Genomic DNA, 143,714 nt, shown 5'->3' with positions numbered 1-143,714 from the left:
GGGCATCCCCAGTAATTTTTTTTCTCTAAACGTTATGGTAGAAAATGGTTGACACTTGATTGCGTCCTAATTGTTCCATTTTACCGCCATCACACGAAAATGAAGCAGAGCAAAAAAGAAAATCCAACTAGGGCAGAACCAAAATCCAATGAAAGAATCATTGGTCTTTATAATGATCGATCACTGGTACAAAGAACATCTGCACATGTACTAACAATCTACATCCCAATGCAAAGTGTTGTTGTACCCTAATGGATAATTAATTGATTGCGCATGGTTCAGAGAGCAATCAAAATGGTGTGTCCCACTTGTAAATGTGACCATGGCCCCCCAAAACTGTTCACAAGTAAAACTTTTGCCTTTTGATACAAAATCCCAATTAATATGTACAATTACTAGCATATTTGAGCTTGGTATATATAAAATCTCGGACAGGGAAGCAAGATTGCAACTTGACCCAGTTCAAACCAACATTCATCCATATATTATATTCCACCATTGGCCATTAATATTTTCAATATATTATATGTAACTGCGTTGGAAAGCAATTTCTATTCTTTGAAAACCAAACCTAAATTAACTTCGAATTGTACAACATGGTCCATTATTTCCTTTAAAATCAAGATACAGAAACGCACTTGTCTTTTTTCATGGGCAAAAGAATAGCAGCTGTTGAGAAAGGAAGGTGTGTAGCAGATCTGACAAGGTTAAACATAACAAAGACAATGGTATAGTAACATAACATTGCTCTACAAAGGCAAGGGGCAGAAAGCACTGTTGCAGAAATTACACGGTAAAAGTTCTTTTTTTCTTTCTACTTTTTTTTTCCCTTCTTCAGGCCTAATTTGGATAGACTATCATACCATTATAATTTTTTTAACTTATCTCATTCTTACAAAAGACACAAGAGTTTAAGTTGTATAAATTCTTATGGAATGGAAATTACTACGTGTTTTGAATCAAAATTAAATAATATATATATATATATATATATATATATATATATATATATATATATATATATATGATAGTATCCAATCATGTAATAATTATGAAATTTATATTTTTCCAAATACTATACTCTTACAAAATGGGATGTACATATGAGTATCATTAGGCCAAAGGTAAAGATTAATCACGACAGAAAGAAAAAAAGGAAAAAGTTAAACCATGTGAGGAGATAAAATTGCAGTCAATTATATATACTTGTATTTTTTGAAACCCTAGCTAACAGATGGTTAAATTCTTTTCCTCAAGTTCAATAGCAGAATTCTGGTCCGATAGTGCGAGGCTTTTTTTTTTTTTTTTTCCTGAAGCTCCGAAGTCCCAGTCATTCGAACGGTGGGTCCAGTAACATCTTTTCTTTTTACTCGTGATTATGAGACTTCGGCAAGTTGAGCAAAGGAGGGAGTCACTGTCAAGAATCTCAACCATGAAATTGGTTTAGTACTTTATCTGTTTGGGAGGAACTATACTTTTCCAACATTCTTTTTTAATTAGTTCTTTTTTTTTTTTTAAAAAAAAGTTTAAATACAGGCCCTTTTCACACCTTTATTTATTTTTGCTGCAAGATAGCAAAACTTTCGGAAAAAGGCACCAATCACAAATTATATAAACTAATGGGTAGTCATGGAGGGAAAGAATCGACAGTTGATCATTATGTATCAATTGGAATTTGCCTCTACCTTTTTTGGTACAAAATTTGTCCCAACTTTTTGCTAGATTTTATTTATTTAATTTTTTAGATGTTTTGCTAGATTTTTACACATGATAATGCCTCGAGTGAGCTAGACCTGTCAATTTTGGTCTTCCAGGTGTGCGTATATATATATATATATATATATATATATATATATATATATATATATATATATATATATATTTGATTATTTTGTCCCATTTTTTTTTATGAGTGAGGTCACTGCTTAGACCATCATGGCATCCACTTAGTCTGATTTTTTATTTTCGTTGTGATTGTGAGAGTATGTGATAAATGAAAATGGATCCCCACTCCCCTTCCATATCTCTATCTGTCAGCGTCCATGGAGCTGTATGCATAATTAATAACAATGAGATGAGACAAACAATCTCACTCGATCGAACACATACTGATCCATATTTATTATAAGCTCAATTCACAAAGCCCAGATTTACTTTATTAATTTATTTAAAAATTTAGCAAGAACAATTTGTATACAGCAAGGCTCTCCATTTTCCTTGTGTGAAATATATATTGTTCTATACATTTAAAATTGTTTTAATTTCTTTAATTTCCCTCCTTTTGCTGTTTGAAAATTTAGAAAAGATACTGCTTTTGCTAAAAATTGAATACAAAAATATTGAATACATAAAGGCATATTGATCAATTCAAAAAATAGGTTGACAAAATAAAGTTACTTATAAAAATGAGAAACAAACTATGAATCTAGCTAATAGTAAAATGTTTAGCATTTCTAGCAGGTAAGAAAGTAGATAATGGAATATTGCATTTTTTTTGGGGGGTGTGTGAGAGAGAGAAAACGACAGTGTAGTAAGTGGGGGAGTTCTAATTGGGTGTGGTCTTATTTGAGTTATCCTTTACCCTAAAGGAAATTATACATACAACTTGGCAATAGTTGGAAAAGGGTGATATACTTTAAGGACCACGAAAAAAGTTTGGCTACTGTAGAAGCAAGTATATATAAAGTTAAGATGCCTCTCTCTTTCTTCATTTGATATGTGTGTCTATTTATAATTCCACAACTTTCTTCGACTAAGAATTAGAATAGTCTATATTCACAGCAATTTATTAACTTATTAACAAATTGGTAGATATATGCAGAATTGACTGACTAATGGAAGATCTACTATATCTTAAATAAGAAAGAATTAAGTTATGAAATGAAACTAAGAATTTGACAAAAAGAAATTATTCTTTTTTGGTGAGACAAAAACAAATTAAATGAAACTTCAAAAAGAGATAAAGAATTAAATTGCAACAAAAAAAAAAGAGTTAAAGAATCAACCTAAAAGAAATATTTTAAGAAAATTATTACTTTTTCTAAGAAAAACTAGTTACTTTTGATAATTATTAGTATACAGTCACCAAATGTGCACTAAAAAAACAACGAAAGAAAATATCTTAATCAATTTATCAGATGTATAGCTTCCTGGTCATGCTCAGTCCATCCTGCTTGAAGTCCAAAGAATAGGTACCCATTTGTATGGCCTTAATAGGTTGAGTGATCCGTTAAGACCCAACTAGGTTCTTGTTTATGGGCTATAAACTGTCTAGATTGGGCCTTACTGTTAGAACTTTAGTTCGAAGCCCAGCATGTGCTTAATTAATCCATAGTAAGACTCATGATATATTTTTTTTTTGTTTAATAATAAATAATGTGCGACAAAATATGTTGTTAGCTTTTTCTTAATCCATATCTTATATCTAGTAAAAATATTTTATTTAGATAATTTTTTACGGCATTTAGATATTTTTTTAAAAAAAATTATTAAATCAAATAATTTTGTAGGTTTTTTAAAAAAAACTACTTTTTTTTATAGCAAAGTACTAGTAAAATAAGTATTTTTTTTTAGTTTTGAAATCTTTAAAAAAATTAACCAACCATATTAAAAATGATTATTTTTATTTTAGATTAAAAATTGTCTATTAAAAAATTACATAGAAAATCCCCTAAAATAGGTTCCATTCATCTCATGGAAATGAAAATAATAAGATGAAAATGTGTCAGCGGAACTTAATAAGTTAAATTCATATTAAGAAAGCCATTCAAAATATGAAACTCATTATTTTAACTTTTAAAATGACAACTTTTTCTAAGAAAAAAAGACTAATAAAAATTTAAAAAACTAAATAAATGCTACATTTATCTCTTTAGTTTTATTTATTATTCAATAATATATAACATGATTAAAAATATAATTAGTAAATTCCTATTTTTTTGGGAGGCAAAAATAAATTTTATTAAGCACAGGTATCTAGATTAAAGCACAAGGTGTGCCAGGAAAATTTATGTGTAGAAAATTTTAAATTTTTTGATAAATTTTATACCTCTTAATATTATTTTGACATTTTATGTCTTTGTAATTTTGTTTTATTTTTTGATGATCAAAATATTATTAAAAATATAATAATTAATGTCATCTATAATTTTTAAAGTTATAAAAATAAGAAATATCTTTTAAAAATGATAGACAAAAGAAATGATCAATTAATCAATATTCTTAAATAAGGATCATCATAAGTTGAAACTTGAAACTCTGTTTCCCAAATTCAAGAGCAAATTTATTCACAGATTTCATAGAGAGATAAAAAAAAAAGGCGCTAACCAAGGTTTTGGCCAATCATTTTTCGCTCCTTAATGTGGGCGCTTTCAAAGTGTCACGGTTTAACCAAAAACCAAAATTTTTAATTGCCCGCTAATATTTTTCACTGCCACGTGGCACCTTTTTTGACTCTCTACCTTGAAAAACATGTCTTTGACTCGTTTTTTTTTGTTTGACTTTTACCGCCACCAAATCCAAAAGAAGAAGAACAATGGCTCCAAAATTTCTGAATTCTTTTTCGCACGCCCTCCTTCTCTTTCATTCTCCCTCCAATTTCAAACAATCAACAATGTTTAAATACCTCGTTTCACCACTATCCTTTCACTTTCACAACCTGCGTGGTGCTTCCTAGAAATTTGTGTTAGTTAGCAATGGTGGGTACCTTCACACTCAGACACGGTGAGAGCAACAAAGAGAACATTCCTCCAGGTTGCACCAAGTTGGAAACGAAGAAGAACCCAATTCCTCTCATGGCGCAGCAATCTTTCAAGAGGAAGATGAAGAGACTCCCTCTTGCTGATATCACCAATCTCGTCAATAACTCTGCCCAGGAACTAAATCAACTACACGGGTTTGGAGTTTCTGCTCTATCTTCTGCTTCCGTTTTACTTCACTCTATTTCTCGAAGGAGGACGACACCAGTGTTACATAGTTTATAGCAGCAACAACACATGAATATATAATATAGTTGGGATGAAGTGCGATGTTTAGAAGCTACGCATTGAAATTAAAGACACATTGTTCTGTAATTTTACTGATTAAAGTAAAGACAATTTCAATTTTGCTCTTAATTTACTTCTTATGTTTAATGGCATTGGCTGGCCAAGTTTTATTGGTAACCAACGATTCATTTTTTGAAACAAAACACAGATTGGAAAGACAACGAGTAAAATCATGTTACAATGTTGTGTGGTGTCATTGTGCTGCCTTCACTAAATACCCCTCTTAGCATCTGTGATTTTAACACGTTCGCCTGTTCTGATTGTAGTTGGTGTTTTTCTATAAGATTTTTTTTATATTAATGAATTAAATCTCAATTGAACAAACACTCTAAATATTCCTTTTAATGTTATGTTTGCTTTGTAATTGAAATTGTTACATCTTGTGTTTCAATATAGATTCAAGGAATGAAAACAAAATGACTCTTGATCAATGGAATTAAAAATCAAACATGCACTTAACATTTATGATTTTAACATGGCCTATTCTGACCGTAATTGGTGTTTCTTTTATAAGAATCTTTTTTATTAACAGATTAAATCCCAATTGAGCACAAGACCATTCGCTAGATATATTTGTGATTTTAGCATCTTGGCCTATTCTGATTCTAATGGGGTTTTTTTTAATAAGTTTTTTTTATTAATAAATTAAAACCCAATTGAGCACAGGATGTTCGAAAAATTGAAAACAGAGAGAATGAACAACAGGATGACCATATTGATTCCACCCCAAAAAGAATAAGATACAAAATTTTGATCCACCACTGCAAAAAATGTTACCCGCTGCTATCATGAATGCAATAACCAAATAAAGCCATTACTTAGGATTTAATGATTTATAACTAGTACGACAAAGAATAATTAATAACTCCTAAATGAGTTACTTTTTATAATAAAAATATAATAGAAATATCTTTAAAAATATGTTTTTAGTAGTTATTTATGCTTAATTGTTAAGAAATGATGTTTTTTTTCTTCATGACTTGTAAATATAAAAAGTTAGGATTACAAGCCAAAAAGAGACAAGAAAATAGCAAAAATATGAAAAAGCCTCAACGTAAGATGCGCTCAGCGCGAATGCATACATTCTCGCTAAGCGGGAAGAAGCGTGCTAAGCGCAAAAACACGCATTGGCGCTAAGCAAGAAGAATCATGCTAAATGCGAATATAGGTACCTGTGTTAAGCGAACAACGCAAGCTTAGCGTGAGTACGCAGACCCAAGTCTATTCTAGCAATTATAAAAAGGGAGTCAAGCCAAGGAAGAAAAAAACACCGAGTCTCAAAGCACTTTAATACACACCTAAAGCCTGAGAACTCTTCTCTAGGGAATTCTTTCTTCTATTCCATGATTTTCTAATCCCTTTTTCCATTCCTTCTTTTCCATCGGTTTCTAAACTCCTTTTTATGTGTAAGGTCTCTTATGATTATGAGAGGCTAAACCCTTAGTTAGGATCTGACTGGCCTAAAAAATAAACCAAAAGATGGATTGTATACTTCATATCTATCGATGCAAACATGTATTTTCTTTCATATTATCATTTCTTATTTTAATTTCATGTATCATTCATCATTGCATCATCTTTAGGAGTTAGGTGCTCGACAAAGAGTAATCCTTAATAGAAATACAACGAAAGTCTTACGTGCATCAATTTTAGGGATTAGTCATTCGACAGAGGATAATTTCTAATAGAACAAAAAGTAAAGAGTATCTTAATAAAATCATTGCTAGACATAGAGTGATTGCATTATGCCCATGCATCAAAACAAACATCTAGAATTAAAACTTCATACATTTTATCTATTAAATCTTTGTAAAGACATTTGGGAGATAGATAAGTAAGATAGACTGGTCATCGTGAGATATAAGGGACAAGTATTTTAATAAATGTGGATAGGAAAAATTTACCTAATTGATAGAGAAAAATCTAAAACAATACATCTTAGACAAATAAGACATGTTAGGTCCTAACATTCTCATATCATTGAATTCCCTATTAAATTTTTTGTTTCTTATTAATCTTTATTATTTCAGTTATTATTTCTTTTAACTCATCTTTTACCTTATCTCATCTTTTTCTGAAGATTATTCAACACAAGTACAAAACAAAGTTCATGTGAAAATTAACATTCAGACTTTCGAATATTTACTATTTGAACATTTTGATACACTTGCCAAACAATCAACAATAATTCAATGCGAAAAATATATCCTAGCCCTTGCAATAACTTGCTGAATATTCCCCCTATTTTTGGTGGATACAAGAGTTAAAAGCCAACCACATTCACCAAAGCACCGTAAACTAAATTGATTGTCATAATTTATTTTGAACCTAACAGTAAGAAATTCACTTAGGCATTAGTATGTATGAGCCAACTAATATCTCACCATCACAATCATTTAATTTAATCATAGTTATTAGATGTAGATTGACTTGGGTTACGGATCAATTCAATGAGTCAATAATTGATTGACATGATTCGATGTATAATAAATTATAGTAAATTTTATAATGAGATTACATATATATTTTATATTTGCTACCATTTTATTAAATAATCAACTTGGTCGAGTGGTATTGATGTATACGTAATTGAATTGCGTGCTGTTTGCCTGCTTTTGTAAAATGATACTTCTCCGGATAGCTAGCTACCCCAAAATATGGAGTATTCAAGTTGAATTGACTTTATATCATGAAGAGATTCAAAATGAGTTGAATTTCATTAATTCAGAGTGTGTGTTTATATACATGGAATCAAATTGTCCGAAACATGTTGATTGAAAATGAATTTTTTTAAAGGCAAAATGAATATTATTAGATTATAAGGTCAAGATTGAGGCACAAGGAGTGCAAACAAGACCACACTTGATATAAAGGCCATATGTGCCTCCATTACATCAAAGTATAATTTGTTTTTATTAATATCCCCGCTACCAGTAGTTGCTAATTTGGCCAAATTAAACCTCTACCACCAACTTCGAGTAATAAAGCTTCATCTAGTTTTGTTTAATTTTAATACCTGCACCTCCAAGTCAAGTATATAACATGTCTGCATTGGGGGTGAGTAAACGGGCTCAGGTCCATGGACTGATCTGCGAGGTCCGTGGTCCGTGCGGGTTATGGACCAATTTTTTTAAACGGTCTATGGTTATGTCATATTTTTGGACCAGTCTCGCTTAACCCATGGACTATGTGGGCTTGACCCGCGGGGTCCGCGGATTGTCCGCAGCCCGTATTAGGTTCAATTTGTGTGATCCTGACCCAATTATATTAAGTTTGATTTTCTCTTTTTCACTTTAAACTTTTTTTTGAAGATAAAGAAATATATTAGATAAGATAAAGATATGAAGATAAAAATAAAAGATTTAAATTAAAAAATGATAAAGATAAAAAAGGATAAGATAAGAAAAATAAAAGATTAAGATAAAAAGGTTAAGTGATAAGCTGCTAAAAATCTTCTTTTTTGATATTTTTTCGATCTTTTTCTCTTTTAATCTATCATTTTCATATTTGAAAGTCATAAATAATAAAAATATCAATTCTTATCATTTAAGCCAAAAATAATTGTTAAATAAATATTTTTAAAGATATTTCAATATATTTTTATTATAAAAAATAGTTAATATCATATTTAGCAGTTGTAGCAGGTTAATAACATTTTTTCTCCTCACGTGTGCTTAACAAATATCGAACTAGGCTTCTTGTTGACAACGTACAAGCCTTGATATATACTAAAAATTGGTTACTAGTATTTGATATGCAGGGTAAATAATATGTAATAATTATTGTCTTTTAATCACTTAACTTGACTTTATTCTAATATTTATTATTATTTCGAGTTTTAGGAAAAGAAGATGAAGATATGAAGATGGAGAAGGCTCAAGCTACTGCAAATATGAAATCATTTGTTGTTGGAGATGTTTAAATTTCATATTTTAGATTTATTGCTTGGATTTTCTTTTGTTAAGACATTATTTATTTTATTGATGTAATTGACTAATTATTGAGATTTTATTTACCTTTGTATTGAACTTAATTTGATTGTATTATATTTTTATTAAAATTAAAATTATTTCAAAACTAGGCCCGCGGACCGGCCTGTTTGACCCGCGGGATCCGCGGGACAAGGGCGGACCAATTTATTTGGTCCATGTAAGAAACGGGACGGATTTGTCCGATCCGCTACCAATGCGGGTTTATGCGGGCGGGCCTTATGCGAAGCAGGCCGGCCCGCTTATCCACCCCTAGTCTGCATACATAGAATATATGAAAATACAGTTGACGTCTTCCATCTGAACCAAGCGATAACCTTGATCAGCATTTTCCATTTTGCTGTCATGGTTACACATACTTGTTGTACTAGTTTTTTAACCCATAGGGTTTGCATAATTATGTAAGACTCTGCTGTATTCACATGAAAAATAATAATTTATTTAATAAAAAAATTTGTGTTTGATTCTTGTAAAATTTCTTTAAATCAACCATAATTACGCATTACGAGCATGCTTAGTTTCTACCATGATTTCTGACTTGTTGTCATGGTTATACATACTTGCTACCAGTATAACCACACCGAAGCTCCCCACCATCCAGCATTCAGCTTTAAAAATATAGAGCTTCACATAAATGCAACACAGCAATAACATTGAGATCAAAGAGTCAAACTGCAAATATCACAAAGACTACTTGCTGGCTTGCTGCAATTCTCCAAAAGCTCACATGCGACTCATTAGTGCAATAAAGTCTAATCCCGCACCTCACAATCTATGCGAATAAGGATTGAGAAAATGATAAGTTTGATACCCATCAATCTTGACATTATATATCTTTTTAAGATAAGCTACTTTTTTTTACTGTTTTTATTAACATCTAAATATTTTTTGGGGAACTTAGGTTATCCACATACCACAATCAAATTAAAGATTAATCTCTCAAAATATTAATTTTTTTTTGAAGAGTTGATTTTTTTTGTAACAAATGTTCTTCTATATACCAAGTAGACCTCATGATCAAACCTCTTTGATCACAGGAGTATGATTATACTCCAAATAATTAAAGCAAAAGTTTCGCCAATATATATACCAATAAATTTGAAGACTAGGATAACTCACATGATCTCAAATGCTTGGTCAAATTCTCCTATTCATACCATAGATTTCATATCAAGAATAGGAAGTGGAGGAGAAGAATATAATTTGAATAGGGAAATGCTGCTGTTTCTAAGCATATTAAGACGGATAATTAATTAATAAAACAATATATAACCACATTCCGTTGCCGCAAAACCAAAATATATATAATTGTTTGATCCGGAAGCTGTCTCAAAGCTCTGGCAAAATGACACACTGATTGGCTTTCAATGATTTTAAAATCCTAATGCTGCTCTATTCATGAACCAAATGAATGACGACATCAAATCACTTAGCTAGCTAGGTGCAAAATGTGGACACCTTGAATTTTCCACTGTAAGATAATAATCATGTGAATACCTGGCTTCGATCAATGATGCATTGCGTTGACTTTCCCAACTTGCGTAACATATCAGCTGTATATAAGTGTGACAGATACAAAGATTCCACAAAAGTGCAAAAGATTCAAATTGATAGGTGCATCTACCACTTTAATTTGCACCAAGTAAGTGGACAAATTAACAACATGATTAACATCATCAGATTGCATTCAACATTAATGCTTATGCCACTGAAGAATAATTGCTTGCAATCATAGTTGGCATTAAACGCAGAATATATACAACCCGCTGAAAAATAAAAACTTTGAACCAATCACCAGCAATTGCTACAGAAAACAGTGTGACTATAGGAGCTAAGGGCCTAATTGAGGCTTAGAGGATCTGATCAGCATTTCTGTTACACATCGCTGGCAGCATCAACTAAAGGTTAATTAACCACATGTATTTCCTTTTATTTATCATGGTCCATTTGTTGGGTGGATATTCATTCATTTTTTTGTGACCAAGTGGTTTTTCATTTCATAGATCTTCAGTATACACATACAAAGAATATAAAGAGAAAAAAACTGAGTCAGCTAAAGCCGGTGTGGGATATATTCATTATCCGATATCAAATGTTTGGATGGACAAGTGGGAGTTAATTATTAAGTCAGCCATACTTTAATTTATATTACAATAGTGGTTGCAACTTAACGTAGCTATAGATGCATATATGTGTGTTATATAGTGATGTAAACTTGTAGTTTCTGTCATCTTTCCTCATCATGGTTTTTCCTAATTCCTATAAACTATTACGATGCTGACATAGTCATACAATATTATTAGCTTGCACTATATCAAAGCAAAACTCAGCAAAGTCATGATCTCGTACGTCAATGATAATATTATCCATTAAGCTAAATATGACATCACTACAACCTTTCATTGACTGTAATTTAGATTTCACAATGATGTGACCTCCTAGTATATGTAATTATAAGTCATCATCTATAGTAATGCGTCGACATTCAAAACATTTGTTTTTCAATTCTTTTCTTACGTTTCATCAAGTAACAAAAAGCAGCATAGTCGTCGTAAAATTAGTTCAATCCAATCCATATATTTTAATAAACAAAGATAATTAAATGAGTTAAGTGGGTTGGATTATTCTGATTAATAATGTGAATGATTAATGATCTATCCAGTCTTTTTTTATAGGGATCTATCCAGTCTTTTTCTTAACCTATTGGATTATTAAATTATTAAAAATGGATTAAGTGATTCCTCTTCCTATTGCTATTAAAAACCCATCTTCTTCTGTTGTTGTCTATTACAATTGTTAAAAAAGATTTTTAAAGTATAACATACTTTTAAGAAAAAGTTTAACAATCAACATTTTTTATATAAAAAAAAAATGTAGTTAGGACATGACATTTTTTTGGTTATGGAACCATTCCAGTTTCATTTAATTAATATTTCCACTTTTTGCCTTACAAGCACATTATTATTTGCAGAATATATTTTCTCTTAGAATACTCCAAAGCTCGATTACTTTCGGCTTAATGGATCTGGAAGTTGTTTATAGTAAAGATGGAATTGCTACATTGGAAAATTCCATCCGAAGTCAGACTCTTTTTTCGGATCGCCACATTTGCTTCGACGAGCTTTACGTCGTGCTGTTTTCGCCCTCTCATATTCAGAGAACGCCACTATAAGCAATAATAATCTTACTCCTTTAAAGTAAAAATATATTAAAGAGAAAACTATATGGCATTATACTAATTTATTAAAATTAACAATTATAAAATATAGAAAGCATATTCATTAATATATGATTTTTAATTAGTCAGAGGCTCTGACTTTACACTTTTACTTTTTAACTACATCTCTTATTTTTAGAGGAGTAAATTCTAAAAATATAATTATATATAAAAATTGAGACACTTCTTCCATTGCAATTGCAATAGTTGAATTTGCAAGAACAATTACGTTTTTACAAATTTCTACATGCTTGTTGAGAACTTGGAATTTAGAAGAACACCAAAAAAAACAGTTTTTGAATGGCCTTTGGAAACCCTAAAGGAAAAAGTTTTATCGGAATATATAACCTTCTAGATTTTGAAAGGTCTCTAGTCCTATTTCTTCTCACTGAAAGTGGACAACTCAAATCTACATTTATATTCAAGTTAGATATTATTATGCATTTTTTTATAAGAAATTGATTAAAAAAAGGTATGCCGGTATGGAACGTACTAGATGACAAATTTGAATGCACATTGGATCAAGACGTCATTTATTCCCATACTTTTTTTCGTGTTTGGACGTCACATGCTAGCTTAAGTCTTAGACATGAACTAATACTAATTTTAGTCTTAAAAGAAATTAATAAAGTATGGTTCAGTACATTTTAAAAATAAAAAATTAATTAAAACATTAATTACATAAATATTTTTCAGAAAAATAAAGTAAAATGTTTTTATCCTATCAAAGGCTGTAATATCAAAGAGATAAACAGAAGAAATTGTTTCATTATTATTACTTGCATGCCAAATGTTACTTAAGGTGGCATATTTAAATAAAAGAAAACATAATAAATAAGTTCTAAATAAAATAGAACAACAAGCTAGATTTTCCATTTTTAATGATACATTTTTATTCTCTTAAAAGTGGTGTAAAAAATATTTCATGTTTTGCACAAGTCAAAATATGCTGACTAGCTATAATGGGGTAATGGTTCTGAATCATGTCCATCTTATTCTTCTTGGGATTGGCCTGGTTTCGGCCAGAGATAAAGAGGTGAGGTATTGAATCAAACGAATACCTCTCTCTCTCTCTCTCTCTGATATAATTAGCATGATTTCTTGATGATAAACGTACATGCATTAAATCATATAGAAACCAAAGCAAGAACATAAATATTATATTTAAATTGCGCTTTGTTTTAAATATTAAAAAAAGGGCAATGAGTGTACATATACTATATAAGCACGTTTGGGTATATTCATTTGGAATCACGCAACTAAGCTTGAGGCCTTGGGGAAAATGGCCAACGCAAAGCAAGTACTATGCCTAATTCTGTTGGTGCTTTTATTTGCCAAGTTTGAAAGTCGTTCACTTGAGGCATTCATAGAGAGGAAGAAGACCCCACCCAAAGGTTGTTCACGTCAATTGATTGAAAAATCACAGCTCCTCAAGGCAAGTTTTGCAAAAGCAACTCCTTTTACAAATCCTATCATCTCCAAAAGACTAAGCCCTGGAGGGCCTGATCACAAACATCACTAAGTCACTTTTCTAGTTTTCTTTTAACGTTACATTATTTACACACTATTTGTTTGTGGATATAGTATAGAAAATGTTATTTTGTGCATATTTTTAAACCGGTCGATGTGTTAATAACTTGTAATTAACGTGTACTATCTATACAGACATGTGATCACTTTTCACATTATGCATTTACACGTTGATCATTAATTATTTACACATCGATCAATAGTAATAAAGCAACGTGCACAAAATATATAGTATGTTCATTTTTGTAGAACGTGTTCCCCGTAAATTTTGTGAAAGGGTCTTAATAAAATTGCGTGGTGGTAAAGATGATCTATTGATGTAAGACTTTTTTTTTTAGGGAGATGTTCAAGAGTTATGACGTAGTTATTGCTGTTTAAGAGTTGTAGCATGGTTTGGGCGGTACGAATGGTATTGAGTTGTTTGTATGCGGTTACAGATTTAAATTGTTAAACTACTACTGTATTAAAAGAAATCAGTGTCTATGTTTTTTTTTAAAAAAATTTAATTCCCCTCTCACCCTTTTGCTTATCCACTTTTATAGTCTAACCAAAGATATCCTGTTTTAACCTACGTACTAATAAACTTTTTAAAAAAATATTATCTAAGAAGTAAATGGGATAAGTATCTAACATTTTTGAAATCTTTTGGGACCACTTCTCCAGGATTAATTAGTTTAGATAAGCCTTATTCTGAACCACAACTGTATGGTATAATCAATTTTGGGAGAATCCGTACACTGATCATATATATAAAACAATAAGTCCAGAAAGCTAGATTGGTCTTGCAAAATATTAATAATATTGACAATGACTATTGTTGATCCTTAAGGTGAGGAAGAGACAATACTGATGTCATGCTTTCAGACTGATCTACAAGGTCCTTAACCTTAATTAGGCCATGTCTCTTAAGTGCTTATAGCTAAGTGTATAGTCAGCATTTACCTCATGGAAGTTGATGGTGTTATTTCTTGATTCGAGATAAATCTGGACGTACGGGACATTTAGAGTTGGACGTACATAACAAGGGTCGATCCCCTTGGGTCAGTGAGTCAGTTTTTGGGTATATATATCTTGAAAGTGTTAATGTTGGGATCTTCCTAATTAAGTGATCGATAAGCTGCAGGGATCTTTCTCTAATGTATGTACACGTTTGTATATATCTTGCTTGGAAGTTATGCGATTCGCTACTGTCAATTTAGATATCAAATACAATCTGTATTTACTTTCTTACGTGACCAGAGTTTGATACACCTCGTGTTGACTTTGGTTACATTATCTCCATGATATTCACTTTTGCTTATCAAATAAGAAAGAATTACAAAGAAACACTCGCACACAAATACACAGACACTACTAGAGCAGGTAGGTTAGACTGAAATTACCAAGATATTAGATTCAACACAGTTTAAAGAATAAGTTACATATTTAGATTTGCAAAAATAAATGAAAGTCAAGATCATGTCAAGCCAAGCAGTTGCTGTATATTTTGGCTAGAGAAATAACTTATGAATTATATATATAGGTTAATTAAGTTTTTAATCCTCAGATTATGAGGTTATGAATTTTTGGTCCTTAAATTATTTTTTTAAAAAAATTAGTCCCTTAAAGAATTTGTTGTTATTAAAAACAGTCCATGCCAATTAATATCCTATGTTAAGTAATGAAATGTTATGAAACAAGATAGATTAAATATTTAGTATGTGTCACATATATATCACGTAAGTGTTATTATATTTAATTAAATAATTAAAATATTATCTTATTTAAATACAAAAGAAAAAAAGAAGAGTCATTGTTGAAATTTAACGCCGAAAGTGTTCATGACGTATAATAATCACCTATTAGAAGATCTGCGACACAAAATAACAATTTATTCTTCTTATTTATAATTTATGGTGATATTCGTGACCATTGAAATAGACAGCTCGATATTTAACAAAAATTATTAACAGTAAAAATTATTTATAATAACAAAAAATTATTTAAAAAACAAATATTTTAAAAAAATAATTTAAAAATAAAAAATTCAAAACTCCATATTTGAGGACTAAAATTTTAATTAATCCATTATATATTTTGTTGTTGTCTTGCTAGTGAAGAAATTGCAGCCTTACAGAGGTTAAGATTAGACCGCTGCACAAAATGAAAGCACGTGAAAATCGGAATGGCTTAGGTTTCTCTCTCCACAACATTCTTGTCTTGTTAGCATCTCCTGACCATTATTTAAAAATAGGAAGCTAAAAACGTTTTCGATTAGTCATTGATGTCGACAGGCCCAAAAGAAAGGGAAAAAAAGGTTGAGAACCTACGTTGGGCTTATTGGGCTTTGAAACTAGGGTCACTTGGGCAAATACCTCATACGTGGCAATTGGAAACAGGGAAGAAGGCTTTTCCGGAAGTATGTTAGTTCTGGAAAGGTTTTTCTCCAAGTATAAAAAAAATTAGTGTCTTACAATTCATGTATCTGAAATGGGGTTACGTTTTATCTCTCTCTCGTCTTTTTTTATTTTTTTATTTGTGCCTTCTTCTCTGCACTAGAGCTGTCGACGGTAGTGTGTTGGGTGGTGTTGGATGATTGGGCAGAGGTGGGACATGGCGGTGTTGGCACTGTTGGGTGAAGGGATAGTTTTGTCTGTTTGGGTCTTGTTGAGGTACACGAAGCAAAAAGGGATGTGCGTGAAGTAATTCCCCATATAAGTGTGGCGTCGCGGAGAAGTAGAAACAATGATTCCTTATTCCTTATAAAGCACTTTGTTCTGTGTTGGTTACTGTACATGGAACAACGATTCGTTTTTAAAAAAACGACTTTGTTTTTTTTTTTTTAGGGGAAAAAAACTACTTTGTTAAACACGAGTTATTTTAAAATTATGTTTACCCTAATTTTTCTTTTCAAGAAAAAGAAAAATTCAAAATAAGTTAAACTAAAAGTCACTGATAAATTGCAACTCTATATTTGACGAGAAGTTTATATGTGATCAATTTGAGTAAACAACTTAATTAAAAACTTATTCAATTCATTTTTATTATATAAGTTATTTATATTTAGATACGTACATTGAAACATGGTTACACTTACACAAAGTTGGATAGTGTTTAGATGATAAGTTAATAAGCACCTAGAAAATAGTCTTTTTAAAAAAAAATTAAAAGATTAATTATTAAATTATGATATAAATAAAGCTAAAAAATTACAAAAAAATTAAAATACAATTAAAAATAACTAATAAGAAATATTCTTTTAAATAAAATACGCTAATCATGCTTTATCTATTTTTAGTTTTAAAAAAAGCTTATGTTTAAAAACAAAACAATGATTAAAGTAAAACACACGTACACAATTTGGAAAATTTAATGATTAAAACAAGATTAAAAAATAAATTAATGTGTTAAATTTAAAATTATGTACATATTATAAAGCTATGCTTAATAAACTAAAAAAACCAACGTACATCATTTATATGTAAAAAAAAGTTTCAAGTATATAAAAATAATAAATGATTGAACATGTATAAAAATTCAAATACCGCGCACCATTCAGGCATGTGTGTGTAACTTTCAATCTTTGACCCCACACACACATACATATGACTTAGATTTAAAGTTCTTACATTTTTAAAGTAATAATTATTCTTATTTTTAAAAGTTAATAAACTTATAATGCAGAATACATAGTTATTTTTTTATTAGAAGACAATATAAAAATGCAAGAATTACATATAGTATTAATTATTGATTTTGATTTTAATACAATGTCAATAGAAAGATTTTTATTGTGTTAACTAATTTTAAACTATCTTAAATAAGAATTTTAAAATAATGATCATAAAAATTAATAATTTTTATTATATGACTATTTATAATCAAATGGAAGTTTAAAAAATCTGTACATTATATCAGTGAAATTCAATATAATTTTTTATTTTTGATATTTCAATTAATTAATAAAACTATTAGCTAAAACTCTTGCTTATGTGGAAAGGAATTACGCACTCCCCAACCCTTGTTTGCCTTCAACAAATAATTGCAACAGAACATCATAATCTGCTTTAGCCTTTAGAGTTAGTTTTTCGGTGGGCAAGATCAAGCTGCAGCTCTAGTCTTAAAATATTCATTAACAATATTTAATGGGGACATTTTTATATTATGTTGTGGTTAGACAGTTTATCGTGTCTTTTGCTGATTTGGTTTTGATTAATTTCCAACATATCTTGGTGCCAATATTTTTATTGATTGGACTTGAATCTTGACTCAATATACTCCGAGAGGCAGCTTCATGTTTAAATAATCAAAAAATTGAAACAAAATAAATAAATCACAAAAGAAAGGTAGGATTCTTTGTCTGTATATTTTAAATTTCTCTAACAAAAGGCAACATAGACAACATAGAATTAATTGACTCAGATCCATTTGATTATGCTGGAAAGTGAAGTTTTTACGTGGCGATCCGTTGTAGATAAAAAGTAACGCATGTGGAAGATATCAAAGAATAAGTTATATATTATTGGTTATTACGTGTTCTGATGTTTATGTGTGTTCTATGATTTTAGTTTTAATATTTTGTTGTTTTGAGTTCCTAAATTTTAAATTTAAACTTATATATCACTCATCACTATTTTTATTTGAATTCGTTTGGTCGTGACTCGTGACGATAGTTAATTGGCCACGATAATGGTAGTAGTAACAGGTAAGAGTAATGAAGGTGAAAATAATAGTAGTATATATGATGATAAACTGACAAAGGGATTGTAGTGATAACCATTGGAAAGGTGGCAGTGATGAAAGCCAATGGAGTTATAACAGTAATAGTAACAATGATCACAGTGAGAGTCAATTGTGAAGTGGGTTATCTTGACTCAAAGTGTTTGATAAACCCAAATCATAAGTATTGATCGAACATATCTCAGTTCGAAATAATATTATCATGTCGCTAAACAAAATAAAGTAATGTTTCTTCGGAAAGACGTTGATCCTCCTGTGTAGGTAACTCGTTCAATTTTTTGATTCCTATAAATATAACTAGTATCACTATAAAAGGAAAATAAATTATTAATTTGAGCATTAAAATATCTTTTACACATATCCCCTCTTATTTGAAGTGTTTAAGTCATATCAAAAGCAACACCACCGTTAAGAGACAATTGAGACATCAGTATATGTGAAGTCCACTTCAATTCACATAACTTAGAGTTTGGTTAAGGTGAGAAATTTCTTCTTGAATGCATAATTAATTTTTAAATAAGTTTTTAAAAGCGTTTTTATGATATAATATTTTAGACATTTTTATTTTCCAAATAAATTATATTTCAAAAATTGTTTAAACACATTTTTAAATAGTAATAATAATTCTTTAAAAATAGGTATTAATAGAATGAGCACTAAATAATGATCTTTTTATCTTTTGAATAAAGGAATATATAATATTATTTGTAGAATAAAACCCAAGTCTAAAAATTTACTTTACTCAACTTGTTAGTAAGGGAAAAACATTAATCAAATAGTCTTTTAAAGTTATAAATATATATATGAGTTATTTTAATATTCTATTCATTAAATACAAAATGATTTAACTCACATTTAAAATCTTGATTTTTAAGATATTAAGGGTTTGTTTAATTCTCTTTTTACTTTTTTTTAGGATTTATTGTCTTTTTAGTTTCTAAAATTTTTAGAATTTATATACTTAGTCCTAGAACGTTTTTTAACTAGTTTAATCTCATTAACTTTTTTCCCCTTATTTTTAATCTCTTAAAAAAATGTTAAGGGACTAAAAGAAAGAAAAAACTTAAAAACTAAAAATAAGAAAAAATAAATTAAGGTACTAAATCACTCAAAAGAAGTTTGTAGACTAAAAACATAGTTTCTAAAAAGTTTAGAAACTAAAATGATAATTTTTTATATTGGAAATAGGACTAAAAATATAGTAAATCTAAAAAAAAAAAAACAGAATTGCATTCAAAGTACAAACACTTGCAAATGTGTCAAAAAGGGAAAATATAAAACTATTTTTTAAATCAATAAATAAGACCTCTCTCTATATTTATATAAATAATAGAATTAAAAGTATTCTCGGTCATCTTTCGGACTAATTTAGATATTCACAATTATTTAGATAACAATTTTGCTTATCTACAAGTATAAGCTGATGAAAAAAAGTAAGTGTAATATATAAAAGAACCACTTAAGCTAGTAGCATATTCTCCGACTGTGAACGGGTTGCTATTATTTTCTATATATCCTTCAGCTAGCTTACTCCTGAAATTAAAGCTAACTCCTTTTTCCTTATGTGGTGTACGACATGCACTAGGAAATCATGCTAGCATGCTGCTTTAAGCTGATTGCCTAAACTCGAATCATATCCTTTTTCTCCTATTCCTTACAATAGTTACTCAACTATGATAGTGAATATAGAATAAAATTACTGAAAATATGAAAGAGATCTTTTATGTGGCTCATATGAACGTTAGAGGGAACCCCTATGGACGCATTGAGCCCTTCAAAGATGAATCAACAATATTTTGTGTTTTTAATTTGTTAGCTTCCGTTCATGGTTTGAAAGGTTGTCATTCCCAAAACATGTTCCTAATTTGCTATTCTAGATAATCACTTTCAATGATATGTTCGTAATACGTTCCATTTTCAAGTTGAGATGATAAACACGAGACCCTTTCTATGTCGATCCTCCATGAGCGCAGAGGAGTAACACATGATCTCATCACGGCTTCAATGGTAAATTCTTGGAATAACGATATTATACATATCCAATCTTTAGACGTTGTCGGTGGATTACAATATTGCCAAAACACATAAATCTGATTTTTTTTTTGTAAGCCATAAATTTGAATTAATTGCCAAGACTAATTAAGTAAGTTTCTTGTTAATTTTGTTACATTAACCAGCTAGGTTTAATCTAAATTAATTCTAAATATGATAAACAACAACAAGAACAAAATTCTTATTATGACAAAAAGAAATACAAAGCCATATACATCTGCTATTGTCTGCAATAGCATTTCATGCACTATAAAAGATTATTCACTATTGAAAAAACGAAAAAGACCTTCCTACTTTTAAATACATCTAGACAGAAACGTCCTAATCTTTATAAACAGTAACCTAGTTAAATCTTACTATTTAGTATGAATACAAATTGAGTAAATGATAGCCAATATTGTAACCACAACCCTCTTTAATTCCTTTTTCCTTGACCAAAACCCAACCAAGAATAAGAATTATACACGAACATCTTATTGACCATATATATGTTTCGATCAAGTTTACAAGAGTAAGGTTTTGATTTTTAAGGTAACATATAAGTTATAACACATGCCCAGCACATGCATGGATTAGTTCTCCCGTTATTTAGGGCAGTTCTGCCTTCTGAAATTCTTAATTTTCTAATTAAGCATGGAATTATATTTCACGTGAAGCTCACTGAGCAAACTCTGAGGTTACAAGATTACGTGGAGCCACATCCTTTTACATCATTTTGATGTATTAAATATTAGATTAAACACCAAAAGTTGCATCCATGATTCCATCTAAATTCTTGCAAATGGAGGCCGTCACCTGCATTATAAAATATTTTCATATTTATTAATTCTCATCGATGTACTTCTTGAATTTCTGATAAGCGATTGTGACCCCTTAAGCCTTGTAAGGGATAGTCAAGCTTCTACAGATGCCAAAGAGTTAATTATCATTTCCAAATTCACAGGTTTTCCCCCTTACAGAGAGAAAAAGAGTAATGATGCATAATGTTGGGATTTTCACATAGTGTTTGCTCATCATACGTACATGCATAATTATATGAATAAATATGGTTTATTTTCCGAAAAAAATGGTTTGTTTTATTTTATAAGTGATTAAAAATAAATAAATATAATTATGTATAGTCATTGTTTGTGCTTGTGAAATTAATGGTTAAATATGTTTAACAAGTAATTAATAGTGTCATAAGATTATTAAAATATCTAATGTTAATTAATTAACTTAATTTTTTATAAGTGATTAAGAGTAAATAAATACTAGTAGGTGTACGTATATAATTATCAATTTGTAGCTATTTGTAATTAAAGATTAAATATGTCTTACAAGACATTCACCAAAAAAAAAATATGTCTTACAAGTAATTAATAGTGTCATAAGGTTATTGAAATTATCTATATTTATATGGCATTTATGGCTAATTGTGCCGAGTAGAGGTGGGATCCAGCAAGACCTTGATAATTTTCATACAAAAAAGAATCCCGAAACCTAACATTACAGCAAGTAGTAAAATTTCGACGATCTGGGTTCAAGCAGTTATGCATCTACGTACGTATTGACTCTTTATGATAAAAATCCCTCATTCATCTGAAGAGTTAAGTTGGTGATTGATATTATATATGGCAGAGTTTTATGATTAATTTAGTTATGACTTTGTTTCTTATCCCTCAGAATTTCTTTTAATAGAAACATAATAATTAAGTACATCATCATATATATGTTTCGTTTATACTCCAAACCTTAAGGATTCTTATGTTAGGATAGGAAAAATATATAGGGAGAGGAGTGGTAAAGTTATTCAGAGAGTAATCTTAAAAAATTTATTCCGAATCTGAAGACTCTTATTAAATTGGGAAAACTCCTTTTCATTTACTGGAAATTGAAGAGAACCCCTCCCCTATTAGACCCTCTCGATCATCTCTCACAATAAAACTTCTTTCTCACCTGACTTATATATGTATATATATAAACCTTTTATGAGCATTCAACACTAACCGTTTAGCCTCTAGAGAGTTAATTAATTATTAAGTAGACTGCGACTTGTATTTCATTAAAGCCATGTTTCTTATTTTGCCCATATTTTTATTTTATATTAAATTCATAATAAAATAACAATTTTATTTTTTATTTTTGACACTTATTTTTAATCTTGATAAATTAGTAAATTTTATATTTATTATTAGTTAAGACTAAAATAAAATTTATTAATTTATTAATGACCAAACATAAGATTTATTAATTTATCAAAAATTAAAATAAAATATAAAAAAAATTATTTTATTACAGTTCAAACATAAAATAAAAATTTATTAAAATATAAACATAAAAATTAAATATTTATTATCAATCAAAACCATATTTAATCCTATAAATAAATAATGTTGATAGTATGCTTCCACACATCCAAGCTCAAGTAGACCTTGTTCAATATTGATTCAGACTTTACATTTCACCGCATGGCAAATGCAACAATGGCTACTCGAGTGTCTATACTAATTGCACTAATCATCCTCTCCACCTTCTTCATGACTTTGCAGGCTAGTAATCTCCATGGCCATCCCTTCATTCGTGAAAATAATATTGCAGATAGCCATCACTTTCTTCACAAATATTTAGACGACCTATCAAAGCATATACATGTTCAAGATGCTGATGATGCCCCTCACAAAGATGGAAATACGCATAGGCTCGCACCAGAGGGACCAGATCCTCATCATAATTTTGCAACACCACCAAGAAACTAAAGTAGCTTTGTTTGGAGTAGATTTCGATTGTGCATGCCTCATATAGTTGTGTGAGTTAATTATGAGATCGATGCACGGTTTATTTTTAGTACCTTTTCTTCCCTTATTTAAACTTCGTGGTATTTTCAAATAAACCTACTTGTTGCTTTCGAAACCCAGTGTTCTAGAGCATATATATGTAGGTGAAGTACGCATCATTTTTGTTTGTTATTTGTCGGCAGTAGTAGTTGTATGGTATCTCTGTTTCTCTCTTTTCTACGTTCTTTTTCCTCCTTTTCTGCTGTATTTTTGCCCTTTCTACTGTTAGAGGAAGTACAAGTTCAGTGAGGAGGCTAAGTGTCAGGATTTGTCATGTATGGCAATAATATATATGTCACTTTTCTTACTCATATATGGAATCTGCTTATTTTATTTTTAATAGTAAAGTTTTTAATATGTTCACACCAAAATTCAAGTTCAAGCGTACTTGCTAATATATATATATATATATATATATATATATATATATATATATATATATATATATATATATTCTCAAAATTATATAATGCTCAAAGGAGGCAGCGGAGATGAAGCACACGTAAATTAAGCTTCACAAAACTAATAACTGGTGTAAAAGAAAATAACTTTTCACTTTTCGTAGTTTTCTGACATTGTATATTTGTAATTAGGAATGGTAACAGAACCGAAATCCATCCTCGTTTTAACTAATGAAGGATTTGAGGGTGGGTTTAAAAGAGGTAGCAGCTAGGGGTGAAAAATTAAAACTCAAATTTAAGTGCAACAATATATATATATATATATATATATATATATATATATATATATATATATATATATTATTAAGAGGATTATGAAGATGATATTGTCTACTAATTGATATTTGAAAGTTCATTTTGCTTGGAATCAGCTTCACGCTGGTGGAGCCGAAAAAAGAAGTGAATGTTGTTGCAGATGCCTTGACCAAGGACTTATGATTCATTTCCTTCCTCTAATTCGGAGTGTTTTTTTTGTTGGCAAACTTAGGGTATGTGTATGTTAAAAGTAGTTAGTTTATTAAGAGTTATTATTAGTTTGTTAGATTATCTCTAATGATCTCTATAAATATAACTTACACTCACTAGTATTATTTGTATCTTTTATAAAATCAATCATACAATGAGTTTATGCCAAAATCCTCTCTTTAATTTGAACTCTATGAAGTCTTGATCACAATTTGTTAGTGTCACTTGCACTTATCTTTAAATCATTCCATCTCAAAATTCTAATAGTATGTGATCTATTTTACGGTTAAAACATTTAAATGTAATATGAATTTTTATTTTATTTGTACGAAGTATCACTAATATTATTAATTAATTTTTGTTAAAAAATTTAGTTGATTCACTTTTAATAAAATCTTTGTTTTAATCATGTTTTTGTTTTTCATTCACAAAATTCAATCCAAGACCTTTTTTAAAATATTTAAAACTTATTTTCATTCAAACCAACTATATATTAATATTAAACATAGTTCATTTTTTCTTTATCATATTACTATTAAATGTCTATTTCTCTATGCATTTTATCCATAAATATATACATTTAAAACACTTGTTATCATTAAACACCCCTAGTTAGTTGGTGTTTATGCCCCATTTGGAAATTAATATTTTGTCAAAAGTTATCTAGAATACTAGTGATATTCTCTCAAATATTCTTTTGGTTAGTTAGAGTTTATTAATAATTATCAATTTTGAAGATTTTATTTCTCATTTAATATAAATCAGAAAAAAATCATTAAATAAAAATAAAACTTACTAAAAAATATGATAATTTTTAATAAATTTTAATCAATCATAAACATAATATTAAAAATACTGTATTACAAAAAATAGACTTTACAAGTTTGTTTTTATCGTGGGCTAATAAAAGGCACAACTTCTACATGCTTTCCACTTTTAGTTGCATATCCTTTCCTCCTGAACGAAGCTCAATTAAGTTTTTCTTTTTCAATATAAATGAATAATTGAGTTGAACCTTACAAAATTAAATGCAAGCAGAATAAATTCACCCCTTTTGCTTTATCCATTTATTTATATCAACCAACAAATCAACTGTACAATTCAATGTCACCTTTTTTATGACTCCCCATACCTCGTTTTTATGGCAATATCTTGACCTAATTATATCAATTAATTAAAAAAAACTAAAAAAGTTTTACTAAAAGAACAAATATTTGTTATACTATTAAAAGTGTAAAATTGTTTAATATTCACTCTTTACATAATACTAGTTAAAAAATATTCAATAAAAGTTATTCAATGTCCTTTAATTCATATATACCTTCCAAATAAAATTGTGAATATGACTCATTGATTATTTTTACCATTTTTTTTATACAACACCCTCATATTATTTCATTAAAGATGATAGACTTATCAAACAATGAGCGACTTGATTAGTTTGATTAGGAGCGTCTAAGAATGCTGCCAAATTTATCATGAAGTTCATGGATAGGATAAAGTCTGCAACCTGTTTACAGTCTAGTTAAGAAAGATGATATTATCCAATTGTAAAGTCTTCACCCATGAGATAGTTGCGTGCAAGGCCATAGCTTCTACTTCTTGAGTAGGAGGATTCCCTGGAAACAAGAAGTCGTTGCTGCAACAAAATATGGCCAAAATGATCGATCTCCAATACATGTTGAAACTCCATAACAGCCAAACTCAGTAAAAATAGTTGCATCCAAGTTACATTTGAGTTGACCCAATTGAGACTTTGACCGCCAAATCTCAGTATTTAGTAACAGGATTTTGATTACGTGAGTTTGATTTTGAATGAGGTCGTTTCCGTTCACCTAGATAATGCGTGGCATCATGCAACGAAATATAAATTGGAGGTTCAGAATTGTTCCAACCCTTTTAATTCCTAATAATCTTCCATAGAGGCACCAAATAACAGAAATAAAGTGCTCACATCCCTCACTTGAGAAAGAAAAGAATGAGAAAAATGCATTTTTTGATGTTCTCACTTCTCAGAATTTGTTACCATTTGTTGAATTAAAGACTACATACCAGAAAGTGTGCCATTCGTACTCAAAACCTCTCTCACAAAAAGGACATAATTAATGATGGACAATCCACTCCCTTGGTTACTAGCTTGGTACGTTCTAACAAGAAGACAACCCCGTGCTATTCTCCATAATAAAAACTTCATTTTTTTAGGAACATTGAGAGACCATATTGACATCCAGTTGCCTTCTCTTCACAAAGAAAATCGATCGTTATTAATAAACAAGGTTCTCCATGACATGATAATGGGCAGATTTGACTAAGAATTTTCCATCTTTGCTAAGCTTCCAGATTGGGACTTCTTCACTAATATTTGGATAAATAACCATGGACAAAAAGTATTAATTATGAGCATCATGTGCATTAAATTAAGATCTCATGAATAACATTTGAATTCCAACTTCCACTAAAGTGATCAATCAAATCATGCACCTTTAGGTCTTCCAAACCAGATAAAGGAGCAGTTTGAACATAAGAATTATCATTCGCACGAATCCAAGGTTGTTTCTAAACATTAACTTTTTTTCCATCATCCAACTTCCATCTAATGCCATTATTAACCACCACACATGAAGAGAAGATGTTAAGCCATGCAAAGCTTAGATTATAACCATAAAATCATTTTTAGAAATACGTTTTTTTAACTTTGTTTCTCCAGTATAGCTAAATTAAAAGCATGTAAATGTCAAAAAATTATATTTCTTTTTTCTTTTTTCATAGATAATTTGTCCCAACTTACCATACAATTAAAGTTCACGTTTTAAGTCTGTCCTCTCTGCTCGTTCATAGTTCAATCAAATTTATCCAATCATTTTAATGAACAATCAATTAAAAGTTTTCATGTTAAAAAAAAAATCAAAAGTTTTCGATAAGTAGCCTAGAACATGGGCGACACGATTTACACAAACATGGGCTTCGATCCACAACATAAGCCCAAAGAAGAGCATCCACAGGCCCAAAAGAAAAACAGCAACGTACTTCACCTGCTACGCCGGCGCGTGCATATCCCTTCCGGGACAGGTCAATCCAGTGCACATCCGAAATGGCGAGTACTAATCACGCACCTCAACCCCGCCTACGCAAACTTTTCAAATTTTCACAAACGAAACCTCGCGCCACAAACTCCCATCTCCATTCCCCTCCCGCGTCACTTACACGACCCTCTCTTTCTGCTCCCTGATTGGTGCGTGACATCGACGCGCCAACCCAGTTGCGTTTCCGCTTCTCCAAAAATTTGGTGCTATAATTTCCCTGTGGTGCACCCCCAGACGCGTCACCACCACTCACCCGGTCCACGGTTTATCACACGCACCCACCGTTGCCGTACACCTGTGACACGATAAGAGGATACGATATCGCACATAGAGAGAGAAACACACTGAGAATTCTAGAGTGAGAAACTCCGTCTCCAGAGAGAGAAACTTCGAGATCTGATCGGAACCGAGGTAACGCTAGCTCCCTCGCCAGCCTCGCTTTCTTCTCCTCCGTCGATTTGTTTCTGTTTTCTGGAGAAAGTTCTAGCTTAATATTCCTTATTAGGTTATTATTCTTCTCCGTTTTCGTTCTTTTCCGTAAAACCCTAGGTTTTGGATTCTAGGGTTTGGTGAAGGTTTCAGTTTCAGGTTGAGGGAAAACGAATTAGGGTTTTGGATGAATGGCTTCGGGGCCAATAGTTGGAGATGATGGAGCGAAAGAGAAGCAGAGGTACACCGAGAGTAAGGTTTACACTAGGAAAGCGTTTAAAGGTCCTAAGAACAAAGGTAACGCCTTCAGCACCGTGAACGCTGTTCCTCCTCCTACAGCCGCAGCTACTACCAACGGCGGCGACAACGGTTCTGCTACCGCTACTGCCGTTGATTACAACAAGGATAACAGTACTGTCGATAATGGTGATGTTAGGGCTAAGGATAATAGCAACAACGCCTCGGTTCTGCCGGTGCCGGTTCCGGTGCCGGAGGATGGGAATTCAGCTCGGCCGCAAGTGAATTCGAGGTTGGATGTGATTTCAGATGACTCCTCCAGCTTGAACCGTCCTCGGGATGAGCCTTTGAGTGTTCCAGGCGTGCGAGAGCGGTCGCCGGGGCCAGAGAATTGTGTTAGGATCAGTTTGGCTTCGCGGTCTAAGCAAGAGAAGCGGGAGCTGAGGAGGAGGCTTCAGGGTGAGCTTATTAGGGTTAGGAGTTTGGTGAATGGGATTGAGGAGAAGTTGGGGGTGCTTGGTGGGTATGGTAATTCAGATAGGATGGTGGATCGTGGGATTGGAAATGGGATTGGAGCTAAGAGGGCTCACTCGGAGGTTGCATCTGCTGTTGTTACACTGCGAGAACCTACCCGGCCTTTGCATCAGTTGAGTGTCTCGGTGTTGGAGAATAGTCAAGGGGTTGGTGAAATTGTTGAAAAAGAGAAGAGGACGCCCAAGGCAAACCAGTTCTATCGCAATTCAGAGTTCTTGCTTGCCAAAGATAAGTTTCCACCTGCGGAGAGTAACAAAAAGTCTAAATTGAATGGCAAGAAGCATGGCACGGGTGAGATGGGACTTGGAATGGGTTCCAAGCTTTTAAAGAGTTGTAGCTCGTTGCTTGAGAAGTTGATGAAACATAAGCATGGTTGGGTGTTTGATACTCCGGTTGACGTGGAAGGTCTTGGTTTGCATGATTACTTTAGTATCATCACACATCCAATGGACTTGGGTACTGTGAAGTCAAGGCTGAACAAGAATTGGTACAGATCACCCAAGGAGTTTGCCGAGGATGTGAGACTTACATTTCATAATGCCATGACTTATAATCCCAAAGGGCAAGACGTTCATATAATGGCAGAGCAGCTATCTAACATATTTGAAGAAAGATGGGCTATAATAGAATCAAATTACAACCGTGAGATGACATATGGCCTGGATTATGGAGCTCCTTCACCCGTGTCTAGAAAGGCTCCTCCATTTCGGCCCCCACCAATTGATATGAGGCGGATTTTGGATAGGTCAGAATCAATGACACAACCTCCAAAAATCATGGGCATCACTCCTTCGTCTCGAACCCCTGCTCCCAAAAAGCCCAAGGCCAAAGATCCTCATAAGAGAGACATGACATATGAGGAAAAGCAGAAACTCAGCACACATCTTCAGAGTCTACCTTCTGAGAAGCTAGATGCAATTGTACAGATCATTAAGAAGAGAAATTCAGCACTTTCCCAACACGATGATGAAATTGAAGTGGACATTGATAGTGTGGATACTGAGACTCTCTGGGAGCTTGATAGATTTGTGACCAACTATAAGAAAAGTTTGAGCAAAAACAAGAGGAAGGCTGAGCTTGCTATTCAAGCTAGAGAACAAGCTGAGCAGAATGCCCAGCAGAAGGTATACCTTTCAATTTTAAGTTCCAACAGCCAGTGTATTCTTTGGCAAACAATCATGGGTAAATGCATTTTATTTCATGCTTCCTGCAGAGTCAGGCACCAGTTGAAGTTGAGATTCCGACAGAAACACAAGCAGGTAATTTTTAATGGTGGCATTATTGTGGATCTCATTATTGAATTAATTAATGTATCTTTCTGTCTGTTTATTAGCAGATGAAAGAAATGTTCCCCCGTCGTTGCCTGAGCAAGGACAAGTTCCAGTGGATAATGGGAGTAAGACCAGTAGTTCAAGCAGCTCCAGCAGTGATTCAGGCTCTTCATCAAGTGGTACTTTGATTAATTATTTAGTCAAGAGATGCCTGACCTATTATTCATGCTAATGCATGTTCACTTCTACTTATCATTTTAGTCAAGTGTTCTGTCTGATTTATATTTATTTTATTTTTGCAGATTCTGATAGTGATAGTTCCTCAGCCTCTGGGTCTGATGCAGGGTCACCAAAAACCTGATTCATTCTGTCAGGTAGAATCACAACTTCCGAAACTTTATCTCGCTATTTGTTGTGCTTTATGTGTATTATGCTCTGTCATACATTTTTGTACTCCTGTCTTTTCGTTAATCATTATGTACGGTGACGTAGGTATCTCGCAAGATGATTTTTCTCTTAACTATTGGGATTGTGCTGCTCATAATTCATAAATGATTGATACTGGTTTACTATAGATGTTTGGTTAAGTGCGTTCCTGGCACTCCATTATTGTTATTGGTGTTTACTACTTCAATATGTCTACATAAATTGGTATTTTCTATAAAATTTGACATCTATATTCTATTCATGTGCTCTTCTTTTGTTAGTACTTTGTTGTTAAAATGGTTTTCATAGCCCCTTTGATCTCCTTTTAAGGTCTCAAAAGTGAAATGTCAGCTTTTTACAGGAATGCATACTCTTTAGTGTACCTGTTTGCACATGTTCCATGTTCTATTATATATACTCCATTTGTTGAGAGCATTTTTATTGGCATAACCTTTGTCTTTCTGTTCAAGGTATGCTGATGTCTAGTTCTGGTTATGGGTAATTGTCCTAGGAATTGTGATTTCCACCGAAAAGCCTTCTACTTTCTCTAATTCTCTCTAATCCCTCCTAGCTAAATTTTTTAAACTGGTATCTGTGAGTGTGTTGTGAATTTAAGAATTTTCATTGTGCCATGCTGATGGAGGGTGCGACACTGTTGTCTGATGTAAATGTATTTAGTGTGTAGATTATAAAGAGATTAATGGAAGATTGCATTATTAATATACCTCTAGAGTTTAAACAATTAATATCTCCCTGTAAATATTTGAAGCATGGTTTCTGGAACTGTTATGAATATGGTATGATATTGAAGGTTTCTTGAGTAGTGCTACCTTGTTTTGCTAATTTTTTTTTTTCATTTTATTTTAGTTGTATAGAAATAGAAGTACCTTTATTAGCATTAGCCTCAAATCTGTGTTATTTTGGTTGTAATTAATTCTTTTACCTACTATTTGTCTACTTCTGAATGGTGATTTGATGATTTGCTTTGCTTTTCTTATTATATTACATCTCTAATCTGCATTCTTGATGTGATCCATTATAAATTTTAGAGGAACTGAAATGCATTATTGTGGGATGACATCTTTATCTTGTACTTGTTTCTTGATTTCCCAGAAGAAATAACAAATCTTGGGAACTTTCCTTGTGAACATTTGTCTGCATGCCATTGTCCAATGAGTCTATATTATAATGCTACAATTTGCATATAATAACCTATGCAATATTAATCTTCTGTTTTTCACATCTCTATAATGCTACAAGTGCAATTTGCATATAATTACTATTTATACAATAATTGTCTTCTGTTTTTCACAACATAACGTAAAATTGAAAAAAAGTATAATACCTTGTGAATTAAACTAATAAAAAATCACGTGTAGTTGCAATTGTGAAGTACTTCTAACTTTTTATCCTTTGTTGTTTCATTTCATGTGGGCGTGGCAGATCTCAGATATTTAAAGATTAGATAGTGATATGCAATGTTTGGCTAGTTGGTTTTTTTCCCGCATCCAGATTTAGCTGTTGGTTTGTAAAGGAAGTATTCTCAAGGCCACCTATGATCCTACTGATGCAGTATGGTGGGGTCCTTTTCTCGCAACTGTTGAACTACTGCTATAAGGCCTTATTTGTGATAACAAACTAATGTAAAATATTTGGTAGAATGTGATGATAGGTAGATAGTTCTCCGTAGCAGTGTACATTGCTAACTACTGCTACTCTTATTAAGTTCCATTGATGACTTGTTTTGATTCTGTGCTGGCAGATTCAAGATTCTTGCTGTTATACAAAGATAATCTGTAATTCAAGTTCTTGACGCCATTATTGGTTCACATGAAATATCATTACATATGGAAATGGTAGCATGAGTTTGGCATCAGATTGTTTAGTAATGATATAGGAGCATTAAGGAGCTATAGTATATTTTCATCCTCTGGTTGAGTGATCTGATCCCGAGCAATTCAGTTGTGGCTGTGGGTTTGGTTATACAGCATTATCTTCTACTGCTCTCAAAATTAAATGGTGGAGGTTGCTACAGAGACTTAGATTTTGGTTATCCATATAAATTGAAGTTCTTTTTTTTTTTAATTGACCCGACCATGACACGCTTATTCCTTTGTTTATATATGCGTTCAACTCTTGTTGGACAGGAAACAAGAAGTATGAACAGAACTTACAAGGCATTCGTTTACTGTATATTCCTCGTTGATCGATGTGAATATGTGAACTCAAAATGGTGTTCAATTGTAATTACTCATTCAACAAAAAAGCTTAAAATATTTGAACAAAATTAAAAGTTTGTACATCTTTTGAGTCATGCGTAGTTTTCAACGGTTTGAAAATTTGCTGGATGATCAAAGCTCAACAATTTATGGATTAAAAGTTGAAGGTAGTTTTCAAGGCTTGGTCATCTAAAGATGATAATTTGAGGCATTCCCTGGTACCATATCTTTTCCTTTTTGTGTTTCGGAACAGTCTATTTCTGAAAATTAATTACTTTTTATTTTTTCCAAATATGGTAAAAGAATTATTTTTTAAAATAAATGTAATTAAAAACAGTTTAAAAATAAAAAGAAAAAATATTTTTGATTTCTCAATCCGTAGAGCTATGCAACTGCAAGAGGTTAAACAGATTTGAGTTGAGTTATATAATGTAGGGCATTTGTGAGGGTGAAAGCTTGGATGGAGAGTTATATAAGCAATAGGGGTAGAGAATAGGCAGGAAATGGAAGTGATGCTGCAGCGTCTGAAAGTTGAAGTGACGCTGGTCTCACGGTTCTGCCTTGCATTTTAAACCCAGACGCTTCTCTTGTTCTTCTTCTCTGAACGAGAAGCGCAAGTGAGGAGAACATGGTCCAGAACCCCAACTGCAACACCAACAACACCGTGACAATCCATTCGGGCAAGCTTCTTCCTTGGCCGAGTTTGGTTCAATCGTTCTCTCCACCACTGATCCTCTCTTTTCAAGTCCCAGCTTTCTCACATGGCTTACTCCATATGGCGCTGCCACAACCTCCCCCTTGGTTCGCTTCTCCTTTCTTATTGCAAATTATATCATCTAAAATCCAATTACCTCAATTCATTAATATTTTACAAGCCTCTGATTTCACTCTATCCTTAAAGCTATACTAAATTGTAGGCAACTGTACTAATGTTATTTTGTCACATTCTGACATGAGTTGGGAAAAATATGTATTTTTGTCGTCTTCATTGTGGGGAAAATATATTATGCATTCTGATATGGGTGAGGAAACATATGTGATTGGTTTTTTGTTATTGCCATAAGTAGTTTTTCTGTTTGTTTGGTATACTGCGATCAGCATTTAGAAATGATAATGTATTTACACTGTATTGGTATCTTGAATTTTCAAGAATTTCCCCGTATCCATGTTGTATTAAGTATCTGGGCTTCATACTTTTTTTTTTCTCGGTAATAGTGACATGTTGCTTCCTGAAGGTTTAATTTTCTTCATGTCTTTTTTTTTTTTTGCTTTGTCTTAATCACATCATTCACATGTGCATAATTAAGTTATTTATTTTCTTTGACTTCAGGTTTCCCCTAAGGAAATTCCTGCTCCCAAGGACTCAGGTTTGCCTCTGAATGCTTATATGCTTCATAATCCAGCACACGTGGAGCTCAATGCAATTGATTTGGCCTGGGATACTGTTGTCCGATTCTCTCCCTTTATTGAAATTCTTGGGGAGGGGTTCTTTGCTGACTTTGCTCATGTTTCTGATGATGAGAGCCGCCACTTCTCTTGGTGTGCACAGAGGCTTGCTGAGCTCGGTTTTAAGTAAGGGTAACTGTTACTTCAATTTGTTGCTAATTCTACTTAATATGATGATTTTCTGAGTCTTCTTTCCAACCAGATATGGTGATATGCCAGCCCACAATTGGCTATGGAGGGAATGTGAAAAATCATCAGACAATGTTGGGCTGCACATTTGGCTGTGATCCCACTAGTCCAGGTACCCCCCTCCGGCCCTCTCCCTCGGTCTTCCTTTCAAATGGTTGTTACCATTTGGTGAAAAATTGCTCAATAAATTTTATGATGTGGCTGTTTTCATGAGATTGTATTTCTTTTTCAAGCTTACGTGTATCAATTATAGGATGTGATAAGTAGAATGACTTGTACTGATGTAGTAACAAAAATGATTTTATGCTTTGGAAGCTGCTGGTTTGGTTAGACATTATTGTCTATTTGAATAACCTTTTTCATTTTTATATGTGGGTAGAAATTAATGTAACAGTAATAGTGCTACTGAGTTATGAGCTTCTGCTAAATTTGTCCGAATTCTGGAGTACTTTCATGAAAATTTCTGGAGGATTCCTTTCTATACAACCTAATTAGTTAGGGCTCATTCATTAACGTTTTTGTTAAGTTATGATTGGCATCAATCATTTTTCCCATTGATTTATATTTTCAACTATCTATTGCCTCTTCAGTTGGGGGGGCAAGTTTTATGGTAAACGCCTGGAAATGCTTCCCCTCATTTAATCACATGCTACAGAGATACATAAGCTTTGAATCACGTCAGATGTTCTAAATGCATATATTTATTTCACTTGTAGGAGGCTGGAGGACTTGATGCTGGGCCACGCCTGGTGAAAAAATTAGTTGGCTTTGGAGATAATGGGACATCTAAGATTGTGGCTAGAATTGCTGATGAGGAAGTTGCACATGTAGCAGTTGGTGTCTACTGGTTTGATTCTATCTGTGAAAAACTGAATTGTGCTCCAGATTTCACTTTTAAAGGTTGTGAAGTCTGGTTAATATCTGCTTATCTGCTCACATACACTGATACACACATATTGAAGGCATGCAATCTTCAACATAATTTTCTGTAACCATGCAGACTTACTAAAGGAATACAATGTGGAACTAAAGGGTCCCTTCAATTATTCAGCTCGAGATGAATCTGGTATTCCCGGTGATTGGTAAGAAATTGTACATCACAATTGGTTTTCTTGGCTGTACCTACGATATTTCAAGTTTGTATGACTGACAAAATAGCTGAAGAATCCAATCGTACCACTTCATTATGAATCTTACCATTTTAGTTGCTTCATATCATATTTTCCTGTCTAGGTATGATGATGCATCATCCGCAAGCACTAAGGACAAGAAAGACAAAGATGGCAATCAAAAACAGCTCTCTGCAGTAAGTGACAACCATCCTGCTCATTCCTGCAACTTTTATGAGCTTAATTTTTATGTACTGGCCATGTAAAACTCAAGTACTCAACTAATAAGAAATTATAATGGATATGATTTTCAAAATAATTATTTTAGATGTTAACAAACTTATTATATATGATGATTTTGTGATTGGATGATGGTATATAATTTCCTTAAACTTTTGGTACATGGACTATTTACTCGTTATATGTAGCTGTTCTTCTGGTTTTGATGCGTGTGGAAGTGTTTGTTACAGGTTTAGGAGAGGCTGGCTTCCATCGTTGCTGTGGAAACAGAGAATTCTAGTTTGACCAAGCCGCCTGAATGATATTTTGACACAATATATTGAACAATTGCTAATTTCAAGTGGGACAGGTATTAACTGATATTGCAAGTTTCAAACTTATCTCCTCAACAGCCAACAAGCACAACAGTATCATTATCATATACTTTGAAGTGATAAGGTTTCATACAAAGGTTTGGTGCTGCAATTCCTCTCTATTAGCAACCTTGCTTGACTGCATGTGCTAATGCAAATTCTGAAATTCAATCCACGCGTCCACCATTGATGAGGAACGTAAGCAGAACGAGGAGATAAATTATTCTTTATTTTGCGTACATAGACAGTGACGTAAATAACAATTTTTTTTAATAATTCATGAATGCGTATGATCATCAGAGGCTTAGCGTGATGCTGAAGTTGAACGAAGTCAATAATAGTTGCTTAGCTTCTTGGATATCGTGCCGTGTAAGTGCGTACGTGTGTATGATATCCAGGGCATTAGATCCTTGTACTTTTTTATCCGTAAGGTAGTGTTTGATAAAGAGTGATGAAAAATGATGAAAGTGAGCGATGAAAATGCAAGAGTAGAAAGGAATGAAGTTGTTTGGTTGAGATGAAAAGAAATGTAAAAGAGATGAAGTATTTAAATTAAAGTATCAATTTTACCTCCATTAAATAAAAAAGGTTCTTACCAGTTAGGTAGCATTTTTTTTTTAGAATTATGTTGTTAGTTGATTATGAAAATTACACCATCAATTATGTACCTTTGATCACATAACCTATGTTACAATCATAATTGATTATGTTGTAAATCTGAAATCAATGGTATCTAATTTTTGAAGGATTTAATAGATACATAATCGATCATGTTAATAAGATAATCAATTATATGATCAGGCTAAATTCTAACCTATCAAGGTCATGAGTTCTCCAGTTTGGAAGAATGACTTTTTTTCTTAGCAGCCAGTCCCAACTTCACTCTTTTTCATCTCATTTTGGAATGAAAAATTTAATCAATAGAACCCACAATTTTTAAGAAAAACTTGCATCCCAAAATCACCCCTAATGAATATTTATCCCACAACTTTCATCTCTAAACCACTTCAATTCAATTATATCTTAAATTCATTTTTTCAAATTGACACTAACATATATCAGAAGTTAGCAACAACAACTAAAAAAAAATAAGAAAAATATATTATTGACTGACATGATAATAATGTGACATTCAATTTTTCATGTCTTTACTTAATGGATAGACATTAATGGTTAGTATCAAAGTAAAAAATTGAAAATATCAGATAAAAAAAATTAATATTTTTTATAAATAACAATTTGAAAAAGGATATACATCATATAAGAAAAATATATTTAAGCCTTAAAAGAAATTATTTTAAAAAAAGTTCTAAATCATTTTTTCGGCTATGTTATATCTATTTTTTTTTGTTGCAATTCATGTTATGTAATTATGTGAATTGCATTAACAATGATTATGTGAAATTGGAAAAAGAAAATTTGAAAATATTATACAAAATGTTATTTCTTAGATGATGAAAAATAAATTTGAAAATAAAAATGCAAGCACTAATTTTTTTTATTTTATGAAGATTTTTAAAAAAATAATGATTCCTTTTTAAAAAACTAATGACTGAATATTATCTTGATGATAGTAATATTGCACTTAATATTGAATAAAAAAATTGAGCATCGAATAAAAATAATTTTAAGATGTAAGAGATATTCATTGGATAACTAATTAATAAGAAAAGCTAACATAATAGTTTCATTTGGTTTGATACAAAAACTCATAATATGTATTACAAAATGAAAAGGAAATGTACGTAAGATTCACATGATTTAAAAGATAATTCGAATTTATTATAATATGCATTTATAATTATTATATTAAAATACAATTATACTATCAAAATTATTTAATTGAAAATAATAATTTTAATAACCTTTTGTCCTATTTAATTTAACTTCGAGAGACACTCTTCGTATTGCAAAGTCAAGTTTGCAGTGACCAGAGCTGTTTGTTTGTGTTTTTTTTTTTCTGAATGGACCCGAACTGTTTATATTACGGTAATATTGATGTGTGTGATATATTAAGTGTTTAAATATAATTATCTATTTCAAGAAATAAAAAATTTAAAAACTACATATATTAATGTATTCATTAGAAACTGACAAATTAACTATTAATTGAAAGCAAGTTAAAAATTATCTTTTGAAATAGTTTGAAAATATAAAATTTATAAAAGATAAAAATAATAAAATTTTACCTAAATAAAAAAAATTAAAAAGAAATTTAATAAATGTTCAATAATAAAAAAGAAATAAATATAAAAAAACTCAAGTAAATAACAGATTCCGGGAAAATATCTGTTCCCTTTCCTGGAAAACTTCCTGTTCCTGGTAAATCAATCGTCTAAACCCTAAACCTAGCATCCTACTTCGCTTTTGCTTTAAGCCACCAAACGCGTTTCTCTTGCCTTCTTAATAACACATCAAGGGCTTTCACCTACTTCTTCTTCTTCTTCTCAGACAAAAAAGAAAGAAAACACACACAAAATATGTGCAACTCAGATGGTGATTGCAGGCCCTTGGGTTTTCTCTTGGGTCTTCCCTTCGCCTTTCTCGCCCTCCTCGTCTCAATAGTTGGCCTCGTCGTCTGGATAGTTGGGTAAGAACAAACAACACACCCTTTTTCACTGTCATCAATTTTCTTCTTCAGTATGAAAAATTAATTAGTACCATATAATTTTATTTCAATTTTGTTTGTTGGGGATGTTGTGATTTCCAGTTCTGAAACATGGGTTTTGGTCTGATTGAGTGAAAATATCAAAAAGGTTAAAACTTTGTCTTTGATTCGTAATTTTCGCAGGCTATTGTTGACATGCATATGCCCTTGCTGTTTGTGCGTAACAGTAATAGTGGAGTGTGCGTTGGAGTTGGTGAAGGCTCCACTGCATGTTATGGAGTGGTGCACCTCTCAGATCCCTTGTTAGCTACCTTCTGTTTTCACCAATTCCGTCACTAAGTTCTAGTGCTGAGAGTGCTTTTGATTGATTACTTTTCATTTTATTTCTCCTTAGTGAGATTGAAAATTTCAACTTGTTATTGCCTCTGTTTTCTTGCAAAATTAATAGTAGTTCATACTTCATATTGTATTTTTTTTTTCTTTCTTGTGCATATACCTATAACTCTACCAATAATAAAGGTAATATATTCTTGCGTACTATGATGTCTTTTTAACATTTTAGTACATCAGTACAGGTAGGGAGCATCTTTCTTCTACTAGGTACAATAATGAACTTGGGGAAATTATTGTTTTGGCTCATTTTGATCACTGATGTATGCACTGAAAGCAACATATTTGTTAATGGAAGATAAAATAAAATGTAGAATATAGACAGAAGCACAATGTAGGATTAATCAATGATTGGCTTGTTTTTGTAGATAAAATAAGATTGGCTTGTTTTGTCTTTTCTTTTTCATCCGACGTCAACGTCGTCAATATCAACTATAATGTGCTTGTGACGCCAAAACAGAAGGAACCTGTTTTGGTCCTTTTGGACTGAGGATTTTTTTGGATACAAGAGTATCACACTTTTTTATTTTATTTTATGTAATTCACACTCAACTTTAAAGTACTATTATTTAATAAATTCTAAATCAATTTCAGTCTTAAAGAATTTTACATTCAGATTATCTGAATACCTCATCTGAAACTTTATTCTTCCCTTTATAAATTAGGTTAAATTATTTTTTTCCTCTAGTTTAGTTTTTTGGTTTCATTTGTTCTTTTAGTTTTCTTCTAGTCCAATTAGATCCTTTCATTTTTAAAATAGGTACTATAAAAAAATTAAAATAAGTTCAAATGGATCTTTAATGAGAATTTCAATTAACGACATTAAATCGGTGTCTATGTGTAAAAAAGGAAACGAGAAAAAAGGGAACAACACGCCAACGATCATGTGGATTCTAGTTAGTCGATCGATTTAATGAACCTAAAAAAAAATTAGAGGACTTAATTAAATAAAAAAAAATTAGAAAATCAAATTGAATAAAAAACTAAATTAGTGGGAAAAAATCAATTTAACCTATAAACTAAACAGACAAACTACCGTTACCGACTTTCGTTTTGCTTTTGATAATTTAAAATACATTATACTTCCGTCCCAGTTTGTTTGCCTTTTCATGTCATAAAAAAAAAAAGGAAGGCAAAAGCGTATATTTTAGCTTTAATCATGAGCGTTAATTTCATAAGGACGTTAAACCAAACACACAATACATCAGTTACGGAAGAATTAACATGGTTTGGGAAGCTTTTTACTAACCGATTGTATTTAACATACACGAGTAAAAATGTTGTATCAGTACTCAATACTACATAAATTGGTAGATAAATATTTTCTTTTTGCCCTTGTATATCGGTACAAAAAAAAAAAAATTAATTTGTGTATCGAGTACAATAACCGGAAAATAATGTGTTGAAAAATCACAAACGATTGTAGTTATGAAATTAGACATTGTATGTGTTAAGCAATAAAGCCTAACAAGATTAATAGATAGATGAATTCTTTAAATATTTAATTAGGATTTAACTCATGACTCTGTTTGACAGTATGTTGAAAAGGATTACTCTCCAATATTTGCAACCTCTAATAAAAAAAAGTGGAGGATTAAAATGGGATTTAACTCTCTAAAATAAGGAAGTACACTTTAAAGAATAAAGTGTAAAACTAACTATTAATTAAAAAAATCAACGATCAGGACTGTAATTAACTTTAAATTTTGTTATGTTTGTATTTGATTTATCACAATTTTTAATCATTGGTTTTCTAGTCAATAATTTATGTTATATTGAACACTTTTTTCTTTTTTTTGAAAGTGTTGTATTGAGTACTGATACAACTAGCTTATTAAGTTTAAGACAGTGTATAATTGCGTTAAATGTGTGGACAAATAATTTTATCAGGTCCTATATGACTTTAATTATGATTACCCATGTAGAAATACTTATGTTCTACCAAGGGTATACTTTATTCTGAATTTCTGATGCATATCTCTTCATTTTAAGGCAGTCAAATTCTTAGAATAAAGTGGACTTATTTTCATTGATAAGAATTATTGATCAAGATCATTGATGGGTAGGGTGAAAGGGAAAGGTGCCTACGCTGAAAACTTGGCCTGCAGCCAGAGGGCATCAAACATGGCCTCCTAAGGTACTCACAATTGGAACCAAATTCCATCTTTGCTTGATTTATTTTTCTTTAGTTTAGTAATTATTTGGGCAGACAGAGATGCCATAATGATTAGGAATGTGTTGCTTTTTTGGGGAGGGACCTAAAATATTATATATATTTCATTAATCAATAGTTAATGAAATGTTCAGACTTGGTTACGTATATACATAATTAAATCAACAACAATATCAGAAGGAGATTGCAAAGTTGAATGTCTGTGAGATTCTCAATCCTGTTGCTGAATTGCTCTCTAGCTATCTATATTATGATCATGAAAGTTCAATAAAGTGAATAAACCCATGGCATTTCCCTATTTTCTCCCACAGTTATCATGTCGCTATCATTACATTGCATAATCCCCCTTGAAATTCATGTGTTCTCTCACGATTATCACACCACCATTTTAGGTTCTTCTTCCTTCTCTTGCTTTCACACCTCTGAAGTCTGAAACATCATAAACAGTTCAACACACATTTCCAACCTTAATATTTTGTCGGTTCCAGGCAAGAAACATCCTCTCTTTGTCAAACACAGAAAACTATTCTGAATAGAAAATTATCCAAAATAATTAGGAGTATTAAGTATGAGTAAGAATTCTCACTATAAAATGAGAATGAGCAAACGCGGATTGTAGGATTTTACACTTGAACAGAAAGATTATTGATAATCAAGTATGAATAAAAAGTCTTACACTATTTTTTTTTTCATTTCTTTTTTCTTTTACTTTCTCTTTTTTTAATTTTTTTTTTATAAATCGGCCAATACACGGGCCACGCGCGGCTAGTTAGGTTAGTTAAAGACAAGCTTATAATTTAGAAAAACTGACAATTTTTTCAGATTCTTTTCCTTAATGTATATCACTGTCAAGGGCAATTTTGATTCTTAGCTTGTAACTCACTACTTTTTTCAATTCTAAATAGCAAGATATATACAAGTTTCTTACCTTAAACACAAAGGGAATTATGTAGTTATGTGACAGATGAAGACATGAAAATCAATAATTAATATTATTAATGGAAAGGAAACAATATTTTATTAAGAAAATATTTAATTATAAATAAGTTAATTGTATTATTTATTAAATAAATAACATTTTTTAATTTCTTTAAAATATTATTAATAAATAAGTAGTATTTTTTATAAATCTAAAGCGATGATTTTATCTGCTTCACATTAAGATGGTTCTATGTCCCCATATTATAACCTTCTTTTTTTAGGGCATCCGGCCATATTATAACTTGAACTTATGGTATATATTTTACCAAAAAATTTGTCTCACCTCGATCTTTGTAACTACGACCTATTGCTTCTTTCTTGTTTGCTATGATGATTTTCTTTTTCATGTTTACCGAAATATAAGTCAAAGTGGCATCCCCCACGTTCACGAAGTTGTGCTGAAACTAATATTCAACACGCTACAAATTATGATTGCAAATTAAGAATACTACGTACAGGAGGAAAAACTCGCATTTGACAGAAAAAAAGAAAATAGGGAAAAAAATATTGTCATTTTTTTCAAACTAATGCTTGTGGCTGATATCATTGTTTCTATATTAGAGTCCACTTGTTTGTTTTATTTGTCGAGAGAAAAATGATAGACTCAGTGTGAATCAGTATATATATATAATGTAAACTACGAACGTTTCTCTTATGGTGATGGCCAACAATAATGCTACGTTCACAATAAGACTTCACCAGCAACATCACAAAGATTTGGTGGGTATATAGTAGGATTGTGATTTTTGGTCTGCCACATTCGAACGTGCAGTCCTTGTGCCTTTGCTGTTTATTCTGTCAAAATAATTAAATTTTATATCTTGGCAGGTACAAGGGAAGAGCTTATCATGTTTGAACAAGGAGTGATAATAAAATTAACATAACGAAATTAATCTGCATAAGAAATGTTAAAATTTACCAAACTGCTACTCATAATTATAGGAGCATGGTCCGTTTAGTTCATTTTTTTTTATTGCTTGTCTTGATACCAAATCAACTTAAAACTGGTGCACGCTTATTTCGAAAAGATTACTAGCTATACTATAAATGACTAATAAGAGTCCTAATCACACACTCCTTGCTATAATAAGAATTACTGTCATCACATCGATTTCGTTAACCATTTACCTTAGGATAATATAGTTTAAAGCCATGGTATGAATAATTAAGATAAGGTGGACTTTTGAGATTACGGTTGGGTCATGACAACATTTTCCATTTCCAAAAGTCTTTTAACTCTACATTACACTATTTATTATATTATGAATAATTGACATATATGATATACCCCTAATAAATGATTTCACTTAGTACATTAGCATGAATCATTCATATATACCCTCCTTGCCAATATAACATTATAAGCCTTCCTTGTCTAAAGAGCTAATATGCAACCTTAAGGAATTCCACCATCTATAGCTGCACTATATTATGAGATTATCTATCTATCATTGCTATATTCAATCCAATAGTTTATCAATTCACCATGGAAGAAAGGGAAAACAAAGAGATAAAGATAGCCAGGTTTTCAAGTTGTCGTGGGGTTGCATTTGAAATCAATCCAAATAGAAGCAACCCCTTTGCAATTGGATCACCACCAAAGCAGGAACGGATTGGAACTTGGCTATGGCTTCCATGGACTCGAAACAGTTCATTCAAAGTTCTTCCTCAGCCTCATACCATTAGTCCAACTCGGAGCCGTGCCAGCAGCCACTTCTGTGACATTGACATTGATGCAAGTGATTTTGAGGTAGAGTTCATAGCCGAAGTTCAAGATATAGAAAAACCGGATAAAGCTAATGTGGTTAAGGTGCAAAAGCTACTTCCCAAAAGTGATCCACCAAGGAGGTCAAGGCTCTCCATAATTTTGCTTGATCAAGGGTTCACATGCTACAAAGGGCTATTTCTGGTTTGCATGGCCTTGAATGTGGTGGCATTGGCTCTTTCAGCAGCAGGGTGTTTCCCTTATGCCAAGACAAGAGCTGCATTGTTCTCTATTGGGAACATTCTAGCTCTAACACTGTGTAGAAGTGAGGCAGCTTTGAGAGTTATTTTCTGGTTGACTGTGCAGACTCTTGGAAGGCCTTGTGTCTCTCTTAGAATCAAAACTGCCACCACTTCATTCCTTCAAAGTGTTGGGGGAATCCATAGTGGTTGTGGTGTTTCTTCTATAGCCTGGCTTGCTTATTCCCTAGTTCTTACATTGAAAAACAAAGACAAAACTTCCCCAGAGATAATTGGAGTTGCATTCACCATCCTCTCACTCATTCTACTCTCTTCCTTCGCAGCTTTCCCTCTTATCCGTCACCTTCATCACAATGTTTTCGAGAGAATTCACCGTTTCGCCGGGTGGATGGCTCTCATCCTTCTCTGGCTATTCATTCTTCTCTCCATAAGCTATGAACCTTACTCACACACCTATGACTTGACCATGTCTAAGGTGGTCAAGAAGCAAGAGTGTTGGTTCACTTTAGCCATCACAATTCTCATTATCATTCCTTGGCTGAGTGTTAGAAAGGTGCAAGTTAATGTATCATCTGCTTCAAGCCACGCCTCGATCATCAAGTTTGAAGGTGGTGTTGAAGCAGGTTTACTAGGTAGAATAAGTCCTTCACCCTTGTCAGAATGGCATGCCTTTGGGATCATATCTGATGGGAAGAAAGAGCACATGATGCTAGCTGGTGCAGTTGGTGACTTCACCAAGTCCTTGGTTAGTACCCCGCCAAAGCATCTTTGGGTTCGCACCATGCATTTTGCTGGATTGCCTTACCTAGTGAACTTGTATCAGAGGGTGTTGTTGGTTGCCACAGGGTCAGGGATTTGTGTGTTCTTGTCATTTCTTTTGCAGCCTAGTAAGGCTGATGTGTGCTTAATATGGGTGGCTAAGGACATTGAATTGAACTTTGGAAGGGAGATAATAGAGATGATGAACAAATATTCAAAAGAGAAGGTGATAGTGCATGACACAGCAATTTCTGGTCGTCCCAATGTGGCTGAGGTGAGTGTGAATGCTGCCATTAAGTGGAATGTTGAAGTGGTTATTGTCACTAGCAACCCTGAAGGCAGTAGAGATGTGCTTAGAGCATGCAAGAGGGCTAACATCCCTGCCTTTGGCCCCATTTGGGACTCTTGAAAAGGCTCAAAAAATGTATTGCAAGACAAGTATTCATTACTTCTCTGTTTGGATGGAACAGGGTATCAACTAATAATTATTCTTGTTCATTGATATTATTAGCTTGTAAAATGAAATCCTACAGTACATCACTCTGAATTCCTTCCTTGTGTTCTTTATTTTCTTCTCTCTGTTTTTATCCAGTTCATACAAATGCTCTCTATTTAAAACAAATTAACTTTAATTAATGGTAATCGTGAAAATTCATTATACATACTATAAAGTACTAGTTGCACATCAATTTAATGCTACACCATGACCGTATGATTACTCACCTTAATTTAGACATGATTGACTCTATGCTGATTGACAGATACTCACCTTAATTTCTATCCAACCACATTTTAATATTAAAAAGTAGGTGCAAGTTTCATTGTCCCGTTGACGGCTATTATTCGTGCACATCAACAACAACAAACAAGAAGGACAAAGCTAGATCAAATGGAATTAAGTTTAATTGATACTGCATCGAAATATTAGTTTAAACTTAATGATTAAATTTGGAGGATTTAAGTTAACATAACTCGATAGATAATATTGTAGCGATCATACAGTGCATCAAAAATTAAATATTTGCTTCCATGCAGCGATCACATGAAAGCACACATTGCGTACTATTATACAGGCATAAACACAATTTTGCTATTTTCCATAATCTCAAAAAAGGAGATTCTTATTGGTTACAATTCCATAGAACAAAGTCAACAAACCCGAAACATGAAACTTGACACAGACTAAACATGACATTAACAGAAATAAACCTTAAAAAACACAGCGTTCACTCAAGAGACTCAAGCACCGTGCGACCCTTCTTCATGCTTGGCACGACCAGTTACGCGAGTCTCCAACACCACGCTCTGCCTCAGCACTCTCTCGTCCTCTCCAGAAACCATGACTCGAGTCGTTTCAGCAATCTCAGCAATGGTTTCACCAATGGCATCCAAGACCCCACCCGCTTGTCGAACGTGAGCGCGTTCCTGAACTATCTCCGCTGGCTTCATCATGTTCTGTCCAATCTCAGCAACGGTTTCACCTACTGCTCCCAACACCTCGCCTCCTCCCTCGGTGATGTTGCCAGTGACGTTGTCTAACAGCTCCTCTCTCTGTTTTGCATCACCCAGCTTCTCACCAATGCTGGTCAAACTTTTACCAATGACACTCTTCCCCTCTTCTTTCCCTCCTCCTCCTTCACTTTCTCCTCCCATAGTGTTTTTAAACGGTTTCTTTACCTTCTCACCGGCACTGCTTACTGTTTCGCCTATTGCTGTAAACACGATGCTTCCGGTTCCCTCCTTCTGAGGGTTTCCTTCACTTGGCTTTGGTTTTTGTGCATACTGCCTCACAGTTTCGCCAATTCCTTCTGATGGCCTCTCTTCAGCTTCCTAAATCAAAGTGTCAATTTTTAGTATTACATAATAATAGTCTTCGACAACATTGAACCTTATTTTTTCTTAACAGTTCTATTTCCAAAATTACATAGCTATCTACTAAATCAATTAAGCATGGTTCTATATTGACATTCGTGAGTTGTGAAAATTAGTTAGGTTGCTATTTGATGTTATCTCTTAGAGATACCAGGATGACTAGTAATATGGCCAGAATGTTGTTACCTCATCAAAATGTTGACTTTTTGAATCATGCATGAAACTCTGGTTCTAATTAGAAAATAACACCAAATAACAAAGCATTTATATTTTCTTCAACCAACTACCGAACTTGACTTTATTCGACTCAAGCTTAAGCTTTGTGGTGAAAAGAAAATAAATAAATAAAGATCTCACTGATGATCAATCAAATTCTCGTCTCAAACAAAGATTAATTATAAGCTTTGTGATGAAAAGAACATAATTAAAAAAAAATCTCATTAAAGGTAATCAACCTTATTCTCGTTTCAAAGAAAGATTAATTATAAGCAAATGAATACTTGGATGGATGTGATGGTAATCCTCAAATAATTTATATTATGTTCATGACTATATCAGTTAATGGCTTTTAGTATATATAATTGAAGGAACATCCTGTCGCCATAAGCTAATTTTTAGACTTACAAAATCTAAGCCCAAATTCTCATATGATATAGAAGCTGATTACTTTAATAAGCATAGATAGATTATATACTATATTAGATGGTATATAAGGACAAGAGAACAAAATGACAAGCATAGAGTGAATATATTATATGGAACCTGAGGTTGAGATGGTTTTTTGGCCTCCAATTCCCGCTGTGCCTCCTCTTTCTTCTTTGCGGTGTATTCCTTAGCAGTCTCACCAGCAGAAGCAGCCAGCCCTTTAACAGCACCGGCCGACATCGAAGCAAGCTCCGCGGCCTTATGTCCGGCATACCCGGCCGCTCCCTCGACAACATGGGCGGCGGCCTTGGTCCCTTCCACCGTCTTTTCCGCCGAAAAATGGGCCGCGGCCCACCCCACCGCGGTGGCCTTGTCCCTCAAATCAGCAGCCACCTTGGCAGCATACCCAGCCGCACTCTTCCCACTCTCCACGGCGACATCCTTGGCCTGCACCGCTTTCTCTCCGACGTAACTCGCCGTTGTGCCACCCGCACTCTTGGCCTTCTCCGCAGCCTGAAGAGTGTAGTCTTTGGCCTTCTCTGCCACTGGCGCAGTTTTCTCCGAAGCGGTTTTCGCTGCACTTGAAATGGTGTCCTTTGTCACAGCATAGCCTTGCTGACCCTTCTCTAACGTTGCGTCCTTTGCTTGTGCTGCAAGATTCTTTGCCTGTGCGCTTTTCTCTTGTGCGGTTTGTGTTGTGGTGTTCAGTGTCTCGCTTGCTGCTTGCTTTGCTCTCTCGTACTTTTCCTTCACACCTTGTGTGGCTTGATCACTGTAGTTGGAAATCTGTTCCCACGCTGATCTTTCACTTTCACTCTCTCTCTCTTCTTCTCTTATTGGTTTCTGAGTACCACCACCTTTTTCCAACGTGCAAGTTATAACAGCGGTTGTTCTTGCACCTTCATTTTCAGCACCAACCCTTCCCCTTGCAGTTTCTGTTTCTCTTCCTTTCTCTGCCACTACTTGTCCTCCACTTTCTCTTCCTCTTTCTTTCTCCGTTCTTCCTATTACCTCTCTGGTTCGTGTTTTCAGTTCTGGTCTATCCTTGTTTCCTTTTTCTCCCCCTTCAGTTCTCATTTCGAACTTCCCAACATCACGAACACCACCACGAGCTTCTCTTTGACTCTCTTTGTTTCCAACTACATTGGCTGCTGCATGGTCAGTTACTTTGTCAGCCAGGGATTCAAAGTGTGCACCCAGCTCGTGAGTCTCTCTGGCTTTCCCACGTCCACCAATATCTCCCATGGCTTTTCCTGCATGATCTTTGACCCTCTCTCCAGCTTGCAAGGCTTCTATGCTACCCTGCGGAGTATCCTTCCCAGCGGTGATGTCTGATTCTTTAGCTTGCTCCGCAAGGTGCTCGAAGTGGGTGGCCATCTTGGGAACCCTGTGTTTCTCAACGTGAATCTCCTTCTCGGTGGTGGTGTTCTCTCTGCGAGCCAATTGTTCAGACGCCATATGTTGCTGTTGTGTTGTGTACTTGTGTTTGGTAACTTTGAAAGAACAAGGGCAATGTTTTTTAGTAGGATGTGTGTGGGGTGTGCATGGGAATGGAAGTGTGATTAAAAAGGAGAAGGGAAGGGTTAACGTTGGCGGTTTGGAAGAGGTGGGGTTTGCATGAGGGATGACATGTGGTAAAAGGGGTAGTGGGAAGTGCAACGTGTGATGGTACCCAGAACTAATTTACGTGACTCACCAGAGGTACGTAGATAAGTAGATTAGATTACGATGATTGGATAAAGAAGGGGTTGGGTTGGGGGGTTCCATGTTTGATACACATGGCAAGTTTCAAGGACAAAATAGTGCAAGCAAGACACATGGCTATTGGCTCCAACGTGCTTCTAATCATTTGCACCAGAGGGGTGCTGGCATATATATCTTGATTCTTCACCGTCTTGTTGAGCATATTAGTGTTTGTTTAGTTACTACTGGGCTTCTTTTGTGGAATGGATCGAAACTCATAAGCCCATCAGAAGATGACGATCATACAGCCCAATCACGTAGAGTTGCATGCCCTTTTAGATATAAATCTAAGATCATGTTAATTACTACTTTCACTTTCACAACTAAACAGAAATCATTATATATTCAACAAAATTTACAATACATAATAATTTATATTATTTACACACATAATAGTGCAACCATGCACCACATCCGCAAGTTTATTTTGTCAGTTTAACATGTATATATGTTGTCGTAGAAGTTTATACTATCAATCAATAAAAAAAATTCTTAAAAAAATATATATGATTTTTAAAATAATTATTATAAAATTTAATAATTATATATATATATATATATATATATATATATATTATGAAATTTAGTAATTAAATAACAGTATAAAAAATATTTGCACTACCTACCATGCTATATATTATATATTCTTATTTAATTTTATCCATTTCTTTTTATCAAAAAGACTTATTTTTATTTTTGCTTCCATTGAAGTTACAATGTTGGTATCAATTCAGCGTTTTTAATGGAAATTATGGCAGCCATTTTAGCCATTGAAAAATTTGTCTACTTAAGAGTCACTTTTGGTTGAAAACTGGTTCTATGCTTCTCTTTCTTAACAGTGCATTGGTCTTCTTATACTCATTGGATGAAGGATGAATTATAAAAAGCTAACTAACAACTTTAATTTTAGGATCACTCACATATACCGAAAAAACAATGCTCGTGCTTACAAGCTTGCTTCTTATGGTACACAGTCTTTTGGGTATACTTGGTGGGATTCTCTACCATCTTTTGTTGATTAGGAACTCCTTTGGTACCAACATGAGCTTCCTTTTGATAGGTTTCCTTTGTCTTTTCTTTTGGGTACGGTTTGGCCCTCCAATTGTATCGTTTCTCTTAGTTTGCTTATATTAATATATTTGGTAGAGGTTTTATTGGAACTTTAGGGGTTGGAGTGTCAATTGAATGTCAACCTATTTTGTTCCTTATCCTCTGCCTTTTCTTTAGAAAAAAAAAAAAACATCATTTGATTTATTTTGATCTCAAAATCGTGACAACAAACTAAAACACTTCCCCTTCTTGTCTATAACAAAGTAACAACTTTCTTTAAATAGTTGAAATAGAAAGTATGGAAAAAAATTGAAAGTTTTGGTCAAAGATAAGACAGCTAATTTCATCTAAACTTGGAAGCCTTATTTGCTCCTTCTCCTTCTAGTAATTTAATCCGGACTGATGATGCTTAACATTGGTTTAGTTGGCAAAGTGGGAACAGATTCTCTGATCGCTTTTTCATTCTTAAGCTTGAGAAAAAAGGAATTTCATCAAGCACCTGATTCACAACGATCCAGCAGCACGTTATTCCAAAGGAAACATCAGTGCAAATGCTTTTCAATATTCCAAAGGGGAGCTATTTGGTACAATCAAGGCATGTGTATGCCAAAATAATATGAAAATTTACAATTTGTAGAATCAAACCCTTTTATTGTCCAATTCCAAGAAACCAAATGCCAAATTAAATATTTCCTACATTAGAAAACAATTGGTTTTCCTCTAATAAACAAAGTTTGCAAGTCACTAGCTAGCTGCTTCCTTTCCTTCAGTCAAATAGAGCCGCATGCAGAAGCACATTCCATGTATCTGGCAGTCCTGGAAGACACCAATGGCTGCAATCCGTTGGCATAACCCCACTGTAGCCTTCTGGATGTGCATCTTTCCTGTACTGTGAGAGTGTAGTCACATCTAGGAAATGCACTGGCTTCTTTATCCTACTCAAAACCTTGTTCACTATCACCAATGCCATTGGTGTCCCTGCAGGGTACTTCAATCCAAAGAATGGTTTTGTCTCACTCATACAGGATTTTGCTGGTTGATTCCAATCTTTCCCCCTAATTACCACATCACCACCATGCACAATTAATTAATAAAAACCAATACTACTTAAATTTTCATATAATATAATTAGAAATTATTAGATTGTCCGGTATTATCGTGATTCTAATTAATCTCTATGTGACACATAATTAAATGTTATTAATTTTTTTTCATAACTTAAAAAAATTAAATACATGTCACATATATTGAACAAAACTATAGACAAGTGATTATACCAGACTATCTAATAATATCTCTATAATATGAACACAGCTTAGTACTTAGACTAATAAACTAGTAGATTGGAGTATAAATAAAAACATACTCATAATGCACAGGGGAAATTCCTAAAAAGAAGACTTTGGTTTGAGCTGGATTCACGTTGATGTTAACCCATCTAGCCCAAGTTGTCAAACCTTTGTAGAATAAAATCAAACGGTTCATGTCTTTGTACAACTTGTTACCCTCTTGAATATAGTCCCACCTGAAATGGAATTTTCACGAACACAAAATACTTATCAGTAAATTGCTCACCCATGATTAACGGAATTGATTATGGCATAATAATGATGTGAAAGATTGATCCTACGGCTGTGAACTCCCGGTGTGGGTCCACCAGTGCCACGTGTTGAAAACTAGCACGTCCATGCCTCTCCAAGCGTCACCACTCTTTATAGAGTCAATCTTCAGAACGGTTCCGACGTTCTCACGGTCAAGATCTACCAAGTATGCTGTGCGGTATAGAAATAACTGAAGGCCATAGTCCTGATAAAATAAAATAATTATAATTATAACAATTTAACTATACAGATATATGTGAATAATTTTTCCATAATAACCGTATTTTGGTACCTCCACCAAAGTTTACTTCTAAGAAACTTCCCTACCAAATTACCAAGTGGTGACTTTTCTTACCTCTAGGTTCAAAATATTAAAAAAAAACAAACTAAAAGTACCATGGAATAAAAAAAAACTAGAAGAAAAAGAAAATATCTCCTTATCACAAAGTGGCCCATTTTTTTTTTTTTTTATACTTTTGTAGCTTACCGAATTTACAAAGGAAAAAGTCATGTAAGCAGAGGACAGCGTATGAATGAAGCCACTAGTGTCAAGTGGTCCAATTTGGAAGTGATTAAGGACATAATTACAAATTATATCTACAAACCTAGAACTATTGTTGCTGTCACAATTTTGTGCAAATTGTACATGTACATGTATATCAAATACATATGGCCCACTTCAAAAAAAAAATTCCCTTTTCCATTGAGCACAATAAACCCATTACCCATATGCAATTATGAATGATTGTACCCGTAATGTTGTGTAAATAGCATGATTGGAGCTTGTATGTGGTTGGCAAACACAGTAAAGCAGGTAATCAATAGGATTATCTTGAATGAGAAAAGGTAAAGAGGCAAACATCAAATTTTCAATCATTGCAGCTGCGGGAATGGATTGTGCAAACAAAAATGGGTTGGATGAGTAACGTTCAGTTCAAAATTTAGTTATAAATAATGATGGATGTTGGGATGCTACGGAATACTAAGCCGAGATTGATGACTTGGTGTTAATTACTAGACACATAGCAAAGATTTGGAGGGAAAACTAGATGTCCAACTTTCATCATTGATAATTAAGACATTTGTTTAACAAAGTTTCTATACAAAGCAACAACGTGTTGACAATTTGGAGCACAAACTCGACAAAAGTTTTGAGGGGTTTCTATGCAAATGAACAATAAACAAAACGGATACAAAATAATTTATTAAAAAACAGTGAATTGGTGACACTAAACCTTTTTGTACAGACTTTTTACTTTTAATTACAGTATCTTTAAGATACTACTATTAATTAGCAATCTCCTTTTAAGAAATTACTGTAGTTTTAGCATAGTTGATAAATTTCACGATAAAAGGTTTCCCCTTTCCACGGTAACAAAAATGTTGCAACCGAAACATCACTTGTGAGGTAATAAATAATAATAATTTAACTATTTTTCTTATAGAAAATAATAAAAGCTATACTTCTCACTTTTCCGAAACAGAGAATTTTTTAACTACCAAATTAATTGGAAAAAAAACATTTCGCTTTTAAAAAAAATTACTCTATGTTTCGATCTAGCTAAGGAAATTTATGTGCACGTTCAAAATTGGTAGAAAGAGCAACTGTGCAAGTAAAGTATAATTATAGCAATTAAGGGAAACATTTATTATCCTTCAAATTAACAACCAAAGGTGTCCCAGCAAAAGGGGAAGCCCCCCACCAATCACGTCCCAAACCTAATTTCGGTGGTAAAAAATATACCCACAAAAACTATATTTTGATATCCAAATGGTAGTAGACACATAGTGAGAGAGAGAGAGAAAAAATATATCTATGATAAATAATATAATAGAAAAAGTGAAATTTTGAAATATTAAGGTGTCAAAATATCACCGGTTACTCTTGTACTAATATACTATCTCCCCGCCGGGTCATACATAGTCAATCGGAGTCATGAATAGCTGAATTAAAGTTCAAAACTTCAAATAAGGCAAAAAAATAACTTTGGAGTGAGAAAACGACGCAACTTGCATGGACACAACACCACACCAAACAAGCAATCATCATTCCCACCACAACAATTCAACGCAAAAGATGGAAGTAAGAAAAATAAAACAACACATGACTGAAAAAATAGTTTGCATAATTCACTTGATTTTAATAATTATTCTTATTTTTTCAATTTTAGTTCTTATATAAGAAAATTATAAGTTATAGTCACTACCATTAATATTGATGTTGCTGATAAGTGTTGTTATTATCACCACTACAAACGACAGTGAAAAACTGTTAAGGAAAATTTCATGTCCTCATTTTCTGACAGTTTTAAAGAAGCCAGATATGTCACAGTTTGACACTACAAAAATAAATTGATGTTAACAACTGTCTTGAGCCATGCCATTAACTCCGTTAACAACGTGGACAAAATCTAAATTCTTAATATATTTGTATAGATTAAAACTTACATTTTTTTTTCTCTTCTTAAGAACTAAAATTTAAAAAAGGAGAAACTATAGGACCAATTGAATAATTTAACAAAAAAACAATAATAGGAAGAATTAGAAAACCAACCTCAAATGTGATTTTGGAGAGAGCATCTTGCTTTATGAAACTGGTTCTAGTGTTAGGCACCCAAGAGTGAATCATACAAGCCAGAGAGTTGAACTGGTTCAAACTCAAGGAGTCACCAACAAACATAATCTTCTTGCCCCTATACTTAGCCAGGAAATCAAATGCGTTGAACCTGTTGGTAGCTACACACGTTTAGCCACAACACAAGACATGAAAATTGAAGCAGAAGAAGAAGGGAAATGTGAAAGTGAAGGTTACCTAGGTAAAGGACAAGAGAAGGGTTGCCATCTATATTTCTGATACTGTTTGTCTGGTCTACCGTACTTTTGGCAGTTGAATTGTGGATCTATGAAGGGACATGTAGAAGGGTCATAGAGAGGGTATGAAGGGTCATAAACCCATTTCCCACGGAACAAGTTGCATCTTCCTGCAAGTTTTCTGCCACTGGAAGCGTTTTTTGCATTGAACAAGGACTCATCGAAATCAAATTCATCGGCCTTTGATTGGAGGGAATAAATTAACACAACAAAGAGACACAACAAGAGGGTTGGTAATGGTAACAAGAAACTCATGTTTGGTGTTTCGTTCCTTACTACTACTACTACTACTACTTTCCCTTCCCCTGTGTTTTGTTGAAGGGAGGAAAAGGACGAGGAGTGCAGAAAAAGTTGTCTGAAACAAAGGCTTATATAATGGTTATGTGTTCGTTTTTGAGTGAATAAGGGGGGGTTGAAGAATGGGAAAACATGGCACCTTTTTCTCTCTTTTCTTTTTTTTTTTATTTGTATTCATGTATACGTGTTTTTTCATTATTTTTTTATTTATTAATTTCTGCTGGCGGAAACAGTGCAGTTTTGGATGGATTCTTTAAACAGTGTCATGTGGTGGGGTTGGATCTAATCTTGATCCCTGCATTTGAAAAATTTTATGATTATTTTTTAGTCAAAAAATTATGGTCTGGTTTTCGCTGAGAAAGACAGAATTGAAATTGCCTAGTTTCCTAGGATAATTCTGATTCTTTGACTTTGGGACTTTAAATTGAGATCTTTGATTATAGTTCATGTCTTATTATATAGTATTGTAGTTAATGAGACATTAACAACATTGAGATTACAATTGCAAATTTGCAATGCTAATATTAAGTATTGACACTAGTGTGTTCTGGTCACATGGTATTCCTTTATGTGCAACACCGGCCTCAATTGTGCTCCTTCAAGTAACTCTCTTACCCCTGCTATGGTGCTATTTAATTATCTCTCTGTATCACGATATCAATTTTGATTTGGGGTTCGGATCATAGAGACAGAGCATATCAGGGATGACCAGAAAAGCGATTTTTTCTCTTTCATGTGCCTGCATGTTTTCTCTTCTTTTTTTTTTTTTGTATAAAATTATTACAGGTAATATGGAGATAAATATATATTAGAGAAAATAATTTGTATATTGACTTTATAATGTTAACTAATTATAATTTATTTTTTTTATTGAATTTTATAATAATTATCTTAAAAATTATATTTTTCAATTTTTTTTATTAATTAACTGTGTAAAACGTTTTATATTGACTGAAAATTAAATTATATATTATTCATATAATACATTTATAAAACACATTCAAGGACGGATTTAAGGGGGGCCGACAAGGGCCCGAGCCCATCCTCTCCCTCTCATGAAAATGTAACCGTGTACATTGGTCTTATTAATGTGATTGCTTAATTGTTTAATTATAAGAAATTCTATTGTGATAGCGTAATAATAAGTATCTCTTAATTTTAAGAGATTTTGTTTTCTTATTTTTTGGCTATCATATCAATTGGACTAATCATGTATATTTTCCTTGATTAACTATTGTTCTGCTTCCACCGTATAAAAAATCATATTGTATTCTTGTACCGAATCAAAGTTAATATTTGTATGCATACTTTATGCTAATATGGTATTCAGAGTTATCATTTGTTCAAAACTTCAGACATTGATTATTCCAAGGCAATTTGAGGATTTGACCATGTGAATATGAGTGGTTCTTAAATATCAAATCTATTGTGATAACATTATTTTTATTGTATTTTCCCACTATTGCGTCTTAATTCTCAGCAAACAATGAATGAAATCAGTCAGATATCATTTAGAACGGAAGGAAACATTTAACGTCTCTAATGAAATAGAGAAGCGTGAACTTAGTGAAAAATATCAGAATTAGTCCCCCTTTAACTGAGTTCTGAATCCGTCTCCGAACACATTTTATAATATTATTTTTTTAATTTCTTTTCATTACATTATCCACCTTGTCTTATACTCTGTTGTCATCGTATTTCTCTCATAAATGTATAAACTTTTCTACAATTTTATATACAAAAATAATTTCTTATATCGATCATACAGGTGAGGACAGCATAGCATGCATCTCATGCAAAGATAGGTCTCCTACCAAAGGTGTTAGATGTTGACCAAAGGCTTAACAAAGTTACGTAATTAAGCATATCTTGAATCACAAATGTGGCTGTGTGAGCTAACATAACTATGCAATGTTTTTTTTTCTTTCTTTTATTTGATGAGTTGGAGTATTCTATGTGACTGATTAGTTTCTGTTTCTTGATCTCCTCTCTTTTATAGTTGCCTATGTAACATTTTCTTGTAAATAATAGGCACATTGAATGAACATAAAATTAACAAAAGAAAATATAATGAAAGAAGGGAATCGGCATAAAATGGTGGTGGTTGCTTCTGCTACGTACAACAATAATACTGACGAAGGCAGTTGCGAAATATTGAATTATGATTGCCAATTATTGTTTAGATTGTGATTATTCCTTTTTGGGTGGGATTGGGTTGTGTCTGTAAAAAATATATAAAAAAGAATGAATAATATCTTACGTACAAGCTACTCTAATATTATGGCTGTGTAGTTCCCTGCTGATGTGTTGACAGTAAAAGAGTAATGGATGTCCCTGGATTGGTAACAGTACCTAATATATGATCTAAAAATTAATGCGGTTTCTTATCAGAATTATGTCGACGAATTTTAAACTTGAGATTATGTAAATTATACAAACCTTTTTTCTTTTGTCTCAAGCCATTTCAATTAATTTTTTGCTTTAGTAAAAACAAAAAGATCACACACATAGGCATTCTCAAAAAAGAAAAAAAGGAAAATAGTAAAATATAAATAAATATATAGGCAGATAGATAAATATTTCATATATTTTATAAACTTTTATTACTTAAATTATTAATATAAATTTTAATATATATATATATATATATATATATATATATAATTAAGAGAATCTAATTTGATTGATATCAAATTAAATTCTTACTGGGTAAAAAAAATACTATACATAATAATGCACCCAGAATTGGTTCAAATATTCTAGTAGTAATTGACAAGAGACGGCGATTTTGACTAAAATTGTGCAATTGACAGAAGTTGCGTAGTGCACTCCATTAGTCAATAGAAAACAGGAACATATGTGCTGCTGCAGAACATAGCACGTTACAGAAATTTTATTAATAGTGTATCTAATATTTTTTTCTTAATTATTTTTTAGTCCTGAAATGTAGAATAAATTTATTTTTGTCCCCAAATTATATAAAAAAAAATCATTAGTCTCTTAAAGTTTAAAATATACTGTTATAAAAAAAGTTTAAAAAATACGTTAATAGTTCCTGAATGAAGATGGCGTGGTGATGTGGCGCTCGGAAGTGAATAATATGAATCAAATGCTGATTGTATTATGTCACCACTTTTTACGACTTTCGTTAATGTCATATAGTTTCATGGACTAAAAATGCATTTTTAAATATTTAAGGGACTTAAATGATTGTTTCAATCAGTAAAGAATAATAGATATAACGTGAAAACACGTTTTAACTAAAAAACAAAAAAAAATTGTCAAAAAATCATTTTTTAAGTCTATTTTTACATTTATCAATTTATTATATTATATCAATATACATTTTCATTTTTTAAAACATGTTTTATAAATTAATTCTTTGAAAAAAAATAAAAATTATAATATTTTTAATGTATATTTATATTAAATTTATCAATATATAATATCTTTCGATTATATATTATTATATGATATATTTTATAAAAAAAAGTGTACGATAAATTTATTAAATTTTATAGTAACTATTTGAGATTTATATTTATAATAATTTTTAGTTGGTTAACAGTAAGTCAGTAATGATAATACATGAACAATATTGAAAATTGAAGGAGGGTAATTAAAGGAAAATATTGTGTATATGTATAATTTGTACATGAAAGTTCTAGGCTAATGTGCGTCCAAAAGGGAAATTTCTTATCGGAACTGCTGATATGATATTATAATTAATATCGCAATTTCTGCCAATTAGTAATGTATTATTTTGATTGTTATAACTACTATCAATATTTGTTTTGATGACTGATATATAGGGTCATGGAAAGAATATATCATTTGTTATGTTTACAAATAAATAAAATAAAATAGTAATTGCAGTACGTACTCATCCTCATATGCAGAGGATAATCGGTGCAGTCCAGTTTGCAAATGATCCAATGATGGAGTACTTCGTATAAACTACAGTCTCAGATTATCTTATTGATTAAGAAATGAGTGTGAAGCCAACAAAACATAAAAAAGAAAGAAAAAGCAAAGAGCCACTTGGTGAAGGTTGCTTTGGCTAATCGATCTGTAAATTTTTATTATAAATGTTTAAATTCCTCTTTGAAATCATTTTAAATTGGAGTTGGTTTGTGGGTCAATTTTTACTTATTTTTTAAAGAACTAGCCACACGTATCTACAATACAACGTAAGGCATGTCAAGGGTCAGGTCCATGATTTGAAGTTTAATTTTTGTTTTCAATTATTAAAAGTTTTAAACCAAGACTACTCATTGTAAATTGTAATTTGTAAAGCTTTTGGTATATCAAATGATTTTGTCCACACAAAAATTTAACTCAAATAATTCAACAGAATTTGTAAGTATTATTATAAACTTATGTATGATATCCTATTCAATTCCTATATATAAAAATAGAAAAAAAAATGGTTTCATGCGTGTCCCTAAAATCAAGGTCAAGTCTTGGTGAAGTAATATAATCTTCTCTTTTTTTTTTAATTACTCAAACATGATTAGTTTTTTTTTTTTTTGTATAAGATACGTATGATTTTTATCAAACAAATATTTGTTACGTTTTTATTATACTAATTATAATTTCAATCGGGTACAAAAATAAAAATTTTGATGTCTGCTTGAACAATACTAACGACACATTATTTGATATAGTATCTTTTACAAACTTGTATGGATGAATAAATTTTATGCGAGTTTTTTTTAATTTTTTTCTTTTCAAAATTAACTAATGATAAAAGTATATATAAAAAAATGTTACAAATTAAAAATTTCTTATATTAGTTGGCTAGTTATTTGAATTTAGTAAGTATTAGAGTTTTAGGAATGATTAGAATTAGTTTCTTAATTAGAATAATTAACGTGAGATTGCCTTTGATGTTATGTATAGGCCGACCACAAGTAGGGACCAGATCCGGAGTCCACGTGATCTTCCATTGTTCGTGACACAAACCAATAAAGAGAAGGGTTACGTTTCCAAACTTTGCGTGGAACACATGGGAGCTTAGTATATGGTGTACCTTTTTCATTTTGTTATTGTGTTCTTCTATTAAAATAACAATACATAATTGTGTTAATATTTGATTGTGATATTTAATTTTAAAAATTATAAAAAACTATATAATTTTAAAGCACAGCACATAAAAGGACACGACAACAGTAAAGAAGCCAAATTCATATATAATGGTATTACATGCGAGTGCAAGTAAAAGATTTTTGAACTAATTAATGCAACACACAACACCCCTTTTTCTCTTTTACACTTAGTGTGTGTGGTGCAGATTTCATGAATTGATGTGTCTTAATTTTACTGGATATGCAAAATTGAAAGAAAAAACAAATAAGAGATTTAATTATCGGAAATGAAGAAAGAAATAGAATGTGTAACAAGCATTTTTATAAAACAATTCGTGAAGTGGAATTTGATTAATTTTTTAATATCTTTTTTGCTGCTTTTTAAAATCATGCATTTCATAGTAAAAACAAGCTTTTAAAAAATTAGTTGTTAATTTTAAATTCGAATCCGCTATAGCTTCCTTTCTTGCAAAGTTTCTTAACACATTGAACATGCTTTGCTTTTCAAATTATGGCACATAGATCATGTCGTGTCTCAAAGCCAAACCAATACTTATGTTATTAATACATTAACTTTTTTATCATAAATGTTTCGACAAACCTTCAAAGGATACCTGCTAATCACACCAAAAAAGATTCATGAGTAGAGACCAGGTTAAGAATAAGGACCTTCATGTTTAAGTCAGTTTGAGTCCAAAAGAAAGAAAGTAGAGAGATCAACATACATATACATGAGAGAGTGTGAGCTATCAAGGTATGACTTGGACAACCTTTACGAGGATTGACCTAATTGAGATACTAATTGAAGGGATTGTGTTATTTTTTTTATTAGCAAATATTAATAGTGTAATTAGATTGTTAATTTTTGTTAGTAGAAGAGATTAAACCTGTAACTTTTTTTCTTTATATTTCCTAGAAATTGCATTATTAGTCATTATAATCTAGATTTCCTCCAATGATGAGTGACATGATTTGAGAATCTGGCCCAATCCATAACAATATATATTTGTTTTTTTTTCTTCAAATAATTAATAAAACAATAAATACATCTTATAACTATACTTTTTTTTTTCTCAAAAGTAAAATTTGTTAAAAAAAAGTTATTGATGTGCAAATAGCAATTTTAATCCAGGCTACGTACATTTATCTTGTAGATTCGATTACAACTTTGTCATAAGTTAATTGGTGACAAAGCACATGACATTTATCTTGTAGATTCAATTACAAAAGTCATTCCCATGAAGCTAAATAATGTGTGTGAGAGAGACAGATGCCAAGTGTATGGAGAATAAGAAAAGATGGAGTTAAAAAAATCCCAGAACGTGTCGTAGACGAAGATGACTTTTACATATTCAATGGAAGGGTTATATTAAGGCAGCGCGGTGTAGGGCATGCGAAAACATCACTTGAGTTTAATGATATATATGCAATAAGCTAACGAGTTTCTTCTGACTTCTTGTTTTAACTTTGACGTATAATCGCTATCACGGAGGCTCTTTCAACACGAGAATTGACTCACAACATTTCTTGGAGCCCAAATTAGGCTCCATACATGTGTCACAAGTTTCTTCATTCTTCAATCTTCTGTATTCATATGTCTATATCACATATAACCCATATAACGGTATAACTTAAAAAAAGAAAGAAAAATTTAATGAGCATGTCAATTAAGATGCAAATTTGAAAGCAAAAATAATACATACGTACATATAACTAATCTAAAAAATTAATACAAAAACGAAAGATTGAAATCTTATTTAAAGTGAAATAAATTAATTTTCAACCATTGAATATAATTAAAACGTGATATGTATATATTTGTTGTAAAACATACAGGTTTTTAAATCATTATCCACAAGTATCGCCAATAGAGTTTGTAAAATTTGATATTCTTTTATTATCCACTTGCAATCTTTCGAAGAAAACTTAAACTAAGCCATGCGATAGGATGAACATCCTTGTCACAGTCTCTAGCTTTAGGCCGCCACTACATGCATCCACCACCTTCTTGTAGGTCCTTTTCCTTTAGCGGTAGTCATTTTCTTTCGAGCAAAGTAGCATATATACCATCCAAACTAATTTTCAAGAGTTGTTAATTTGCAAATAATAATCCAAACAAATAACTAACTGATTGCATTTTTCGTCTCTTTTTTGAACCTATTGGCTTAAAGTTTTTTTTTTTTTTTTTTTTTTTTTGAAGAAACCTATTGGCTTAAAGTTGACAAGAGTATGTGGAATCTCTCTTGTTCAAGAAAATGAAGTTTAGTTGGGCTATGCGGGCCATGTCCAGCAAAAGTTCCTGGCCCATCTTGATGAAATTCTAATACAAGTTGCTTGTTAAATGAGTAAGTTTATAGATACTTTGTCTTTTCTCAACATGTGTTTTGCTTCTCTTTGTTCTCCCCCTTTCAATTTCACAGGCCAATAATGGCAGGCATTATCCTGTAGGAAATAAAATGTGAATTGATTAACCTAACTTTGTACTTAAGAAAAGTTATGTGTGCTTTATGGCCGGAACTAATTTAACTAATGGGGGATTAGGTGGTCAAGTAATTCGCACGTTAAAGTTGGATTTTTATCCAAAGAGGCGTATATTGACTGATTATAATTAAAAAAGCCCTTTCTTTCTTGAGCTAACTACCACCCAAAGATATTTTCATCTGTTGAAGCAAAACTTTGATTCTCTTAGACAAAAACAATTAAAAGTTAGAACATATTGACGTAAGCACGAGGTAATACACAAAAAGAGAAGAGTTATTTAGTAGTTAATATTCAATTCGGCGAACCTTATGATACTTGGAAAGTCACAAGAATTACTTCATATAAAATTCAAAGTTATATATTCATGGTATTTCGGCTTTAATTTTACAGTTTAATAGAAAGTACTTTAACTTGCTGTGCTTCGTTGTGGGTATCAACATCACGAAATTTCTAAACTAAAAATTGGTAAAGTAATTTGTTCTTTGGAAAAAAAATAATTCAAAAGAAATACTTTGAGCAATAAATTAAATTATTAAATAAAACAATATTAACGACGAAAGGCGAAGTTTTGATCAAAAGATGATTTTTAAAAGTTGTGGTACGAAAAATATATATAAAAACGAAGTTTGGGGGATTTAATAAGCATATCTAATAAATTTTCACAAATTATTTCTTCTTTTTTAAGTTAGTGGATGTTAATAAATGGAGTGTGGATAGAAAATTTCGTAGTAACTTTCAATAATGAATATTTAATTCAGTCAGTTTAGTGTTCACCTTAAAAGCATGACGTGCAAGGGAATGGATTCTCTTTTTCAGGTACATAAAACGTTCAAATTAGAAAGAAAGAAAAAAACACCTTCTTTCTAAGGTCAAGAAAAACCACCCCCTTACAATATGTTTGATAGAGAGAAGAAAAATAATATAGGTGAAAAATTTTGTATTTTATCTCAGAAAGTTTAGGACCCTATGCCCTCGTACTATCTTAGAATATGATTTTAGACCTAACTCAATTCCAAAAGTTAGCTCAAAGAGTGTGGATTGTTTCTCATTCTTATATTCTAATTTGGTTTTATTTTTAGTGGACGTGCGACTTGAGTTTTTTCCAAAATTTGTTCAGATGTGTCAATCCTTAATGACAGAAGCTTCATTCAATAAGACGCTTTATTTTCTTTACATATTATTTTACTACTCTTTCATTTTCATCTCCTTTATATTGATTAATATATAATAATATTAAATAACATTCGATTTTTCTGTTAATAAACAAACCATGTCAAACACAAATATTCTATAAACAATCGTTGGTTCTGCTATACATTTCAGTGTTTGGCCATAAATTTTTCCTAGCCTATGCTAAATGAAGAATTTGGTGTGGCTATAAGAACTTGGGTAACTAGCTTCCATATCAATAGTTTTCAAGTTAAGAACATATGTTGTATAAGAACTAGATAAACTCCGGCGAAGTAATTGTCCACATAAAGTTCTTTGACAAGGAGCAAGGGAATGGTTATCCAGATGTTATCCCATACACAAACTTAAATCAAACATCTAACAATATACTTAAAAGGCATGATTATCTATAAATCATACGATACTATGTTATAGACATACTCCAAGATCTTGAAAAATGAAAAAATAACAGAAGGTATATCCACGATATTTATCATTAATGATAAAGCATTTCAAATCCTCTAAAAGGATATACAGAAATGCTGTATCTAAAGTTAGGAATGAAACAAAAGGACAATGTCAATGGAGAAAATAAAAATATGCCGCATTCAGTGCTCCATATATAATTGGTCCAACCTAGTTTAACTACTCTATTTGGAGGTTTTCATTTGAATGATCAGCTAAGGCTTCCCTTTTCATCATTTTATTTTTTTCAAGCTGAAAAAAAGAGGGGGAAGGGGAGGACATTTTGGGAATGGGAAATTAGATATCATAGGAAAGTAGTTGTGGTAACATAATAGGTATTGTGGGGGCATTGAATCTTTGTTGCAATGGGACATCTCAATCTCCTTCACAAGGAATAAGAAGTGGATGTAAAATCAGTAGGGTTGGTTGTGTAGCTACTCAAGTTAATCATTCCGGTATTTAGAGAAGCTCCCACTCAGGTTCATAGATATCAGGAAGCAGTAGTTTCTTATGATCATCCTGCAAAGTTGAACATAAATTCTCTGCAAAATCACCCTTTTCTTTTTCATTGTTCCGGTGCAATATTGCAAGCTCCTCATACTCTTGCCTCCTTGTAGCTTTCTTGGACAAAGAAAAGGGTTGCCTCTTCTTGTTCTTCAAACATGAGAAAAAAGAGAGAGAAAAAAAAGTTAGAGCTTAATATGAACAGAAAAAAAGGAATGAATGAAGGAGTGTATGTACCTTGCTAGTTATTAGATTACCCCTTGCATTGGGAACTGATTGAAGTTCATCTCTAGCCACCATAACACAAGTTTCCTCAAGCTTCAGTTCATCATCTTGATGCATGGTTTTATGGCCTTGCTCTACTATAATAGTACCAATCTTTGGTACATTCAAATCCCATGTTTCTGTGATTTCTTAAATAATAAGTGTCAGTTACTCAGTTTCCATGAGCTAAAAAAATAGAAAAATCATGGACACCCATGATGCTATGAGACACTTAGAAACAGAGAGAAAAAAGAAAAAAAATATAAGTATTATAGGATTTATGATCTGATAAGAAGAGAGAGGTAGAGATAAATTAGAGGTGTTTAAAATAAATGGGTGTTTATGTATCATTACTCAAAAAAAATATCATGAAATTGAATAACTACACACTATGATCTCATATGTGCCTGAGCCCTGACCATGTTGACATAGGGATTACCCAAAGACTTTTTTTTTATATTCTAATAGTTGAAAACAAAATCTACTGCAAACAGGCTTTAGAGTTGCTGAATCTATACGAATGAAGACTTTGCAGAGAAAAAAAATCTTCCAATCTGAGTTAAAATGAAATAGTTATGTGCAAGAATTTCTCGAGTAAGTTCTCTATATATTCTATAAAATAGTTGAATTGTTTAGCGAAACAACAGATGCCACCTGGTACAGGCGAAAACATTTTGTTTCCTATTGATCAATAGGCTATAACAAACAAAATGACAGGAAAACTTCATCACATCCCTAATTTCTTAAAATCGTCATTCTGACCTCACAAATACAACCATATGGGGATGCCTCAACAATTTATTTTCATAAACCTTTTTGCAAAATGAGACAAAACCAACCAGCACCAAGATACACTCTTCAAATTCAACCAAACAGATGTGCTTCATTATAATCTGAACTCTGAAAGTACTTCTAAATGGTATGCAGTAATACATAAACTGAGGACCTGTTTCATATTGATTTGAATTGACACCTGAATTCAGTAAGTGCATTAGAATGATCAGAATTAATACCTGGATGAGATGCAATGATTGAGTGGTAAGAATAATTGTCAGGCTCAAATGTTCTGACCATAGTGACCCCTACCAGAAAAATAATATAATTATTACAGTTCCTTTCAGAAGTCAGAAATAAAAGGTTACCAAACAGAAACAATGAAGAAAAAATGAAACTATATCCAAGAGACACTCAAATACTTACCATATGGATCTCCTAATAGATCACTGGAAGAATATGAAATAATATGCATCTCTTTCTCTTCTTCTGATTCAGCCAATACCAGCACATCGGGGATTTCTTCAGTACTTGCATTTTCTATTTCATTGCAGCAGTCAGCTACAGAGGCAATGGTTGTTACTTCAGAAGAAGCTGCTTTAGAAACAGTGGATGCATGATTTTGATTTACCCGGGAGACTTCACATGATTGTGATATACTGCATGTATCTGTTTTTAACAAAGTGATTTCACTGACTGTCTTGGATGCAGGCATATTTTTATTTTGTTGATTTTCATCACCACCGAGGTTTGATTTAATATGTGTGCTACCAACATATTGTCTTGCATGTGCAATAAAATTATTCCTTTTGACAGAGTTGCAAGAAGCTGATATGAACAAAGCATCAGAATCACAGAATTCAGCATGGATTACATCATTATCAACATCATGATTGATCCTTGAATCCTCAGTCGTTTGGTTGGTATCATCCTTTACAGTTATTTTTTTGGAACCTTGAAATGACTTCTTTGAGAATCCAGCATCAGCATATTGATCTATAGGCAACTCAGGGGCTGATGTTTCATCCAAATCATATGAAGATGGAGGAAGTAAATCTTGCATGACATCTGAATAGATCTTTTTAACGCTTTCCCCAACAGTCTGCATTTGATTCCCTATGTACTTAACGGTTTCCTATCCCCAAAAAAGGGAAACAAAAAAAAATAGGATTATGTTCACTGTTAATGTAAATCAATTGCAGGCCAGGAATTATCAGTCCCAAAAACAACAGTTTTACCAGGCTAGTGTTACACTACACAATTGAAATCAAATATATAAAAGGGATTTCAGAAAGGTTATCACACATTACCAAAACAAATTTCATAAAAGTTGCTCTCATGATTCAACTCTCAGTGAAATAATATATGTGGCAACTAAACATACAAGAAATATAGGTAAAACACTTTGAACATACAAGTCATAGATGAAGAGCTATACCTTCACTACTAACAGAGTAGCAGTCAAAGACCTTAGGTTTTCAATGACATTTATAGCATGTATTGGCATGTCCAGATGGGGATAATTTGAGTTATCTTTTCTCATATTAAACAAGCATAGGTCAGGTTAAAGATAAATGACGACAAAGGTATACCTCCAACATTGTGTCTTCCACGTCCACATAAATATCCTCAAACGTCTGGAATATGTTTCCAACCCAAGTTATGCCTTTTACATCCATGGCCATCACAAAACACTAGCTGGAACAGTAATTAGAGCTGTCCTTGTATGTCCAATATGAGAAACGATAAAAATCCGAACTTGAAGGTGGTTCTATCTGATTATCTGGCAACAAATCGCATGGAAAAAAATCAAGAAAGAGCCACAATCGATGGTGATCATTTCTATAGGCCTAAAACTAAATGTACATTGATCAGAGGGTGATATTACAAAAGCATAAAAAGGATTGCAGATAAATTCCATCCCAGGACACATTTATATTAAATAATCAATCAAACTGGTTCTCACCTAATATTGACAAACTCAACCACAACCTTTCACTGTCCTAATTACTAGCCAACTATAAAAATGATGACTAGTCGTCTAGTCCATAATTCTACAAAATCATACTACACCCTTTCAGTAATTCACTGCATACTGTTGACAATCCTTTACTTTTAACTATTTTCTCATGAACAAAACAGCATGAAAATTCCAAGTTAACCTGATCAAAATTACCATAAACAAGGAAAGAATATAAATATGCCAAAGAAATGGCTATAATTAACAACCCCCCTCCAAAATAAAAACACAAAAAAAGGGGGACTATCCATTATCCAACAATAACAACATATAGCTAAATATGTAAACAAAAGCCAAACTTGAAAACAGAAAACAAAATCCACTTAAAATATTAGTCAAATAAATGAACGGATGGTGATAAAAACAAGAAGTGCAGTACAGAAGAGAATTTACCTGTTGTTGCAGTACACACTGAAAGAAGAGTGGAGTCAGCGTCTAACTGATGAAGTCATGAGACGGCTAAAGAAGTAAAATTGAAGAGAAATTGTAACCCCCAAGAAGAAGAGTAGTAGTGTGAAGAGAGAGAGAGCGTGCATAGGGTCAGCTCCACTGAGCCTTACGTTTGATATATGGATTCAGATTAGGACATTTTTAATGTCCAAAACTTTTAGATAATTTGGATATCTTAAGAAAGTATATTAAATTATTTTTTATTTTTAAATAATTTTTTTATGAATGACCAATACTAAAAGGTTGTTCACTTTATTATGGGTTTGTGGACCCACCTTCCAGTTTTTTTCCACCTGCTATGCCATGACTGTTGCCTTTTAGTTTTTGTACTACTGTTTTGTTTTATTCTGTTATTTTGTCGTTTTATTTGTTTATCAAATTACAATTGGGTTTAGAATTAGATTGTCAACAAAATATGCCAAGTTTCAAATTATAAAAAAATTTCAGAGTATTGGTCATCGTTTCATCCAAACTTTTTGCAAGCGAATTTTCTTCTAGAAGGTCAAGTATATGTTAGTTGGAGATTGAATGTATTGTTTTAAATTCGCATAATTTTGAATTTTTCTTTTTAAACAAAAAACATATAGTAGTTATCTTCATTCATTGAATGGAATATAATGCAACGAGTTTCGTATTTGACTTGATGCGAAATTCATAACGAAGTTTGTTAAATTACTAAGCTTTTAAGGATAACAAATTGGTCTTCAAATGTTTAAACCAATATTTCAACAAACTTTACGAATTTCGAGAAACATGCCTCTTGTTTAATTATTTTTTCCTAGATCAAATTATCTTTCACAAAATATAATTTCAGTCGGAACAAAGAATGTCCGAAAGACCAAAACATAATAAAACTTATTTTCCCAGCAACTGTGTAACTAAGTATCACTTGAATCAGTAACAATATTCTGAGACTGAAAAGGCCTTTAGCAAATCCTCTTAGGGTATAAAGCACAAGGAACAACTCCACAAGTTCAAAACGCTCAATGTTGTTCATTCATCATAACAGCAAATCAGCAATTATGCTATCAACAAAGCTATGAACCCCATTTATGATGTACTACTAAATTGACTACTGAGGCATCCCAACTCAGAAATATAAACAAAGCATAAAACTGAAATAAATTGACTCAAGATGAAGGAAAAACTCTCGTAGTAGTAACCCGCAGTGCAACTAGAACAATCACCGATTACAGAGCATATAGGTTGATTCTTTAATGATATTTTGTTGGTGGCTATGTAGGATTTACTTTCTGGAATGACATAATTGATTCTCCAAGCTGAATCAGAAGTCTTTGGTATATACCAGATGTTCAAGGAATCAACAATTTTGCATGTTTTCTAATCATCACAAATTCAAAAACACACGGCAATGGATAGCTTAACCTGCTGCTTGGAAATCGCCAAAATCATCATCTAGTACATCCTCTGTGCTTTGTTTTTCAGGAGAATCCTCAGGTTCTGTGTCTTTAACTGTTTTAGGAGTCTCAACTATATTAGTTTTCTCAAGGCTGAGATTTGTAGGTGAGTTTGTTGGAGACTTCTGCGTGCCGAAAACAGGTGAAAGTGGTGCTGGAGGAGGTGATAGCTTAATACTAGGTATAGATTCTTTCCCCCCATTCTTTTCTTCTGGGGATTTGTTCAGACCCAGCTCAAAAAACTTGGACTTCACACTGCTGCCACTTTTCTGCATGCAAAAGATAGGAATTAATAAAGATAATGTGCTGAAAAAAGAAAACAGCCTCGTTCACAAGAGGAAAATGAAGATTTCCATACATTGGTCTTAATTTGTAGTACAAGAGTCTCTCCTTCTTTCAGACTGTAATCAACTGAGGAAGTTTGCTGGTAATGTTGTTCCATCTCTTCAGCAGTTTTCTTTTTGTTTAGATATCTTTAAAAAATTTAGGAAAAGACATGCTTTCCATTTGTGAAAAAACAGTATGAGGACCTTCGTCCTCTATGCCAGAATGAATGAAAAATGTGTAAATGCTTCCAAGTTTTGCAGATGATGAGATACATAATAAAAATGATAAATCTAATATAATATATTTGATGGAGGATACTTCATATGATCATGCAAGGCAGCTTGGAAGTCATACGCCTCTGTTCTTTCTCGGAATCCTATGCCAATAAAAGCATGTCGAAGGCGACCACCTGCATGATTCTCAAGCAATAAAAACCAAACTTCACCCGTAATAAGAAATAGAGTGCAGCAGAATTACCAAAACAAAATTATGCATTTGATAATAAGGGATCAAAAGTCAGCAGTCTTTCCAACTTGAAATGTCCAAACAAGAAAAAGGAATACAATACTTAAAAGTAAATTTAGTCATACTAAAAAGTAAGAATAATACCACAAGAAAGGAAGTGGGGATGGGATTAGGTGGACAGAAAATTAGAAATTATGACTGTTGAGCAGAGGAATGGGGAACTGTAGAAGATATTAAAAGCCATTTGGCACTAAAGGATCAGAGAATTAATTTTCCATAAATTTAGGAATGTTTATTTATGGTTGCTAAACACTATGTTCATATTCAGAAGAACTAAGGCCCTAGTTGGATAAACTTTTCCATAAGCACTTATAAGAGAAGAAAATAAGATGGTAAAATGACTTAAACTTCTCCCATAAATTTAAATTAGTTTATGCATTGCATAAGCTAAATCAGCTTTTGGGATAAGCTAAATGAGAAAACTTCTATAAAAGTTGAAATGCATGAGTTGATTTTAACTTATGGGAGAAAACCCAATTCATTTTACCTTCTTATTTTCTTCTCTCGTAATCATTTATGGAGAAGTTTATCCACATGGAGCCCAAAATGTAAACAGAAAAAACTACAGTTTCCTACATCAATCTGAAACAAAAAAAAAATGCTTGCAGGTTTCCAAAAGCTTGACAAACAAGCCAAATTCTTGACAAAGACAAAATAAATTGATCATGACGAAAAAAGTTGCTGACACATACTTTGATAGCAATTCGAATTTTTCACTCTATTTTCTGAGAGAAGTGGAAATTAATTAAAAAGAAAAAAGAAAACACGGCATCATTTCAAATTACTGCAAATGAAACAGGTTCTTGTGTTATATTATACTCTGTACTTCCTTTACGAATCCTACCCTACTACCCAGCACATGGATGATAAGATGATTAAGAGAAGAAAAGAAGTAAAGAAATATGTAGATATAACGACTCACCTATGTTCTCTTCTATGCGAAGAACAAAGTATCTACAGAATATAAGTATAATTAGTTAAGCATCCTGAACTGAAAAAAGGTATGATAACAAACAACTTAAACTATTAACAGCCAAGGAAAACCACCTGCTGCTGTCAATAACAGGTTCCACTGGATGCGGCTCTCCATTTCTTAAAAATGCCCGAGCATATAATTCACCTAGTTATAAATATTTCATCATAGAATTAAAAAAAAAATTGTACAATATATTTGAAGCGGATTTAATATGATCTTACCTGTGCTCTTATCTTCAAGTTTTATGATGCATTCTTCTCCCTTGCTAGTGACTTTCAATATCCCTTCCCATGCCCATTTGTTGACATCCCATTCATCAGCCCTGAAATGAATTTCACTTATATAAATATCCGGCAATCACACATTCAGCAGCAAAAAAAGTCACTAAACTGGCAAAAGTAGAAAACCAATTCCTTCACAAAGAACACAGTTCCACAAAAGTAATGAAAGATACAAAATAATTATAAGCATAACAAATGTACTAAACAGATCTAATACCCCTCCATATACACTGAATAGCAGAACTTCTTTACCAAGGTAGAGTGCATTAACAACTTCAATTATGCCAAAGATGCACTAAACAGATCACAAGCACAACAGATCAAGAGCTATAATGTTGAATTGATCGCAAACCTGTATGAAGCTGCAGTCATTCTTGGAGGTATCTGCATAAATAGTATAAACACATCATCAGTTTGACCCATCGAACAGCTAACAGAAAATTCGACTTTAAATCAAAACAACAAAATGAAACATTCAGAGCAACAATATTTTCTTAGCAACCTTAAATTATGATTCTGCGAAGTAACATGAAACTTGATCATTAGTACCCTCATTCAGTTGTAAATTGAATTCCCACGTTCATCTCAAAACCCATTGCACAAAATCAAATTTTGAGAACAGAAAGGTGCAAGACTTACTATGTAGACGTAACACTCGGGCACTTGAAAGAGAACGAGCTCTATGGGTTCAGCGTCTTCGCTTTCGCCGCCACTTTTCTGAATGTGGGGTTCGTTCTCCTCATTCTCCATGATTCGGAAGCACAGAAAGATCGCAAATTTGGTGGCGGAGAATTAGATAGAAGGAAAAAAAGCGATCTGGGTCTGCAGGAGGCGTGGATTTAGGGAAGAACTTACCCGAAAGGAATCTAATTTCGGAGAATTAGGGTTTGGTTTGAGTTTTTTTTTTTTTTTGTGTCGTTGAAGAGAAAGTGAGTGATAGGAAGGTTTGTCTCTGCTTCGTTCGTTCTCAGGAAGGAGATGACGCTGCACCGAAACGGTTCTGCATTGGAGCAATGGCCACCGTCCGATTCGTGCAGCTTTGGGATCGAACGGCTAGATGGGTGTGGACTGGGACAGTGGATTGCTTTGTTTTCAAGTCAACACAAAATTAAATCCAATATTAACTTATTAATCTCAAGAGAAATGCTGAGTGAGAAATGAGAATAAGAGAACATTGGGGAATATGCTCTAGAAAATTTGTAGATTATACGTTAGAAATTGTTTTTGCCCATTCCTTATAACAAGTTTTTCAATGTGTGTATAAGTGCAATTTTAACTGTCACATTTATTAAAGTTGTTTAGTTTTATTCTTTTGGGAGTCTTACTGTAATAAATCAATCTTTTATTTTATATAATTTAATAATGTAATTTTAAATTTTTTACTAAATAAATTCCATAAATTATCACAAATTTTTAATTTGAATTTAATTTTTAGAATATCAGCCAACTAAAAATCATGATAAATATATTTCTTTAAATAATTATTACAAAAATCAATCAATTTAGTATACATATATTAATTTTTTGTTTAATGATAGATGTAAAAAATATTAATTATTTTCTCTTTAATTTAGATTAAAATTTTAAATCAGTTTTATTTGTCTTTTAAAATAATAAATTTTTCACACTATTTTCTCTCCTTGTTTGAGCTGCTTCTACTCTTTCTTCTTCCTCTTCTTACTCTTTCTTCTTTTTCCCAATGCTGCTAATGAAAAATTTATATAAAAAAAGTTACATATAAATATTTTGAATGTTTATATTTTGTTTCTCTAACTTTATATATTTGAATTCTTATTCTTAATTTTTCACTTCTTTCATTATAAATATTTATTTTAAAATTGATAACATTAACTTCAGCTAATTCTCCATTTTCTGTATTCTGTAATCAGGAAGGTAATATTGTTGAGTCCTTATGTAAGTCGTTTTTCCCTGCTCAGCTTTTAAGAGTTTGCAATGTTTTAAATTATTTGGCATACACAGTTGGTGAATGTTGAGAAAGTCCAAAAGAGGCATTATGAGGAAAATGAGAGAGAAAGAGGACGATAAAAGAATTAAATATATTACTAAAATTGAATTTGTAGATTTTCTTTATATTGTTCACAACTCAAATGGATTGTCTAAACTCTCATATAAGGGAAATTTGACCAACTAGAACTTTCAAGAACTAGCCCCCCAAATCACTGCTTAGTTAACATCCTAGTCTCACCCAACCCGTAGTCACTGAATTCTTCTCTTCAGAAACCTTCATACTGCATTCTAAGTTCCCACAAAAGGGTCTGATACTATATCCACAAGAAATTATTAACTATAGACTAATTTCATTATAATTTTATATACCATAGTTTTACAATAAAATATATATACGGAGTTAGAAAAGGAGAAGTTTGTGATAAAATAAATAGCTTAGTGGAAAGAGATGAAAAATACTACTGAAATTTGTAGAAATTATTATAAAAATACTACACTATGATATTTATGACCCAAACCCCAATTTTTATTTTCTTTTTTACAAATACGTGGATATCCTAATCTTCTCATTCTTCAGTGCCCGCGAAGAGTAGATAGTCCCAATGTATCTTCAAAATGTGATAATGACAAGGGACTTTAAGTACAAAACATTGCATAATGCATAACATAGATCAATTTATTTATTAACAACTTTCAAAACAGCATCTTACACAAAGGCTTTGCTTTCTTCATAGGTCATGAACTACTTATCCCAGAACCCCAAAGTTGTTATTATTCACGGGAAGAGAATTCGTGACTGAAGAACCTTTTGACTAAACAAGGTACAATATGGTAGAAAGAGTCCACTAATTCTGTCTATGGTCAAAAGAGTAAAGTTGCTATCTGTGACTGTGAATGCTCCCAAGACATGTACAAACCCAGATTCTGATTCACATGATTAGTACAAACTTTCCCTAACAAGTGAAAAGGCTATTTGCTAATGCCACTCACTCACTCCCTCTTCATATTCAGATATATGCCATGCATATGGATTATGGAGATTTAAATTACATATTTAAGAAGAAAAGTTCTCAAAAGAAATCTCCTATAGATGAAGAACTGAATATAGAAATCCTCCTTCTCTTCCTGCTTTCTAACATGTCCTGTGAAACAGAAAATCTATCTAACACTGATCTTAGAGCTTGATGAACAGACCCTGCCAGAAACTGGCGGTACTCGGGATCTTCAATATTTTGTTCTTTGCAGCTAATTATCACAAACACACTATTCATCCTTCCTCCCAAGGTTGCAATCTCAGCCCTTATTATCATAAGATGAAGTGCATCAAGTGCTTGTCTTATATCGGTCAATAACCCGGGTTTGTATTCACAACATAGTGATGCCTTGATTGAGTAAGGGAAACCATTCAATCCACCCTCCTGTTCTTCAACTCTTATTTCATCACTGTCCTTTGGTATCATTAGGCCTTCACTAGCTTGTGTCGCATTCGTTTTCAGCTCTTTCAAATGTCTAATAACCTCACCCAGCAAGGTTGCTTTGTCCAACTGAGTTAAAAAAAGTGTACAAAGATAACTCAGACTAATAAGCTATGTATAAATAATTTAACATGTGAGTTTGTAATGACATGAGTTTCATTATTGAAAGCATGAGAAAAACAATGTTGGACAGTTAATGTTAAGTTCTTCTCATCCTTTTTTTGTAGAAAAGAAACTGCAATTGTGTGCTTGAAAATAAAGAAAACAATCAAAACAAGACTTCAAAACCTAGCAAAATTACTTTACTGACATATATGGATCCTAAAAATAAGGTCATTTACTACTGATCTCCAAGTTAATAATTTGAGCATCCAAGAAGTCTTATAATACCTTTTGAGATGCATTGGTTAAGAATTTATCGTTGAACTTAATTGCTCAAGAAGTATCAGTTCCAGTTGAAAGCTTCAGTCCAGATGCATGCATAGTCAAAGCTTTTCTTTCATTACAATGATCAACATAAACGCGGTAAAGTAAACAAATTATTTAGCCTTTGAGCTACCATTTTGTTTCATGACCCTTCAACCAAATGACTTAATAAGGTCAACAATAATCCCAAGTTAACCAAATTATTTAAACACACATTTCACAAGGAAGATAAACTATGAAAAGGAAAACATTCAATAATAAGCCGGCACCCAGATTTCCCTTTAATGTTCTCTAATGTGCAACAATAATTGAACGAACTCAAACAAGAGCCAAAAAAAAACCTGTATTTTTTTAAAAGTTAATCAAGAAACTTCCACATAACCTGTTCTCAGCATGAGCAAAATCAACATTGACATCGGGTGCAAATTTTTAGAATTTGGATTTTAGCCATAACTCGACCCCTAAAGCAAATTCAAGAGAATAATTAGACATTATTTTGTTTCCATTTATACACATTATTTTGTTTTTTGTCATCTCTTCATGCCGAGAATTAGACATATCAAGCGTGAAGTTGCAGGATTAGACCTGTGAGTAGTCTAATAACAGGTGGCCTGATAGCCCGAACAACAATCATTAGGATAGAACAAAAATAAATCAAAACATAAAAAAAATGATAATGGAGAAAGCATTATATTGAACTAACCTTCTTAGCACCAGGAATGACAGAGCGAAGTGTATCAAGATGTGCATTAATTCTTGCTCTCCTTCTCCTCTCTGCCTCACTATGGTTCTTCAAGGCTTCAATGCTTCTCTCAGGAGACACACCCTTGCGTTCCAATTTGACAGGGGCCTCTACAAGCTCTCCCTTCTCCTTATCCAACACTAGAGACGAAGATGAACCATACCCACTTCCAATTACACCACAACAAACTGGAAAACCGTCACTAATCCTATGTGGGGCAAAGGCTTCCATTTCCATGACAAAGAGTGAATAGAAACGAGTAAGAAGAAAAGTTTTGAAGACAAGAAGACAAGCTTGGAAAGTGAAGGAGAAGCTTTGGCTTTGGCTGCGCTTTGTTGTGTAATTTCCATAAGGGAAAGGAAAGGATGGTTGTTGGTGTTTGAGACAAAACTCAATGATGAAGTGGCAAAGGTGGTTTGTTTGTCATGTTGGGGTTGGAGTGTATTTGGAATGAAAGATGCAGTGAAAAGTGTTGTGTTGCGTCAGATGTGTGTAGTGTCAGTGTTATATGGTGATGATGATGAAGATGGTTATGGCTTTGGTGAGATCCATTCCAGAAGAGAGAGTACTGCTGCTGTTACGGATTACCTCTTCTGGTGGGGGACTACTACAACTACACACTTTTAAGACCACAACTTCTTGTCCCTTTTCTTTCAAAATATGTAAATTTCTGTACAACATTCTGTATTAAAGAAAAAGAACTAAAAAAAAATGTAAAATAATCAAAAGTGAAAAAGAAACAAACAAAAATAATGCTATTATAAAGGGTATGTTAACAAATATTATATGAATAATATAATTCTTAAATAGGTTGTGTGTAGTATAATTCAAGTTCTTGCTTTTTTTTAAAATATAAATGAATTTTAAGTTTTTTTTAATATTACTTTTCTTATTCATATTCAAGCTTCATAACTGTTTCTTGGAAGAAAAGAAAAATATAATTATAACATTCTTTTTTGATAGATGGTAATTTTTTACTTCATTATACCACTTAACGTGTAAATCAATTAAAATGAAACTCATTCAGCTTAACCAAGATTTTGATTTGAAGTTTAAGAGAAATTTTGTCACTCATCCTGATCTTATCTATTTTTTGCTGCCCTTAGTTGCGTTAAATCTGTGGCCAGTCTTTTACTCTATTCTTTAACATTATTTTCTTTCATCTGGCTTTATGTATACCTGTATGTACTCCTGTAGTATCTAAGAATCGTTTTTTACTTTATCGTTTAACATTTTTTTTACAAGCGTTATCGTTTAACACTCTTATAGTCTTATCCTTTAACATTCTTTTTTTTTTTTTACAGCTTTAACATTATTTTCTTTTATCCTATTATACATACCTTTATGGCTTTATCTAAGAAAATCAATTTTTTTACTCAACCTTAATTTTTCTAAAGCCGCTATCTTATTTTACCTCTTCTTTCCTTCTTTGAGAATATTGGATTATTGCATTTGAGATATCTTGTCATTTCTGATTCCTTACTTTACACTGAGAATCACCTGCTATATTGAAGACATGCGCTTGTAACGTAAATAATAGAATGTTTGGATAAGTTTTTTTTAGAAACATTTCTAAGAAGAAGAAGAAGAAATCATTTTTTTCATAAATTAAAATTAATTCTTTATTAATTAATTTTTTAGTTAAATTATAGAAATTTTCTCGTATAACTTATTTAAAAGATGAAAGAATATTTACGAAATTAATGTAAAGTTTAGTTTAACTTATAAAAAAATATATTTCATTTTTTCTTTTTTTTTAAATGTTTCTAAAGAAACTTATTCACAGATCCAAGTTCACGTTTCAAGCTAAATTGTCCATAATATTATTATCGACATCTCATACTACAAAACTGTACCCTCCACTGTAATTAATAAGTGGTAAACATATCCAAAAGAAATTCAAATCCAGAAGAGTGTAAAAAATCTTCAAATTCAAACTTCTTCTCGAGTGCTGAGTGTTGAAAATTCACTATTGGAAACTTTGTCGTAGTTAATATCACCCAAATCAGCCTTTATGGAACTGAACAATATTTGTCCACACACACTGTCACGTACCATCACGAGTGGTGATTCAGAAAATAAAAATAAAAATACATGAGTGTATAATAATGACAAATGCATATTTTAGCACATTTTGAATAGAATCTTAGGTATGAGATTGAGTCATGAGTTCGAAGCCGTTGTTATAATATATTATTAATTGTTTGCCATTAACTCAATGGTTATTGGTTCATACACAATATAGAAACTGCATTAGCAGTAATTGGGATTTCTTGTGATCTCTAAATTGGTTTTATTAATTGCCGCAATTTACGTTTGCGTCTCTTTTGCGTCTGCAACGCACACTAGACCTGAATTTTCTTTTGGAATCATGTATAGTGATTTGTGGGAGAATGTGTTGGGGGTTTTGTTTAATGAGTAATTGCAAGCTTTAAGTTAGGCAAAAGCCAATTTTGGATGGCACCCTTTAGGTTAAAGAGCCAGCTAATCACTTTTTTTAATAAGCTAATTACCCTTTGCCAATCACTTTCCTTTGACAATAGCATTGCAATCCATTATCCACGTCATCGATGGTGACACAAACACAGCTTTATTTGAACATGACCACTTAGATTCACACACTTTATCTTAATGGGATGGAGATTTTCGTTTCTCTCACTTATTTTAATCCTTTATGTGGTGGTCCTCAACTTTCCACTATGCAAACATGAACTTTTCAATGTTGGTAACTTGGTTCATTGTCCACGTTTTGTATGAGGGCTTGAATTTCCAAAAGACCTTTCTCTATTTCGTTTAGTACATTTAATTTTGCCACTGAACGATCACACCATGAATAATGATTTTGATTATATGGTTCTTGAAACAAATCATTTTTTATTATTTTTCAATAATGATATTGACGAAATTTAAATCTATATATGATCTCATTTAAATTATTTAAGCCCAATACTATTATTTGATATTTTGAAACTTTTAAGTGGAGAAATTCAATTTTGTTCGAAACCGACCTTAATGATCCAGATTAAATTATATGCACTCCTTCCAATCACTGCGAAAAATGGTAGACACGTTATTGTATATTATTGTATACGGATAAAAGAAGAATATATCAAAGTTGATCATTTCTTTATACACGCCACTGAATTTTATCCATTTATTTACAGTAGTATATGACAGATACGAATAAAAACTTACTGAAACATTTCGTATACGTTTCAGGTTTCTACTCCAGCAAACTGAACAAGTAGTAATGTGCAGAACATCTGATCTCAAATCAAATATAAGTTTGTGGAATGGGCAAAGAAAACTTGTTTGCAGTGGTGATCACTCATCACTAGCTACTTTAATCAATGTCTCGTATAAGTACAATGCACAACTTCAATACGGTGATACCAAATCAAGGAAATTATTCATGTTATATATGGTTGTAAGTAGTTTTAAATTGTGGTCTATAATCTCAATTGCAGTCAAAATTTAAAGATTTTTTTACTCATCACAACCGCAACCTGATCAAATCAGTTACATTTTTTTCATAATTTTGACTCACGCAATTGCAATTTAAAAGTATAAACAATATCTATATTTCACATATAATTCACAAACCAAATATTGAAATCAACTATTTACTAATCATACAATAATCAAGTGTTGTGAGTTTGTCACCAAAAAAACTAAGGTTTTGCAAGCTCGCAGACAAGCTAAGAATAATTTCACTTAAGCAAGAAATATCTAGTCAAATTTATTAAGAGTGAATTGTTAAGTATAAATGTGTAAGACATTTTGCAGTAAGTTGTGCTGAGTCTCGATCAGCTTCTCTTTTTTTATTTTTATCTATGTGTACAGTGTTATTTCTTTATAATTATAATAGCATCATCTAGTTCATAAGTTGTCACATTGTCCTTGTTTTGTTATGTGTCATGTATCAGAATATAATGTAAAACACAATGGATGATGTTTCAAAGATCAAAATTACAGACTCAGCAAATACAAAAGCTCTGAAGGTTTTCAGATTCAACAAAACGATACAAGTGAAAAGAAACAAAGTATGTTGCAAGATATTCCCTAGAAACTTCAATTGGAGAGCAAGTTCCAGCAACAACAAACACTTGAAGAATAAATGTTTGTGGGATAGGAATCATCTGCAAGAAGCCAAAAGGAGATGTTGATCGTAAATGTCAACTCAAGTTTGTCTAAAAAGACACAAGGACTGATAACTGACTTTAAGTCACTATTCCCCCACCTGCAACTATAGTGGAAGTGCTGAACATTGATGAATAGTTATTAGTTAATGTGTTTGTTAAAATCGAAAACTATATTGTGTCTGGAAATTTGGGTTGATATTTTTGAGGAATTACTATTGGTTCCTACACAATTTATTTTTGGTTCCTCTCATTGTGTAAACTCCATTTTGCATCCTATTTCAAAAACTTCACCCCTCCCCTCTTCTTTCTTTCCCAATCCTCCTCCTTCCCTTTCCCAACTCCTCTCCTTACCAACCCTCATTCTTCACTTACCAACTCACGCCCAACCCTTCTCTCTCTCCTTTCCCAACTCCTTTGAGACATCTTTTTTTTTTTTTTTTGGTTAATTTGTGTTTAAGAAAATCATGATTTCATTGTAAACATATCTACAATAAAATCTTGATTCTCTTACTATTTTTTTTTTTAGAAAATCACAACAGCTGTGATTCGGTTGCACAATCATATTTTTTTTCATTTTTTGAAATAGTATATCGAAATCATGAACCATTGTATTCCCCGTAAAGCATCAACCATAATTTTTGTTTTTAATTTTTTAATAAAAATACTACAGCCAAATCATGATTCCATTATTTTTTTCACCTCAACGAAATCATGATTTTGTATGTTGTGAAAAAAAATCACAATAAAATTTGTGTTAAGGGGGTGCAAAAAAAATAATGAAATCATCTTTCTGTTATAATGTTTGGGTTGACAAAAAAATATACAACGAAATTGTGATTTCATTAGTACATATATAGTAGAATCACAGTTCCATTGTGATAAGGGGTACAAAAATGGTTGCGCAACATAATCATAAGTATGTTGTGCATTTTATACAATAGAATCATAATTTCACGAGAAGGACAATTTGGGAATAAAAAATTGGTCAATCCCTTGGTAGGCGCCAATAAAAAATGGAATGGGACCAGTAACTCTTCTTTTTTTCTACAATGACGTCTGGTCCACAAGCAGCTAAAACTTAGAAGTGGATAATGGATCAATGCCCAGTGCCCATTGGTGCCCCGTATGTAATTTTGAAACGGGAATTGTTATTCCCACTCCCTAATTATTTATTTATTTTGTTTTCAAAAAGATCAAAATACCTCTCAACTTTTGAACTTCCATTTAAGATTTTCCAAACATTTGTTTCTGTTATTTGGTCATAAAATATATATAAAAAAAAGTAGGGTGGTAAAAAGATCAGAAGAGGTAGTGCGAAAATCAATTCCATGGGCCCTACGGTCTTAGTTTAGCTGGCATCTATTGAGCTTGGTCTCTTCCTTCATGTTCCACAAATGGCCCAATAAGAAAAACTTAGGATAAGGATTAGGGAGTTGATTGGGACACCGGCAACTTTCTAAAATGCCAAAAATATCTTCGGTTATAAATAGCAGTTACATTTTTTCATTTCTGCAGTGTTATTTATTTTTTTTGCAAAAAATTTTCATAACTTAGTGTAAGTTGCTTCGGTTAAAGGCGTTTTGGAAGCGTATTTGGTCTCTGATGGTATACATGAATTTGTTAGGAATATACGGTAATTTTTTGTCAGTTTTTATCGTTGGAGAAAAACAAAAAAAATGATATACACATACAGATCACCAATCCGTAGGCCCACCGTGGACCTACGGATTGTCAATCCATACTTGACCCACAAAATTTTTTTTTATTTTTTTTTCAAAAATATAATTTATGATTTAATTTAAAATTAATGATCCAAGAAGGATCAAACTTGTGTCACTTACATTATTAGTAGAGCACTCAAACCAACTAAACCAATAGATATAATATGTTATAAATAAATAGTGTCATTATATATAATACTAAAATTTTTAATTTATATTTAATGTATATGTAAATTCACATAATAAATTTTGTGATGATTATTTTTTATATAATTATTTTTTTACATATATAAATTATAAATAAAAATGACTACAAAAATGACACATTATGTCATCAATATTTTTTATAACTACAAAATCAAATATATTTTTAAATTTAATTTCAATCATTACCTTAAATTAATAATCTTATTATATCTTAAATTTTAATTTTTATATTTTTTATCACTAACAAATTTAATATATTTTTAAATTTAGTCATTTCATTAATATATTTCTTAAAAATGTTGGATGCCCAAAGTAGCATCAAAGTATTATGAGCTATTTAGCTGGCTATGCATTAAGCAACATGGAGGTAGGTGAGTAACGAAATATGATTGAGTGCCATTCTTCTTCCTATTGAATATCAAACTTAAAAGGAGGATAGTGATCGACGAATCTCTGCTAATTCCTTGGCAAATATCACTTCGTACACGTAACAAAGAGTAATAAGATATCATTTTTTTCTATAAAAATTGGATGATTCTAAGAATTTAATTTTGGTATACATTTAATGTAAATAATTTTTTATTATCAATTAGTTAGAAATCATTTTACATATAAAAAATATAACTATGCAGAATGCCAAAAATAAAAACAAAACATATCACAATAAGATTTTAGGACTTCTTTTCAACCTTTAGCACAGAGATTATGATATATCAGTTCATTCATTTATAATTTAAACTTTCTCTTAACCTATTTCAAATAATATTTGATCGGACATGTTTGGGACATTTGAAATTTCACAATTTCATCTGCTTTGTAGAAAATAACTTTTTTAAAAATATAAATTGTTAATTTATTGTTTTTTGTTAGTGGAAATTATAACTCATTTATAAACTATTAGAATGACTAATTAACCACTCGAAGTAGGAAAATTTGTGCATGCAAATTTTGTTGTAGTATATATAGAGAGAGGCAGTTCTCCACCACAAGGTTGTAGAAAAGTGATCTCCCACCATCACCACAAAATCTTTATATGGAAGATTCTCCAACATGAGAGTCCTACAAGAAGTTTATTAGCCCAAAGAATCATTGTTCATAGTGCCATATTCCCCACGTACAATAAGGGAAAGAAGCTCCCCTATATGCCTGGAGAGATTGTTGTAATGTTCGTAGAATTTGGTGCAGATTCTCACCAAACCAACCTGACTAATTTTTCCATCTGGATATACCAAATTGGATTCACTACAATATAAATCATCGTCCTAGGATTCAACACACAACAACCTGATCATCTTTAATTTGTTTGCTTTTTGTCATGTGAGTTATGGGGGCATAGAAATCTTTCTCAAATCTGGTCTCACCTCTCTTTAGTTGTACCACACGGCATATCTATTATCCTTTATAACATGCTCAATAACCATTTTTAATATTTTGTGTTGCATCTTTACAACTGGCACAACTCCTTTATTGTGCCATATATACATGGTGAATCTGTCACCATATTCAATTCGACCATCAATTTTTAAATATTTTATGTGTTGAGTCTCTTGTAGAAGCACAACACATACGTGACAACAAATATTAATAATAACAAAAAAAAGATAAACACAATGACATGTTATTTTATAAATAATTTTAAAAAATACTCTTTTGTTTTATAAAAAAGAGTAAAAAAAAAAAAACACCATAGATTGATACTAGTTGTTCCCCTTCTCTCCCTTTCATCCTCTCTAAGTAAGCTTTATGTCAATAGTATATATATTATATTGTGCCATGTGAAAGCGAGAAACAGTAGAACTTTTGCTCCGATGAAGTGGGGGATGCATAAGATCAAGATAATATTCAAATAACTTTTTAATTACACGAATCTTGACCAGATTTTACAATAAATAAAAGCAGTTTTTTTCTCTCTAGAAATATCTATGCCATCATATTACAAATGCCCCCATGCAGTTCAAATTTTAATTGCATACATGGTGTAAAATGAAAAGTGTATTCACCAAAATTTTATGCAGAAAATGATACACAATCCATGATTTTTTTTTTTGTTGAAAAATTACGTTCTCCTGTTGACAATGACGGCTCCTGTTGACAATACCAAATATATATTAAAAACCAATATATAAAACAAGTAAACAATCTTTAAAGTATTTTATTTATACTTAATACAAACTTTATAATTGCATACAAAAATACAAACTTTATAATATCACCTAACCATATTAATCATTCTATTATAGTACTGCAAAGCAACAATATAACAATGCTAATAAAGATAACGTTAAAAGAAGACAAAAGATAGAAAATAATTGATAATTAATGTCAATAAATAAAATATAAGCCCTAAAAAAATACAATATAATTTCATATCTAATGACTAAACTTTTACTCAATATAATTTCGTTTTCTGGAATTACTCACTCACCTATCATTTGCACGCTTGCAGTTTCAGACACGAGGGATAATAATTTAATTTCCGTTTTTAATTTATTTTTTTGTCAAATATATCCACCGGGTAACGGGTTATCCACAACCCAAGTGGATAGTACTAACCGATACCGTAGCAGTGCACGTTAGCACAGTCCACTAAACGCCCACACTATAAAAACCTGAAACATAAAACCACACTGAATCCACTGAACCCTCTTTTTGCACTCCAAGCAGCTACACTTTACACTCCCATAATGGCGGCTGCTATGACGACGTGTTCTTCCGCAATCGCCGCCGCGTCCGAAACCCTAGCCAAACCTGCTTCCACCAGAACCTTCTCCGCCACCAACCTCGCTCTTCAATCGTCGTCTTCCAAGCTCGGTTTCAAATCCCTAAGACTTCGCCGATGCGCCGCCGCCTCCGGCTCCGCCCTCGGCGCGCGCATGGTGTCGGTGCCGGCGGTCAAGGCCCCCGCGCTACTCGATTTCGACACGAAGGTTTTCAAGAAGGAGAAGATTAACCTCGCCGGACACGACGAGGTTTTCGAACGCTTTCTCCCATTTCCAGATTCGTGAATGTTAAATTTTTTATTTTATTTATTGTTTATGTTAATTCGTTGCAGTACATCGTAAAAGGAGGCAGGGATTTGTTTCACTTGTTGCCCGATGCTTTCAAGGGGATCAAGCAGATTGGTGTTATCGGTTGGGGATCTCAGGTGATTGATTATTCTATGCAGTAGTTAATACTTGTTCTGAATGTCTAATATGTTACATTTATTGTTAACTAATTCTTATTTAAGAGGAATTTTCAGAGTAATGTATGTTTTTGAGATTTATATTAAGCTTAAAATGTTATGACTTAGTAGTTGTTTTGTTCTGATGATGACTCACTTCCTATTGTTAACATGTCATTGTGTTTATCAGGGACCTGCGCAGGCTCAGAATCTACGGGACTCACTTGCTGAAGCAAAGTCTGATATTGTGGTCAAGGTGTGAATCGGGCTTTCATTTTTTAAGTTGGTTCAGTTTCTATTTTAGTGGCCTAATGCTTACTGTTACTGTTGATTAACGATTGTGGTTTAAATGTGTTGTTTGTCTTGTTATTATTTTTTTAAAAACACAGATTGGACTCAGGAAGGGTTCTCGTTCCTTTGCTGAAGCTCGTGCAGCTGGGTTTTCTGAGGAGAATGGGACTCTAGGTGATATATGGGAAACTGTCTCTGGAAGTGATCTTGTGATGCTGTTAATTTCTGATTCTGCACAGGTTAGATAGTTCAACTCAATGCTGTACTAGTTGTATTCTGATTCATCTCTTGTTGTATTTATGTTTCTGAAACTGTCTGACACTCTGATAATTAATATGCAAGGTTTTCTGAAACTGTGATGATAACAATAAGGTATTGTCATTATTAGTAACAATTCTTGGGAAATTGTTGGGTTAATTCCAGCAATGTTAACAATCAGAAATCAAACTTGTCTTCTTATAGAACTGAAAGTGTTTAGATGTAATCATCAACTTAGCCATAAACTGGGGTGGCAATGCAGCTGCCAACACCCCAATCCACCATGATTTCTACACCCCACTGGCATTAGCTATTCTTCTACTTACTCGACCACCATCAACTTACAGCTTGCCATCACCAGCTTCCATTATCATCACATAATTCTTTATTTTCCCTGTTTATGTTTTTAAATAATAAAGTTATTTAATGGTTCGGCTTAATTTATTAGTGTCTTTAATTAACAAACATGACAAATGAATGAAATTAAACATATATAACATTTTCAGTGAGAAATATTTATTCCAATCTACTTGTAACAAGTGTAAACTAAGAGGTGTCCCAAATCTCACAAGTTTTCTAAGAAAGTAATACTATTCATTTTCTGAAGCTGTGAAAAGATTTGTTGATATTGTGGTGCCTTTTTAGTTTTTGCAATAACTCTTTATTTCTGATATTTTTTAATATTTGCTTCCAATCCAGAATGTTTTAATATTTTTATTTATCTTGCAGGCTGATAACTATGAGAAGATATTGTCTCACATGAAGCCAAACAGTATACTTGGGCTTTCCCATGGTTTTCTTCTTGGGCATTTACAATCATTGGGACTTGACTTTCCAAAGAACATTAGTGTAATTGCTGTGTGCCCAAAGGGAATGGGTCCATCTGTAAGGAGGCTCTATGTCCAAGGCAAAGAGATAAATGGTGCTGGAATTAATGCAAGTTTTGCAGTCCACCAGGTTATTATTTGCTGTGCCTCAGTCTCTTCACTTTCTGTGGGTCTTCTGCTCTTGTGTTGATTGATTAATTTACTTTATTTGAGTAACTTTTTTTTGCATGCAGGATGTGGATGGCAGGGCTACTGATGTTGCTTTGGGATGGTCTGTTGCCCTTGGTTCTCCATTCACTTTTGCCACTACATTAGAGCAGGAATACAGGAGTGATATCTTTGGGGAGAGAGGTGAGAACTTTCTGCAATGTTTTGTTTGATTTCCTTAAAGACTTGTGTCATAACTACCGCTTTGGTGGTTTATAGGCATTTTACTTGGTGCTGTTCATGGGGTTGTGGAGTCCCTGTTTAGGAGATACACTGAAAATGGAATGAACGAAGATCTGGCCTATAAGAATACTGTTGAGTCTATAACAGGAATTATATCTAAAACCATCTCAACTAAGGTATTTTCATACTCGTCTAACATTCAATTTTTGTCTGTTGGACTCCCCTTCCCCTAAACCCTGGATAGTGTGCTAGTACAGGGAATTTTGCGAGTTCTGACTAGCCTTTTGCACTTATTGGTTTGGATAGGGCATGCTAGCTGTATACAATGCTTTATCTGAAGATGAGAAAAGGGAATTTGAGAAGGCTTATAGTGCTTCTTTTTATCCTTGCATGGAAATTCTGTATGAGTGCTACGAGGATGTAGCCAGTGGTAGTGAGATTCGCAGTGTTGTTTTGGCTGGGCGTCGCTTTTATGTAAGAGCATATTCATTTTCCTTTTAAAGTAGTTAGCCTTTGTGCTACAGACTTAAGTTATACTTACGTCTTACAGGAGAAAGAGGGTCTACCTGCTTTTCCCATGGGTAACATTGATCAAACCCGCATGTGGAAGGTTGGGGAGCGTGTCCGATCTACAAGGCCAGCAGGTGATCAAGGCCCATTATATCCTTTCACTGCTGGTGTCTTTGTGGCATTGATGATGGCCCAGGTATTGAAAGTTTTTCTTGCTAGCATTTTGAGAAAGATGCACATAATTGCCTGCCTGTTCATCTGTCTCCGTTTGTTTTCAAGTTTGTGACTGACTAGAGCATAATTAACTTTGTAATTTCAACTGTGATTACTGAATTTCCAGATTGAAATCCTGAGGAAGAAAGGGCATTCCTACTCTGAAATCATTAATGAGAGTGTCATTGAGGCTGTTGACTCTTTGAATCCTTTCATGCATGCTCGTGGTGTTTCTTTCATGGTTGATAACTGTTCAACCACGGCTAGGTTGGGTTCAAGGAAATGGGCTCCTCGATTTGACTACATCCTAACCCAGCAGGCCATGGTGGCGGTGGACAATGGAACACCTATTAACCGGGACTTAATCAGCAACTTCCTGTCAGACCCAGTGCATGGAGCCATTAAAGTTTGCGCTGAACTGAGACCCACAGTAGACATTTCTGTGCCACCAGATGCAGACTTTGTTCGTCCAGAGTTGCGTTCCAGCAATTAGAACTTAAAATCAATTATGGCTTTCACTTCGAATCATTTTCAGATTTCTCAGAACTGCAGTTTTGTTGTTAGTTTGGGTTTTTTAGTTTTGTTTTCTTGGTTGAATGCTAGTATGTAAGTTGTATTATCATTTTGTAGTTTGTACTCGTCTGTGTTCTGCCACTGAGGAACGTTACTTAATGTCCTATTTAAATATAATAAGTCTGTAAACTACGTCCACAGACGAGTCACATTAGAGGGTGAGACGGATTAAGGATTTTACGATCATAATTTCATGTTTCTTACAGTTCCTTGCAAGGCTTCCATCAGTTTCAGCCCCGGCAATTACTTCAAAGCAACACGAACCATCAAAGTGGTCACGGTAAACTCGTTCTGGTCATAGACCGTCGAATTGAACCTGCACTCAATTGATTGTTCGGTGCTGCTTGACGATAAAATGAATATCAACCTCCAAGCCTTATATGGTACTTTTTTTTTTGGGTACAAAAGGCCTGTTTGGTATGCTTATAACAAATCTAACAATGTTTGGGAAGTTTGAACTGAGATTGAGTTCTTCAGATATATTAGCGTAAAGTAACTGGCAACACTTAAAGATGTCGTAAAAAGGGTTTTCATTACTTTCATTTTCTTAAAGCCGAATAGAGAGGTCCATTAGTCATTTTTGGTCATAGAAGCTCTTTAAATCATACTTATCAGTGAGATTTGAACGGAGGGCGGCAAAACTATATGTTGTAAATGGATGCTGTAGTGAAGAAAATGTTAATGCGTATTCCTATATATATATATATTTTACTTCATAAGATTTTGGATTGATTTAGAGAAGTTTGAATCCATACCTATAACAATAAGGAAGGTATAATTTTTACTCGGAATCCTTGACCGTTTGTATTAACCTGTTTTTACTTGTGTGCATAATCTAATCACACTTTGTACAATATAATTAGTTACATTTTATTATAGCCTTAGCTCACTTAAATTGTGTCATAATATGTGTCATTTTTTTGGTGTAGTATATATGCCCTTTAAAGTTCAAAAATAAAAAACTCTTGTTTGGTTCAGTAAAGAAAGAAAATAAGCAAAGTCAGGTGATTTTTAAGTTGTGCAGTAAGAAAGAAGAGGCGTGTTAACAACAGTGTTACTAACAACACGGCCATATCAAGAGAAGAGCCTTAGTAAAATGTTTAGAAATAGTAAGGTTTTGGAATTTGCGGATGTAGATGCAGCTACATTTGCGGATCAAAGCCTCTATGGTTTTGGAATTTGCATTCGAGATGATAGAGGAAATTTCATTAGATCCGAGACAGGTTCGAAGTCGAAGTTGCTGCAATTCATTAAGCTCTAATCTGGATTAATGAGCTAAATGTGCAGAACGTGATTGTTGAGTTAGACTGCCAACATGTTGTGAACAGCTTGGAAAACAGGAGCAATAATCATACAGAACTTGGTTGTATCATGAACTCTATTCGTCTTAGTTTAAACCATCTTCAAAACATTTCACAACGTTTCATTAGCAGACAAACAAATCATGTCGTCCATGTGTTTTCAAGAGTATTTATGATTATATCCTAGTCAAAATATGTTTGATTTCATTCATACTTGTATTTTGTTTTTGTTATGAATGAAATGAAATCACATAAGTTTTTCTTGGTAAGAAAAAAAAAGGTTAGGTTGACACCTAGCATTTACAAGGACACGTGTTACTAGCAGTTCACCCTTCCCATGCTAAATTGAAGGGCAACCATCAACCATTATTATAAATAAGTATAAATTGATCAAAATTGAAAACATAAGTAATACTTTGAATATTTTTTTTTTAAAGTCGTTTAAGAAACACGACTTCAATTTATATAAAAATAAATGAAATTCGTGTTTCAATACATGACTTCTTTAAAATAATATTTTTATGTTTTTACAAAATAAAAAACATAAAAAATAAAATCATATTTTAAAACACATCTTTTACTTATTTTACCCATTTCTAAAAAAAAATTAAAAAAATTGCCCCTCAAATGTGAAAAACTCACCTATGGAAAATTTTAATTATCTTGTTATTTTTTTTCTCTTATAATTGCTCATAGTGAAATTTATCCAATGAATTTATGTTCAGTTAAACTTTTAGTATAATAATAGAGGTTAATGAAATTTATGTTAAAGAAAATTTAATATATATTAAAAATGCTATTTCCAATGCGATTTAATGACAACTATTTTGTTTTAGTAATAAAAAATCACTTGCAAAACTAAAATAGGAAAAAAAAAACATTTTTTAATGCTGTAACATAGATTTCCTGGACATCCACGCTAACTCAGCCTGTAAAAGTAGAACTAGCGCCGAATGCCGATCTTGACTTTCAACTTTAGATTGAACAAAGAAATATATAACACTGTAGGTCTGCGTTCATTCCCCGTTGTCTCTCCACTGAACCTAAGAGTTTTTCCCTACTTTTAAAGATTGAGTAATGAAATTCTTACTCAAAAGACAACGGGGAATGAATAATGATGAATCTAAACATCAGAAATAGTATCATGCATTATAAAGCAAAGTTGAAACATTGAAAATATTTTCTGGTTTGAACAATTTAACATTTGTTAAACTCGTTTGTCACACTCGAACTACTTCAATGTATTGTTATAGATAGTAAATATAGTAATTAATTTCTTTTTAAACTCATTTATATAACGGTTCTCCAGGAAGAAAATTTCGGTTCACGTCAACGCCATAGAGATCAGAAATTCTTAACTTGTCTTTTCTTTTATATATTGTACGTATTATATAAAGTCATTATATATATAGCTTATATCAAGATGTTGATTTATTCAAATTTCAACACAGAAATTAAAAAACTCATATTGAATTAATAAATCCAGCTGTATTTGCTTTGTCTGCGAAGAGAAATGGCAATGGAAATGAAAATTATTAATCAAATCAGTTAGTAATTAGTTGGACTGCATAACTTATTTACTTTTTAAGCTTTAATTAGTTCGAAAATTGGGCAATGGAAATGAAAACGACATGCATGCACGACCATCGCATTCCAAAATCAAAAGCTCGAGAATGGCATAGACAAACTTGTTCAAGCTGCAAGCATAAAATTAATGATAAAGAATTAGTGAACTATCTTTTCTTCAAATATTCAATGTTTGAATCAGTAAATGCCATGATTAATATAAAAGCTCGCTCTTGCCGGTGGTGTTCCCTCGGTTAACCAAACATATTACTGCCACAAAGTTAGATTCTTACACTGGAATTATATATATTACACTATTATATACATAATTAAGACCTACATTTAGGTTATTCTACTTTACGAAATTTTGCTTGTAAAAAAAAAACTTTACGAAATTTAGGTGGCTCCTTTTTTCATAATCGTTTTTGTATTGTAGTTAGGGTTTTTTAACTTGACCTAGCTACCTGTCTTTTTTCGATCGAAAATTTCCAAGATCAATTTTTTTTTGTTAAATTTAACTAATTTATCAGAAACTTAAAGAATTCAAACCTCATAGTTCTATATATAAATATTAAATATCAATTTTGTTAATGACACGCACAACATACTAAATACATAGTGAGAAATAGTTAGTAATAATTAAAAAAATAATTATTCATTTTTAATAAGATATAAATACAGCTAATAAAATTTTTTTTTGAAAAAAAAGTTACCTATTTTAGTGAGGGATTACATTTCCCTTTTACTAATCTATCTAATGTGAATCAAAAGGGATTTAGTGAAAGTTTATTGGGAACTTGAAACCATACTTTAACCCAAAATCTTAAGGCTCATATTTATGGGTCTTCTCCTCACTTATATGGTGGTCAACTTTTTCACTTCTACTCGATATGGGACTTTACCTCACACTTGTACTCCAATAATCTCTCCCTCAAGTGTGAGTCTCTTCCACATGATAGCCCCCTATTATCATCCACGAGTATAATCATTAGATCCTACATGCTCTAGGTACTTACGATGCGGAAATCATTATCATCCACGAGGAATAACAAACTCTATAACAGAGTAATAAACATAAAATAAATTTCTTCAAACTTACAAGAACCTATGAGAAGCACCAATAAAATATAAAGCACAAAATAGAAATCATGGGAAAAGCAGATACACAATTTGTTTAACGTGAAAATTCTCTCAGGGTAAAAATCACGGGTCGTCCAAACCAAAGAAATGAAGATACAAGAGAACCTCCAACAAGTACACTAAAACGTGCTACAAACAGTCAAATAAAAAAAACCCTTAATTGGTACAATGGAAACAAAAAGATAAAACCTCAAAATATAGAGCAGATAATGCGAAACACTTATCTCTCTCTACATATATCTTTTTCCTGATCCAACCAGACAATTTGAAGTATCACGCGCTTAGAACCTGCTATCCAAAATTCAGTCCAACTGAACGGTGAATAAATCTGCAGTTGTAATCTAAAAAATGTTCTATAGTGGCTATTCGAAAATCACAATAATTTGTAATTGTTTTTCTCTCTCAAAGGAGTCTCTCTCAATGTATCTCACTCTCTAATCTAACCCCTCTCCACTTAAGTAAGTGAGACATATGAGCCTTCTTATTTGAGTTTTTATTCCACACAGAAAAGGAGTTCAAAAAACTCAACAGTATCTATCATCATAAGTAATGACGTGACATATCCTTATATGCAATCCATATGCATTTGCCGTTAAGTAAAGTTGGCAGTGTTCCTTAATTTTGAGTACCTGAGCCTGCAGCCTATTAAGGTTAATCTGGGGAAGGTAGAGACCGGATGCCAATCATTGAAAAGGTCATATGCAAACTCTCTTAATAGAAATTAAACATGTTTCTCTTATAGGAAGAATTGTACTATATAGCTTATAGTTAATTCTTCGGTTTCTTCTATATATATTGTTTCAAGTCATCAAATAAGTTTTTGAAGATTCTTATAAGACTGCTAGGCTCTTTCTTGTGGGGCGTAACGTTAGTCATAAAACAAATAAAATAGCTAGGGTCAAGGTTGTCATGATCATGTGCAGGCCAAAAATTGTTGAATTTTGGGAGTAGAACAGTTGCAACGGATTAATAATTTTAACCTATTGGCGAAATGGTTTTGGAGGAGACTCAAAGTTGAACTTTAGATGCAAAATGACCTAATAGTTGTGGTGAATTCTTCTCAATCTAAAGTCGCTAAACATTTATCTATTTGTCAGAAAGAACTATGTAGTATTATTGAGAGTGTAAATGAGGTTCGTATTGGATGAATATTTAAATCTAGCATGAAAAACTACATAGTGATGGAAAACCGTTTCATTTTAGAATGATATGTTGGGATTAGAAGTGAGAAAATTAATAATAAAAAAAAATCAATAAAATGTTTTGCATTTTAGAAAATAATTAGGATGCAAAGGTTGCTGATCTTGGATTTTAGCAGAGATTCTTGGAAGTGGCTGTTGAGTTAGAGGAGGTATTGCTGTTTATGATTGATGAATTAATTATGAACACAATCTAAATATAGGGGCAGAGATAATGTTTGGGTTTGCAGTCTCAATAGTTATAGTTTATGTAGCTGCATGTTGGGTTATAATTCTTGCTTTTGGCAAAGCTTTACTACGTACATGACAGTCGAATCAAATTGTATTAGATTGTTTTTAGGAAGTTTTGGAATTCTTTTCTTCCTTTAAAATTTCATTGTCTGATAAATTTTGTTGAAGAGAAATGTTTTTTTCTCTCTTGATCAACTAGTGTTTATATATACAATTGTACTCAATAAACTTTGGTTCGTTTAGTTTATTCACTCGTAGGTTTTCGTTTCAGACTTTGGTGGCAACATACATATGCGTGGTGGGTGTTTAGCTATGTACTAACGTGAACAGTTTCTTAATGAGTAGGTTAGGCTTTATGTGATCTGCTGCAATAATGGTATTATCGACTCACAAGATTCAAAATATTCCCGTCCTAAACATGATTAGCCGATTAGGGCTCAATTATTATCTTTTTATTTTTTTTAATTTTTAGTGCCCAATCCATATGCTTTTTTTTTATTAGAGATAATTTTATTTGAATTGAATAAAATGGTTATGAATGATATAATTTTCTGTATTTAATATAATTGTATGTGGAAGACTTGAACTCTAAACTTGAAACTTCTACTTAAATTAGAACAATTTTACATATTTTAGTTGATTTACATGTTTGGTGATCAATGATTATATTTATTTAAGGCTAAGGAGGAATAATCAGCTGTATCCAAATTTCACTTTGATCTATGGTCATCTACTAAAAATGTTGAAGGGTGTATATGGTTATGTAAAAAGAGCAAATGCCCCCCAAAATAACAAAACAAAGGCACGACCATGTTGGCATAAAATGAACAATAGACAACCACGTATGGGGGTTGAATCACATATACTTTGTGTTAAGATTTAAACAAAAATTGGAGATGAAAAAGGAGTTATCTTTGCCGATGATGTTCTTTTCAGCAAAGGAAAGAAAAAGAAAGGGTAGCAAAAGTCACAATCGGAGTGGCCGGGTATGGGGGCAACAAGACAGTGCACATATGCAGCCATACATCCTTATGCTTCTGGTCAAAGACGTAACACCCATCCCATCCCATCCCATCTCTTTTTTATTGTCACGATCACATTGTTGCCAAATATTCATTTATCACAATTAATTAATCCGTGTTAGAAATTTGACTGATTATTTCTAACTGTTTTTTTTTGTTTACAAAAATTAAAAATTTTAAGATTTATAAATTCAATTTCATTACCAATGACATAAGGGTATCCAATCCCATCCTCTTTTTTTTTTTTTATTGAACTTTACTATTTTAATATTAAATATCTCTAAAGTCTAAACAGAATGTCAGAAAATGTAGCCGGAATATGCTTGGCACGAGACTCCAAACCAAACTCAAATAAGTGGATAATCGAAAAATGTTATGTGGGGCCCACAGGCCTTTGCTTTGTTGGAGGGAATATAATGGGCCCAGCTGGCACTGCACATGTCCACCTGCCACACTGTCTCCGCTTCACCCACACCACCACACCCTTCCTTCTTCCACTTTACTCCTTTTTATTGTGCCTTTCCACTTTACTACTTCCTTCAATTAACTTCATTTATTATTTATACTCTTCCTCTCTCTACCAAACTAGTAGTATCTTCATCTCGTACGCACTTCTTCCTCAATCTTATTCCCCTTATTCATTGATCAGAATGAGTTTAATTGTATTCACCATCAGCTTCTCACCATGAATCTAACCATGTGTTATTGTTTAAAGAACTCCAACTCTCAAATATTTGTCACCACACTGTTAAATAACGTGTGAATATATAGTACATCATTAATCATGGAATGTGTGTATAAATTGATATATGAGATTGTTAGAGTTTAATAAGTAATCTTGAGTATGAGTTTTAAAAATATGATTGTGTTAAATATTAAAAAAAAGTTTTGTCATCTAAAATATCTATCAGTCCTATCCAATTAAGGAGAATTGTTTTTAATAAAAAATACTTGTCATCTGAAAAAAAAACCATAATTACTTGAGTATTAAATTTTGTTATAATAAATACAGATTGAATTAAGATTAGTTCTTGTTTGAATTTTTTGTCTCAATTTGTTGATTTCATTTTAGTTGCTCATAATCATTAATATAATTGCGCGCATTTCATAATACTTTGTACTTTCTTTTATAATATTAACAATTCTATATCCTTGCATCATGAGAAAAAAAAAAGATTTAATTGTGCCTCTAATATTAACAATTCATGTTTGGTCAATGTATCATTGGTGAAGAAAAACGAACAAAAAAGCCTTTAATGGGCAAACCATGGTGCAAGTACTTTCGTTTCCCTATTCACATAATATGTAAAATTATGATCATACGAATTTAAATAAGTTGTTAAGTTAGGTGGTTAAGAACAGCAGGGTACATTATATAACTTCAGACTCTGTCGTGTTTGAATCAACGAAACTACAATATTGATTGAATTGTCAAAATTGTTGGTCTGAAGTGCACAAACATCTTCTCAAATCAACAAAAATGTGCCCCTCTCATTGGGGAACGACCGATCCCTCTTACCACTTTAAAGCATAAATGATAACTTGACTTTTATTTTATTTAGATTTAGATCTATAAACATATTAATAACTGGTCAAAGCTCAACGACCATTCTGTCATGTATAAAAGACAATGGTTGGTAGCTCTACTCCCAAACTTACCGATTTTGTGGTATGATTTTTCTTATAAAAGAATAATTCAAAAATTTCCTTAGAATATTCTTTTTCTGATCTTTCTATTCCTCTTATATGGTAAGTAATATATTAAACATATTTAATTTTTAATTTAACAAATTTGTTACGAAATAGTAGTGATTTTGTTTAATAAAAAACACGCCATAGTGTAATCTATTACACACTATGTCATTATCAATAAGACAACAATCACTGTTCCATTTTCGATGTTAAAAGTGCAAGGTGATTTCCTCCTTTTGTTTTTTTTTTTATTATTATTATTATTATAGCCACTTCTTGGCACTGGCACGTTTTAAAATCTACTGTCGTGAATAGTGGTTGTCTTCTTAATTGAGGACATGCTTAGTATTTCTTATTTTTATGCAGAAAAGTTGGATGAATATGATTATGAAATAACTTAATTTCGTCATTTTCTTATAAAAAATAATATATTTTTATTACAAAGGAAAATATCATGTAATATTTATTTATTTTTCTTGTTATAATGCAGATAATTTTTAATTTATAAAATACAAAATCATGATAATTAAAGTGATTATAATGAACATATGGTTTAAGTTAAATTGACTAAAGTAATTATGATTAATAAATATATTATTTGAATTGATTAGAAATATTTTAAATAAAGATAATTAATATATTATTTGTTATTCATAAGCAATTTTTTAATATTAAATAGTTATGATTTTCTTTGTACGTATGTTATAATTGCAATTATATTTTAAATTTTAATTAAAGATACATTGTATGTTTATAATTTACTTTTAATGTATCAATAGTTTCCAAAGACAAATATTATACTTTATAACCTTCTTTATTATGTCATATTTTCTAATTTCAAATCAATTGTAAGCATCACATTCAAAATGGTTGCAATTGCAAATATATATGAGAACAAATTAATGATAATCATTTGATCAAAATTAAAAATAATAAATTATTAATATTAAAATTTAATTACAAACATTTTTTATGAAACCACTAATATCATAATCATCATCTCTACTATCACTATTAATGTCATCCCTGTCATGTGGTGATAGAGGTAACAAACGACAACAATGTCATTGTTAACAACGACAACAATGATAATGATAATTACGATGATGAATGGTGAGTGACCGTCACCAATGTCATTGTTATTATAACCATTGTTCCTATTATCATCATCTGATAGTGACACTAGTAAAAATTGGATGGTGGGGGTGATGATCTATTCAATTTAAATGAATACCCTTTAAGTATATTGCATGTGCTCAACTTGTATTTTGAATTTATTTAAATACCAATTTTACTACATGTTTCAAAAGACGTGTTATGAAAATTATGTATAGTATTTATTTTTATTAATGAGAAAGATAAATAAAAGAGTATTTAGGACTGATCAAATAATAAGTGAGACCTAAAGCAAATTTTAAAAGAAATCTTTTACTTTAAATATGTTGGGCCTTTTTACTAACTTATGTATTTTTTTTATTAATATATGAGGACATTTTTACTTTACAAAAATACTAATAACAAATATTTTTTGTTGGTGGACTTAAAACGTAAACTTGAGTTACTTTACTCCTAAGTCGATCCTGAATATCCTTGGCTATCCATAAGAAGAAAGCTAGCCATTGAAAGAGAAGAATTTTTCCAAATGTACAATTGTTGTGACATTTTAGAATAACAAGAAAACTAGCAACACTATTACCTTCCTACTAACAAAAGATAAGGCTATATCCCAACAAAAGTAACATGAGATTATGTTTAGTATAAATATATGATTCGATTTTTTAGTTATGTTTTATTTTAAAAATAAATTATACTTTAATAACAAACATATGTGTGCCTTCAAGCAACACAAGGGCCACATGCATTCTTCCTTCCTTACTGATGATGAAGCGAGGTATCTGTAAAGATATTCCAACACTCAAGTCAAAAAGAGTGTTTTCATATGTAGGTATATGAGTATTAAAATTAGGTTATTAACCTCTCTGTTTTACCTTCCTTTGTAGCATGGGGGCAGAATCCTAGATATGATGGCCTCATGCCATGCTTTTTGCAATTACCATAACCCTTGGATTTCTTACCAATTTTTTCTTTTAATTTCGTGGATAAGTCATTCCTATCACTCATGATAGCTACTCGTTAGCAAGAAGGTGTGTCTCAAAGATACTCAAACTTTTCTAATTAACAATTATTGTGCATGTGTGAAGAGGAATACAATATTTTGATTTTGCTATATTATCTTTTCTAATTTTCAATTATATAATATAGAAATAAATTTACTATCATCATTTATTTCTTGGCTAGGGAATATGTTTACATTTTCTATTTATCAATATTTTTCTATGTAACAACCAGCAATAAGTAAAAAAAAAATCTAATTTTAATTCTCAGTTAAAGCATCATTTCAACTCTTGATTTTATAAAGCATTTTACTTTAGTTCTTTAATTTATATAAAAAAATATTTATTTCAATACTTTCACTTTACATTTTATTGTCATCATTTTACACAAGAAAAACTATTTAAAAGTCATAACAAAACTTTTACAAAATCCTATAAAAAAACCACGCCCACAATTTTCGCGAGGTAAACGCAGGTTTACTCAGCTAGTAAAGTAAAGTAAAGTAATGTCACACATTACATCAGCATCATCATATTTAAGAGAAAGGATAGAAAGAGAGAGAAAACTCCAATCACTCTCTCTTTACTATTTACAGTATCACAAAATTCACTTTCTCACTTACAAAACACCCATCACTCCCTCAAACAAAGCCTCTCTTCTCTCCCAATCAGATTCGATTCTTCTCACGTAGTAACGACCAGCATTCTCTCTTCATCGTTTTCCAACCTCCTATAATATAACCATCAACAAAACAAAATAAACAACCTTAAAAAGCACGAACAAACATAAACACATAACAATGTCCAACACTCTGCAGCAACAGAGTCCCGAATCGAAACGACTCGATCTGGGTTCCAACGCTCGCCGGCCATGCCACCGGAGATCGGTCTCCGCCGGAGCTCCGTTAATTTATTCCGGCGGAGCAACCTTGCTCCCGAGCGGGAACATTTGCCCGTCGGGAAAGATCCTCAAACCCGGTTTACCCTCTCGCGGGCCGAACCGGACCGACGTGTTGGGCTCGGGCACCGTGAACTACGGCCGGGGCAGCATAGTGCGCGGTGGCTCGGGCAATATTCCGGTGCCCGCGGCCGCACCGCCGCTTACGGTGAAGCGCGCGATGAGCGGCTCCGATCCCGAGGAAGTGAAGAGGGCTGGGAATGAATTGTACAGAGGCGGGAACTTTGTAGAGGCGCTGGCAATGTACGATCGCGCCGTCGCCATCTCGCCGGGAAACGCCGCATGCCGGAGCAACCGCGCGGCGGCGCTCACGGCGCTGGGGAGGCTCGCCGAGGCCGCGAGGGAGTGCCTCGAGGCGGTAAAGTTGAACCCTGCTTATGCCAGGGCGCACAAGAGACTTGCTTCTCTTTATCTAAGGTAATGTAATAATGGAAATTTGGATTTGGATTTGCATTTGAATCTGAATTTGAGTTTGGAATTGGAACTTGGTGTAGATTTGGGCAGGTTGAGAATTCGCGGCGGCACTTGTGTCTCTCTGGGAATCAAGAGGATCAGTCTGAGGAGCAGAAGCTGGTGTTGTTGGAGAAGCATTTGAATCGATGCGCCGATGCGCGAAAATTCGGTGATTGGAAGAGGGTGCTTAGGGAATCAGAAGCAGCCATTGCTGTTGGAGCAGATTTTTCGCCTCAGGTAGTTTTCAAATTTCTGATCTTTCCGTGGTCTATGTTAGAGATGTAATATAAAATTATTTGCTTGTCTTTGTTTAATAGCATAGAATTTTAGGTTATTTAGGTTGTTATTGGTTTCTGTCTTCCAAAACTGTTTTTAGTTTCCAAAATGAATGGTTGCTCTGCTGGCTGGTGCTGAGTGTAGTGCAAGGGACAGAAAAGTGTGCAATTGATGGAGAAATTGAACAAGTTTTAATAATGTCTTCCGGTCACTTGCTTTGGAAACAATTTTTAGAATTTAATAGATTTTGGATGGTAAATTGATTGGTAAGTAGTGTAAAATTATCTTAGAAAACTGTTTTTTAAATATAAAAAAAAGTGAGAAGAGAATCAATCAGGTCCTTAGTTTGTGGTATGGTGTTAGGAATCAAGTATAAAATCATCCTCACATCTTTACTTGTTAGTTTAAGCTTTTAGGATAGTTGGTTTGTGACAATTTGTGTTGGGCTAACTTGTTGGATTGCTACTTACAGATTGTTGCTTGCAAGGTGGAAGCCTATTTAAAACTGCATCAACTTGAAGATGCTGATTCCAGTCTCTTGAATGTTCCGAAGTTGGAAGGTTGTCCTCCAGCGTGTTCTCAGACCAAGTTCTTTGGTATGGTTGGCGAAGCCTATGTTCCTTTCGTGTGTGCACAGGTTGAGATGGCGTTGGGAAGGTAAACACTAAACACCCTAGACTCGAAATCCAAAGCTATGTAAAACTTTTGAGTGAGGAACAAGTAATGGATTGTTGCAGGTTTGAGAATGCTGTTGCGGCTGCAGAAAAGGCTAGCATGTTAGATTACGGTAATGTTGAAGTTGGTAGGATTGTAAATGTCGTGAAAATGGTGGCAAGAGCTCGTTCGAGGGGCAATGAACTTTTCAGCTCTGGCATGTTCTCTGAAGCTTGTTCTGCTTATGGGGAGGGCCTCAAGTATGACAACTCCAACCATGTTCTATATTGCAATAGGGCAATTTGTTGGTCTAAACTTGGACTGTGGGAACAATCGGTTCAAGACTGCAGCCAAGCTCTTAACATTCAACCAAATTACACCAAGGCCCTTTTCCGCAGGGCTGCATCAAACACAAAGGTGAATTCACTTGCATAGTGCATGTTGGGTGTGTGTGTTCATTGTTGTTTTGTTCTCTGGAGTTGATTCATTGTCGTTTTTAAGATGCATGATCTTGTTGCAGCTTGAAAGATGGTCCGAAGTTGTTAAAGATTACCAGGCCTTAAAACGTGAACTCCCTAACGACAATGAAGTTGCCGAGTCTCTTCGTCAGGCTCAACTAGCATTAGAAAAATCTCGACAAATGGTGTATGGTACTAGGTTTGGAGTTGAAGTTGAACAAATCTGTTCATTAGACAAATTTAAAGCTGCATTAGCCTCTGCAGGTAATTATCTAAACATGTTGACTCAGCATTTTTCTTGCTTTATTCATACTTTTTTTTAATGAAAATTTTAAATTTCAGGTATATCGGTAGTATACTTCAAAGAGGCATCAAATGAACTATGTGAGGAATTATCTCCATTCATAAATACATTGTGTGTTAGATATCCCTCAGTTAAATTTATCAAGGTAAACAGATAAGTGACTTTTTTATACTTCCTAATATAATTGTCGTCTCTCTAATTTTCTTTAAAATTTAACTGCAGGTGGACGTGGAGGAGTGTCTAGCAATAGCAAAAGCAGAAAGCATAAGAAGTGTTCCAACCTTCAAAATTTATAAAAATGGAGAGAAGGTAAAGGACATGATCCGGCCAACACATCAGTTATTAGAGGACTCAGTAAGAAAAAGTAGTAGTCTCTAGATACAAGAATTCATACACATTATTTGCATTCACATGCATGCAACTAAAAACCACAGCAATATTGAAGAAGGTGCTCCAAGGATGCACCAAGCCCTGTTCAGTTCAAATTAGGAATTTCAGCTTTCCCTGTGATACACACATGGATACCAATTTTTCGCCAGCAGCAAAACCTGAGATAGATTTTAGATAGCATTTTTGAAATCATATATGTATATCTTTTGCCCGGCATCTAATGTGCTTCCTATTTCCTTCTTTATATCAAGCCCAAAAGTGTTGTACTTCTTCCCTCCATATTGTATTAGATTTAGATAACCTCAAACAGAAAAAGAAAAAAAAAGAAAAAAGAAATTATCCATGGTGATTTTGGCAGGTATTTAACTCTCTCTTATCTTTCATTAAAAGAAAATATAAAATTATCTCTAAGGATGTTAATTAGATCGGATTGATTTTTTCATTGAATTAAATTGAATAATTCAAAAAAGTCAATTAAACTGGTTTAAATTGATTTAGTTTACTTCAAGCGTGAAGCAAGCTAATTATATATAACTAATTTATTTCTCAAATGTTTTTCTTTTCTTTTCTTTTCATATCAAACAAATCCTGCTAACCTTTTTTTAAAACTTTTAAACTTGCATATTTTATATACCTTGCATAATTTAGTTCTCAAGACTAATATTTTTTCTTGTCCTTCATTAAACGTGCATAAATTAAACTTTTAAACCTGCTAACCAAATCCTGTTAATTAGGTTTTAATATTTCTTTATTTTTTTATATATTTCTTAATTGATATTGACTTTCTTATCTAGTACTATTAAATGTCTGATTATGTTTACTATTCAACAATGTGATGTTCTAGATAAAGAGATTAACGAGACATATAAAATTATAATTGTAAAAAGTTAAATATTAATTGAAAATAATATTAATTCCTGGAATCGATTTAATTATATATGTACAAATATTGAAGAATAAAACCTGAAGTAAATATTCTTTTTTATATAAAATAAAAATGATAGAATAAAAACTTTAAAAGTATATTATATTTATTAGCCTAACACGATGACCTGAAGTAAATCAATTCAATCTTAATTAAATTTGTTTGATACTTTTTTTTATCAGCGGGAAAGAAAGCAAGAAAACATATTATTTTGTATCTTACTATTTATAAGATCCAAATATCTAATTCATCAAGATTAAGAAAAGTGATTAAGTCAGTTGATAAAAATAAATTTATCTTAAATTTATTATTATTTTTTTAAAATTATTATTTTCATTAATATTCATCTCTTTTTTTAATTATTTATCACTATATTCTTCCTCTTTCTTAATTAAGGATAGTTTTAGTCTAAAAATAAGTAATATACAAAATATTATAGATTAAATCTTATAAAAATAAATAAATATCATTTTAAATTTGAGTTTATGAGAGTAATGTCTAACCGTAACTACTCTTACAAATTTGTTTGATATAGATTAACTTGAAAATTAATTAAAAAAATCAATTAAATTTGATCTATTTGAATTTTACTTCATCCTAAATTTCAACAAAACTAACCACCATTGAAGTCGAACACTCTTATATGCCACAATGTCCGAAGGGTTAAGACCAAAATTTGTCACAATTAATGTTAATTACATTGCAAAACGCTTACACGTGCAATTTCAACAAAATTTGATGAATTTTAAAGTGTCTGAAGCACACACATTAAGTGGTGGTTGTGGTTCACGCAGGCTGTATCTGTGCATTACATTTCACATTAACAATTGAAGGACAAAGTGTATGTATACTCGAAATACTTTGAATTTTCAGTTGTAGACGCGACTATATTTAGTGTGTTTGGTTACGATTAAATAAACGCACGTATACTGCATTAATTCCTTCCATGTCCAACATAAAAGCTATTCTTTGTAACTTGTATATATATACGCACGTAGGGGTAATAAACACGAAATCAAACACGCGCTAATGTTTGCCTGTGCTTCAAATTGAACTGTCTTCTTTATAAAAGAAATGCTTGTAAAAGATAAAAATAAAAATACTACTAAGGCATTTGGTCTTTAATTAAAAAAAGTAGGTACTAGTAGTTATTTTTGTTTTGCCAGTTTTATTCTTCTAAATACTTATTTTAAAACAGAAGTGCACCAGAGGAAACGACCCAACCCAAGGATCCAAGTTACCATATCACTCCCTGGGGTAACACCTGTAGGCCTGCTCATCTGTATTAATGCAAATTAATAAATCATTTGGACAATTTTACTATATTATTTAAACTCCCACTGAAGTGATCAGCGAATGAGGATGATCATATATCCAGTTTACCCTGTCAACTCGATCAATTTGCCAAAATAAAAAATCTACGTTAGATCCAGTAATCATGTTAAATCGAATTAGGGGTCGAGAAGAATGTGTGAATTGTTGTATACCTCTAATGCATGCCTCTGATTTTTAAGGATAAAAAAACAAACAAGGTTAAATCGGATGAAAGAAAAACATAACTTGATCATAATGGAGTTGAATATTGAATTTATATTCTTCTTATTTTATATTACAAATGTGATAGATAGCGTGATCAGAAATGAAAAGAGTTATAGAAACAAATGGGTACGTAGAAATTTGATGAAAGAAAAAGTAAGTGTATAGCAATACTAATTTAACTCAAAAGTTTATCGCTTCCATATCAATTATTCTTCATATAAAAAAAGATAAATAAACAAAAAACATCAGATATCATAACCTTGACATATAGCAGCTCAATTAAATCCCATTACATAGTAGAGAATCAAAGCTATTATTTCTTATTATTTCACCCCATGCACATCACCTATAATATATAGTATCATCTTCATGATGAACATTTGTTAACTATGTGATCACTGGCCAGCAGCAAATGCCTCAACAGGGAAAGTCTTGGTGATACCAGCAAGACTCTTGAAGTTAATCTTCCCAGTTGGAGGGTCATCCACAGTGATCTCACTCACTGGTGGCCACAGCATGAGCTCTTTGGCCTTCACACCCTTCAACTTCTTTATCTTCTTCTTAGAAATATACCCTTTTATCTCAGTGTCATAGCTCACCAACTTGCTTATCAACTTGAACTCATGCTCCACCTTCTTCTTCTGCACTATCCACATGTATCCCGTGCCCTTCACGTACCCTACTTCGATGACATCGGCCAGAGGGAGAAGCCCCTCCGGAAGCTCGAATTCTTGCAGCAGCGAAGCCGCGAGTTTTAGGCCTTCCTCGTGACCCTTCTTCACAACTCCTCCTTCCTTTTCTGCCATGTTGTTTGTGTTGAAGAGATATAGAGAAAGTGTTTTTTTGTTGGTTTTGGAATTAGTCTTGGTTTGTTGGTTGGTGAGGTTTTTGATTTGTGTGTGTATATACAGATTTTGCTTGGAAGGGACAAATTTTGTGCTTTGCAGAGATCGAAGTGAATTTCTTTGTATGCACCGTCCGTTTTGCTTTTCTTCACCGGCTTGTCAACATGCACTTGTTTTATAGAGTGTTGTTGTATTGTAGTGAAAATTAACGTAAATTTTATAGGACGTGGGTGTGATTTTCTAGAAATAGTAACCGAGGGTGAGACATGTGCAAGATGACATAAAACCAATCTGATCAACCAAAGAATACTTGGTGGGTACTTTGGGGGGTATCAAAAAGTATGTGTGTTTTGTTTCCGTATGTGATTTAAAATCAGAAAATGGGATAGTAACATGAAACATCGGTGATTTAGTCTTAAGGAGAGAGTTGTCCATAAACCAGTTTTAATTGATTGAATTTGAGCAATTAAAAGACCAGATAAAAAAATAAAAGGGTTTTTTTTTTCTTAAACTGAGCATGCAAGAAGAAAAAAAATTGGGCATTTGTTTTATTTACCATAAGCTCCGTAGGGTGTGTAAATAATTATCTCTGTCGTGAATGGTTCCATATTTTTTGTGCACAAGCACTCGCAATTTCAAACTAAACAGCATAAAATGGATATAGTTTTATCTGGGGTACTTTAAGAAATTTCATTTAATTGACTTTTCCCAAAAGAATAGGTAATGCTTAAATGTGATCTGCAATGTTGTTAGATTTGAATTGGTTGTCGACTTTGTAAGGACATTGGATTATTAGTTGAACTAGTAAATCACTAATTAAGCAGCATGGACTGATATACATGCTACAAATTTCAAAAGACATCATAATCTATAAATTTCATAGATTGAAAAGTTATTCAAAAACTTGTCAAGTTATCAGTTAACTTGGATTAATATTCATTTGACTGGTTAACCGAGCTGAATAAGATAACACCACATGAATGATAGTGAACATCAATTGATTGCTATTTTTTGAAGATACAATATTTATCAATTATTACAAACATTTCCTAATGAATCATTTCATACATATCTTACTTTACACAACCAATTTCATTCTGATAAAAAAAAATAGACAATTAATTTCATTGTTATTATTATTGTTGTGAAAGCTGCAACAAGTTGTATAGTTATTATTCCCATCTCCAAATATATGGTCACTTGACTGTCTCCTCCATGTGAGGCTTCTCTATAAACAAGTGAATGATGGCAAATCCAGTGAAGCTCTCGCAATAGACTTGTATTCTTCGAGTTTCTCCAATTCCGTTGACGTGAATTCCTGTTCATGCGCACAAATTTTGACATAAAAAGTAGGGACACAAATAAGATATTGGAAAGAAAAGGCTTTTGGAGCAAAAAGATATATTTTTCAAATGACCATAAACCTTCCCTAATTATAAGATATGAATAATTTTGTTCTATATGCATCTATGGTCCTCATCATGAGCACTTGGTTGCAGAAAAACAACCACCTAGCAAGATTATTCCATCAAAAGGGCATCATTGACATTACCTTGTTATCCCACGCTCTTATGTAGCCAACAAGATGGATTTGCATCTTCTGCTTATGTTTAAGGTCACTGTTTGCATCAATAAGATAAACATGCTGCAAAATGAGCCACAAGTAATCTCCATTAATGACAACCATTAGCATGGTCAAAAGAATATTATGCATCATCATAGAATCAAAGAAAGGATCAAACAAAGACACAGAATTATTAGGCCCATAAATATGTCTCATTGCAGAAAAACAATGTAGTTGTCCAAACTGAGTTTGGATTCAAGTATAAAAAAACCCATGATAAATGTGTAATGTGCTTCCGTTCTAAAACTCTTTTAAGAATTCCTTAGACACAATAGCACAAGAATACTAAAAGGTGCATCAGAAGTTCCTGACATGTACCGAAAAAAATTGTACAGTTTTATAATTGACCACTCACTATTCTTTTGTAGCCAACACAGGAGAAGTCAATATTAATGCTAACCAATATCTTGAAGTTTCCATCTGTATCGACCTTGGCCCAACCGAAGTAAAGCCCAACAGCTTGATCAGGAAAAACAAGTGTTGCATTCTCTGGATCAAGTAATTAAAACTTATCAGATTGATAATACCATGTTAAACTAAGAAGCTAAGAAACTAATTTTGATGAGAACGGGTATGCTAGTTGCTTGGAATATACAAATATTAGTGCATTCCTACTCAGTTTGAAGAGTATGCTCTTGGAAGATTACTAATTAATCCAATGTCATAACAGCATCTAATTAGATTTGGGAACATGGAAGCTCAAGCTCAAGAGAGGTGTATAATTTGTTGTTCATGTTACCAATTACAGCTACATTTAGATTACTGTTTGTTGGAGGTTGTTCAATGTACTTTTGGAAGACTTGTACCGGTAATCCAAACATGCACTACTAATTTTATGAAATGAAAGAGATGGAATTTCACAAACCTGTCGCTTCCTCTAGACATCCACTAACATACAAACCACTCAGATGTATTGGGTCAATAGGTAGTGTGTTATCTAACCCTGCCAACATTAGTTTCAAAAATTACTCCGATCAGAAGACATGGTATTTAGAGAAACCAATCAACATACTAAGAAACTGATAAGTGCATTACAGTCATCAAAAGGTGGAAGACCCCATAGCTCAGGTTGAAACTCTAAAAGTGAGTGAAGAACAACATTTGCTAGCCCGTGACAATCAGCTTCCCTTCGAGATGGGACAGCCACTATCTTCATTTTTGCAGCATTGGCTGCCTTGACACCAACCCTGTTAAAGTACATTGGAGAACATAAATTATATGTAGCAAATATGAATATTAAATGACAGGGATCCACGTGGCTGCGCAAAAGGTGAATAACAAACTTGGCAGCAGATGCTGTGATATATCCTGATGGTGAATCAAAGCAGTGAAAGTGATATGCTCAATCTCCAGAGATGAATACCTAGTAGGGGATAGATTATGCATTATGAGAATTTTTAAAATAACACAGTTCAGAATTAATAGGCAACGAACGTCTGATCTAAGACCATGGATGTGATCTCAATAAACTAACAAGGCGAGTCCTAATAGGAGGGATTGAAAAAAAATCAAGTTTAACTTCATTATAATGTTAATTTCAGCCAAGAGGTTTATCTAATTGCATAGTGTCACATACATGCTTCTATTATAGTGTCGCATACACTTCAATTATAGGCTTCATCACTGGCAGTACAGTGGCCTTTTAATCTGTGATCACTCTCTGCTTTGAATTATCTTGCCAACTTTAGATGTCACACAGCATTCAGACCCCAAAATTATCTTGTCTAGATTAGAATTTACTGTCAGTTTTTCATGCAACCAAAAGCTTAATAAAAACCTCAATAGCAAAATGAATCATACACAGTCTGCAGAAACTCTGGGAGACTTACAAGGAATCCTCAATCACCAGGCAATTAACTGCATCTACACATATTTTCTTGGCAGCTTCTTCAAATCTGCAACAATTAGACTTTTTACTACTGTGATGAAATTGGAAGAGTATAGTTGACAGAGAAAATGAACTTTCCAACTAAACAAAAGATGGAAAAAATGAGAAAACGTTGGGAGATCAGGATTCTGGAGGAAAAATTATATAATGTAATGGCATGGCATTAAAATAATCGTAGTTGATTATTTACTTTTAATCTTGACAAATTCTGCTAAAACTTGGGATGGTGGATACTTATTTGCTACTGGAAATATGTTACAGTTGTTCATTACCGATAGATCCACTTCTACTCAAGGCTTTATATGTTTCCTCTATGATAGGTCAAAGTTCATAAGTAGAATCTTAAAAATATGGAGAAGGCTTCCCAGACTTAACTTGATCACTTCCAAGAATTACAGAAAAGCTTTCTTTCCAACCTACAAAAACCAAGATATGCATAAAACAAAAAAATTTAAGCAGGAAACTATATGTCAATGAGGAAAGGTAAAAGTGTTCATAACCCAAACGAAAGTATACAAGAAGAAATTTAATAAAGGTGGATAATTTTTGGGAGCCTTTCCAAAGCAGATACTTTAGCTGGGACTTAGCTACAAGCAATTGGCATTCTCGGCTACTAATCAGATGACAAGTCAAAAACCTTTAAGTTTTCACTACAAGTAAATTTGGACAAATTTTGGACATTGTAATTGATTTAAGAAGTATGGCTAAGGATTAAACTTTATCAATTGGAGATCATGCTTTTTTAATACTATATAATTATCAAATATTCTTCCAAATTTCATCATTTATATAGATTATGGCCGATCAAATTTAAAGACATTTTAGGCTAGTCATTTCATTGATTACAAAACCTTCAGCTAAAAAAGAAAAGAAAAGAAGAATTAAAACTATATTGTTATCTTTGGCAGAAGTTGCTTAAGAAACTAGTACCCGTGTGTCTACATTGATTGCAAATGTAGTTTTCTTAACTTCTCAGTAATCAATTCAGAAATCAGAAGTAATAGCTAGAATGGCAAGCTGACATGTAATACTCCTTGAAATTGAAAGACTTAAAATTGAAAGTCAGTAATAAACAAGTAGCTAGTCCACAGGACACAACCTTTGTGATGAGAAATTTTTGCATCTACATATTCTCGCAAGGAATTTGAGGCAAGACCCATTGGCACTCCATTTTTCTGGAGATGTTTGACAAGGCGATTAGAGGGCAAGCCCTGGTGCAGCGGTAAAGTTGTGCCTTGGTGACTTGTTGGTCATGGGTTCGAATCCGGAAACAGCCTCTTTGCATATGCAAGGGTAAGGCTGCGTACAACATCCCTCCCCCATACCTTCGCATAGCGAAGAGCCTCCGGGCAATGGGGTACGAAGTTTTTTTTGACAAGGCGATTAGCACCAGGTAATGCTTTGGCCTTTGCCCACCTAAATCAATTTATGATTTGAAAATAAGAACCAGTGAATGTATAAGCAATTCAAATATGATAGTTTCCAATTGGAATGACTAAAGTTATTGAAAAAAAAAAGTGCATTGCTTTGAAAACAGGTTCATTTCAGAAGATATTTAACAACCTAACTAGAACTTTTGAACTATTTTCAACCTTCCATTCTAACTAAATATCTTCATATCAGTCTGGCCTCAGCTTTAGGTTGCATTTATTACGTATAGAGGGAAAAACAAAGGAAATAGGATGATTAAAAACAAATTCTCACTGTTGATTGATTCTGTGTTTTGGTTTTTAAAACACTTCTTTTGAAAATAATTTTCAAAACTTGATAGATTTTGAATGACAAATTGGTTATTTAGTAATGCAATTTTTTTTGAGAAAATAGTTTTTAAAACAAAAAAGTGAGAAAAGAATAAAAAAATGCCCTTATTGATACCTTTCCCTGTAGAGAGGAGTGATTTCTTTGATAAATTGGTCAGGAGTCAATGGAAGTTCATAGTCATTTACAATTATAGCTGCTGAATCCTTTTGTGTCATCCCCAACCTCTTCTTCTCTTCCTTCTCCCTGTCAAGTTCTTTCCCATACCTTGCCAAAAAACTCATTCAAAACACCCCTTGTTGCCCTTTCTGAACACCAATCACCAACACACACACACACACATGGTTCAGAAAGAACTCAAAAGAAACAAAGTTTCATCAACACTTTAGTTAAAGAGAACAACAGGAATAATCGAGAATACCAGTATTCAAAAGGGTGCCATCCAAGTCAAAAATGACAGCCAAAACCTTGGCTCCTTCATTGCAGCCTTTGGACTCACAGCAGCAACTCATGTCAGTTTGCACCAAAATTTGAAGCTATAAATTTTTTTGATGGCAACAAGGTGTGGTGGGTGAGTGGATAACTCACTGCCCTATTAATAAAAATATACTACAAAGAAGACAAGATCTATGTGTTTATGGATATCCAACTTGAAGGGCATTCCATTCTATTCTATTCCATAAGTAGTGCACAAGTTGTATATGGTTGTGGACCCTTTGAGATCTTTAAGGAACAAGCAAACAATGAAACAGAACAAAAGAATCATTAACTAATGCAATCTGAATGGCATAATAAAATTTTGTGTTTCAGACACCATTCAAATTGCAGATGGATTTAAAACCACAGTCTGCTGTTATCACATTCTCACTGTTCTCCGTCACGTCAAGCATAAATTCTCAGCGCTAGTTGGTGGCGTCACCAGCATGATCCTGTGGATATTCCGTTTACACTGTCAAATGAGAACGTGAAGCATTCTTCTTCGTAGAATTTGGAGATGCTAAAATGGAAAAATAGGTTAATTAAAAATTAACGAAATGAATTTTGAATTTTCTCATATTAATTATGAATGTGTATATAATAAGAATAAATAAGTAACACATTGATGTTAGTAATTAAACTCATAATAGTTTTAACAGTTAACTTTTTAATGAATTTAATTAGAATTTACTACATTATCATTTGATTATAAGTTTTTAAGGGTGTATTTATTTAAGATTTTAAGACTTTTAAAAAAAATAAAGTTAAGGTATTCAATCAAAATTTTTAAATAATAAAAATAAGTTTTGTGATATTCATTTAGGACTATTAGAATTTTTTAAGAAATTCAATAAAATTCGTTAGTATTTTATTAAGATTTTTTATAACTTAAAAAAAATCTTTTGGTATTCAAAAGTATATAAATTTTGATGAATTTTTTCTTAAGATGAATTTTAGTGGATTTCATGAGATTTTTTTTTAAAAAAAATACACATTAAACAATCTCAATGAAACTCTTGAGATTTCGTGAGTCATAATTTTTTTTTTTTTTACTATTTCGACCAATGTTTAACCTGAAATGTTTGATCTGAGAGATTTTTCAAATTATTTAAATTTGGGAGGCATCTTGACTACATGTTTATACTATAAATGAACATGAGTACATATGAACGTGAGAGATATATAATTTTAATAAATATGAGAAGTTAACTATAAGTGGATAAATATATAAATGAGATTTTAAAAAATTGTTGGACATATTTTTTGTGTAAGAATAACTATAAGTATCCATACTATTGACGGATATTGTGATATATAATTTTTATACAATTAACATAATCGATGATTAGAGGACAATGAACCTATCATGTTTATAAATATGTTAGGAGGTTGATTTGTTATGTATAAAATGAATTTTACTTAAAGTGTTAGGTGGACTAAATTCATGAATTTTTATCAATAATTTTAAATATTTTAAGAAAAAATTATAGTCTTTTAAAATCTTATGAATTCATATTTTATAAATTCATTAAAATCTAAACTACAAAATCTAAATCATAAAAATCTTTTAAAAAAAATCTTAAAAGTCATTATATTCTTATAAAATCTCTTAAAATTTATAACATTTTTTTATGTCAAAATAATCTTTTAAAATCATAATCAATTCATCGCCTTAATTAGTTAAGCACGTGAAAATCTAAACTATGCACAAAAATTAAACTATATTTTTAATTAAAACTATAGTCCCGCACTTTACATTGCACAAGAGTGTTTATCGTGGGGCAAATGAAAATGACCTCGTGCAAAACTACACGTGCCTTCATATAACCTTTAATTTTATTAATGCTCGTCGAATCACAAACGAGAGAAGAGAATAATCAAAACTTGGGTTTGGGAATCTGAAGTGAAATGAACATGGATCCTCAGGTTTAAATTTTTGCATAATCATATTATGTAAAAATTGTGTCTAAAATTAAACATGAAATAATCCCCCAAATTGGAATACTTTATTCATGCAGAACTCAAACCTTTCACGCAAGTAATAAGAAATAGGAAACCAAGAATTGCGATAGTTTATTCATGCAGAACTAAAATAATCTTTTACGCAAGTAATAAGGAATTGCAAACCGCTAACTAGTTAGGTAGTTTCAAGATTCAACCTTTTTACGTCCATCACTTTCAGACAGTGGAACTCATCCCATCGATCACTCTGTCATCGTACCAAACCGAATCTATTGCATATTTAATTGTAAAAATAGTTGCTACATTCGACCCAAATATGATGACAATTCTCTAAACTTGCTAGGACATAAATATCATCTGTTTTTTACTAAATTAAAGAGAATAGTCTTGAAAACATACTCTTAGACTATGGGTAACCTTTTTTTTTCTTTTTCTTTTTTACTTTATTAAATGAATTATTTTGTAATTTTAACTTCTATAACTTAAGAGAAATGACATAACAAAATAAGATTAACGAGAAAAGAGAGACAGTGAAAAAGAGAAGATCCAGGAGAGAACGAGAGGAGAGAAATTGAAAGAGAGTGGAGCCCAAAGGGCAAAAAAGAGAGCGACAGCAAATGGTAGGGGGAGATGTTTTTATTTCTTCTATGAACTTTTTTTTATATAAAATTATTATTAAAATAAAATTACTTTTTTCTTCCTTTTAATAAAATCACTTACTTTTAAGAACCTCCACAAAATGTACTTAAGAGATGTATTAGATTAAAATTTCAAATGATTTAAAAATGACATTTTAAAAAAAAAAAATAGTTATGATATTCAATTAGAATTTTTAAATGATATAAATAAATATTATAATATTCAATTAAGACTTTAAGAATTTTTTAAGAAGTACAAAAGAATTCAATGACATTCAATTAAGTTTTTTTATAACTTTTTTTTTACATTCAATTAAGCTTTTTTATAACTTCAAAAAAGTTTTTTGACATTAAAAATATATAAATTTCAATGAATTGTATTTTTAAGATGTATTTCATTGACTTTCTAATATAAAACATTTATCAAATATTCTCACTCAAACCCTTATTTTGATATACTATTTTCTTTCCTTTTTATATTAATTATTAGACTTTCTTTTTCTTTCATCACACATAATGTAGCAACTATAATAATCATACTAAAACAATCTTTTAAATATGCAATAGATTCTGCATGAAATCCTAATCTTAAAAAAAGCTTAAAAAAATCTTGAATCAGACACTACTTATGTTGTTTCGCAAGAACCTATTTTGATCACAAAACAAACTATATGGTTCACTTTGTTGTACTGAAAATGGAGTAAAGTCTATTTTCCATTTTTATTTTTTGAGGAAAGTTAAGTCTATTTTCCTGACTGGTGAAACAAATGCTTATTTTCTCTCAGCCCGTTTATTTACTTGTTCCATGTTTTGCGGCAATAGAATTGGTCAGAATGGAAGTCAAGATTAAACAATCGAAGAATCAATCTCCAACATTGCAGTAAATGTTGTAGCATTTCATTGGAAAAGGAAATACACCCACCATAAGCAATTCTCATCAATCAAATCCCCCAGAGACTGGAGGAAACGGATTGGGAATGAAATAGGCCATTTCCAGACACCACACAAATAAAAACATACCATAAATATAGCACAAATGGAGTATCTCTTTCCCCTATCGGGAAGTATTGGGCAATCCAACAGGAAACAAAGAGGAAACAATGGAATCCCTATCTCTAGCTAATACACAGATAAGTAATCGGCCCTCATGTTTCATTCCCAAACGCATGCATCGAATCCTATGGAAGATTCCATCATCCATCGGACTCACTGCAAAAGGAGTAATGAGGTGAGCAAAATAAAGCAATAAAAAATAAACAAAATTACAGGTACAGGTATAGAAAGGATTACTCACCTCTGCATCCTCACCTCCACCAAGCTTGGCAGTGCCATTCACTTTCTGGGCATCTTCTGTAACAGCAAGTGAGAAAATTGAAGTGAACATTTTTAGAAAAGCACAACAAAGTGGGCAATATCACAATTAATGTCCAAGGAAATTAGTGACTTACATTTTCAGAAAATTCATTTTGTTTAGCATCAAAGCTCACTATCTTGATGAATTCCTATGTAGTTTAGCATCCTTTAATATCATTTTCAGGAGAAATTCTTAGTTTGACAGTCTACCATGACATCTTTTAGGCACTCCAAATCATTATTCGATGTTGTGTAAAAGCATATTTAAAGATAGCCGCATTTCTACCATGGACCCCACAACCTTACACATCAAATAATGATTCAAGTGCCTATGGTAAACCATGCCTAGCTAAGAATTAATCCCATTTCAAACTTAGTAATTATTATCCATTTATCCTCGCTGTACACAATAGGTAGTAGCCCTTTGTCATATTGGCTAGAAATAGTACACCAAAGCTTACTACAAGTCTTCTAGTAATAATTACCTCCATCTTCTGGGATGTCAGAAGTCCACAAAGTTAGGTTGTCCCTGAGAAGTTGCATGATTAAGGTGCTATCTTTGTATGACTCCTCATTCAAGGTGTCAAGCTCAGAAATAGCTTCATCAAAAGCTTGCTTCGCAAGATGACAGGCTCTGGAAATAGGAAAATAAAATCACCCATATTAAACACAATACTAATCAACAATCATAATCCAGGATAGGAATAAAAGCCACAAACCTTTCAGGGGAGTTCAAGATCTCATAATAGAAAACAGAGAAATTTAAAGCTAGACCCAATCGGATGGGATGTGTGGGAGGTAAATCAGCCTCTGCTGCAGCGGTAGCAGACTGCAATAACCAAAACATACTTGGGTTAGATAGGGGATGAAAGGATAAAGTATTCTGAAGAGGAAACTCCTTTTGAGTAAAAGCTATTCCAAGACTGATTCAATAAACAAAACAACTCACTTCGAAAGAATAATTGGCAGTAGTATCAATAGATGTTACAGAAAAATAATAGTGAAAAAACAATCCACACAATAATATAAAATGACAGGGGTAATGAAACAAAGTTTCTCCAGTTCCAGTAACCAATACTGCCCAAAAAACTAGAGATTATAGCAACCTAGCAAGGAAGGAGAATGATAGGTGAAGAAGAGGGTAAACCAATACAGCAGGACTCAGGTACCAATGGTTTAATTGCAAACTTAATGTGCATTGACAAGAGAGAATACGTAAAATTAAAGATATTTATGTGGAGGATGAAGCAACCCACTCTTTCAGGTGGATTCTAAAATTAGTAAAAGTGTAGAAATCATTTACACATTATATATTATTTTCTCAATCATAACCATTATTTGTCTATTGTCAATGATATAGAAGTTTTACAACAGGTTTGAAAAAAAATGAACTTAACACAACCAAAGCAAACCATGAGATTATTTTGTCCACCAAAACCAAAATGAAGAGCAAAAGAATCTTAGATTAATTGCTAATAGGCACTGCATATTTGCAATAAACCCGGTAAACAACCATCCATAGGATAGAAAACATCATATATAATGCAAAAACATTAAAACAATATAAATTGCACCTCATATGCTTTCATAGACTGATCAGCAGCTTCCTTCTTCTCATTGCCTGACTTAAATTCAGCAAGATAACGATAATAATCTCCTTTCCTGCAAGCAGAACATTTCAACATCCCTTAATTCACTTGCACAAAATAAAAAATATATCACACCAAAACAAAACCTGTGGCAGAGAATGAGACACAAATCCTCACATCTTATAGTAAAACACAGTGGATTCACCAGCTGCAGCCGAAGGGATAAGGTGCTCATCAATCACTCTCATAACATCATTACAGATGTTCGATAGCTCCAATTCAACCTTCTGTCTGTACTCCTTAATCCGCTTCGCATTCAACTCGTTCCCTTTTGTTTCTTCCTTCTGCTCAATGGAAGACAGGATCCTCCAGGACGCTCTGCGAGCACCAATCACATTCTTGTACCCAACAGAAAGCAAATTCCGCTCCTCCACCGTCAGTTCAACGTCGAGATTCGCAACGTTCTTCATTGATTCCACCATCTCTGCCACAAACAAACGCAAAAACAAAACATCACAAATCAAGCCTCGCATTACAGGAAAAACAAGAATAACACTCTTAAGTACGATGTCACAAATTGAACATGCAGTAGCAGAAAAAATGAAGTAGCAACACACTCAAACTAAACACACTTTCCATTTTTATTTTAAGAAAACGGAAATTAAACTTAAACTAAAAAACCAAAAAAAATGGGAAATCAAATTCCTTTCAAAAGGACCCCAAACCCTAACCGATTCCTTTTTCTCTACTCCACTTGCAACCAAAGTAACAGTAAACCAAATTGACCAAAAAAAAAATCTCACTGAAAACGATATAGAATGACATAAAAGAACACAAATTTACTCAAAATAGTAGAAGCAAGCAATCGTATAAAAAAGGAATCATCGAAATCACGCACATCGACGCGCATGTGCGCGTCGAAGTCAGAGAAAACAAAGGAAGAATTTGAAACCTTCGTAACGCTCGGCCTGCTCGGCGAGCTTGGCGATGTAGACGAAGTTCTCGCGATCCTTGGAGGCAGTCATCGCCGATCTTTCCGAAATTAGGGTTTACGAATTCTCTCTCTCTCTCTCTTTCTCTTTCTCACTCTGACCCCCTCTTCTTCTCACTGCGATTCTTCTTGGTCGAGGCTCCGTAGAAAAGAACGCGGTCGTGAAATGTCAAATATGTCCCTGCCCTTTCTCTGTTTTTACTTTTTTGGTCCTATCGATGCTTGAACTTGACTCCAGGGATATGATTACGTGCGTGAGGGTGGAGACTAAACTGGATTTCCAACCAGTGAATGGGGTCCACGTGTCGCACTAAACCTTCGGTAACATCTTGCAACCAATTATAACATGCCGCGTTGTACTCAACTACCAATCATGTTGTTGCGGTTTTATTTTTAAACTTGTGGTTTCTTTTTGGTTATTTAAAATTGGTTTGTGTGTTTTGTTTTGTCTTTCGGTGAGAGAGGATGTGGACTTGAAACTAGTAATTTGTCTTTGTTGGTGTTAGTGTCGGTGTTAGTGATGGCTGTTACAGATGATGCTTTCTTTTTCCGGGAGTCGCTTTGGACTAGACACTTGCGAGATACCATACCATAAATAAATCATCATATTTTTAATCTTAATTTATTACTATTGGTTAAGTTAATAGGATTTGATAAGATCATTTTGTAATACTTTCTCTTAATAATCAATTAAAATTTTATCTAATTGATAATATGATCAAGGTTATAAAATTCAAGAATATATGTAGACCGGTGAGAATTTTATAGATTAAAGTTATGTACTCAATTTGTATATTTGTAAAAGTTTATTTTATATAAAAATAATAATAAAATATTTATAAATGATATATCAATTAAATATTTCAATAATATAATAAAAAAAAATAATAAATTATAAATTTCACAATATTTAAATAATCAAGTCTAATAATGCATCATTATTAAATAATAACTCGTAAATATTATAATACTGATAAAACATTCTTATCAAGAGTTTGATGTTATTAAATACGAAAATTTTTTAATTTTAAAATAACACACTAAATATAGATATGTTTAACATTAAACAGATACAAAACAACCAAAAATAATTTATAAATTAATTTGAAGAGAAACCTCTATCACTTTAATTTGATAAGTTAATAAAATGCGATAAATTAATAAGATCTTATTTAAATTTGGTAGAATTCTTAAATACTCTAAAGAGCTAGTTTCAGTTTTTTGGGAGCAAACGGTCACTTTTTTTTTTTATGTAAGACCAAATGGTAACTTAAACAATTACAATTGCATGTTTACTTTTAAATATTAATTTTAAAATTGTTTGTTATTTGTAAAACAATTAATTATAAAGTTCATCGTTAAAATAGCCATTTTATTATCTTAAACTTATTTGGGTGTTGTTAAGTAAAATTGTAGATATATTTCTTATTTAAGAGGTCTTGTCATCATAATTTATACAAGTAACAAACTTGACAAGAGAATGTAAATAATTAGTAATAATAAATGTACAATGCCAATTCATATACTGCTATTTAATAACTAAGTTAACATTAATTTTTATATATTAACTTGTATACAGTCACTGAGTCACACAAGTATACACGCTAGCTTTGTTGTGCATTACATACAAATTTTACCACATCTCTCTTATTTTTTATCCCTCCATTTTTTCCTATTGAGCTTGTTCTTTTTAAAATGAAAATTTTAAAGTCTAGTTCTGCCAATGAGGACAAGCGACATAATAATTATATTGTGTGGGTCTTCTAATTACATAGCATGCTAACCAGGTGAAATACTCTTTAATTACCTGTTGACATATGATTAGGAAGAATTTCGTTAATAACAATTTCAATGAGAGGCTGTGGCAAAATTGATTAGTTATTCACGACCTTATTTTAAATTTAGAAATATACAGCAAATTAAAGATTATTTTGCGCGCGGTGAACATGCCATTAATATAATTAGGCCAAATTATAACATTTTTTTCAGCTACCACTAAAATACGACCTAAAAAAGAAAAGCTACGAATTAAATGTATAATAATCGATCAAAACAAAGTTATCATTACAAAATAACTTAATTTATTTAATTTATTTTTTAGATTCATACCAATTAAAAATTAATATAAATAATAACTTTTTTTTGCAAGGCAATATAAATATAACTAAATCACTTTTTATTGTAACAATAATTTTAAGAAAAATGAATGGTGCTTCAATTCAGGAAAAGACTAAATTTCCGAATTAAAAAGTTCTTAAAAATCTATTTAATAAATTAAAGAACTCCTAAAATTTTACTTGTCATTTAATTATTATTTTTTAATTCATTAATAAGTGTCTACACTGATTAACAAGACCTCTTGTACAATAAATGTTCTAGCTTATGGCCTGAACGTCAATATACGTATACCAACACCCCCAAAAAAAAAATAGTGTGATTATACTTTCACGTTGTAAGGAAAAAAAGAGAAACAAAGTAACAAATTTTAACGTAAAATGTAAAGAATAACTATGTTCTAGCAGTAAAAAAAATATTTAACGTAAAATGTGAGCTAGCTAAAAGAAAGAAATATAAAATCCAAAATGTTTAATGAGACAAACACACTTGTTCCAATTACTAACCCTCAATTTCCATCATAATGCAAGGCCATGGAAGAATTACAATATTTCCTTATTTATTTGACATAAAAGATGTACATTCATTGAACGATGAAAATTTAGAAAGGCTAGCCGGAAGTTTGAAATCTACAGAAGAGGAAGAAACGCGTCAGGAATATGATATCCCCGAGTAAGTCAACAATTACTGTGTCTTTTTGTAGAAATGATTATAAATATGAAGAATATTTTCATATGTTCGATCATAACTAAGTCATGGACATGGTGCTACCACTACCACACAACTTATACCATTACAGTCAGATATAGACAAGATTGTGGCGTAGATAATGAGGCGTATAATTGATGGAAGGAAAATGAAACTGTGAAAGAACTAAAATCATTAAAATATACGTAAGAACCAAACATGTAACAACGGCACGAAAGAACCTATTAACATAATCTAGTTGAAAAAAAAAAATAATTCCACGAAAATAAAAAATTCGAGATTTAGGTTTCAACTTGCTTTGGGCTTTTAGAGTGAACCAAATAAAGCCAATTTAAGCATGATAACCTGAACTGGGCTTTCTCATTAAAAAAAATTGGGTTGTTTTTACTATTTTATATTTTGAACAAAACGCAAACGTAGTCTTCAGCAGTATCATACCACAAGTTCAATTATTCACAAGTATTATCTGAATTCCATTTTCCAATCCTAATCCTATGCCATCTTCCTTTCCATAACTACTAAAAGAATAAGAACGAAGAAGTATATATATTAAAAATAGACTTGAATAATTATAACATCAATAAAGTAATAAAATGGTGTAGAAAACAAACATGAAAAGGTAAACGAAAAAAAAAATTATGACAAAAGTTAATGAATACATCTAATGACATCATCAACCCTCATTTTGCTTTATAAAAAAGCATAATTATTTCTAGAGAGTTAAATAATTATGCTTAAACTAGTTGACTTTTATATTATGATGAACTCCATCATCAATAACTCTAATGTATACACTTCCACGCACGTTGAATTGCAAAAGAAGCAAAGGTACACGCATTACCTAAGAAAGCAAAACAAAACAAAAGGTACATACTTGAGTCATTCAAAAGATAATTAATAGTCAAACTGTGGAGAGAGACCGGCATTCTTAGACATATTTTAATTAATGCCTCATACACTTTATATTTTCTTTTTTAAAAACTATATAATGTTTTGATAGGTATCACCATGATATATATACCAATAAATAAAGAGGATATTTCTTTTGATAATCAACTTTTGATCTCCAATTTTATAAGGACTATTTTTCCCTTTTAAAACTTATAATTTTTTTTTTCATGTTTTCACCCATATTATATAAATGGTTCATGGAAGCATTCACTTTATGTAACTATTCACTTTCTACCAAACACAATAACTACATATATTTTTATTTTTTTATGAATAAAGCCACATCAAATGCTCTATGTAATTTGGAGTAAGTTTTGGCACAACGTGGTGGAATGACAGTAGTAGAGGAAGACTATGACAACGCGAAGATGGATGATGCGAAGTCCTATTGCAAGAGCATCGAGAAGGACCGTGAAGAATTGTGTATAAATATTATCTTTACAGTTTTTAGTGGTTTTCATGCAAAAAAATTTCATGCTAATAATGCTATTAAGGAAAAGTAATTAGCAAAACAAAGGAAAAGAAATTGGACATTGGTGGCTCACTAGTTTTCTGCTTCTTTCTCGCCTATCTGGTAAACAAGGAATTTCTAATTTGTGTTAATATCGTTCTTATATAATTATTTTCATCTCTTTTCTTATTGTCTTTATATTTTTCTTTTGATAATATACAACCATCTCTCTCTAACGTCAGTATACACAACCATCTTTATTAAGCCAAATTTAAAATGGTCTATTTTTTATTTTAAAATTTAATTTTATTTTGTTATTTCTTGATTTTAAAACTCATTTTGATTTTAAAACTGGCCATTTTTTAATGTATTCATGTACCATCATGGTAACATAATTATTCATTTTAAAACTTCTCCTAAATCAAATTTGTAAATAACTAATTCTTTTTAATCTCTAACTTCATTTTAATTTTTTAAATCTACCAACTAACAATAAACAAATTTTTAAAACTTGCCATTTTTTAATTTGAAACTCATTTAAAGATATATTTGTGAATTTTAAAACTACCCATTTTAGTTTTTTTGTATTTTTTATAGAACTTTTTTTTTGTTAAACTGCTGGTTTAAAAAAATTAAGAATTAATTTAATTTTAGATATTTGTTAGTTTTAAAATTGGTTTTTGATTTTATATTTGCCTACTTGAAAATTTCTCATACTAGTGTTTGATTAGAAACATTTATTAGGGATTGTTTTAATTTGTTTTTTTTGTTGGTTTACATAGTTTGCAATTTTTTTAAAAGGTAGTTTGTAGTTTTTTTAATACTTTGGTTTCCTTTTGTAGATCAAAGAAAAAGAAAACAAAAATCGTGTCATATATCATGTCATATAGGTTATGATAATGCTAGAATAAAGATATGTTGTATTATAAATGTGGTAATAGTTGATGCAAAAGTTTTATAATTAGGAAAAGAAAAAAAAAGATAGAGGATAAATAAGATAAAAGAATTAGTTGTTGATTTGGATTACTTATCTTATTTGAAAATTGGTAGTATGTATTTTTTCCCCAATAATATCCACTTATTCAAGTTCACACAAATTGTCACATTGACGTTGTAGTTAAATTTAAATTGCTACATTAGTATATGTTTTCTTATTACATTTGAATTTAAATTACTATGTTATTTGGTCAATTTAGAGTAATACATATGAGCATATAAGAAAAATCGTGTCTCTAAATTAAAAACAAACATAATACTAATCAATAGTTAATAAATATTTTACAACATATCTAGCAAACTTATAAAAAAATGATAGTTAAGATGTGAATTGAACCGGAGAATTTATAAAACACCTCACGATCCAATATTCTTTTTTAAAATATTAATCATGTTCAATCCAAGAGTTTCATGTGTCCTAAACTAATTTAGTAATTTATACCATTTTGTTAAAAATATGTGAAAAATGAAGTTTTTAAATATAAAAAAGAAAAAGAAGTACCAAAAATTAAATAATGAAATAAAGAAAAAAAATAAACAATAGAGAAATTTTTTTTGAAAAGTGATATGGGATTTTGTGATAGAATTTATTAATTTAGAAAAAATATATACATACAATTATGTTATTTATTTAAATTTTTTATTATAAATGATGATAAACAGTAGAAACATAAAATATATTTCTTTTGTTTCATTTATAACATCCAAGTTCACAATGTAATTTAATAATTAATTTATAATAATTTATTTTATTAAGTAATTCTACTATATTATGTAGTTACAATATATAATAAGAAAAATTGTTACAATATATTAAATTTAAAACAACAAAAAATACAATAGCATAATAAAAATGTATTAAATTAGAAAAAAATAATTTACCTCAAACTAATATTCACATCCAATAGAATATGAGATATATTAATTTTAGTACAATAAAATTACACAAAATATAAATTTAGCGTAATAAGAATATGGATACACATATGCCATAGTGTATTTCCGGTAATCACATAATGGCACAAGCGTCAGGATTGTCATCACTAAAAGTTGCACCAGTTTGGTGGCCAAAGATGGAAGATTCTGAGGGATAGTTATAATAGCGAGGATCACTGCTATCATAACCATGCTTGTAATAGTTATAAGATGAGGAAGGTTGAGAAGCATAATAGTTGACAGGGCCATTGCAATGGTGCTGTTGAACATATTGGTTCTGAGAATCCGTTGTGTAAGGAAGTTGCCACAATTCAGCCCTGCGACCAGTTTTTCGAACCGTTTTCAGAACCTTCTTTTGGTCAGCATAGCCATTCACAGTCACCTTTTGCAAGCTCATGTCTATTTCAATGTCATCCACGCCTTAACAAAACCACACATAAAAGGGTAGAAAAATTACTAAATTAGATCCATGAAATGAGTAATTAATCAATTGATCTAGAATTTGTGTACATGACTTGTGACATTTTTCTTTTTTTGCATCATTAGCTACATTTGTGATTGTAACATACAATTTGTGATTGCAAAAGATATTTTTACATATGGTATACCTTTAAGTTTTTGCAGTGCACTTTTCACTTTGTTTTCACATCCAGGGCAATCCATGTGTACTCTCATCTCTATGATCTGAAGATAGGATTATAGGTATAAAAAGAGATAATCAAATATGGGATAAACTGATTGATGGGATAAAAAAGAGATGGACAAAAAAATATATTGAATGATGATATTCAAAAGAAATCGAGATAAAAGAAAACGTTGATTGATTTGAATCCTTGTACATCCAACGAAGGATAAAGAAAGTGAAATTGCTAACCGTCATGTAGCTCTTGCTGAGGTAGAATCTCTTGGATGATATTGATGTATCTTTTTGTGAGCGTTTAGAAAATGCAATCCAATACTACTGAGTTTGAATTGCCTCTCTAGCTAGCAATATATATATATATATATATATATATATAAATAAAGAGAGAGAGAGAGAGAGAGGTGCTAATTCGATGGTATGGTGCCTCATCTTTGCTCGTCCCGGGATGGGTTCATTTTTTAATTTGGTGTATTAGATAAAATATAATTTTTTGTGCAAGCCATGTTGCACCGACCGTTAATTGTTAGTCTTAATTTGGAGAATTGAGATTAGAAGTTGAAGCAAAGGGCAAATGCATGTTGCTTGATTCATGGAGAAGCAACCTTAATATCACATGCATTATAATGCCGCTGGAATTAATTATGCATATTGAATTATAGATCCAATTCCAATTCAATATGGGTGTTTGACTTTGTATTTGTACTTTGTATAGCTAGCCTATCTCCCTTTCCCTTAGATATGATAAGTATCATGAGTCACTGGTTATTATACGTGTGAAAAGTGATTTTAGTTAGCTTTTTTAATGTTTTTTTCTCTTTGATTTTGGTATAAGTTTCTTTCTTGATTTACATGTAAATGATTTTTAATTAGTTTACAGTGTAAAAATATTTTCAAGAGTATCAAAATTAACCTCTTACAGTCTTACTTTAAAAAAAAAAAACACAGTGTATTTTGGTTATAGTTTGGACGTGGGGCTTTCTTTCTTTGTATGCTTTTGTTTTAGCACATCTTATGTTATAAAATTGTTCTAAAATCACAAAAGCAGGGAACAGTTTCAAACAAATCCCATTAACAATTCTGTGTACAAACCAAACTCCAAAACCATGTAAATGAAAATGGAGAAGTAAAATAATATTATACGAGAAAGGTAAGAGATCAAGAGGAGAGTCCACGTATAATAATAGTACTATATTCATAATAACAAAGGAACAGTTATTTGATATTGTTGGAAATCTCTCTAGTAGACATAATAGGTTATAATGCTTATACATCCATGTCACAATCACAACACACATCGTATAACAAGAAAAACACCACTGCTATGGCATCTTAACCTGTATTTTGCATGCCAGCAGCAATACCCTTCATTGTCAAAATAAGGGTGTCCTCAAGACCAGGAGCATACTCGCTTTTGGGGTTAAGTTTAACAAGCTCTGCTGCTGGCTTGCTTGATTCCATGTAGTCCTTTGACAAGTGTGGCCTCAACTTCACATGGTAGTCAGGATCACGGATCCGCTTCAATGTGTAGGCTTGCAACACATTGAGGGTTGTGATGTATGAGTCACGAAGACGAAGTCTTTGCTTCAAGTAGGGGTCTCCTTCAAGAATATCCTTGTGCCCAGCAACCTATAAATAAACAAGATTTGTTAGGCCTGAACTTGGTAGGGAATAATAACATGAAGCATAAATAAAGGAGAGAAAAAGTTGGGAGGCAAAAGACCTTGAGCATGCTTCTAACTTGCCCCTCATAAGTTAAATTGTTTATTGAGGATAGACTTTGATATCATTTTAGATTTTAGACTAACTCATCCTTATAAAATTGACTTGTCTCATGGGTGCCTAAACTTTATAAGCTCTTATCAAACACTATTTTTATTCAATGCTGAGACTTAAGTTTTTCTCGATACAAATCAAAGTTAGTGAGAAGAAAAACCTTTCATAATAGGTTTATTGAAACTTATAACAGCTTTATGTTGTGGTTTCTACATATAGTCATCAAGATATTATGACAATTAATTAAATTACCTGGAGGAGAAACCTCTTTGTTTCTTCGAATTTAGATCTTAAATTCTCTCCAAATGGACGCAGCTCTTCTGATACTAGGAGTTTGTCAAATAGGGATGCAATCCCGGGGTCTCCCTTGGCGAACACCATCTCAACCAAGTCAAGGGTGACCCTGAAGAAAGGCCATTGATTGTACATGTCCTGAAGCATTTGGAGATTCTTTGGATCTTTCTCAACTACATGCTTAAATGCTGACCCAAAACCAAGCCACACTGGCAAATGAAACCTCGTTTGTGTCCATGCAAAAATCCAAGGAATAGCACGTAGCGATTCAATTCCTCCACTTGGCTTTCGCTTTGATGGACGACTGCCAATGTTCATTCTTCCATACTCCAACTCAGGAGTTGCCTGCAGTGCATAATATTCATGAATAAAACAGAATCAATGGAAAGAAATAGCAATGTGATAAGTATTTTCATTAGTTAAATGACTCCAAAGGAGAAAAAAAGAGCATACACCATGAATCTTATAAAGTATTGACATGAAAATGGTTAAGAGTTTAATTAGAGAATGCACACGGTCATCCAATGTATAGTAACTTAGCAAGTTTGTTGATTTTTATAATGACTACTTTAAAAACCAAATTATGACTACCTTAACCAAATTATCATTTTCGTTTCAAAAACCAACCATTTAAACAAGTAGATTTTTTCAAAGAGTATCTTCTAAACCAAGGATAACAGCTGAAGACTGAGTATAAGCAGCACTTACACATCTGAAATATTCAACAAAACGAGGCTCTTTGAAAACAACAGAGCGATACTCCTTTGTTGCAATGACAGCCATCTCGTCCATGAGGGCGCGCCATTCTGGTTTCGGTGACACAGGAGGATGCATTCCATGCTCAAGTGTAGCTGCAGTGAACCTCTGAAGTGTCCTAAAGCACAAGTGCTCCTCTCCAAAAGACTGCTCAATGACTTCACCCTGAACCGTCACCCGAAGTGAGCCATGGATGGTGTCTGGTGGCTGAGACAATATAGCAAGATGAGTTGGACCTCCTCCTCTTCCAACAGTCCCTCCCCTCCCATGAAACATTGTAAGTTTAACACCATACTCCTTAGCAACCTTCACAAGTTCTTCTTGAGCCTTGTAAAGCGCCCAAGCCGCAGAAAGACGGCCAGCATCTTTTCCCGAGTCTGAGTACCCTATCATAACTTCTTGCTTCCCATTGATGCGGTCTCTGTACCAATCTATCGAGAAAAGCCGCGCCACAGCAGCCGGAGCAGCCTCAAGATCAGCAAGCTTTTCAAACAGTGGCACCACCCTTAGAGGCTGCTTCACATGGCACTCGCGTTGTAAGAGCTCAACAGCAAGCACATCAGATGGGGCTGTTGCCATTGATATGATGTAGGCACCGAAGTTGTCCGAGGGAAGTTCTGAAATGACATGGAAGGTTTCCAAAACATCATTGATTTCTTCTGTTTTGGGAAGGTCATGGCCAAAGAGAGGGCGTTTTCCACGTAGTTCAGATAAGAGCCACTCCTGCCTCTTTTCCTCGGGCCACTCTCGGTATGATCCGATCTCTAAGTGTTTTGTGATTGCATCCATGACATCAGTGTGCCTATCTGACTCTTGACGGATGTCAAGTCTCACAAGTGAGAGTCCAAATGTCGAAACTTGCCGCAGGAAATCAAGGAGGCTTCCATCTGCTATAGGTCTGTCACCACAGGCACAGAGTGATCTATAGCATTGTTCAAGAGGCTCCAGGAACTGCAAGAGAATAAATAGAGGTTGAAGACTTTTTGTGTGTTATGTATCAGATTAAAATTTGCAAGAGAAAATGAGAAATAAGTCATATTTGGTTGACAGAACTGGTTGCAACTTGCAAGTTCCAACTTGAACTATTCACCATAATGATTAGCAGTGTGCATTTGTCTAAGCAGTTTGATAAGTGATTACCATCTTCTTTTCATATATTTGTTGAAAAAAATCCATTAACTAACTCAATGATAAACTAAACTAAAACCTTATTCAAACAACTGAACCAAATGTATAGGTTAAAATTCCCATAATTAAGAAGCAAAACAGTCTTGAAGTATGGGAACATCCAGCACTGCTAGTTATATAAACATTCCCATTGGGTAAACCTCAAGAATATGATATTGGTCGGCCATTGATTAAACCAAAAAATTAGAACATACTATAAATAACAAAGTAATTAATCATGTCACTACAAGGCAAATTTCCTTTCAAGAGTTGAAGTTTCCATTACCCTTATCTTTCATCAGTTTATAGAATTGTGGTGAACATAATACCTGCTCAACGTAAGTGAAAGTTGTCTCCTCGGGGATATCAGAGGTCCCATTGGCTAATAATTGGCGAGCACGTTCCCGTGTGTTATACAGTTTGTCTCGGACATCACCAAGAATAACACGATATGGCTCATTTGGAGGAACCTGTTTCCAAAACTCTGCCGCAATTAAGAATTTGTTATCGATAACAGTGAACTATTTTTTATAATAAAAATATATCTAAAATATTTAGCAGTTATTTTTGTTTTAAATATTAAAAATTAATATTTTTTCATAATTATAAAAATAAGGGATTAAAAGCAAAAAAGATTCAGAAAATATAAAAAAATACGAATAAGGAAGATTTTTTGCATAAGATCTAAGTCCATTCCCCTGCAACTATAAAAAGGATATCAAGCAAAGGAGAAAACACACCACCCCGATCTCTCTAAGACCAATGGCTATGAGAGGCTAAACTCTTACTTAGGACCTGGTAGGCCTAAAAAGTCAAAAGATGTATTGTACACTTCATACAATGCAAACACGTGTTTTCTTACCTATTATCCTTTCTTATTTTAATTTCATGTATTATTCATCCTTGCATCATCTTTAGGGATTAGGTGTTTGACAAAGGTAATTTTTAATAGAAATATTACATGAGTCAGTTTTAAGGATTAGTCGCTCGACAGGGGATGATTTCTAATGAAACTAAAAGGAATGAATATTTCAATAAAATCATTGCTAGACATAGAGTAGTTGTATTATGCCCATGCATCAAAGCAAATATCTAGAATAAGAATTTCATGCATTTTATCTCTTGAGTCTTTACAAAGACATTTGGAAGATAGATAGGTATGAAAAAATTCATCAAATTAATAGAAAAAAATCTAAAACAATACAAGGCAAATAAGACACTGTTATTTTAAATTCCTTATTTCTTGCTTGTAATTTGGGTTTGCATCAATCTAAGTCCAAATAAAATCATCGTGGATTCGACACTCGGACTTCTTCAAAACCAATTGAAATTTACTTACCAAATTCAACACTAAACAAGTAAACATATACAAAGGTAGGAATAGTGAATAGTTACTGGTGATGATTTGAGATTTTGTTTAGAGTTATAGATTTCAATGAAGACTTCAAACGTAACTATGCAATTCAAAGCAAAATAATACATACCAATGTAATGTTTTGCATCTCTCTTTGAGGACCTATGGAGTTCATGAGCACGATCACGGAGCTCGTCAGTGCAACGCCACATAGACAACTGCAAAAGCAAACAAAAGCAGTAAGTTAAAAGCCATTTCCTAAATGCTTAATAAAAATAATTTATCAAAACAGTGAGCAGCATATTAGATACCTCAAACATGAGATCTTCTATCTGAGAGAAGTACACATTAGCAGCCATCATTCTAGCCAGCAAACACACATCCCTGGTAACTTCAGGGGTTACTCTAGGATTACCTACAATGCAAATTAGACATTTTGTAAGATAGAAACTAATAAGTATATTACAAGCCACATCTCTGAGGCGGTGTCCAAAACTGAAGCTGAAAAAGATATTTAGTCTATATGAATATTTGGGGGCAAAAAGTAAGGAATTGTCACAAAGAGTTAGATAAAAAAGCTTGTTTCTTTAATTTCTTAGCCAAAAGAAAGATACCATCACGATCTCCTCCCATCCAAGAAGAGAACTGAATAACAGGAGCATTATATGGGACACGTTCATTAATTCCAATGTTCTTCAGAGCTGTATCTACCCGACGCAGAAACTGTGGTACACCTTTCCAAATTGTCTCATGAAAGTAGCTCATTCCTGCCCTCATCTCATCTTGTGGGGTAGGAGGAGTCCTTCGAATTTCATCCGTGCGAAATGCAGCTTGAATCTGCACATAAGACAAACATCATGAATGCTGAAACTTTGCCATAAAAATTGCCATATATAATTCTAAAAGCATATTTGTAACCATAAAACCCATTGAAAACTTCAGGAATAATGGCAAGTTGGCAACAAAATTTTTATTTCATTGAAAATAAGAGAGAAAAGTAAATCAAATGGAGCATCCAAATCATTACAACTTGAGTTTAACACCTAACCGATACCGATGATATAAAAAACTTCTAAGGTTAAAATATAAATTCTACCTGCCATACTATTCATGGTACAAGAGCATGCTATCACACAAATTATTCAATGCAAACTACATGCATAGGCATACAACATATATAATTCAGATTATTTTAGCCCAAGAAAATAAATAATGTTAACAATTATCAAATAAATCATTTGGCCAACATGTCTAAATTCCATGATACCTGTGAATGTCCACAGGAAATATCATTCTCAATCACAATGTTTATAAATAACTAGAAACTATAGGTAAAGTGTCAATCAACTCAGAATTATCAGGATGTGATGAAATCTTTGATTGACAGCATTATATATTGTATATGGAATCAAGAATGTACCTCTCTTTGTAAAGCCTCATCAAGTTCCTGCTTATCATCTGGTGTTATGTCCTTAGCATATAATTGTGTCAAACAATTCCTTATCCTGAAGAGAATGATCACCAACAGAAATAATTAGTCTCAATGCAGAAATTGCCACAATGCCAGAAATGGTATACTATAGTCTATATATATCATGTCCTGTCATTACAGGTCAATGATTTCCATTTTCAAATGTATAAAAAATGCAACAATGAATGAACTACCATAACTCCTTAGTTAAAACAACTAAATATAATGTAACAGATATACCTTCCATGCTTTTGCAGCAACGATCTGCGAACAGACTGAGTAGGATGAGCAGTTAGGACCAAATCCACAGTTTGGTTCTTCAAAGCATCAAAGATTTCCTGGGGTGTCTTCTTCAGTTGAGCCACAAGCTTCTTGAAGGTCTCTTCAATGTCTGACTCAGTAATGGCAGAGTTCTCATCAGCAAAATCACCCTTCTTCAGCAACTTGATCCTTCTTCGGTACGCAATTTGAACTTCTTCTGCCAAGTTGGCCAAATTGAGCATGTGAGAAAATGACTTGGCAATAACAATTGAATCCCCAGCATCAAGACCAGTCAGCATATTCCCAAGTTCCTCCAACTTATCAGGCTTATGCTCTCCTTCGTACTCAGCTGACAGCTCATAACAATCTTGGACCTATCAAGCATCAAACCACAAAAACTCTTAGCCTTGTTCACACACACAGATGTATATCACCAAGAAATAGAACTGCACACAGAGAATCATGAAAAGAGAAACAGAACAGACATTCAGGGCCCATTATCCAAGTGAAATAACGTACTAAAATAAGGAGTATGAAAATTATATTATCTGCAACTTTTATGAAATTGTAAATTTGTAAACTTTGTAAGAGAAAGCCGATATGCTAGGGGAATTGGAATCGATATAATCAACTTAAGCATGAGGTTATATATCACCAAAAATAGAACTTCTACACCAGAGAATCAACATGAGAAGAGACACCCATATGAAAAGTATGGAAATTATAGTAATATCATGTCATTTTATTAAACAATAAATTTGCAATATGCACTTCAGTTTCCAAGACCAAAAGAATTACTTCTCACAAAATTGAAGTGGGGTTCCATAAATCCGTTAATGTTGGCTTAAAAACTCATCTTTTTTCACAAGCAGAAGACAAAAGCAACAAGAGATTTTTTACATTACCGTTTGTCTGATATCTTCACCATGCAAATCCTGAAGAATGTCAAGGAAGCGGTCCAACAACAAAGCATCATACTCAACGAGTTTGTCATCATCAGACACCTTGCGTGGTGCCAGCAACCTCAACTGAGCATCAATTGAGGCCATCTTCTCGATGTTACGAGCAGCCATAATCTCAGTATCTTCTTTGTTCCTCACACTCTTAACTGAACCAACCAATATGAACCACAAAGTTGGCTACACTTGAATTATGAAGCAAGAAAGGTTGGAAACAAATAAGAGGGTGTGAGTGAGAGGAAAATCCCGTGAGAACAGAGATGAAAGATTTTGTAGGTTGGAAGGTAATAGGGTCCTTATGATCTTTGCACGGGAAAGTACAAAGAAAAAGTGAACACAACCTTCAACGACAACAATAATAACTGATAACTAGCTAGCGCCTGAGATCACGGAGAATGGAAAGAAAGAGAGATGTCATGTGAAGAAAAAAAGGACTTGTCAGACATTCAATTTATAGAGGGTGAGTGAGGCAGAGTGTAAAAAAAAAATGAGGTTGATAATCCTTAACTCCTTCGCAAACCTACCAATAAGTAATAATAAAACTAAAAAAGTATGGAGTCTATACCAACTTTATTTATATTTAGTTTTATATATATCTAACTTAAATCGAATCTGGTTTATTAATTAATATAAATTAATGTAAATTAACTACAAGACAAGAAACTTGAAGAAATAAAAAAATAAATGAATTATGAAACGTGTTAAGACAAGAAACTTGAAGAAATAAAAAAATAAATGAATTATGAAACGTGTTAAGCTCCGCTTGTCAAAACTAACTCTTAATGTAATTATAATAATTTTTTTTTCTTTTTAACATAAACATGATTATTATTCACGTTTACTAACCTACTCTAATCAGGATCCCTCGAGTGAGAGAGTCTAAATCACTTAACAACGCTCCTAATAGTTATATTGAATAATTTGCATTACCAACATAGATATATAAAATAGGTTAAACAATATCATTCTATTTTTATACATGGATTACCTAAATATTCTTTTCAAATTTTTAGTATATAAATATTTTTCAATGTCTAAATTCTAAAACAGTACATAAAAATGGTTGATCAAACCACACACATGTGAATGAACACAAAATACTAGTATCAACATCATACTAATAAATAGTTTAGGATCATTAGCAAAGAGAGTTAGTTTTGAATTGATTTGGGTATATTTATTAAACACTAGTAATTTTAGCCTCACATAAATCGAACTTGATAAGAGATATGAGAATATATTAAGTGATTTGTTTGCAATTTTATGATGTGACTCCGTTACGTTTGAATTGATTTGGATATATTTATTAAAATGTTGGAGTTTATTTAAATTATGTTTAATTTAAAAGTTAATTTAAAATTATTCACAAAAGCTTAATGCTTGTAGATTAATTTATTTAAATAATTATAAATAAAATACTAATAATAAATAATAGAGGCATTTAATTTTATTGTTCTTGTACCGATAAAAATAATTATTGTTGTTATATCAAATTGTTTCTATAATGTCTTTAAATTATACTAGGTACTTTTTAGGCAAAAATAGGATAAGTAAAACGACCAAGGTTCAAATGACTGATTTCCTAAAATATGTTGATATTTTTACGTCTAAAAAGGTAGTCTCTTAGCTTTCGATCATGAAGATATTTTATTTTCAACAAAAAAAAAAAAAAACAGGCCAAGTAAAAACATCACAATAATGAATGAAATTCCAACTATTTTGATACTTCAAGCGCTAACAATCATCTTATCGAGCCTCAAATAGTGTTAAAAATAAAAGGAGATAGATACAAAGAACATGGGAAATGAACTTGACCCATGAGAAAGCTAATATATTTTAAAAATACTTTTGAAACGTGTACATGATAAATTTATTAACTCTTTTATAATTTTTTTAAAGTTCGTATATAGGATGTTTTTTAATTGGTTGAATTTTTTTTTACAATAATATATTTAAACTAAACTCTTTGTTTAGACTAGTTAATTTATCTAAAAAAATAGTTAGTTAGATTAAAAATTATATTTTAAAAATAATTTTAAATAAATTCATGCTAAAGAAAAGATGTTTTAGTGGAGAGTGTTCATAATACTCCTGTTATCTTCATATATGATTATACCTTTTTATTAACAAACATCAGGTAGGGTTTATTTACATAAGTGTAAAATAATTGAGAAAATAATATATATATATATATATATATATATATATATATATATATATATATACACATTAACAATATAAAGCAAAAATTATGCTATTCACTAATTAGAATTGTCATGTATGAAATAATTATTTTAAAAAGAATTTCTAACATAATATCTGATTAGTTGATAAAATAAAAATATTTTACCCGTTAATGGATTTTAAACTCAAAATAATTTAATCTTTTTAAATAATAATGATTGTTATCATTCTATTTAAATGATATAACTGTAAGCAATCATCAATATTATTTAATTATGTAATAATTCATTTTATAATTCTTAAAATAATTCTTTTATTATCAAGCTCATTTAATGATAATATAATATTGGGATACCGAGTGTGAAGATGTTAATTGACTACACATTTACATTAAACTCTTACAAATTGAAGAAAAAGTATCATACGGTTATTTAGTCACAAATTATTACATATGACAAATTTATTAATTTTGATAGTAATTATTCGATCTAAAAATCATACAAAATTAATTTGATAGTGTAAAATCTATATTAGCAATCCATATCTATTAAACTCTTAAAAATTATACGATAATATGAAGAAAAAATCTTAGATGATATGAAATATTTTTTTACAATAAATAGATTGCCTTAAAATTCATAACTTATACTGTAACAATATAAAAGGGATTCTTTATTTTAATTTAGTTTTTTTTACAAGATTTATTTTAATTTAGTATTTCTTTAAAACTAACATATGTTAAAAATAAAAGTAATCAAAATTAAATAAAATTAGAGCTCCAATCTAAGTTAATAAAAAAAAAGCTCCAATCTAACATATCTTTTTTGACTGAAAAAAAAATTAAATTAAAGCTTTTACGATATCGCGATTTGAGTTCAAAGAAAAAGAGCAAATGTCAATGTAAAAGCATCTATTCTAATTTTTGTTCATTGGCACGTTGCTAGAATGTCGGTTGTTTTATTTTCCTTTTTAATGTTTTAAGAGTATTGATTAGGAAGTTAAATAACGGCTTAAAAAAGTTAAATAATACAATTTTTTATCAGAAATATATTCAAACGTTTTAAAAATTACATACGTTAATTTACTTTTTTATTTCAAATATTTGTATATACATATTCAGTCGGTGTCAAATTGTCAGGATCTTTGTGCAACTCAGATTACCTCACGTCCACATCTATAGTTCAAGGAGAAAATGTACCAAAATAAATAAATAAAACGAACAGTAGCTCAAAGGAAAAATAAAATCTTAACCATAAAAAGAAGAAAAACAAAATTAGAGATCAGAAACCTCAAGCAGAAGCCAAATTGGAACAACATTGCCCTTTTTGTAGTACTCAGAAATCGGAATATATATATATATATATATATATATATATATATATATATATATATATATATATTTTGAAGGAATAAAAGTACCTTTTTATTTGGGCAAAGATTCATAATATTTGGTGTTCCTCTCTACTTTTCTCAAATTGTGGATTTCCTTTCCCTTGATTGCGCCATACGACCATCTATCAATGCCATTGAACATTTTGATAAAAAACTGTAGAAAGATAATTCTTTTATAGTAATTTTGAACAAAAAAAAAACTATTAAATTGTTTTAATAGTTTTCCAAAATTTAGATATTTCATATAGAAATTTTTTGTTGAAAAAAATTTAAATGAATTAGGCTATTTAATTTCAGTTTTTATTGGTACAATTACACTTCAATAACATAAAGCAACCTAGGTTATTCTTATTTCTTTTTTAATTTTACCCAAAACAACCCAATAATATAATTTATGTTGAGAAAGGTAGACACGTGCGCATAGTTTGTCTTAAAATACACCTATTTATACAACAATTACTTTTCAATGTAGTTATTAAATTCGAAGAAAAATAAAGAAACGATGGTTAAGATGAAAGAGGTAGACACTTGTGTTGTTTTGAAACGAAGTTTATAAGCATACTTATTGCTTCTGTTTCTTTTGTAATCTTCATGAAGTCAAACCACCATCAATGCTACTTGTTCTACAAAAACAATTCAAATTAAGATGTTGTTATGTATAGAACAAGTTAAACATCAATAATGCTAAATTTAAATGTACCACATGCATAGAGCATTAATATTATACGTATCATATTCTCAATGTTATCAAACGCATCATTGGAAATTCTGCACTAGTGCAACCAAATAAATTTGGGATGACTAAAGGCGTGAAAATGAGAGTTTCATTTCTCCAGTTTTGGTGAAAATTATTAAAGAGAAAAAGAATACAGGACACGCAGAATTAACAAATCAAAATTCCTGAAGTAAACAAGAAAAATTTAGAATCCGAGGAATAAAAACTAATGCCTGCACCTGCATGCTTTGATCAAATAGTGATTTTTTTTTTTTTTTGTATTAGTTGTGCTCTAATTTAGTTACTAAAAAAAGAATGTTTATATATATATATATATATATATATATATATATATATATATATATATAATTAGATTAGTTAAAAATTAACTAAAAAAATAATATAAGTCTAGGAGATTATTTTGCATGCTGGGTGTGACATATAGGAGGAATACATGAATCCTCCACGCTAAATTAACTCTTATTACTAATTAGGGTTGATTTCTTACAACATAATAAATCTATTAGGAGAAGCTAGTATCCATATTTAGTATTCAATAATATCTCAACTAGCTCTCTCTCTCTCTCAAAAAAAAAAAAGAAGACTCAACTAGAATTGTTTCACAAGAAAATACTAGTGAAAAAAAAAGAAGCTCCCATCAGTATCATTTTTTTCATTTTATGTTGGCTGCCTACATGCAATATATAATCAATTTTAACGAAAGGATTTGGATATTTCCTCAAAAACCGTTCTTCCTTATTTCTTTAATTTTGAATAAAAAAATGAACATTTCTATGCCACATAAAACACGATAAACTTGACTAGATTTGGTCACTTTAACCACAAAACACAAAATAGTTGTCAACTATCAACGGAACATTGTAACTTAGTCAAATCCAAAATATTTTTTTTTCTTAATTTTATTACCCTGGCCTTCAGGACTTTAACATTATATACAATTTCCCACTTTTCACGCAATTGGGTCATCATCTTCCACATGCATATATATACGCAATCAAAACAATCCAGCCACTTAGAATCAACATCAAATTTTTCCTTCTCTGTTCTGGAATGGTATGTATATCTCCAGGGGAAGAGAGAAAGCTTGAGAAGGAGACAAAAATATGTATGTGTTGTTATTTTCCGGTTAAAGAAAATCAACGTTTTTCCTGGGATAAAAAATATGTGTCACTGAATTAATGCCCTTAGAATAGTTCAAAGGTCAAGTTTTGTTGACGAAAAATATGTGTCACTGAATTAAATTTTTGAAGAGGCAAATTATTTGAACAGGGTACACGGCCGTAGCATTTGGTGTTGTCAAGTGAATCCAAACAAGGGACAATCACTCATATAGGTTCATGAAATGAGAAGCTTAATTTAGCAATTTATAACTCCATATGCAATATTGCTTGATGCCTGAAATAATTAATCTTATTTATGTACTTTTATTAATTAATAATTTCTTATTTGTTTTTTGGTAGACTATTATTATGCACTTTATCTCTTATTTCGGCTCTAACTAAAACAACATATATACGATTTTATAAAAAAATTATTTAACTTTAAGTCATTTGGGGATTAAAAATAAGATGAAATCCAATTTCATGTATACAAAATAATCGGATTTATATTATTGTGAGTCAAGAGTATAATTTCAAAAATAAAAATTAATTGGGTTGACCGATAGTTATTGAAAAATATAGGAGTAGAAAAGAATTATGGCTGCTAGAAAGGAGTCCTGTTTCTATTAGAATTCGACTTGCCAAACATTTATAGAGAAGAGGAAGATAGTAAAAAAAAAATCATCAAGAAAAGATTTTAGGATTATTCTTATAATGATTTAATTTTTTTAAAATTTACAATTATATTATTCTTGTTTTTCTAGGTTTTCTTGTGCTATGTGGAGTACGTATTATTATTATAGGTTGTAATTCGGTTGAAAATTTTTAGTTCTCATGAACAGAAAATTTGACTTGAGGAGCCTTCAAACTTTTTTTTTTCCTGTCTTTCCCAGATAGTGATAAGTGATATTCAATATAACTTAACTAATTCCTGATAAGAAAAAATGTTGAAAAGAATAATTAAATCTCGTTGTTGAACAAACGTAAACCACACAGGTCTATGTAATGAACACTTTTTCGTATAAGAGGGGATGTAAGGAGGAATTAAGAAAAGTTCTTATAACTTATAAGCTCTGTCCACTAACTTATATGATACGCATTTTGATGTACACATAAAGTTTGAAATGCTTTAATCCAACTTTTGAAAAAAAAATGCTTTTAAGTACCAAATAATTAATACTGTCAAAACAGTATATTACTACTTATAGAGTCCTAAATGGATTTAGAAAATAGCCTCAGGATATGCCGGTTTGAGTATGAGTTCAGATGCCACTCCTTGGAATATCAGGAATCAAATCTATTTGTGGTGGCAGCTAGGTATTCTCTACTGATCGTTGAGTTTAATTTAAGCACAATATTTATTTCTTAAATGCTGGTAAAGTTTTAATATTTCATTTTATCACAATATTTTCCATTTATTTCTTCCACAAAAGAAGGAGAAAAGCGAATAAAGGAAGTGTAGTGTAAGTAGAAAAACATAGAAAAACCTCAAATTGGTCCTTTTGGTTGGATTGAAGCGTAACATCAAAATTCAAAACTAGTGGTCTTGATTTGATTATGATACCTCTGGTGGCGGTGCACGAATCACATTCTCCTCTCTGTCTTCCTTTTCTTTTTGATTGACATCTCCTCTTCACCATAATTCCACACAACTTTTTACGTAAAAATGAAGGGGGGAAAAATAATAAAAGCGAAGAAAAAAAGATTAAAAAAAACGTTAAAAACTTACTATTTATTTAAAAAAATAAATAAATTTTAGAAAATGAGATTCACATAAGAAATTTTCTTCAAAAGCGAAAGTGGAGGTTTCTTTTTAAATTATTATAAAAAGTAAATATTTTTTTATAACATACACGAATGAAAATTAACACATATTTTTATTACATTAAATAAATAAAATTAAGAAATGCAATTTTAAATTAACTAAAAAATGTAGTATTTAATTATTAGAATCAATACACATTAGTTTTAAACTTAATTGTATTTTTTTATCCCTTAATATAAACATTAAACGATTTTGGTTTTCATATTTCTAATTAAAATATGTAATTTTAGTTCAATTATTAAGTTATCATCTAATAATTCAGGGAGATACTGAGGTGACTTATTAATTTGGACTGATGTGAGTATTTAGCGTTCCAAGTTGATTTTGGGAATTCAAACTATATACAAAAAATAAATCAGAAACTAAAACCAAAGAATTTTTTTTTGTAAGACTAAAATTAAAATTATAAAATTTTATTAGAAGAAAACCCCCTTTTATCCTCTCTAAATATTATAAATGGAAAAATTCAACTTTGAAAAATAATATACCAACAAGTTGCTAATACGGCTGTACGGGCTTTCATTTTGGAAACAATATTCGTGGCATCTTCTCTACGAAGAAAAAAGAGAGGAAAATGACGACAAAGAATTTGTCACTTACCAGCTAAGTCTATCGTATAACTATCACATGCTAACGTTTTTTCTAGAAAAATAAAATAAGATAAGACAATCTTGAAAAAAATATTTACAGTTGTGTAACAAAATAAAAATTATAGTAAAAAAATTATCTAAGTAAAACAAAATAAAATTTGTAGAGTAAGATATTTTTTTTGTAATGTCTTATTTTTAATACGTGATTTTACTATTAAAAATTCTCTAATGATAATTTAAATTTAAATTAATTAATTTTATTTTATTTTAATTTTAATTTTTCTTATAACATTAATTAATTATAGTCTTCAATTAATTAATTTTAAATATATGTTTACATTAAATTTCTTATTCTCTGCGAAAGTCGATTATTTTCATTCTAAAATTAATATCTCTTAAGTTTATTTTTATATATGAAACTAATGCATTTGTTTTAAAAAAGGCCCACTCTCTTTATAAATAAAGGACACATATAAATTTTATTTTATTTTAAATTAATTGCGTATTTTTTAAAAACTTTAATATATTTGAAATTTTTATATGAATTAAGTGTAGTGTTCTTATAATTTTAAATAAATTTAAAATTTTATTATATTTAAAAAATTGCATAATACGTCAAATACTTTTTAATTAGTACTGTTGTTGTCTCAATGATCTCATAAACAACATGTTAGCGGGGGAAAATATAAAATCAATAACATTTAGATATGAATCGATGACGTGTCTGATTACTTATAAAATTGGTACCTTATTTTTATTATAACTCTAAAATTTAAACTGTTTTTTAATTTTTATTTTTTTTAGAGATCGAAGTTAATATTAGAAAATTTACAATAACTCATATATTTTACTCAATCAACTAAATTAAACCCATTGAGAACCACTTTTTTATGGAATTTGTTGCTGATTAAATTAATATATTACTAGATTCGTTCATGTGTAGCATTCTTCAGGTGGGTTTAGTTTTTTGGGTGCTGGGGGGAAGCAGATTGGATATTCCACAGTTTAGGAACTTCATTAGTTTATTTTATTGCACACAAGTTAGGGTTATTTCCCCTTTTTCTATTTACAAAATTTTTAATCTATAAAACTAGATGCCATGCACAATTTCTTCTGTAGAATGTGATTTAGCAGGTACAGACTTCAATAGGCCCAACCCAATCTACACTTATCACAATTGAATTTCGATTAAGATCTTTGATGGGCTTTTGATGATAGATAGAGGAAACCCACCCAGAAAAAAGAGCATCTGAAACTCGGGGCATTATCTTGCAAGAATAAAGAACGATTAAATTTCTCACATGACACACATGTGCTCCTTTTTCCATCTCCTGCACTAAACAGGAAAAAAAAAAGTTCATCTATATGTTGTGCTGTGCATCCACGTAGGGTTGGATATATACAGGCCCGCGGGTTAGCCCATAAAGGCTGCCTAGTTAAAGTATAATAAGTCTATAACACCAGCCCTAATAAATTCAACAACAAAAGATGATAATAAAACACGAGCTTGGAAACCCTGCCTGTAAGGATGAGCGTTGAAGGGATTAAGATGAATTTTTATTTATTCGTAGGAATTGAAGATTGTATCTGAAGATTTATAATGAGTCACACTTCTTTTTCAACCAATTAAACTAAATTCTTTTGACGTCAAGATGAATTTATTATCTTTATTTCTATCTTACTCAAAAATTGATGAAGTCATTTATTTGAATTTAAATTTAAATCTATCAAGACCTGATAACATATGACATATGAGATAAAATTGGTCAACTCAATTAATAATATAATTTATGTATATTAGTATTATATATAATTAAATTGTAAAAAAAGAAGCACAAGATAGATTAAACCCTGGACAAAAAAATAAAGTATATATTTCAAAATAAATAATATCAATAAACTACAATAACTGATTCTTAAACTTTAATAATCAATACTATATATATTCTAGTAATTAAATTAATCATCAATATAATATATATATATATATATATATATATATATATATATATAAAATTATAAATATATATAAGAATTTTTTATTAAATTCTTGTATATTAACAATATGTATATTTTTTTATCGATAAATATTAACTATTAATTTTTGTTAAGTATATGTACGTGACAGGTTGGATATTACAGTATTTATATCTGTACTCGTCCCATTAGAATTTGCATGTAAATACTAGACCCCAAGTCCATTCCTAACAAGTAGGCAAAATCTTACATATTTATTTGAAAATATTTGTGCGAGCAGTCATATAATTTGGGTACAATTGTCTACACTAATTAATGTGTAATCTCTAATGCATCATTCACATCAAGAATTGGACATTTTAAACATCAACTTTGTAAAATTAGACATTTTCAAGCTGTCCAATAACAATTCAATAGTGGATGATCCGATAAATCCCACAACAATCATTATACAACAGTTGTTATATATATATATATATATATATATATATATATATATATATATATATATATATATATATATCAATGGTCCAAATTACAAATACGTACATATATAACAAATCATGGATATATTAAATATTAATTATTAATTTTCTTATCAACGGTTAATACTTTATCCATTGAGAAATTAAATCTTCTATACGAATAAAGAAACAATAAGTTGCAAGTAAAGTGACAAGTAAACTTAAATTAAGAGATTGAACAAGTTTTTCAAGATATGATGAGTGCGAAGCCGTTAATCAGATTAGTCATCACATACCGGACGAGGAAAGAAAAAATAGTTTATGTGAAAACAGCCTAGCCTAGTCACAGAGTAATTAAACGAATAGCTAGTAGTTAGACTAATAATAGAAATTAAGACCATGGTTGCTCCAATAATTAAACTAAAATTTGTTATTAATTTAAATGTAATAAATTTAGGTTTTTATCTTCTGTCGAGACATCAAAATCAAAATGAAGGCGAAAGGGAAAGGAAAAGATTTCTTGACATCGGGACAAAATTCTGCAATAAATAGTGGGATTTTGTGCATGTATTTGACAAAATTCTGAAGCTTTTCATCGTTTTCCGCTTTTATTAATTTATCCCACTTTTTTTTTTTGACAAAATATTTTATCCCACATCTTCATTCTAATAATGTAATCTTACTGTACTATATCGATATAATACACTGCCGTCGTGCATCCATCAATTTGTCACGAGGCTTACAGTTGCTCCTTTTCAGTTAGGGCAAGATTTTTCCGTTACAAAATAGTTAATACATTAAAAGTTCATAAGAATTTTGTTACTGAATAGG

The 143,714-nt window shown here is 31.9% G+C and overlaps 14 protein-coding genes and 2 pseudogenes across 17 annotated transcripts; 6 read left to right on the top strand and 10 right to left on the bottom strand.

Annotated features, from left to right (window-relative positions):
* Positions 1-27,616: 27,616 nt before the first annotated feature.
* LOC114374121 (transcription factor GTE4-like) lies at positions 27,617-32,443 on the top strand. 2 transcript variants are annotated; one of them, XM_028331722.1, is made up of 5 exons: positions 27,617-29,701; positions 29,791-29,836; positions 29,911-30,027; positions 30,151-30,222; positions 31,718-32,443. In XM_028331722.1, the coding sequence occupies exons 1-4, from the start codon at positions 27,998-28,000 to the stop codon at positions 30,207-30,209; spliced, it is 1,926 nt and encodes a 641-aa protein (XP_028187523.1). In that variant the 5' UTR covers positions 27,617-27,997; the 3' UTR covers positions 30,210-30,222; positions 31,718-32,443. The 2 variants fall into 2 exon arrangements, with proteins under 2 accessions (XP_028187523.1, XP_028187524.1); XM_028331723.1 differs by having other exon boundaries at positions 27,618-29,701; positions 29,914-30,027.
* Positions 32,444-32,996: 553 nt separating this feature from the next.
* Positions 32,997-36,410, top strand: LOC114373356 (annotated as a pseudogene).
* A 1,701-nt stretch (positions 36,411-38,111) lies between these two features.
* On the top strand, positions 38,112-38,975 carry LOC114375346 (signaling peptide TAXIMIN 1-like). Its single transcript, XM_028333123.1, has 2 exons — positions 38,112-38,420; positions 38,622-38,975. Exons 1-2 carry the CDS (start codon positions 38,311-38,313, stop codon positions 38,743-38,745), a joined length of 234 nt encoding a protein of 77 aa, XP_028188924.1. The 5' UTR covers positions 38,112-38,310; the 3' UTR covers positions 38,746-38,975.
* Positions 38,976-43,165: 4,190 nt separating this feature from the next.
* On the top strand, positions 43,166-45,253 carry LOC114375872 (adenylate-forming reductase 06235-like). The gene has a single exon (XM_028333738.1). It carries the CDS (start codon positions 43,469-43,471, stop codon positions 45,113-45,115), a length of 1,647 nt encoding a protein of 548 aa, XP_028189539.1. The 5' UTR covers positions 43,166-43,468; the 3' UTR covers positions 45,116-45,253.
* Positions 45,254-45,714: 461 nt separating this feature from the next.
* LOC114374869 (seed biotin-containing protein SBP65) lies at positions 45,715-48,868 on the bottom strand. The gene is made up of 2 exons (XM_028332587.1): positions 47,341-48,868; positions 45,715-46,536 (listed from the first exon to the last, which is right to left on the bottom strand). The coding sequence occupies exons 1-2, from the start codon at positions 48,679-48,681 to the stop codon at positions 45,946-45,948; spliced, it is 1,932 nt and encodes a 643-aa protein (XP_028188388.1). The 5' UTR covers positions 48,682-48,868; the 3' UTR covers positions 45,715-45,945.
* Positions 48,869-50,516: 1,648 nt separating this feature from the next.
* Positions 50,517-54,875, bottom strand: LOC114377366 (protein trichome birefringence-like 39). The gene is made up of 5 exons (XM_028335842.1): positions 54,430-54,875; positions 54,172-54,343; positions 51,647-51,822; positions 51,383-51,541; positions 50,517-51,071 (listed from the first exon to the last, which is right to left on the bottom strand). Exons 1-5 carry the CDS (start codon positions 54,741-54,743, stop codon positions 50,783-50,785), a joined length of 1,110 nt encoding a protein of 369 aa, XP_028191643.1. The 5' UTR covers positions 54,744-54,875; the 3' UTR covers positions 50,517-50,782.
* Positions 54,876-63,971: 9,096 nt separating this feature from the next.
* LOC114377493 lies at positions 63,972-68,120 on the bottom strand. 2 transcript variants are annotated; one of them, XM_028336024.1, is made up of 6 exons: positions 67,944-68,120; positions 67,123-67,313; positions 65,957-66,665; positions 65,770-65,838; positions 64,730-64,905; positions 63,972-64,642 (listed from the first exon to the last, which is right to left on the bottom strand). In XM_028336024.1, exons 2-6 carry the CDS (start codon positions 67,213-67,215, stop codon positions 64,448-64,450), a joined length of 1,242 nt encoding a protein of 413 aa, XP_028191825.1. In that variant the 5' UTR covers positions 67,216-67,313; positions 67,944-68,120; the 3' UTR covers positions 63,972-64,447. The 2 variants fall into 2 exon arrangements, with proteins under 2 accessions (XP_028191825.1, XP_028191826.1); XM_028336025.1 differs by having other exon boundaries at positions 64,730-64,896; positions 67,944-68,119.
* Positions 68,121-68,909: 789 nt separating this feature from the next.
* On the bottom strand, positions 68,910-72,684 carry LOC114377445 (adaptin ear-binding coat-associated protein 2-like). The gene is made up of 8 exons (XM_028335955.1): positions 72,167-72,684; positions 71,880-71,911; positions 71,468-71,568; positions 71,318-71,390; positions 71,193-71,224; positions 70,064-70,154; positions 69,777-69,891; positions 68,910-69,687 (listed from the first exon to the last, which is right to left on the bottom strand). The coding sequence occupies exons 1-8, from the start codon at positions 72,275-72,277 to the stop codon at positions 69,382-69,384; spliced, it is 861 nt and encodes a 286-aa protein (XP_028191756.1). The 5' UTR covers positions 72,278-72,684; the 3' UTR covers positions 68,910-69,381.
* Positions 72,685-74,150: 1,466 nt separating this feature from the next.
* On the bottom strand, positions 74,151-76,802 carry LOC114374257 (transcription factor bHLH30-like). Its single transcript, XM_028331879.1, has 2 exons — positions 76,100-76,802; positions 74,151-75,039 (listed from the first exon to the last, which is right to left on the bottom strand). Exons 1-2 carry the CDS (start codon positions 76,373-76,375, stop codon positions 74,566-74,568), a joined length of 750 nt encoding a protein of 249 aa, XP_028187680.1. The 5' UTR covers positions 76,376-76,802; the 3' UTR covers positions 74,151-74,565.
* Positions 76,803-84,831: 8,029 nt separating this feature from the next.
* LOC114375412 (ketol-acid reductoisomerase, chloroplastic) lies at positions 84,832-88,649 on the top strand. Its single transcript, XM_028333187.1, has 10 exons — positions 84,832-85,177; positions 85,261-85,353; positions 85,562-85,627; positions 85,761-85,901; positions 86,650-86,877; positions 86,981-87,098; positions 87,174-87,313; positions 87,444-87,611; positions 87,688-87,843; positions 87,988-88,649. Exons 1-10 carry the CDS (start codon positions 84,893-84,895, stop codon positions 88,351-88,353), a joined length of 1,761 nt encoding a protein of 586 aa, XP_028188988.1. The 5' UTR covers positions 84,832-84,892; the 3' UTR covers positions 88,354-88,649.
* Positions 88,650-99,251: 10,602 nt separating this feature from the next.
* LOC114374613 (inactive TPR repeat-containing thioredoxin TTL3-like) lies at positions 99,252-102,552 on the top strand. The gene is made up of 7 exons (XM_028332279.1): positions 99,252-100,073; positions 100,151-100,346; positions 100,858-101,042; positions 101,123-101,456; positions 101,560-101,761; positions 101,840-101,946; positions 102,024-102,552. Exons 1-7 carry the CDS (start codon positions 99,499-99,501, stop codon positions 102,177-102,179), a joined length of 1,755 nt encoding a protein of 584 aa, XP_028188080.1. The 5' UTR covers positions 99,252-99,498; the 3' UTR covers positions 102,180-102,552.
* Positions 102,553-105,050: 2,498 nt separating this feature from the next.
* Positions 105,051-105,461, bottom strand: LOC114373355. Its single transcript, XM_028330830.1, has one exon. It carries the CDS (start codon positions 105,459-105,461, stop codon positions 105,051-105,053), a length of 411 nt encoding a protein of 136 aa, XP_028186631.1.
* Positions 105,462-106,481: 1,020 nt separating this feature from the next.
* On the bottom strand, positions 106,482-111,631 carry LOC114373354 (annotated as a pseudogene).
* A 3,062-nt stretch (positions 111,632-114,693) lies between these two features.
* Positions 114,694-117,943, bottom strand: LOC114376630 (14-3-3-like protein D). Of its 2 annotated transcripts, none has more exons than XM_028334832.1 (7): positions 117,742-117,943; positions 116,967-117,273; positions 116,775-116,862; positions 115,920-116,029; positions 115,686-115,834; positions 115,142-115,197; positions 114,694-115,056 (listed from the first exon to the last, which is right to left on the bottom strand). In XM_028334832.1, exons 1-7 carry the CDS (start codon positions 117,812-117,814, stop codon positions 115,054-115,056), a joined length of 786 nt encoding a protein of 261 aa, XP_028190633.1. In that variant the 5' UTR covers positions 117,815-117,943; the 3' UTR covers positions 114,694-115,053. The 2 variants fall into 2 exon arrangements, with proteins under 2 accessions (XP_028190633.1, XP_028190634.1); XM_028334833.1 differs by having other exon boundaries at positions 115,142-115,194.
* Positions 117,944-123,878: 5,935 nt separating this feature from the next.
* Positions 123,879-124,923, bottom strand: LOC114373045 (heavy metal-associated isoprenylated plant protein 28-like). The gene is made up of 3 exons (XM_028330595.1): positions 124,812-124,923; positions 124,546-124,621; positions 123,879-124,357 (listed from the first exon to the last, which is right to left on the bottom strand). The coding sequence occupies exons 1-3, from the start codon at positions 124,815-124,817 to the stop codon at positions 124,011-124,013; spliced, it is 429 nt and encodes a 142-aa protein (XP_028186396.1). The 5' UTR covers positions 124,818-124,923; the 3' UTR covers positions 123,879-124,010.
* Positions 124,924-125,728: 805 nt separating this feature from the next.
* LOC114376254 (phosphoenolpyruvate carboxylase 2-like) lies at positions 125,729-132,729 on the bottom strand. The gene is made up of 10 exons (XM_028334277.1): positions 132,562-132,729; positions 131,636-132,030; positions 131,345-131,429; positions 130,539-130,761; positions 130,236-130,339; positions 130,055-130,142; positions 128,900-129,054; positions 127,356-128,354; positions 126,606-126,992; positions 125,729-126,206 (listed from the first exon to the last, which is right to left on the bottom strand). The coding sequence occupies exons 1-10, from the start codon at positions 132,727-132,729 to the stop codon at positions 125,910-125,912; spliced, it is 2,901 nt and encodes a 966-aa protein (XP_028190078.1). The 3' UTR covers positions 125,729-125,909.
* Between the last annotated feature and the right edge of the window lie 10,985 nt (positions 132,730-143,714).

The sequence above is a fragment of the Glycine soja genome, chromosome 11, assembly GCF_004193775.1.
Source record: "Glycine soja cultivar W05 chromosome 11, ASM419377v2, whole genome shotgun sequence".
Classification (NCBI taxonomy): Eukaryota; Viridiplantae; Streptophyta; class Magnoliopsida; order Fabales; family Fabaceae; genus Glycine; species Glycine soja.
This window is presented reverse-complemented; position numbering and strand designations above follow the sequence as displayed.

What these genes read in the sequence shown, in the direction of transcription:
- LOC114377366 (XM_028335842.1), bottom strand. Translation starts at nt 54,743, where the DNA reads ATGAGTTTCTTGTTACCATTACCAACCCTCTTGTTGTGTCTCTTTGTT. An exon ending in TTCTCTTGTCCTTTACCTAG is followed by an intron (nt 54,344 to 54,429) that starts GTAACCTTCACT and finishes AGCTACCAACAG; the next exon opens with GTTCAACGCATTTGATTTCC. An exon ending in TCTCCAAAATCACATTTGAG is followed by an intron (nt 51,823 to 54,171) that starts GTTGGTTTTCTA and finishes TTATTTTATCAG; the next exon opens with GACTATGGCCTTCAGTTATT.
- LOC114375346 (XM_028333123.1), top strand. Translation starts at nt 38,311, where the DNA reads ATGTGCAACTCAGATGGTGATTGCAGGCCCTTGGGTTTTCTCTTGGGT. An exon ending in CTCGTCGTCTGGATAGTTGG is followed by an intron (nt 38,421 to 38,621) that starts GTAAGAACAAAC and finishes TAATTTTCGCAG; the next exon opens with GCTATTGTTGACATGCATAT.
- LOC114373355 (XM_028330830.1), bottom strand. Translation starts at nt 105,461, where the DNA reads ATGGCAGAAAAGGAAGGAGGAGTTGTGAAGAAGGGTCACGAGGAAGGC.
- LOC114377445 (XM_028335955.1), bottom strand. Translation starts at nt 72,277, where the DNA reads ATGGAGAATGAGGAGAACGAACCCCACATTCAGAAAAGTGGCGGCGAA. An exon ending in CCTGTTATTGACAGCAGCAG is followed by an intron (nt 71,225 to 71,317) that starts GTGGTTTTCCTT and finishes TATATTCTGTAG; the next exon opens with ATACTTTGTTCTTCGCATAG. An exon ending in GCCTTGCATGATCATATGAA is followed by an intron (nt 69,892 to 70,063) that starts GTATCCTCCATC and finishes AATTTTTTAAAG; the next exon opens with ATATCTAAACAAAAAGAAAA.
- LOC114375872 (XM_028333738.1), top strand. Translation starts at nt 43,469, where the DNA reads ATGGAAGAAAGGGAAAACAAAGAGATAAAGATAGCCAGGTTTTCAAGT.
- LOC114373045 (XM_028330595.1), bottom strand. An exon ending in TGCACTGCAAAAACTTAAAG is followed by an intron (nt 124,358 to 124,545) that starts GTATACCATATG and finishes GGTTTTGTTAAG; the next exon opens with GCGTGGATGACATTGAAATA.
- LOC114376254 (XM_028334277.1), bottom strand. Translation starts at nt 132,729, where the DNA reads ATGGCTGCTCGTAACATCGAGAAGATGGCCTCAATTGATGCTCAGTTG. An exon ending in GTGAAGATATCAGACAAACG is followed by an intron (nt 132,031 to 132,561) that starts GTAATGTAAAAA and finishes GATGCTTGATAG; the next exon opens with GTCCAAGATTGTTATGAGCT. An exon ending in GATGGGAGGAGATCGTGATG is followed by an intron (nt 130,340 to 130,538) that starts GTATCTTTCTTT and finishes TTTGCATTGTAG; the next exon opens with GTAATCCTAGAGTAACCCCT.
- LOC114374257 (XM_028331879.1), bottom strand. Translation starts at nt 76,375, where the DNA reads ATGGAAATGGAAGCCTTTGCCCCACATAGGATTAGTGACGGTTTTCCA. An exon ending in TCATTCCTGGTGCTAAGAAG is followed by an intron (nt 75,040 to 76,099) that starts GTTAGTTCAATA and finishes TTTTTAACTCAG; the next exon opens with TTGGACAAAGCAACCTTGCT.
- LOC114376630 (XM_028334832.1), bottom strand. Translation starts at nt 117,814, where the DNA reads ATGACTGCCTCCAAGGATCGCGAGAACTTCGTCTACATCGCCAAGCTC. An exon ending in GCAGGCCGAGCGTTACGAAG is followed by an intron (nt 117,274 to 117,741) that starts GTTTCAAATTCT and finishes TGTTTGTGGCAG; the next exon opens with AGATGGTGGAATCAATGAAG. An exon ending in ATCTTGAACTCCCCTGAAAG is followed by an intron (nt 115,835 to 115,919) that starts GTTTGTGGCTTT and finishes TCCTATTTCCAG; the next exon opens with AGCCTGTCATCTTGCGAAGC.
- LOC114374869 (XM_028332587.1), bottom strand. Translation starts at nt 48,681, where the DNA reads ATGGCGTCTGAACAATTGGCTCGCAGAGAGAACACCACCACCGAGAAG. An exon ending in AAAAACCATCTCAACCTCAG is followed by an intron (nt 46,537 to 47,340) that starts GTTCCATATAAT and finishes ACTTTGATTTAG; the next exon opens with GAAGCTGAAGAGAGGCCATC.
- LOC114377493 (XM_028336024.1), bottom strand. Translation starts at nt 67,215, where the DNA reads ATGGCCATGGATGTAAAAGGCATAACTTGGGTTGGAAACATATTCCAG. An exon ending in AATCATTGCATCTCATCCAG is followed by an intron (nt 64,906 to 65,769) that starts GTATTAATTCTG and finishes TTATTATTTAAG; the next exon opens with AAATCACAGAAACATGGGAT. An exon ending in GTAATCTAATAACTAGCAAG is followed by an intron (nt 64,643 to 64,729) that starts GTACATACACTC and finishes TCATGTTTGAAG; the next exon opens with AACAAGAAGAGGCAACCCTT.
- LOC114375412 (XM_028333187.1), top strand. Translation starts at nt 84,893, where the DNA reads ATGGCGGCTGCTATGACGACGTGTTCTTCCGCAATCGCCGCCGCGTCC. An exon ending in CAAGTTTTGCAGTCCACCAG is followed by an intron (nt 86,878 to 86,980) that starts GTTATTATTTGC and finishes TTTTGCATGCAG; the next exon opens with GATGTGGATGGCAGGGCTAC. An exon ending in TGGCATTGATGATGGCCCAG is followed by an intron (nt 87,844 to 87,987) that starts GTATTGAAAGTT and finishes CTGAATTTCCAG; the next exon opens with ATTGAAATCCTGAGGAAGAA.
- LOC114374121 (XM_028331722.1), top strand. Translation starts at nt 27,998, where the DNA reads ATGGCTTCGGGGCCAATAGTTGGAGATGATGGAGCGAAAGAGAAGCAG. An exon ending in AGCAGAATGCCCAGCAGAAG is followed by an intron (nt 29,702 to 29,790) that starts GTATACCTTTCA and finishes TGCTTCCTGCAG; the next exon opens with AGTCAGGCACCAGTTGAAGT. An exon ending in TTCAGGCTCTTCATCAAGTG is followed by an intron (nt 30,028 to 30,150) that starts GTACTTTGATTA and finishes TTATTTTTGCAG; the next exon opens with ATTCTGATAGTGATAGTTCC.
- LOC114374613 (XM_028332279.1), top strand. Translation starts at nt 99,499, where the DNA reads ATGTCCAACACTCTGCAGCAACAGAGTCCCGAATCGAAACGACTCGAT. An exon ending in AGCTGCATTAGCCTCTGCAG is followed by an intron (nt 101,762 to 101,839) that starts GTAATTATCTAA and finishes TTTAAATTTCAG; the next exon opens with GTATATCGGTAGTATACTTC. An exon ending in CCTCAGTTAAATTTATCAAG is followed by an intron (nt 101,947 to 102,023) that starts GTAAACAGATAA and finishes ATTTAACTGCAG; the next exon opens with GTGGACGTGGAGGAGTGTCT.